The sequence below is a fragment of the Onychostruthus taczanowskii genome, unplaced genomic scaffold, assembly GCF_017590055.1.
Source record: "Onychostruthus taczanowskii isolate IOZ18803 unplaced genomic scaffold, ASM1759005v1 scaffold21, whole genome shotgun sequence".
Classification (NCBI taxonomy): domain Eukaryota; kingdom Metazoa; phylum Chordata; class Aves; order Passeriformes; family Passeridae; genus Onychostruthus; species Onychostruthus taczanowskii.
In genome coordinates this window covers 8,665,907-8,770,148 of record NW_024499351.1, presented here as the reverse complement: position 1 = coordinate 8,770,148, position 104,242 = coordinate 8,665,907, and the positions used below count along the sequence as shown (strand labels likewise).

The window sequence follows — 104,242 nt, the reverse complement described above, 5'->3', positions numbered from 1 at the left end:
CTCACGAAGTACGAGTACATACAACATACTGGCTCCCATGGAAACCCTGCTGACTCCCTTCCTCTGAGCATCTCCCTGGATGGTCTTGCCAGGATGATGCTCAGACCTGAGGTGCAGGGACAGATGTGGGATAATGCCACAGACACTCATGCTAACCAATGGACACTGGGCATTCATGGATCTGGGGCTCCCTGGCAGCTGAGTTCACCTAGGCCCATGCAGCTTTGTCCTTCCTTGATGAGAATATTTTTAAGCTGATATTCCTTTCCATGTGAGAAGCAAACAGGTTATCCCCAAAAATGAAAGGCCTCTTTCCAGGCGTCACTATTAAAGGCGTTGTAAGGAATGCGGGAAAGCCACGCGCCGTAGTTCCAGTGGATGCCAGTGAGGAGTGGGTACCTGAGCACCCCAGGTGCCTTGGAAAATCCCAGACACTTATGAAATCAAGCAGCTCTCAGCTGTCCTTACACGTTCCAGCAGAGGCTGTGTCTCATTTGCAGGCTCCAGACTGTCTCTCTTTCTGGCATGGGAACAGCGCTGCTTCAAGGAGCGACGACACGATCCTGGTGCATTACAATGTGAAATCCTGGCTGCTCTGAAAACACCCATGGCCTGAAATATGGGGACAACAGATCCCACTGAAGATAGGTCCGTACTCTGGGTGTCAAAATGTTTCCCAAGGACTGGGTTTCCTATTCAAGCTTTTGCTATTTTCCCTGGTTTGCGTTTTGCCACTCCTTTTTTCCATTCTTTTTGCTATTTTCGTTAGTATCTCTGGTCAGCAGGAACCTACCCTGCTACAATTTTACAAGAATTTTGACAATTGAAATTTACCCCATCATGTGTTTCAAAGTAATCACAACAATTCTTCATCTATTACAAGCTGTGAATTGCTCAGACATCTGACCCAAATTATGGCTTCAGCTGGCATGAACAGGAATTTACTCAGTGAAAATCAGTTCCTCCCAAAGAATTTGTTTCATCCATGCAACATTTTTTGAAGTGCAATTTGAAGATTAGTAAGGACTCTGTGTTATCTCTTACTACCAACTAAAGGTTGATTTCCTCCACTGTTTTAAAAAGCAGATGGAAAATCAATTTCCTTGAGATTTCATTCATTTGTATCAATTCTAAAAAGAAATTCAAAATGGTAATATTTGAATGAAAAATAGAAGATTGAAATGAAAATGGAAGATTGCAGTCCAACTCCCTCAGTTTATTTTCATCCTTCCTATTTCCCTTTCACTGTTACATTGCAACTTTTTAATGTCAGAAATGTTGCTGTCTACGTCTATGTCTGTGTTGCTGTTTCTATGTCTACAAGATTCAAAATGTAAGAATTTGCCTTGAGATTTATTTTTTCACCAGCTCAGAATTTGATCACAGCTGAATCATCTCAGTAACAAGTCTTGCATTTCACATCAGATTCCAGAGAAGTGACTGCAGTTTCTCTGTAGACAGATGCACTATATTCCATCCCAGGCTGTCTGAACCTGGGCAGTACTCATCTGCCCCACACTAAGGAATTTTACTGGGACCTCACTTGCCTCTAGGCAGATGAAGTGCAGGTCACTGATTTCAGCTCTAGAGTGCCTTCTGCCAGCCTTTCCTTAGGAGGCAAAACCCCATATTCAAGCTCTTCCAGGCACTGAAACTATTGGCACAGGCCACTCAGTGCCCTTCTTGGCTTGCTCCACTTCTTGGAGCTCCACATATGCTTGGGAAATCTCACCTCATCACTTATTTCCTTCAAGTAAAAAGAGTAAAAAAGAATGCAAGGCCACTTTAATTTCCTAGGAAATTATACACAAAAGTACCCTACTGATCTGTGATGTGCATACAGCCAGTCTTATCCCTGTCTGTGAGTCTGGGGCAGCAGACAGAGCAGGAGCTGTGATGGAGACCTTGCTGAGCTGTAATCCCTGCTGATGTGCCCTGTGGACACACACACGCTCGCTGGAAAGCACACACAGTTCTGCGGTGCCCACTTCCACCCTCAGGGTCTGACGGTGTCCTGATACCTGCTTTTACTGACTTCTCAGGGTCTCAGCAGTTTGTGCTGGGTTTCCACAGAGGAGTTTACATCTTGTTCAGACGTTGTGCTGTGTGAGAGCAAACACCTCTTAACAACACCTTGTAAAGTCTCATGAAAGCGGTGCTGTGAGACGCACCTTGTTAGCTTTCCTGACAGCTGCAGCTTTAAATAAGGCAGCTGCCACAAATACTGATGAAAATGCAGTAGGGGCTGCCACAGTGTGCAGCCAGAGTGACACTGGGTTGCTGGGAGGGCCACCCGTGCCCAGAGGCAGAGTAACACAAGTGTCAGTATTTCACAGTCCTTTGCCTTCTCTTCAAGTCAGGATCCCATTGCAGTTAGAGGAATCCAGGAAGCACAGGAAGGGCAGGAGGCAGGTCCCTAAACACAGGTGTCTACTGCCATTTTACACACCACATTTATATGTCTCTCCTCCTCTAATATGTCTGTCTATTGCACTTGGCTTTAATCCATCTGCACCAAACTCCAGCCACATCCCATCTGCCACACTTTCACAGCATCAGTGACAAGGGTTTCCTTGTGCACCAGATCAGGTGCTCGTCAATATTCTCCCTGCCTGTGTGTAATCAAAACATTCCACTGCTCAGTTTGTCTGACAAGGGTCATCATCCAAATGTCAGAGATTGTGGCTGGAACAAACCATGGTACTTGGTGACACAACTTGCATTTCTCTCTTTCCAGCTCACCTCAGAGTTTCTGAGTGCCTGTCTCAATGTATGTGGTTATTCTCAAGCCTATTTCAGAAAAAAACAGTTGCACTAAGCATGGGTTTAGATGCTATAAATTTACTTGATGCTGAAAACATAAGGTTTAAAATTAATTTACTCAAGCACATCTTTGTACCAATGTGTCAGCGTTATGTTTTAGCCAAAAGCTGGTGCCATGTCTTACCTCAATCTCCAAGGCAAATTTCCAGCATGTTATTTAACAGGGAAGGAATTGCTACATAAAAGAATGTCCAGAGTCCCTCAACATCATCTGGTTCTGGGTACATTGTCAGAGAAACCCACAATTGGCACTCTTGCCACCTACATGGGGCTTCTCTTGAAACGAGTTGTGAGAAGTCTGATTCTAATGGCAAGGCCTAAGGATGCTGCTTTAACTTCTCTTGTGATCACGTTAAAGAAGTGTTCTTCATATGTGTCTACTCTGTGTGTGAGTTGTGAGTTTTTGGTCTGAGTAACAACCATCCTGGCAGAGAGTTACAGTTCTGAGCTCGGGAGCAGGGAATCAGGGATTGTTTTGCTCTCACCACACACTGAGATGGATATGCTCAGTTGGTTTTGTGGATGATGTGAAGATGGTATAGGAGTGATTTTTTCTGCATTTTGCCTTGTTTTGCATATCTGATCAATGTGTTAAGGTGCACATCTCTATACCTAAAGCCTAGCAACTGGAATGATACAGGCTAAAGAATGAAAACTTCTGTGTGTGTTGGACCAGGGATGGTGCTGGGGATTAGTGCCTACAACCATTTTAAATTCTGTAGTTTGTCTGAGGCTCAGCACTTGGCTCCTTTTCAGTTTCTGTAAAAAGTGTTTTGTGAATTATTCATGGTGTGGGTCTCTGCTTTATATAGTGCATGTTCCAAGAGCTGACAGATTTATGCTTTGCCAGAGGTGCACTTGGGTAGACACAGTTACACTGACTGTTTTACTAGGTAAGGAAGGAAAGTTTTCCTGAGTTGTATGGTAGAACTTGCAGCTCTGTCTTCATTGTATTTCTGTTCAGGAAGTAATTCCAGGTTGTTTACTGGTGCTTTGAGTGCCTCTTTTGATCAAGGTAATCTCTTCTTTAATTTTTATGTTTCTTCCATAGAAGTTATCTGTTCTTTTGGCAAATTGTTTAATGCCTGACCTTTTACTCTGGGGGAGTGATTTGAAATACTCTTAGCTAGATGCTATATGGAAAACATTTGGAACTACATCCTCTCTGATCAGTGATTTAGCCTTGGCTAAACGTTTGGTAACATTTCCTTTCCAAGGAAAGACAGTATAACTTATGGCATTTTGGTGCCATGCTCTTTGTAGCCCATTTGACAGGCTATATTACAATGGTAGATAATTTATTTTCCATCTTTATTGTCTCTAACAAAGCTATATATAAGAATTTGAATTGATGTTTCATAGCTCATGTTTTATTTCAAACATTTTCCTCCCATGACTTTCTGTGACTCACCCTAGATAAAGCAATTTCTCCTAAAAAGATGGGCTTCTTTTGAGGGATGTCTTCTTCTCCATTTGGGCAGTATTGGGAAATATGAAAGTGAATAATAATTTTCTGTAAGCAGCACGTGGGAGTTCTGGGATCCATAGAACTAACACTATCAGTCTTTTGATGAACCTTAGGAACTAGCAAGAGTACAAAATAGCAAAATCAGTCTTATGGGAGGTGTGGTATGACAAAGTTTGGGGTAAGTGGTCTGGGCCTGAGCTCCCAAATTTTTGCACCAGCTCCCTTCTGCTTTGCCCTAGGCTAAAGTGTGGGACTCAGAAGGCAGGTGACAGTGTCAAGAGCCTGGGAGGATCAGCTCTTCTTTGACCCACCGTGTGAATTGACACACAGAGGAAACCATGGCAACCACCAAAATGCAGCTGAAATGTGAAGAGTGGATCATTGCATTATCTCACTAACAACACCAGGCAGCTGAGACACATGGGAACAGAGGCTGTGTTAGTCTCAGTTCATGCTAGAGACCAAAGGCAGACAGAGAAACAGGCTGTGTTAGGCTCAGTTCATCCTAAAAGGTTTTGTGCACGTGCATTTTATCACAAGGCTGTGTTTTTATGATCTTTCTCTTTCCCAGCTGGAGGCTGAAGCATGTCTGTTAGAGTGTTATCTCTACACAGGAATTCTACTTCTCGAAGCAGGCAGAGAATGAACAACACTAGGCATAATAAATGGAGTTTTCCCACACCGACTTTCTTAGCATTCCCAGCTGCAAGGTTCCAATTCCCAACTTCAAGCAAAAACCATTCTGTCCTCACCAAATCCTCCGGTTTTAACCCTATCCACCCAACACCTACATTTTGCAGAACATGTGTCCAGTGGTGACTCATCCGATCTCGTCAAGATCCTGGCAGTATCTCAGCTTTGGAGCTGCATGGGCTGGAGTGGAGCTGCTTCCCTCCACACTGACCCGTGACTCAGGCAGCTGTGTTCCCGGGTGGGAAACCCAGCACTAATGGTTTGCCTCTTGAGGTTCACAGGCTCTGTTAGTTAGCCTCTTTTTTCAGGTCATGTGAAAGACACTTGGGGGAAAGTTTTGCCACCTAATTATAACCAGGCCTTTACCCTGAGGCTTGAGGAGAGATGGACAAACCTCCAGGGAATGGGGCAGTGCAGAGTTTTGTCCATTCTTTGTCTGTCATCTTTAGGCCAAGGATCTGGCAAATAGACTGCAAACTGTGTGGTTTGACTGTGACCCTCATCATTCCTCCTTTGTACTCAGTAGGGTTTTGTCTCTGGAGCATTCAAATCTCGCCTAAAATACGTGAGGTTCTTCCACCAGTTTGATTTCTGTTGATGGTGGATGTCTTTTGATTATGAGCATCAAGGGTTGTTGGTCTGTATTCCAGGTGTTTTTTTGAGTAATATCTGCATTTTTCTCCTGTGTTCCATTATTGTAAATTACCTAGAAAATGAGAAAGGGCTTGGCCCTCGCTGAGTCTGTTTTTAGCTGAAGCTTAGTAAAGAATATTGTGAAATTGCCTTTGTGACCTTTCCATTTTGCTTGCTCTTGGCTGCATCTGAGTGAGCAAAAGTATTTCAAGCAAGTATCTGAAAAAATTGGAATCAGATGCAAATTTAAGTTTTCACTCAAAAATATGCAAAGCCTGACATAGAAATTATTCAGATAATTTGGAACTTTTCAAGGGGACTAGAACAAGAAAACCTCAGTCTGACATCCTGAAGGCTGGGTGAAAGTAACCTCACAATGATGCAATCTCATCAAACCCACAAAGGCCAAACAAGGTGACCTGAAGATGACAAAATCAAAACCAGAGAAGATAATTTTAAAAGGTGTAGAATGGAGATGGGAAGCTATCAATTGATTAAAGGAGATTAAAGGAAATTTACATTGAAAATGGAAATTTGTGGAAATATATTGATGGAAAAAAATGAACAAACTATATATGGAAGACAAAGAAGGTGAGTATTAGCTAAGATAGGTTTGTCAACTATAAATAATGTTGAACTGGCTTGTTTTCCTTCTGCAACAGGAATAACATATCCTGTGGAAAGGGCAAAAGCAAGAGTTTCCACATTCTATGTTTCTAGCCAGGTCTTCCTCAGCACCATTTCACTTGATACTACAATTCAAGGAAGCACAGTCTGGATGGTTGGTTATCTGTCTTTTCTACTGTAGAACCATGAAGAAGCTCACAGTGCTCCATGGTAAATTCTGCTTACTGAAAATATGCCTACTTCTCTTTGCTGCATCTCAGAAGCCCCTTAGAAGCAGCACATCCAAAGCCTAAAGACAATGCTTTCCCAGCCACCGGTTCACACAGAACTACCCAGGCCCAGTACAAAGCTGGTGGCACACATATGGGCCACTGCTCAATGCAAAACACATAGAGGTGTTTCTACAGAACCTCATCTCAGTTTGTTCTGTCTCTAGGTAATGAGCCAAAAGCACAGAGGCCATAAATCATAGCTGGCAATGATCCAAGGGGAATCAATAAACTAATTGAAGAAGTTGAACTCATGTCAGCCATTCTTATAAAAGCAAGACTACAGACACCAAGACAAGAAATTACCATTCTGCTCTACTCATCGCTTGGTAACAGCTCATCTGGAATATTTCTTGTGGTGGTCTGGCTTTCATCCCTGCAGATGGAGAAAGGCAAGGAAAAAGCAGCAGAAATGACTAGTGATCTAGAAAATACGACTTGTGAAGGAAGATTGAAGTAACTGCGTTCTCAGACTGAAGGAAAAGAATATTTTAAAATTCAGGAAGTTCTTTTATGTCCTTTAATAAGTATAATGTTGCTTACAAAGGAAATAAATAAGCTATTTCCCATATTCACAATGAAAAATAGTAGGCTTAATTAACTGCAAAGGACACTGAACATAAACATTAAGGAAAACATCACAATATTAAGAGTTGCAAGGTGGAGACTTTAGTTTCCCTAAGGCTGCAGGTCTTTGAAACACGAGTCTGTCAGGAAAGGATAAAATACACAACACTGAGGTGACGGACTGTCTGGTCAATCCAATTGGCTGGACACCAGTGGATTGACCGGTCTCAGAAATCACTTTACAGCCTTTATTTCTAGAAGCCCATAAAGCTATTCAGCATAAGCTAAGATAATATCTGACAGCAGATTTCAGCCAGTCCTTTTGGCCAGGTATCTCCAGTTAAAGAGACAGGAAAATTTACAATAAATGTTTTTTTTATAATACTGATTTGTAGTACTATTTTACTTGAAAACTACATAGATGAGACTATAAATCCAGATTGTAGCTGCTATTTTATTTGCACCTGGGTTAAATTTCAGTTATGCCTTAGACTTTTGGTAACTTTGTCCATTTTTACCATTAGAGATCTGCTTGTAAATCCTTGCAGATTTGCAAATACGTGACTTGAAAACCTTGACTGAACTCAAATAAGAATAGTACATCTGAGTAGATTTTTTAGTAAAAAAAAATGTCTTGTCCCACTGTTCACACACGTCTGATTGTTTATGTGCATGCTGAAGAGCACAGACTCCACCACTGATTCCCTAGGGATTGTACTGAAGTCCTTTCTCCAATGAGAAAATCTTTTCCATTATTCAACCCATTATTGATTTACAAATTATCTTCCTTCTAACCCCTTGGCAATTTAATTATTTTTGAAAAGCTTTAAAGGAATCCAACATGCATAGTGACTTTTCTCTACACAGTGTGAGACCTTTCCCAACATTCCACACTCATCTCTCTGACTACTAGTCTTAGTCTGTGCCATGACCCTGAGTGGAAGTCAGGATTGCTGATCTGTTTTCTGGATTAAACATTAGTCACATCTATCAATTTCCATTCCTGTGGCATCACAGCTGAGGTATCATTCCTAGATGGATTATATATCCAAGCAGTAGTTTCATGACTCAATATCTGAGTTACAGCTATATTCAGAAGCCTGGTCTGAGTAGCTTCTGGCCCTGCTAACCAGACATTATTCCTATCAGCACTTCTGAAGTCTCATTTACTCATTCTTTAGTTTTAGGAAGTGTTTTTGCCATAAAGGAAGGCTAAAGTCCAACACAATGAACACCAAAACTTTCCTGCTAACCTTACTGTCAGGGCCCACTGTCTTGCTTGCCCATTTTGAACCTCAATATCAAGTTTCTCCTACAGACTCCTGGCTGGTTTGTTTGGGTAAAATGCATCATGCTGGGTTTGACAGCTCAAGAGGGGTGAGTCTGGAAAATAGTGAGTCTGGAAATGCATTCCCAGTAGATACAGGCACACAAAGCACTCCAAGTACTGAAATCCCTGCCTTTACCCTCCTTTGGTTCCTCCTCTAGGCATCTTGTCATAAGGTGTGAATAATTCCAAGCAGCTTTTCCCATAATGTGTCCTAGAGCTCAAGACAGGGACCCCCACAGATGAAAAGGAGGTCTGGAGAGCTGCTCCCAGAGATGCTCTGTGATGGGTTAGGGTCTGGACACTGGGGCTGAAGTTCTCTGGGGACAGCCCCAGGAGGAGCCTCGAGAAGTTCCTCCCTCCTTCCTTGGGGATCCTTGATTTGCATTCCCACTTACCCTTGAGCCTCTGTGATCCTCAGACTTCTGGAGATGGATCTTTGGTGGTCTGATGGTCCCTGGGAGGGGCCTGGGAGGACCTGGGCAGGGTGTTGTGCATCCCCTACTCTCTGTGCTCCTCTCTGGGTGTGCAAATGAGCTTTCATTACATAATCTAACCATTTCCTGCTTCTGATGTGTTTAAATTTCATATTAGCTTTTGCCTCTGGTGACTTGCTCTTGAAAATCTTTTATCTGGTCCAACCTTTTTATATTTTCACATGTACCTTGACAGACATTGTCTTTATCCCTTGCTTGAAGTAACCTTTTCCCTATTTTTTTTTTTTTTTGTAAACTTCTGTTAGCTTCTGCTGGTTAACCAAACTGACTTATTTGCCTTATCAGGGGTCTTTCATGGTTTTTATTCATTTGAGAGGAGCATTTACTCTCTATTTCTAAAATGGTGTCCTTAAAGAACCTCAGGATTCTAATAGGCATATTATTCCCAGTCCCTTTTTAATTCCTTATCAAACAGCATCTTCATTTTTTCATAAATCTCTTTTAAAAATACAGAATAAGTAAATTTTGTGGGATTTGTGTTTGTCTGTTTTGTTTCTGCCAGAAGGCTGGGTTTAATACATTACAAGCCCTTGTGAGGGGTTCTATGTAAATAGTTACCCACTGAGCCACATGCCCTGCTGTGTCTTTGCTGCATGTCCTCTAAGGTCATGGATACAGCATGACTTTAATCACTTTAATTAGTTGTGACACTACCGAAGAGGATGGTCTCCCCTTTTCTCCCTGCTGCTGCTCCTTCCCCTCTGGATCAGGAAACAGAATTCAATAAAAATATGTGACACTTACAAGTTCCATGTGAAGCCTGCTGCCCTTCACTTTGGGAACAGCATGTAAAGCAGGGAGTTCAGCTGAGTAAAGCTCCAGCTCAGCTTCTTTTCAGGTTTGGCTGGGGCTGAAAGTGCTGCCAAGAGCAAAACTTCAACAATTTGTCTTGGGCTCAGCTCTCATCCAGTTTCTTGTCCCAGCTTACTGCAGCCCCATTGGGCAACCTGTCCTTTGACTTGTCACTTGCCATGCTTGAGCAAGAGCACCTTTACTTGGCTCCTGAAAAAGCCAGTATAAAAGTAGAGGAGGTACTCCTCTACTTTTCACCACCGGCTGGACAAGCAGCCTTTTGCACTCTTCTGCAGTTCTAGGGAAAGGCTTTGGCCTCTGCAGCTGGTAATATTTTTGCAAAGAGGAGGAGATTAAAAACATCATGCTTCTTACCACCTTTGCCAAAAGCACTTGAAAACAACTTCAAAGAAGAACATCCCCCCCTCCACTTTCAGAGTGCAAAACATCCTTTTGTAGGGAGTCAAACCAGACCAATGAAATGGGGGAGAGACATCTTCTTTGATCATTTGTTGCTCAGACAAACTCGTGGGTAACAGTTTCTAGGTTAATTAAATGTTACTTTGTACTGACAAACCGAGCCTGTGCTAAAGCCTCAGGATTTGTTTGTGTGGCTGGAAGCTTGCACTCCCTCATAGTCGCGGCATAAACCACAAACCTTCCAGCCTAGTAACATGCAAACATAATAGCAAACAGCAAGATACAAGACCTGACCTCTTGGCTTGAGCACTGGCTTTGGGGAGCGAGCTTCCCACGTCAAGAACTGGTTATCTTCTCTAAATCCACTTCTTTTCTTTCAGGAAAGAAGCATGTATTCAGTTTTTATAAACTTTCCCATTTTTGTTTTCTTTTTCTTTTTCTTTTTTTTTCAACTGCTCCCTGATCAGACTGGCTCAGTGAATTTGTTTTCTCTGCTAAAAGGAAGAAATGGGGAGGAAGGAGAAAACAAGCCTTGCCTACTCCTTTTATGATCAGGAGTAAGAGGAACGAGCATGTTATAGATGGAGGGCCCTGGTTGCTCTGAGTTTCCTTCTGCTTTCCCATGTCTGTACATAAAGTCTTCCAAAGGTGAGTGATAGCACAAAAATCCCACTGTCATGGGAGAAGCATTATTTCCTCATGCTGCTACTTATCTGCTACTTATCATAGCCTATCTGAAATAGCTTCTGTCATAGCAGAAAAATTAAAGCAGAAGTTCAGCAGTTCCTTGGGCAGCCCTTCTTTACCTGTACTCTATTCTGGGCAGCTCTTCCAAATATTTCAAAAGGTTTCAGCTACAGGAAAGAACAGAGCTCAAAACTACCCTGTGGTGCTGTGGATGTTGAGCCCATGGTGACAAGCCCGACTGTGAATGCTACCTCTGGAAAGTGTTTTTCAACAGGGACACCACAGACAGCACCAGATGCTGCAATGCAAACACTGACTAATGTTGGGCATCGTCTCTAGAACAGACCTAAACAGCCAGGTATCTGTATTTGCTGGCAAATGGACATCAGGGTCCTAATTTCTAATTTGTGTATATATGGTGGAGCACATGCAAAGCGACCTAGTAAATTCAGGGTAATCACAGAATTGTCAACTATGCTGTACAAAAATCACACATCAGGCTCTTTCTTTATACAAAGGCATTGGTTTTAAAATAATTACATTTTAAAAGTACCCATAGCTTTTTTGCTTGTTTGAACCCTTTAATAGAAAACAAATAAAATTTCAAGCTTCTCTCTAGCTCGTGACAGCTAGGATCTGAATTACTACTTTGAATCATTCTGGGATTGTCCTGTGTTTGCTGGGCTGTGGAAGTCAGGCTCTGAGACCCTCTGGTAGCATGATAATTACAATAAAATGCCTTGGTTCCACAGAGCACACCCTTGGCAGGGGAAGAGCAGATCTGTTTGTGAATTTCATTCTAAATAACTGTTGGATTTAATTCTCTTCTGCTTCCATTATTTACATTCAGGCAATGTGTGCCTCTCCAGGGATGGGCTCAAGCCTCTCCCACCAGCACAGATAGTCTGGCTTTCAGCCTGACCAGCAAGGGCCATGGAAAACCCTGAGAGGGGTTTGGCCCCACTACAACACAGGATTTCTGTTGTCTTTACACTTGGGAAGGTGCAAAAAGCTGACAGTGCAGCTTTCACATGGGACCTTTTCTGACAGGGCCACTCTCTTTTAAAGCATCTGGGTGCTTTGGGACACTTCTGAGCTGGCATTTGCAGAGACAAGAACTGCAAGTCAGCTTTTAATTCAGTGTGTGGGGAATGAAAGCTTGCCAATGCTGTGACCACCATATGTGTTGGTAATTTTTACCATCAAGCTGATCAAGGTAAAATGTGGGCTGAGAGCATGTGGCCAACCTTAAAAACCAGCATTCCATTACAAAACACCTGTGCCCTGCCTCTCAGAGGTTCCTATCAAGGCATTTTTACTCCAAGGTAGAATTTTAAGTATCTTTCACATGGTCAGGACCCTTGGGCAGAGGCAGTACAAATGCAGCTCTCCAGAGCACAGAAAAAGAGACCAGGATAGAGGAAACATAACTCAGAAGGCCAGCAGAGCTCCAGTCTGTGTTCCAGAATTATTCTTGCTTTTCATCCAAAGACTGGAGTGCAATGTGTAAGCAGACCTGCCCTCTGCCCCGAAAGCACTCTCATCCCTCAGCTACAGGCTCTTTCTTGCTGATATTCTCTGATGTGGGTTTGAACATCCTCCAGCTGAGAAAAGCTTAAAAGGCATGTGTCACATTTCCTGAGCACGTGTTCAAACCACTAATATAAAATTTAAGCATTACCACCAAAGCCCTTTTTTTTTTTTTCCCTTCTTTTGAAGGATGCAAAGGACTTGTTTGGTTCTGAAAGGCAACACATTTTTTTTTTTTTTTTTCCCTTCTTTTGAAGGATGCAAAGGACTTGTTTGGTTCTGAAAGGCAAACAAGTGCTCTTTTAGTGCTCTTTTGAGCACTAAGCCTCAAAAGAGGACCCAGGTTTGGGTGACCACAGCCTGGAGGAAGGGACTAGGTCTTGGCCTTTCTCAATATGTCTCTTGAAGGCAAACTAAGGCACCCTAACCCATAGTATGCCTGGTTTCCAATCCTCTTTAAAGCCTGCCAAACCTCATCTGTCTCCTGTATCAAAAGCATGAGCTTCAGGTTCTGGTTTCCATGTCAGCAGCCCTGGCTGCCTGCTGCAGCCTTGCAGTCCCACACTCAGGACTCCAGAGACAGTTGTGCAGGCAGGGAATGGTGGACCAAGGATCCACTTTCAGCTTCTCAGCTTCACAGAGCAGCACCCTGATGGCTGCCCCCTGGCATCCAATGCAGACTAAAGCTTGGCTTTGAATTTTGGAAATATTACCTCTTGCTGCTAGGGAATCATAATAGAGCATTTAAAAGGAAATAAAGAGTGATTTACAGCTTTCAAAATTATGCAATTGAAATTTAACAGAAATTATGCTTCTGGTGTCAGATACCTCATGATTATAACACCACCAGAAAAATACATGTTAAATTAAATTTTTGCATTTTCATAGATTGCTATTGCATAGCAAAATTCTGATTAGTTTCCTTTTTAATAAATAGCCTAAGAATTTTCCACACAGATTGAAGAGGCTAACCTCACCTGGCAGTCATGAAAGAGAAAGCATGTTTTTAATGCAAAGCAGTCTTGTCTGAAGATTTACTTTCAGAACACTGTTTTTGTAGGGGAAAAAAGTACCATTGCTAAGAAAACCTTATGTATTGTCATTCTAAATATAAATCTGTTTTCTGAAGGAATACTGAGTAATCTGCTCTGATCTTCAGGATGAAATAATATTTTTCCTTCAGCACAAAACAATACTCAACCCTTTCAAGGTCCAAGATAAAACAATCATCTTGCCCATTGCAGACAGAAAGAACTTTTCTAAACCAACGTTAGAAAAATGATTTTTTTTTAATTTCAGGAAAAATTTCAGAATTATGTTGCTCTTTAAATTGAGTACTTGATGGTGTTAAAGGAAGAAAATATAACAGATGAATAGCTATCTTGTCATAATCAAAATGTGCTTTATTCTCTAAGATCACATCCAAATAACTTTTCAGATTCCCTGAGCAATGCAGCAAACCAGTCAGGGCTGGTTTCAAAAAATTCAAGTGTATTCACCAAACAGGTCACCATAGGACAGGGATCATACTGTGAAGATGGTAAAATCTATGCTTTATTATAAATTTCTGTGCAACTGCAGGGCCTCTCCTGTTTTTTAAATTTTTCTGGAGCTGATGCCTGCCCAAGTGACACTGCTCCACTATCAGCCTGACTGATGAAGCCTGGTTCCACGTGGATCCACCTCCCTACCTGAGCCATGCTGCAGACTTTCTAGAGGGCCCCCATCTCCTCCTCCTCCTTCTCTTCTCCCATGCTGCAGACTTTGTGCTCAGCTCTCCCCTTCTCCTGGCAATGCCCTCAGCACCCCAAACCAGCCAGCAGGAGCTGCAGGCTTTTCAGCAAGCAGCGTGAGGATAAAGTTGTAAATCTGGTGGGAGAAGCAGAAATGTCCATCAGCATCCCTTCAGGTGTTGCACTGAGCCAGGCACACTCGGATCCAGAATCTCCGAGTGTGCCTTTCCATGAGGGATGCCCTTCCTCATACTAGAGAATGAGGAACAGGCTGATCTCACACCTTCCTTCAGCACCAGCCAGAGCCTGTGTCAGTTTGTCTGTGAGGGACATTGCACTTCGTTCACAGGGTGTTTTGTCCTTAGAAATATTTCACAACTAAGAAAGGAGAAAAAGTATTCATGCCATGAGCTCTGTCTGCAAACTCTCTCCCACTTCTTGGCAGTGGAATTTATTAGTGGTGCTTTGGCACCATCATGCTCTCCCAGGATGAAAAGATCAGTTGTTTTAGTTGTTTCCAATTAATACACAATTTTAAATAAATTTTCCACATAAATTAGATTTTTACACTCTTCAGTAGTGCCAGATGGACAGAGCCATCTGTCAGAGATTAACACTCACTAAAGGACAGCTAGTATTAAAAAACATAACAATAATGTAACATTCCAAAAAAATTTTTCTTTGTACATTGGTTGAACAAACAATTGCATGTAAAGCTGCTCTTATTTTTAAAGATAATAATTTGTGAATACTTGTATAATACTTTACTGAATTTGAAACAAGAGATTGTTGGATGATTAACCCATTTTTACAGCTTGGGGACATTTCTGAAGGTATCTGATCTGGGGTGATGCTGCATAAAAAACCCAGAGAACTAGAAAATGTACAGCCATCATAAAACAATAGGCAAGCCATGGATTGCTGCAGGAAAGAGAGAATCCCTGAATAAAGTGTATTTTCCTTTGAATTGAGAAGAAGAACCTGGATAAAAGTTAGTAAAAGAGTTGTTTAAATGATGGGCATTGCCATTACCCCAGGCTCCCTCCTGGAGTCCTTGTTTGTATTTTTCTCCTCGCTGTTCCACCACCAGCCAGAGCTTTGCACCAAGGGATCATGAGTCCAAGCCTTGCATCCATCCCCCTTGGCACAAAGGGCTGAGGGAGTGGTCCTTTGGCTGTCACAGCCCACTCTGGGGCCACACTCCTTGGGCCACCGCAGCCCCTCCTGCCGTGGGGACTGCTCCCGCAGGGCTCCCCTGGCAGCCTCGGCCCATTTGCCAGCCCTGCCGTGGTGCCTGGAGCCCTGCAGAGCTCCCACCCAGCAGGGCAGCTGCAGCCAGCAGTAGGAATGTGATCCCCTGTGAAGGGGAAAGGAAGAAGGTAAATCCCCAGCTTTCCAAAAGCTCAGCCTGGCTTTTCAGTGTCAGCAGCCCAGGGTAAGATCTTCCTGGCACCAGCATGCTGAAGAGGTTTGGCTCGTTAGGTGCAGAAACTTGTGTAGTCTCTGCATGGTGTTATACTTTAAGGGCACTGGAGATCGGACTTGCTGAACCAGGCTGTCCTTTCCTTCCCACGTTTCTATCACTTAAATCTATCAATGCCAATTTTTTTTTTCTGTTTCCACTGGAGGGGTCAAGCTGTGATTGGACAGCTGACAGAGATGCCAATAAAGACTGAGATTTCAGGGTGCTAAAAAAAGAGAAAACTATCTAAACTTATTTTAAAAGATCATTTCAATAAATTAAACAATTTCAAACTGGTTGCATCATAATGAAACTCCCCACAGGCATTTTCACCACTAGCAGAAGCTACCTGAGGTCTGGCAGGGGTTACCTGAGAATTTGGGGTGGGTGACCAAGGTCCCACAAAACTGATCAAGGGCAAATGGAGAGATGAGTTTAATAGAGGAGGGACAGAGAAGCAAGACAACTGCAGACCAGTTGGCTGAACTTTAGTACCCATAAAAACACTGTAAGAACAAACCAGGCTACTTGCAAATACATGAAAGGTGCCAAGCAGATGAGTGATGGGAGAGATTAAGGAGGAACTAACATTTCAAACCTTTGCAGGTTCCTTCTGTGAGAGGATAAAAATAGAAACTGTCATTCTGCACAAGCAATAGATGTGCTTTGACTACAGTAAAGCTTTAGCATTTTCTTACATGAGGTGTTATAGGGGGAGCCTATATGACACTATTATAAGGACAGTTCAGAGCTGGTTAGAAAGCTTGCTTCTAAGTGCCACTGCCAGTAAATTTCTTGTCAAACTAGAAGGGTGCATTAAGCATGGATTTCACTGAAGCCAGTCTATGGTACTATACTATCTATCTTCATTAATGAATACTGAGCTCCTGAAATACTATTGATAAATTTGAAGATGATGGATAGGGTAGAAGGACTTCTAGTATACAGGAGACAGCCTAGGAATTCAAAGTGATTTAGCCAAACTGGAGAAAGTACCGGAAAAAACAGAGGGCAGTTTGATAAGGACAAGAAAAAGTGCAAACCTGACATAGGTTTCTAGAAGAGCAGGCATTTAACAAGGCAACACTTCGGCTATACAGTTGTTCTGTTGAATTTAGGTGTCAGTATCTATGTCACAGCGACTTGTTGTTAAGGAAGGGGGAGCATCATCCTGGGTCACACTGTGCAGCGGTGACATATGTGAAAATTTGGAGTTATACTCCCCCACACTTGGCACCAGTCTGGTCTCAGCACAAATGAGTCATTTTGGATGCTCCAGTTTGAGGAAGTGTTGACCAGCAGCCTGCAGGAAAGCAGCAAGAGCAACTAATCATGGTGTAGAAAAGAATGGAGAGAATTGGGGCTGCTCCTGACAGGAAAGAGAAAAATGAGAATAATACAATAAAGTTTTCACAATGAAAACCAGCAGCTGGAAAAGAGGTGGAGGTGTTTAGCAAGTCTGCTGGTATGGAAAGCAAATAGGATTAAACTGCAGGAAGAAAGCTGAACCCAAATGCCTCCCAGAAATGGCAGCAAAGCCCTGGCAGGACCATGCTGGAGGGCTGGGGGTCACCACACCAAAGGTTTTCCACAAGCACAGTGGGGAATCATCTGCCACAAGCAATTTAAGCTTGGGCAACCTGAATGGTAGATGGGTGGTGGACCTCCCAAATGTCATACGATGTAACATTGCTGTCTCTCCAAATGCCTGCAAGGGCAGGAAGGCTGGTGAAGAGTCTGGAACACAAGTCCTGTGAAGAACAGCTGAGGGAGCTAGGATTGTTCAGCGTGGGAAAAAAGGATGCTCTGGGGGGACCTTATCACTCTCCACAGCTGCCTGACAAGAGGTTGTAGTCAGGTGGGGGTCAGTCTCTTCTCCCAGGCAAACAGAGACAGAAGGAGAGGACATAGTTTTAAGCTGCACCAGGGGAAGTTTACTCTGGACATCATGATAAATTCTTCACTGAAAGAGTGATTGGGCACTGAAATGGGCTGCCCAGGGAGGTGGTGGAGTCCACGTCCCTGGAGATGTTTAAAAAAAAGACTGAATGTGGTACTCTGTGCCATGGTTTAGTTGACAAGGTGGTGCTAGGTCATAGGATGGACTTGATGATCTCAAAGGTCTTTTCCAACATAGTTAATTCTATGATTCTTTGTAAAGATCCAGAGAGAAAGATTAGAGGTCACTTATGTCTTTTTGCTATCAAAAGGAAAGTTAAGTAGCATGGTTTCTGCTATAAAGATGAGGAATATCAGGCACAGATCCTTGCTTGGCTGAAAGTTCAACATCAAGCACAGAGCTGAGCAAGAAGGCCAGTGCACTCTCATACAGAACGTGCAACCCCATCAGCAGGGATCTGGCAGAGCAATTGCCCAGCTTTGGATAAAATGATCAATATCGGAATCAGGAATTCTTTTTGTGTCAATGTCATGTTGCTCAGGGAAATATTCAAGAAAAACAGGGAGTTTTGTTTATAGAACAGTTTAGAAAAAGTTTAATTCCTTTCATGAGGTGTACATAAAAGAAACTTGGAAGATTTCATTGCCTTTCATTTACATGTAAAATTGATGTACCCCTCTTATTCTTTAAGAAGGTCTTTTTCCTCCAGTACATTTCATCCTAGAATTACATGTTGCAAAAGCTATTTGTCTGCCATGCCAAAAGAAAGAGGGCATCCAAAATAAGACTGAATTATTCTGATCTACAGATGGGAGGGCTGAAGCTCTGACATGTTCTGAAAAATCTCAGGAGGGCCAAAACAGACATCTACTCCTAAAACATCCTTACAAAGCATTTTGAAAGCTCGTGATGAAAAACACCCCATGGCAGTGACTGTACCAGTAGCGGTACCTGACTGTGCTGTATCAGTGACACTGAACCCAGCATGTCAAGGGTTACAGCTATCCCACATCATATCTGGACACTGTGCCCAGTATTACTCCCACAGTCAAGAAGGACATTAAAAAACTGGGGGCAGCCCAGCAGGTTTGGGGGATAGGGGGTAAGTGCCCCAAGATGGTTATAGGATTGGAGACCTTGCCACATGAAGAAGGGCTGAAGGGATTGGGTTCATTCAGCAAGGGGAATTCCATTCCTGCCTTCCAGTGTCAGATACTGAGAGATGATGAAGGCACTCTCTTCATGAGGATTCACTGTGATGGGCAGTTAAGTTATTTCAGGGCAAATTTCATCTCCAGGCACAAAAACTTCTCCTGTGAGACCAGCTAAAGTCTGGGACAGGCTGCCTGGAGGCGTGGTGAACTTTCCCCCGATGGAACATGCAGGGCTTTTTTTGGCAATGCCCTAGATCACCTAAGGCCCTGCTTTCCACTCACACAGGTCCAACCACGCTTTATGGCCATGGTCAAGCTGGGCTTTTCCCCTCAGTTTTTGTTTCTCTCAGTACAGCAAGATGCTGGAGAGCCCAAGACACACTGTCTCTTACCTCTGTTTTATCTTTCCTCCTGTGAGGGTACAGCTCTGCACCAGCAATAGCCAGCACCCAAAGGGCATCTTTTGCATCCTGTCAGCTACACCCATGCAAAAACAATATAAACACAGACACAGTATCTGCAGTGCCCATTTCAGCACACACCTTCCTGCTCCTAGACAGACAGCAACACCAGGGCTAGGTCTGCATTCCTTGTAAGGACTAGTGATGGCACACTCCAGCACATCAGGAGCTGCCAGGGCCCAGATGCTCTCCAGTGAAAAAAAACAAACCAGCATGGAAAGAGAAAAAAAAAAATTTCAAAATTTCTTCACTGTTGCACTTAGAGATAGTTGGGGAGAAAAGAAGTAGATGTTCTCTTTTTTCTTTTCTATTTTTGTCTTTTCCATCATGACTTTTTAGACCCTCACCTTCTGACTTCATTCTGGAATGCTGCTTAAGTATAAATTAAGCTGGATCTGGCCTGAGATTTCTCTCTCAGATAAAGATGAGGCTAGAGAAAAAACTCTAGTCATGGAAAAACTCATATGTCAAGAAAATCAAGATGTGTTTTAAAAAATTTTAAGAAACCCAGCAGCTTAACTCCTATTTCTTTTTTTAGTGAACAGTATAATCTTATAAAATTAACTGAAGATCAGATAAACAAAACTTCTGCTTAGGGCTAGACAGCATGGACATTTATCTCCAGATACAATTTGAGTGCATCTTCTCCATCTCTGCTTTTGTTCCACTGCATGGCTGCCAGCACCCTCCTCCCACAGACTCTCCCCAGGTTACAACAGCTGAGACCTGCCTCCCTCACCACTTTCTTGAGCAGTTCCAAGTCTCCTTAAGAATGTGAAGTTTGATCCATCTCCCATTGATTTCAGTGAGAGCTCAGTCAGATGCAGAGGTATTTTTTCAAGCTTTGAAAAAATAAGTATCTGCGCAGAGGTAGTATGCTCAAAGATACACGGCTCAGTGGGTGACCCCCATCTCCATGGGGGGAACCCTGCACTTGCCAGGCTACATCAAACACACAGACCAGGTCTTGGGGTGCAAGGGTGGGAGATGCTCACATCCTTCCTGCTGGCCCCAGCTTAGGCAGGGCAACAGCTCCAGAGCCCATGTTGCCAAAATTCATCAGACCTTGGCCACCACCTTTTACAGGAGCACGTGTCGAACTTTCCAACAGCAGTGCCACTTGTAGCAGAGCTTGGGAGAACTCCTTCTCTTACACAGCTTGGAACCCAGGCTGCCACGTTGTCTTTTACTGAAGAACACCCTCCCTGAAACACCCCGCGGGACAGTAACTTGTGCAGGACTCACAAAACCTGGACTGGTTACAGGAGAGCAGCAAGGGCCCAGAGGCACAGTGGGAGCTGTGCCATTGCTTCTCTTGGAGCGTTTGGTTAGGAGCTTTGTCACCCGAAACATTTGTACATAACAGATGCTGTTACCATTTTTCCTGTAGTTTGTGACAGAGGTAACTCAGCAGGTGACGATCTCCAAACTAACTTAGAAATAAAGATTTGCATTTAAAACACAGAGGCTGTTGGAAAAGGGGCTTTTGGATATGGGCAAGCTCAGGACAAGCGAGAAAAGGCGAGGCTGTATCTGATATGTGCACATGACAGAAGCTGCTCCTGCTGCCGCCGGGGCCGCGGCTGCGCTCGGTGCTCCCACACTGACACCTAGCGCCAGCCAGTCCTGCCCGGCCCGGCCCGGCTCCTCCTGCCCTGCCCGGTCCGGCCCTGCCCGGCTCCTCCTGCCCGGCCCGGCTCCTCCTGCCCAGCTCCTCCTGCCCGGCCCGGCTCGTCTCCTCCTGCCCTGCACGGCTCCTCCTGCCCTGCACGGCCCGGTCCTGCCCGCCGCGGTTCCTCCCGCCCCTCACACCCACACACACTCGGGGTGCCTTTTTATTTGTTTTAAGTCTTGGGGAGGTGTTTGGGTTCCTGCGCTTTGGGATTAGTTTTTTTCCTTAAATGAACATAAGACTGTTCGTACAGTCTCCATAAAGTAGATTTACACCTGCCACAGCATATACCTGTTTTCCACTTAAATGGAATTCTTTTCCCCCATCAGCCCAGTGCTTTGAAGTTGACTTGGAAATAATGCATCCCATTGCCCTGCTGCTTGTCTGATGGACACAATGCTGAGCCCATTCCAGAGCTATGTGCTTACATACAAGAACCAAGTCAGTTTATTTCAGAACAGCTTGAAAGCAGCATTTGGTTACATCGCAGCTCTGCAAACACAAAACCATTCCTTACAATGCAGAAATGTGCTTTCTCCCCGAAAGCAGCTGTGAGGCCAGACTGCATTTCCAGACCACCCATTTACAGCAGATATCTTACTGACAGATTCTTTGTAACACCAGCTCTTTGGACTGTGATCATAAAGAAAAGTAAATTTTACCAGTAAAAAATATGCATGAGTTCAATACTTATTCATCACAGCTGAGCTTAAGGGCTCGCTCTTCAAAATCTTTGCAATGGCTCTGGAGACAAAAGAAAAGTAGTTGAAGCCTCAGCCAACAAATCCCAGGGGAGGGTTTTCCCTACCTGCCCACACAGATCAGGAGCCCAGACAAGCCTCCGTGGCTCGGGCACTAAGATGCCAACTCTCCACTTTCTGCTGCAAGAGTTCAGCAGAAAAATAAACACCTTTTACCAAAAAAGGGACTTCATAGCACTGCTGTTTTCAGTCTTGTGAAGTTACAGTCACAGGCTCAGGAAAGTAATTTCTCACCTTTTAAAAACTCACTAGAGGAAAAAAAGAAGAGATCTGAGAAGTTTGGGTTTGTAGAGTTCTTAGTTTGATGTGTAACACAATGTTTTCTTCTTTCTGTCATTTAGGTCTTTGTCATATACAGAACAGATATTAGATCACTCAAGTCTAAAGTTTCATTACTGGCTTCACTCACTGCACAGTTTGAGGCCCTGGCTAATTCTCTTAATGAGACTTAAACACAACTACTAGAATATATTTTTTTTGACATTAATATTAAAATAATTTGGCTCCACAAGCTTTGAAAAAGGTATCTCAAAGTGTTTATATCAATCCAAATGACAGGATTGAGAAAGTTATTTTGATTATCTTCTCTTAAATCCACCAAGAACCAAACACATCACCTTAAAAATCTGGGGGGTATGGAGGTCCATCTGTCACCTTTGCAAAAAGGCAGAGATGCCTCTATTTATAACTTAAGGATTTCAGCATAGGATTCTCAATCCTGAATGTCAACAAACTGAGCTCCACTTGACAAGGCACCTCCATCCTGCTGACATCAAACTTGAAAAGCAACCACTTTCTTCCCCATCTTCTCCTCATTTCTCTGCCCTTTCCAAAGAGATCCAACCAACACACCCTCCTGCAACCTGCAAGAAAACAAACTGACATAACTGCTTCCTTTATTTGGATATACCAGTACCACAGCATTTTCATTCCTGGGGCATTAGCAATGGGAGAGATGCCTCAGACCCCAGCAGTAGGGAATGCACGTACTAAATAGGCACCAGAAAAGACATGAAGAAACAAACATGGAGTTTTCAGTTAATCCTGGTATAAAATAATCCCCAAATGACATCAGGTATCTGGAAGTTGCCTGTAGGGACAATTTTTTTTTTCAGAATTAGGCAAAATCAAATAAGAAAAAAAAACCAAAACCAACAACAAAAAAAATTTAAGACAATAGATTGTGCATTACTGAGAGAATAAAGTAATTTCACCCCTACAGACTAATTCCAAGTCATGTTTTGCAACCATCTGTTGAAAAGGCCATCTGGCTACACTGTGGATCCTAACCCAAAACATCTCACAGCTTTGACATGCACTGGACCCCAAATTTGTACTTGGTCACACTAAAGATCTTTTCAAGGCTAACTTTCAGGAAATTTTGCCACTGAAGTAGGAAAGCAAAGGGATTTTAAACATTTCTCCAGAAACACAATAGTTCTGGCATTTTTTGAGAGTGGATCAGATGTTAGTTAGCACAACTCAGCCTGAGGAAATAGCAACTGCAAATCATGGTGATCATTTCAGAGCCAAGCTTCCTTTGATGCAGAGCTTTTTGGGGTTTTTTTTGCTGAGGGAATAAAGGGAAAACTAGAAACAGGAAATGGTAAAACCCTACAAGTACAGAAACAACAAGGTGAAGTACTGTGAGACTGTGTGCAGGTGTCAGACACCCTCCTCTCCCTCCTCCCATTTCACTATTTGACATGCCAATCCAAAATTCCCAACTAAAGCCTAAAGGAATATGCAAAACTCCTCAGACACAGCAACAAGCTCCTGACTGGGAACCAATGAGAGCAAGAGCTGTCTAAAAAAGTGAGAGCAAACTAACTATTTCTGAGGGCCCTGAGAAATAAGAACTGCACTGGAGTAGAAATCCAGCTTAAATGAGAACACTGGATCAAAGCCACTCAAGTAGCAACCTTTAAAATAAACAAATACATCCAAACTGTCATTGTAACTCAACAAAGGCTGAGTTGGAGCAGCTAAACCCAACCCACTCCATGCCACAGGGGTTTCAAAGCAGGAGGTGGCTCCCAATGTCCACAGAGGCATTCTCTGCCCAGCAGAACGATGCTGTTTCTGCCTCTGCTTCCTCCTACTTCTGCTGATCTAAACACAAAGCAGTGGAAGACCTATTGTGCCACTTCAGTGTGAAAAGCATTGAACCGAAGAACTATGAACTCAGTAGATAGTACTTGAAAAAAACTTTTTAGGCAGTATTTAAGGGAAACAAAATACATAAAGCTCCTTTGTCAACATGAGAATAGAAAAACAGAGGAGTATTTTAATCAACATTTTCACACAGTGAACAGGTCTCTAAAATGCCAAGAAATTTAAATGGGAATCATGTCCCTGGCTGGATTTCCTGCACCAAGAGTGGTGAAAGCTCAGGCATCCTATGCATAGGAGAAACCTCCAGAAAAGTGAACAGGACTTAATATTCAGTATTGTTTAAACCAGACACTTTTTGTCCCAACATGCTATATACAAATGTATATTTAAATTAGAATAAAATGTGTGGTAAAGCTAAAATAATGAATTAACATTCTTGAGTGAAGATTTTTCAGAAGATTCTGCTTTTCCTCCTGACACATCTTAAACACACCAGGAAACAGAGCACTGAAATCAACTCCTTCCAAGCCCACCAAAAAAAAAAAAAAAAAGCTTTTACAAGGGATCTTTTAGTTACAACAGGTTTCAAAAAGTTCTAAATTTATCTCTGAGTGGATTTCTGAACTGTCATTGCTGGTTATTACTAGTAGGCACAGAAAGTCCCATTTTAATTAGAAACTTTATTTTGAAATACATCATACAATTTACATGTGAAGTGTTTTCAATATAAGATATTTAATAACATTGTGCTGAGCAAAATGGCTGACCAATTTCCTCAAAGCTCTTCCAGTTATGGGCTTTTTTCATTAAAACTATCTTACAGAAATAAGATGCAACTTAGGCATTTGTATTCAGAAGCTAATTACTATGTTTACCTTAGGGAGAAAATATACTTAACTGTTCCAATTAACTGTATGTGTCAATAATGATGTTAAGCATTTGGCATAAGACTGAAAGAAACCCAAGCCCTAATTAAACTTGTATTCACCAAGGATTTTTTTTAAAAAAAACTTCATGATCAAACTACTTTGTTTATAAGGCACAGTCAGACAAGTATTTACAAAGACTGGCTACCAATTCAGTATTACCTGCACAGCCCTCTTGCTGGTCTGTCAACAGTAATCTGAAAGTTGTTTTCCCTGTCTGCTGCTGAGACTTTCCAAGAACAAGGCAGAGCAGTAAGGCAACTTAAAGAACAGGCATGCACAGGAGTTTGGCATTTGGGATGGATTTTGAACATCTGCAAAGTAGTTCATTTTATAAATGGAGCATTCACCTGCCATTATTGAAATGGTGGCCAACTGTGACAAGAAAAATAGAAGTGATGCAAGCAGAGGGTATTTTAGTAGGAATTAACAAGATGTCTGGTGTGCTTTCAGCAAAGACTTTGCATGCAGCAATTACCACAACTTTCAGAGATAATCTAAATTTAATTCTGAAATTCCCCTCTGCCACTTAGAAAAGATAAATGTACCAGGAGGTTTCTTGACAGCAGGTGAAATATCAAGGAATGAAATCTCCATTTAGATAATGAGCCAATACTGCATCCTACTTTGCATTTCTTATTAGAACAAAAGGAAGTCTTTAGGAATGACAACTGAAACAATTACATCATTATTTTGGCTGCAAGAAAGTTCAAGAACTTTTAATATGGGATGTTTAGAAAACATGAATCAATTCTACCCACAGTCAAAGAAAAAAAATAAAAATGGGGAAAAAAAGAGAGCCTTACCTTCCCCTTCCAAATAACCTCTGAGGAATAATTGCTTGATATTAGCACTGTATGGCTTCTGTGGCCTATAAATGCCAGATAGATATTCTAAGAATCATCATTTTCAAGCCACTGCTTGTTTTCAATTTTTAGTGACTTCAAACAAAAATACTTTGTTTATTTCACTTGAATAATCAAACTTAGCATAAAAATTGTTAAAAGTGTATTGCCGATACAGATTTGTATCACATACTAAAAGATACTACTTCACAGATTAATTGTGAAACAAAAACTATTAGACTATACAAAAAGTTTTCCAAATTCTTTTGCACAGCTGAACTCATAGTGCTGGTTTAAGATAAAAAAATCTGTAAATGATGTAGTCAAAAGATGTTGAATACAAAATACATTCTGAAATATTTTACAGATGGCTGAATTATCAAGCATAAGAACTGAGGATAAAGAATGTTAATGACAAGCAGCCACATACAGAACACAAAGCAATAAGTTTAAATCAGACTATTTTGGTTTGTGTAGCCCTTTATTAGCAACTAAAATAGAAGATATCTGTTGTACATCACGGGTAGTAACTGACTATACTGGAGTTTTATTATATTCTAATACAGAATCATTTATAAATGCGTTGTTTTCCTTTTTTTTCTTTTATTAAAAAGCTTCCACCCCCTTTTCCCCCCTTTTTCCGTTTACAACTTGCAAAACTATTCTGAAAGCTGAGTATATGTGCACAGGTCTGCAAAGAGTGCAAATTTAGGATATGGTAAATGCTTTACATGTTGTATTTTTAAGGACAGTCTACCACCATGCCTTCATAGCCATTATCTTTTCCAAAGAAAAAAAACAACTGTCACAAAAAGCTCTGATACCAGTCTTCCTTCCATTGTCCTAAACAAGAAAGCATTTTTAAATGAGTTGAAACTAAGGAAGGACTACACCTACTAGAAAAGAACAGAGTTCTATTAGTTTGAGGTTTCAGTATACCCAAAGACCAGGGACTGTATCTTTGTAAGGGCTAGGCTGGGACCCCGAATACAGAGTGTGTGCAGGTGCCATCCCTGAGCATTCAGCAGTTCAGTGGACCATAAGTGCTCCAGCTGCATAACTCACTGAGCTGTCTTGCCAGTTTCGACACTGGCTTGACTGAGCATAATTCAAAAATGAAAAGCTCATATTCATTCCATTCTTCTGGAGCTCGTTGATAGCCTGAGGAGAGAAAGAGAGCTGTTTAAAAAAAGGTATCAGTGAAATTACATTTCCTAGGTCTCAAAGGTCCTTGCACCATCTCTCATAAGCTCCCAGTAACCAGTGGATGTAGCCTATTTCCGTGCTGTTTTATTCACTGACGCTCCCCGCACTGCACTGTGCACATCCGTGCAGTTCTCTAAAGGAACACCAAACCTTTCATGATACCTCTTTTAGAAACAATGCTTTCAGTTCTATGGGGAATTTATACAGTAAGACAGATGCAACAGAAAAAAAACCTAACACTATTAACACTTCTCAGATTCCATTTCTTCCATCAAGGAGAAAGAAGGTACAAAGATAATTCATTAAAGCATCAAAATTGCCAAAAGTGAATGAAAAGAATTTAGCTGTGATTCACTGCAAAACTAATAATTATCTGAGGGTAAGAGTTTTGCAGAGTTGTCTGAGAGTAAGATATTTGCAGAGTTGTCATAGTACTGAACTTTGCTACATGCATCACCAATATTGATAATGTTCATACAAACTTTTACGGACTCCACTTCTAAAGGTTCCTTTCTATGTTCTCCATTCAGACTACATTCCCAGTGAATTAAGTTTTCCCTTTTAAAAAAATTAACATGCTTCCTGTTTCAGATTTGAATTACAGTAAAAATACAGTGAGATTCACTCAAGCAATATGACAAATCTGCAGCACTCCACCAGTGCTGTAAAGCAGCTGCGACCAAATTTAGACAAGTAAGTTAAGCCAGGTTTATGTCTGCACTGCATCAGCAAAGCAGAATAGGGTAAACAGAAAGTAATCTGAATTCTAACTGCAGTTAATTTATGAGTTAATGATGCTCTGTACTAATACTTACAGAGGCCATCTCTCACCATATTTTCAAAATTCAAAACCACTGCCAGACATCACAAGGCACTCACAATAGCTAGCTAATAGCAATATAGAGAAAATAAATACACGTTTATAAGTACTGATTCAAAAGAGTAAGTACATACTTCTTCAGGGAGATGGATTTATTTGTTCATTTATTTAGGGCCAAGAGAAAGGGAACAATTGCATTTCATTGAAATTCAAAAGGAATGTGGTATCTCATTTCCCTTAGGGAACTGAAAACCCTCAGCCCTTTCAAGAGCTTACATTTGTCTATATGCAAGACACAAAAATCAGAGAACAATTTGAGAACACTCAAAAAAAAAAATTAATTCAAGGCCTGACATTTTAGAACTAATACTGCAGCAATATTGTGTTTTACAAATGCAAGCATTTTCCCAGAAGTTGCATTCTTCAATAAATCAACAGTTACTTACATTTAATAGCACTCCAATAGGATGTCTTCCACATATTGTATTATGGTATTTCTTCAAGTAATTGCTAAAAGATACAGGATCTAGCTGCTCTATAATGCTCATACCCTGAAAAAGAATTGATAGCAGTAATTACATTACATATTCACAAGCAGGTGTTTATACATCATCTACTTGTTACAACAGAGCAGGAGGAAAAACCCTCTACTTTGTACCAAGGATACCAAAGGAATCTCAGCATGTGAGCTCTAGCTTGTAGTCATCTTGTTTCCATTCCTTGCCAAACTAAAAGTGCAGGAGCTCTTCCAGAGCTGTCATTAATCCACAGATCTGTGAAGTTATCTTTGCAAATACCAGTGAAGCTCACATTAAAAAAGTTCTGAAGACTAGTTGATGCCCAACATTCAAGACTGCCCTACTTCCATAAGATTTGGTACAGCTATAACCAGACAAATTTACTAAAAGGCAAAGCAGGAAGAAGTAGTGCCGCCACCTGCTCTCCCTGGTAACAAAGTTCAGGGTCAAGCATTTGTCTGGGACTTCCAGATGTCCAAAAACCCTAGATAAAACCAACACTATACATGTGCAATTCACACACATAACAAGTGCGATGTATCCTGGACACATCAGGCATGCAAGGCAGTTGATCTGGGCACGGCCTGGCCATTTGCTCAGAGCATAAAAACCAGATCCAGAAAATCTCTAATGCACTATCAAGTTGGTGCACAACAAAAATGAAAGAACCAGGAGATGGTGCTTCCACTTTACATGAGACAGCCACATGTATGCATCCTTTCCTCCACTGAGAGTGAGACCCACAATCCCATGGAGTCATGCTAAGAATATCAGCACACACGTGGAAAACAAAATTTACACGTATACAAATATTTGTATTCTTAAAAGCAAAAAGAATCCTACAACTCCAGATACAGTCTACTCTTACCCCATCCCATAAAGCAGATCAAACACCATGAAAGTAACTTGTTTAGAAACAAGTCCAAATTAATTGTTGTCTCAGTTTTATCATGGGTTTACTCTTTTGCCTGTATTAGACTCCATCCTCTTCTTTTTTTCCTTCCTCTGAAATTATTCCCTTCACCAGGGAAATGAGCTCCAGACACTCACTAACTCAATAAAATACATAGTTATGCTGCTTCTGTTGGTGAAACAATACATTCTTCCTTAGAGACTAGAAAAAACATACTTTGCATGGGAATAACTGGAGGTTGATACCAGAAGAACAGACAATTTAAGATTTCTGCATTTGTCCCAGCTCTTTCCCCTACTTTTGGGTGATAAAAGGAGAAGCCACAAAGCAGGAAGCAGTCAGTCTGAAGTCTCCACCTCAAGAGTGAATTTTCCACAGCACTCTGCAAGGGCGTTGGCTGATCTGGCAGATATCAGCTAATTATTCAGGCTGGATCACAGCTTACAATGGAAGAGCAGAAGATTCCCAGGAGAGCTGGGAGAATTACAAACAGCAACAATAACCACTACTCTTGTGTACTTTTAAATAGAAACAGACATGTGAGGAATCCACAAAGAAACACATTTTATGGAAAAACAAAACCAAGCTAAGCTGGCCCATTGGTGGTAAGAGTTCAGTTCTTCTGGAGTCATGGAGAGAGTGTTTGGACCCCTGGCCAGTAATTTCAGCTGTTAATCACTCCAGATCTACAAAGCCTAAATGAGTGCCAAAAAAAAAAATAATGGTAGCTATTCTGTAACTAGCAGTGATTACATAGATAACATTGCATTTCCTAAGCTTCCAAAGCATATCTTCCAACCATCCATTTACTTGTAGATTGTACATGTCAATACACAGCTAAAGAAAGCAGAACTAAACTTGACTGCATACTCAAGTGAAATTAAAGATGCATAAGGCACTTACTCAGATACTGAACAGTTCATGAGAATATATTTTACCTGTTTGTAAAACCCTTTCATGACCTTTTAAAAACATTAAAATGGCTGCTCAGTTGAGAGACTCCTTTTACAATTGTAAGTCACTGGAACATACTGAGCAGAGGCATTTGAGCATTTGTCTCAAATGAATGGACATGGATTTATGAGAATGCCTAGTAAGCTTATTTCAATGCACAGTTCAGCACTGCAAAACATTTACAGCTATGCAGCTCATCCCAGAAAATGTTTCCATACATCACAGACTACAGAAAATCTATAGGGAATTGGTATGAACAGATGTCCTATAAGCATTAGGTTGAACTTTTCAATCTTTTGGATTTAAAAATCGTTGTGGCAGAGGAACAAAGACTATCAACTTTGTTTCTCAGTCTAAAATGGTGTTGAGAAACAAAGGAAACATTTTTGCCAGGTTGTGTTTTATAAAAAGCAGAGGTATATGAAGCTAATAACTTCCAGTATTGGAAACAACTCAGCTAGGCATGGCGTAGAACAGAGCTAGAACACATAACAAAACCCACATGATGAAAGTGTAAGCACAGTTCCACAGCTTATCACGTGGCCATTATGGCATCACGTATACCTCAGTTACCCAGATACTGCTAATGGCATCTACAAAATCCTAGCACAGTGCACTTAGCATGATTACAAAGTTACATTTTCAAATAACATCCCTTAGTAGGATCATGTATCTACAAGCCTACAAAAAACACATATCCCAAAACAAACAAAAATCCCCTCCAGCATCCTATAGGCTCATTTTATACTATTTGCCAATAATGCTTTGCCTGGTCATGTTAAAGTCTGTTATCAGTTATTTTAGCTGTTTCTTCACACTTCAGGATCTAAACTAATAGCACTCTAATGGAAGTGGAAACAAACTTGGTCTTAGTACTATCCATCCCAACTATCTTTGAATGTGTGAGTCGCTCAGACTACAGGACAAATAACCATCAGGAAAATTAGTGTCTAGGCACAGAGAAGAGAACAGGGACCTGGGCATCCAGGCCGGGACTCAATCTTACATTATGCCCAGCCTAAGAAGCCTTCCCAGGCTGGAGCACTGTGGAAGGTCCTGGCACTCTGCAGCAGCACTGCAGAAGCCACCAGAATTCAGCAGGTCATTAGAGGTACCTGAGAAGCCATGGGTGCTGAGCATTTTTCCTAGACCAAGTACTGGCTACTCCTGCACAGCACTCTTCAGTGCCTGTATTTTTCCCCACCAGCATTCAGGGTAACACAATCCTCCCATTGACTCAAGTGAGGCATAAAGTATCCCATACCAAACTTATGCTCATATAAAATGAGCAATGTAGCAGTGAAGATTGAAGTGAGCAGTCTGCATTTTCTGTCTAGGCAATCAAAAACAATTACTCTTCAAAAATGTCTTACAAAATACTTCCCCCACTTACATGTAAAAAGACAGTGTGTTTCAAGTTATGATATATGAACTATTGCACTTGAGCTGCTCGGTTATAACTCTTCATTTGAGGGTTCTCACCTAAGGTACCCCTCCTAACCACGAGGCTATTTCCTCCTTTTGCAATTACATGACAAAGTAGGCTGTGGTGACAGTGGTCAGATCAACAATTACCATGGAGAAACTGATGTCTGCCCAGCAATATTTACTACACTCTATTTGTTTTATGCTGGAGCCTAAGGGCTCTAAACTTCAATGCCCAATGTATTCAGCAGTTTTTATGCACTAGGTGAGAAAATGCATCTATATGTAAGGTCCAGGTCAATTAAGGAAGAGGCCATCATCCTCCCACAAAGGTATTTCTAAGGAAAATTGATTTCATCTTGCCCCAGAATACCTTCCTGCTTACAATGTGCTCAGCTGACTGCTTTCCTAGTTAGGGCCAATAAAATTAAGCTAGTTTTAGTACAGCTTTGTCTCTATCTTATGCTATTTTGTCTGTGTAGAGGCCTACTGCTTACAACAGTACAAGTTTGTTTAGTACATCAAATCACATGAAAAAATCCAATACTGATGGATACTGTAAGAAAACAAGAAGTAGCCAAGTAAGACATAAAACTGAACAAACTTCCAAAAACTGGAAAAATGTGACAGGGAGATCTTTGTGATATTGCTAAAAAGATATCTCTGAAAATCACCCAAAATACCTCCTCCATATAGCATCTGAATATGGAGTCACATGTTCACATATAGCATGATACAAACAAGCAAAAAACAACCACAGTATGCTGCTATACGTGTTTAGTTTTCCAGTTAAACTTCAGACTGAAAAAGTATTTTCATAGTTATTAAGCAGTAGACATGATTTGCCATGCTACAAAAAATGTCACTTCCATTTAGCTGCATAACTACCAAAATGAAGTTGGTGCAGCACTGTATTCCCTAAGAGCAATTAAATGCCAAAGTCCAGTCCTTCTTCAAGCTTTCACCACACAAATTAACAAGGGGAAACTAATGTTTGTTAATGCACCATAATCTGCTCTCCTGCAAAAACACTCAAAGCTACTGATGCTGGGATTCTGCAGAAAAACACTTTTCTTGATAGGGAAGCCTCTCAGCTGCTACAAGAATTATTAAAAATGGGATAAACAGAATGAAGGCAAATTATTTACTGTAATTATTTCTACTTCAGTGATGAATAGTAGAAAAACACGGAGGTTAATATGTATACACAAGGCAAGAAAGTCTAGAGATATCTCCAGCAGACAGGATTTATTCCTTCAAGACAAGGAAAAAATTAACATGCCATGAATAAGAACAGCTCTCTGTTCTAACAGATTCTATAGAAGTTACATAAATGATGCAAACAGTTGTAAAACAAATTTAATGCTACATATTTCCAGAAGAATTACTTCTAATCTGTGCCTTAAGTATAGTCTTGAACATTAAGTTGATGGGGTTTTCTTATGTTAAAAATAAACCCTTGGCTCCTGTAACTGCAAAGAAAATGCAACATAATTGGCATTGGACCTTTATGTATTTAGCATGCCTTTCAGCCTTTGGCCAAACCCAAAATGAAGTATGGTGTACTGCTTTTTCCTCACCACCTAATACAGAGTAAGGGGCAGGGGAAGGCTACTCCCAAGAAAACAGTAGCTTTCATTTTCCTGATCAGTGCAATGCCCTACAGCCTTTCCTCCTCCAAATGGATGTTGCTGAAACCTTTGCATAATCACAATGCTGTTTCTATATGCAGGTATCACAGCTAACAAGCTGGAACTACCACAATTTGCCATGCATAATTTTTATTGCTTTTCAAAAACAAAAGAGGGTGTGTAGACAGAAATTATGATACATCAGGGCATTTTAGGTAGGTGAACATGCATTTTTTTTTCATTAATTGTGCTTACTAATTTATACCCGCAATACAATTGTGTGCAGTCAGTAAAAGGGAGGATACTAGCTAAGGCCAACAGCTAAGTTCTTATTGTGGTAAACAAAGGAAAATTACACATTCAATGAAATAGCTAATCTATAATCTCTTGTTAGAAAAATTCCTCAAGTGTTCAAAGAAATGGAATGTACAGGAGAAATTTGTTAGTTAGTTCCACCAAATCTGAAAACTTACCATTTTATCTAGGTGCTCAATGGATCTATAAATTTCTCCTTGGGATTCATCATAGTAACTGTAACGGAACCTCTGACCTTGAAACAAAAATCATGTATAAAATAAAAAAGGGAAAAATTGTAGCTAAACCACTCCCTAATACTTACTAAATATTTGAAAGTATAATACTTAAAGTAGTAATCTTCATTTATTTTATACTTTTTAGCTCCATTGAGGAAATTCTAGGGCAATCATAAAGTAGCAGTCCAGAAGTAAAGTAAAAAAGAATACATGATGGGTGGCTATATTCCTAAAGAGAAATCTGCTATGCAGAACTGACACTGAAGTATCACTCACTAATCGCCTCTTATTGCCTTAGAATTCTAATTCTGTAAATTAAGAAGTAAAGCAACATTTCATTTTGCTATCCTTCTTGACAAAGTCAGCCATGGAGTCAGGCTACTTCTGCTTGCACAACAATACCCACAGTAAATGAAGGTTAAAATAAAAAATTTATAATAATTCAATGAGCAGTTCTGGATGGGTCATTAGTCACAACAGGACCAGGTCATTCTTATATACACCTTCCACCTACTCCACTCCAAAGATGAGTGAAACATGCACTTAATTAAGTTGAGCAAAGATGGCAATGGAAAAAAAGGAAGAAGGTCTGTTGTGTCACATATCTTTCTGAAGCAGTCCCTTTTCCAGCTACTATTACACTTAAAAGAAAAATAAAATTATAAAGCAGGGCAGAAGTCAAGGCTTCTAGAGTCTTTGTATCTCTGTCACCAAGATGAACTGGGGTAGCACTGGTGAATTGGCATAAATAATCCATCTGCTATCTTACCCAGCAGTAAAACATACAAAACTTATTTCTGTCAAAGGAATGTGGCCATGCCCAGTGAATTTTTAGCTAGTTTTGAAAGATGTTTTGAGGTGCTTAAAGGAAGAGTATAAAGAGCAAGCAACTTCAGACAATTATTTCATTGCAACAGTAAAGAGATATATATAAATCACCATTTATTTCCTGCACTACACTGAAAACACATTACCACATTAATATTTTTACCTATTATTCCAGATTTTAAAGACTTTTTAACTTTATGAAGGCATTTAAGTTGCAAAAATGAATCTACCAGAAGCTAAAATGTTCAATGTTTAATAAAACACATTATTTGAAAATAGCTAGAAAATATTCAATATACTCTTATAATGAGATATGGAACTTACCCCAATGGCAAAAGTCAGAAGAAACCACAAAGAGATTACTAGGATCAGCTAGGTATTTACTGAAGAGTTTTCCAAATTCCTGCTCTTTTGACTCACTCAGTGCTCCGACCAACACAGGAATAATAGTAAACTCATCCTTATGGCTTATAAGCAAAAGAAAAAAGGTTGTAATTCAAGTAACATCTGAAGATTTTTCAGGGCTTGCTAACTGAAACTGCAGAATGGTTTAAAAGGTTGCTATTATTTGAAGATAGCAATTTGGTAAGGTCATACTAGGATGTTCTTTTAGAACCTCAAAGTACTTCAATTTCAGAAAACATACATTCCCAAAGCCAGTATTTCTCTCTGCTGCAAAGTGAAAATACCAGGCAAACAAAAAGACACAACGAAATCAGCAATGAAGTAAGAATTAATTTTTCCCTGTATATATGCTGCATGTTGGGTAATTCTCCAAAGTAAATTAAACCTATATGAAAATGCTCAACACAGTACCCAGATACATACTGATACTCTAGGGAAAATTCAAAACACAATGGAAATTAAAAGAAGAAAAAAAAAAAAAAAGGATGGGGCACATCTTAGGGAAGAAACCCCAACAAAGATTGACAATTTTTATTTAGAGTAAATATTTGAAACTGCAGCTATAAACACACCCCTCGTTTCAAAATTTGTATTAAGGCTGCAAACAAACTTAAAATCCCATAGAAAACTATCTGAACTTCTTTCAGAGATGCCTTGAAAAGTGGGGGGGGGGGGGGAACCAGCTATTGAAAAATGTTCATGAAAGCATATCTAATATTAATTCTATCAAGTAAACCTGTTTACAAGAGGTGCTATAACTTCATTATTTAGGTGTTTGCTTTGCTCACAGTTTCAATTACAGCAACTTACCCTAGTCTCTGACCCTCTCCTTATCAAAATTTTTATCAAGGGATGAGAGGAGTATGAGCATCATACACACCATAAGGTCTTCTATGCCACAAAATGTATTATTATTTCCTACTGCACTTCACAACAGCTCAAACATTTAATGCACATAATGTTCATTTTTGTAGAAGTAATTAGCCCTAGTACCTTTCCATGGCTTTAGCAGTATAAGGCAAATGCATTTCAATACTGTGTTCATCTTCGTCTGTCTGTAGGGACATGCGCTCAAACATTCCAGTCTTCCACAATTCTCCATAAACTGAAATGAATTAAAGATCAGGTTTTATTTTTTATTTTTGCTTACTTTTAAAAACTGCTTCAAGTGCAAAAAGCAAGCTACAGTGTACCTTGACAGAACATACCCACCATAAAAAATTACTTGCCTCTAAGGACTATCGTCATAAACCACTTGTTTCTAAATAAATTCAGAAATAAAATTATGTTCAAGTCATTAAAATATAAACATAATTAATTCAGTTTACAAAATAAACTGTTAAATCAGTGACCTTACTAGTATACTGAAAAAGATTGTTATAATACAAAATTTAATTCACAAATAAAACATTTGAAAATATACATGCATTTTCCCAGACAATGAATTTTTATTTTCATAAACTGCCCACTATATTTTGAAAAAAAATTAATCAGATGAGCTATTGCTCGATTTGTCACTAGTTAATTGAATTCATTATTGACTGAATCATGAAATGTAGAGACAGCCACAACTGATTAAGTAATCCACATTTGTAAGTTATCTTTTCTACTCTCAAGCATACTTGAGAGTATACAGTCACCTCCACATTCTGAAAATTCTCCACTGAACGATGAATTTCATGTGGAGGGCTGTGCCTCCTCCTCGACTCCATAAAGGAGCTTTTCAGAAAGCAAAACACTTCTTACCTAAGGAAATTCTGCAGGCACTACGCAGAAAGCCTGAATTAGCTTGCTTAATCACAGTTACAATGAAACACAGCACATCTGTACTAATTAGCCCATCTGAAAAAGACACTGTATCACTTAGGTATACCTCAAAATACATAAAAGCCAAAATATCAAATTAATCTTCATTGCACTTAGTTCAAAAGACTGGCATTTCATGGACTACAAGTTTTCAAGTTTCCAAGTTAGAAAGTCACATGCAATCCAAATAAAAGCAATTTTTTGTTTCTCTGTTATTCCTTTATCAGAAATCAAACTCAAACCAACTAAAGAACCTTTATTTCCAGCCAGAACACTTAACAGGAGAATGGAAACGTTTTTCAGTGAGTTATTATTTGATGTAATACTTTTTTAGTTTCAAACCCTGAAGCACACACTCAAAATTGAAAAGATAAGCAAAAATTTTGAATTCTTGCTAGGAGGAAGAGGGACACTATGGTTATAACGTGACCATGTCTGAAACAAGCAGGATCATTCAGAAGTTTGTTTTTTGTTGCACTAAAACCAGATTTGCACTTGTATGCCACTTAGAGCAAGGAAGTGCCCAACAAGAAGAAAGTGCTCAGCACTGCAGTACCACAGTCAACACCCAAGGCTCAATGATGTCCAAGCTCCATAGTGCACTTACTCTTTTGGTCAATTCGAAGATCATACAGAGGTGTTCTGTAAATGTCCACACTGGAAAGCGCACATCGGGAGAGGGGCACGTGATGGGAAGGCCCAAGAATGAAAATTTTTCGGCTACAACAATTAACACAGAAAGCCACAATTTAGACAACTGCAATTGTACAGCAACTCAGCTTAGAGTAACAAGTTAAATAGAAACATACAAAGTGATACTCTCTCATGGCTACAACAGTTTCACTCTGTTGTCAGTAAGACCCCACATCAATCCATGGCCCAACCTAGCTTGGTATCTCAGGAATTATCACACGATCAGTTCAATAATGCTCTAGCCTTAAATCTCTTAAGCAGGTTATATATCAGAGGGCATTTATCAGCTAGAAATTTGTCTGATTTCACTTATTTGGAGGCTGAATGATCCGTTACAGCCACTTAAAACAGGTATTTGAATTCTCTCCTTGAATCAACACAATCTTCAGCTACTCACCACCTTCAATAAATACAGGATCAAATAATTATCATCTACTCGGAGTTTTTCACTTATTTACTTGATTAGCCTTACTTGGGTTTCACTAAATTAAATTTTAAGTCCCTCTCAAATGCTGGGTTTATGTTGTTACATGTTATGGTTTTCTTGCTGTTGCATCAGCAACAGAGACTTGGACTGGCACATTCATAGCTTTAGCTGATACTGCAACCTTCTACATGTCATCATGACATCATTATTTCACCAAGTCCTCAATTCCTGGCTCTTGATTACATATTAAGGGTCTCCTGCCACCGGACTTAAAAGAAAAAAAAAAAATAGGCAATTCAGCTTTTCATATTCAGGATTATATCGTCTTGCTTCTGGCACTGAATTAAATGCGTGGGAGACATGCAAAGTTGTGAGGATTTGAGGTTTTTTTAATCCCTTACACAGGGAGTGCTATTACAAGGTATACTGAAACACAAACTTCCTGCAAAGCTAATAAAAAACAAATATTCCAATATGCAATAGTTTAGCTCAAAGATGAATTCTAAATATCCCATGCAGTAAAAAAACAAGTGATCCAGCAAGTTCAACCAACTCCTTATCAGGGAACCCAGGAAATGCAGCTTGTTCCAGAAATTTTAAAGGAACTAGGTATCTGTCATACCATGAGCTATTTTCACATCATTTACAATACATTAGAAAGAACTAAAACCATTGTCTTTGAAGAGTATTACAGCGTGTTATCTTACAAACAACTGCTAAGCCTAGTCAGTTTTTATATAAAAGTACAAAATGCATACTTTGAGTAAATACTGGAGACGTTTTCAATTTTTGTCATTTAAAAAAAATGTTGCAGTCAGCAGAACATAAAAATTATATTCCTTTACCCAAAAATAACTGGATTCAAATTTTCAGAGGCAGGGGCAGAATGTTGTTTTTTTTTTTTTCTTTTTAAAAACTTGTTAGAAACAGAATTCCATTTAAAATTATTGGCACTATTAACTTTCATAAACACACTGGTCACTTCCTCCACAGCAGAAGAGAATCCTGTCAGTATTCAGCCCATAATCCTGCACTAAAAAACCAATGCAGAATCATGGTGAAGTATTTTAATTGACTTAATAAAACAAACAAAACAACAAAAAAAAAAAAAAAAAAAAAAAAAAAAAAAAAAAAAAAACAACCCAAAACAAAAGCCAAAAAACCTAACAAAACCAGCTTGGGCTTTTATAAAAGCAGTAGAACATCAGTAATAAACTGAAGAGTCTTTAAACCCTCCCTTGTAAATAGTTAGTTACCAATTATTTTAACAATATTCTTTTTTTTCCCTTTTATAACATCCAATTTGAACATTTATGATGTTGAAACAGAAGTGATGCATAGAAGGCTAAGAAGAATACAAAATTAAAATCTGAGTACTTGAAGATGTAAGAATGTAACAATAACATTCCACTTATCAGAGAATTGCAACCTCAGGGTCTAGGCTTTGTAAAGAAAGCTGTAATACTCACGTGATATTGGGATCCACTTGTTTGTAAGCATGGGCTGCACAAGATCCACAATATGTATATCCTGCATGGCTGCAAACCAAAGCACAAAATGTTAAAATTTAAATATTGCTTAACATCTTAAATTATGTTAACATTCTGTGTTAATCTCTCAGGATTTCTTTTTTTTTTTTTGTCCCAAGTGAACTAGAAATTTTAAGAGTGATCCAAATACTCCTGAAAGAGCAGGAAAGAGCTGCTGCAGTATTGATCACACAAGACACATATTTGTTGAAGAACTGCAGTGACCATTTACTGACCAGTTAAAAATCTATCCGTGATCACTGAGCAGTCAGGAAAGCCCCAGATCAAAGGGCCTTCCCTTACCTGTAAAGGATGTATGCACACTGCACAACTGCTTGTTATCAGAAGCTCCTGATAATGCCAACAGTGCGGCCAGTAAACAAGGGAGTGGCAAACTACTGGAGAAAGCTCTTCTAACTACACTCCAGGAACTGAATATAATGACAGCAGAGGGGTCTTGGCAAAGCGAGAACTACATGTCACAGCAGATAAAGAGAGAATAAAAAGCTCTGTCATTGAAGAATAACTTAGCAACAGAATGAACAAGCACATGAAAAGGAGTGGAAGGCAGCATTGCATGCTATCTTCTACTGCAGGGAATAAGCTATGTGCTTCACCATTTCCTGTCAGCATGGTCCTTTCTCAACCTCTGTTCCTGTGTGTGGTTCAAAACAATTTATAATTATTTTGACTAGTTGTTTCAAATATTGCCTTCAAATATGAAGAACCATTAAAATGAGTGAAAATTCACATCACACTGCTAAAAGCATTAACTTCATAGAACATTCATTCCTGGAGTCCCAGGTCAAGTGGCAGAAAATGGCTCCTGGTCACCCAGCAGTATGCCCACACCACAGCTTTAGACAATGACACTGAGAATGATTCATGCTGCAAGCCCTGAGGTATACAGGATGCTTGAAGAGACAAGTTCCCATTGACAGCACTGAAGCATTTTCTATGCATTTATATGGATGTATGCTCAGATACATTTGTATTCACCCACACATTGATATCTGGAGAAAGTTATCTTCAAAATGACCCTGGGATTTTACTTCATCACTTACCCCACTCATTCTAAAGAGCTAAGAAAGGTATTAACATACATGCTAAGGGGGGAAACAGGGGACTTAGACCTCACAAATGGGCAAGGTATGTATGTTATTAGACAATGTCAAAAGAGTCTGCTGAAATGTTCCCTCTGCTACAGGCTTCTTCCATCTTCCACAAAAATATTAAGCACATCCCATTTTAGAGGCGGTAAAAAAAAAAATGTGGTGAGATCACAGGAAGACTCCCAGCAATTCTGGAAAAAGAACCTAACTACATAATCTGCAGTTGGAAGGTCTGTTTCCTGACATTCCTGCAAGAAAGACTAAGGCAGATGTGGGACAATTTCTTCTGCACACTCAATACTATTACATAATACTTCAAACATTATGACAATGCTATGTTAGCATAGGACAAACATCATATTTAAGGGGCTTTTTCCAGTGTTTCCTTCCAACTCATAATTACTTGGAATGATCAAACATACCTGTGTCATTACATGTCTCAGCTATCTTCAAGAAACTGAATTCTCCCTAAATAGTTCAGATGATCCCTATTTCACCTGTGGACAAATAGCTCAAACAAAACCAAACTAAAATAACAAAAGTAAACCATTTTTGATAGTTGAATAGTGTTCAATTGCTTTTTGTTTTTAAGCTCCCCTAAATTTTATTTAGGGGCTGTGAGGGCTGCACCAGTCTTGTTGATTTTGTTTTGGGGTTGTGTTTTTTTTTCTGTTACTGGAGGGGTTTTGTTTTTATCATTAATATAACTTTTACCCATCTTACTGGATCACAAACAAATATTATGTTTGCAGTCCATCACCAAAAGCAAGCTAATCATACACCCAAATGTACACAGATTTCTGCCATTCTATGCTATATCCAAAATACTTATTTAGAAACCATACAACCCTTCTTTCAACTAAATACTAACTTTAACCAGTTTTCAAAATCACCAGGAAAAAAAAAAAAGAGCATCTAAACAAGCATTAGATACAATGAACTTCTGTTTCAAACTTACGGTGCAATAATGGCTCTTGCAGGTCTTTTTGTGGACTGTACTTGAGAAAGCCAACCTTCTAGCTGTGCATTCAGCTGGGGTCCTGTGAAGAGACATGGAAATATTGAAGCCATAAAAGACCCAAATACATCTCAAAAATTCACAAATAAAGCTTGAAAACACAGCAGATTTAAATGTCATCTTCAACATTCAAAGCTGGGTTTAAATCGAAAAACAAATAAACAGAAAAAAACCCCATTCCCCCAAAATACCCAATGCAACAACAAAAAGAAACCCCAACCCTATAATGTTGAAGGTTACCATAGGAAAGTTTCAACCTCCTGCTCTGGGAAGTTCATTTACTGCACATCCAAACACACACTTATTGTTTCCTGCTCTGTGAGAACTAATGAACACACCACCATTCGAAGGAATGGCTGCTGATTTCAAAAGAATGGCTGACAGATGATTGTTTCCTCTCATAACAGAATTTGCAGAATTCAGATGTAAAAAGTTATGATCTTTATCCAGAGAGCCCAGTATGAGAAGATGACATAATACAAAGGCCTGACACTTGCATGATAGCCAATGACTGTGGCAATAAATCCTTTATTAAGCAAGTACAAGAGCATAATACAAAACATTGTGAATGGGAGATGTGCAAATGCACAGGAAAAAGCTAAAAGTGAGAAGACATTTTGCTTATTCTAGCATCTCAACTTCTTCTGGTCATTCAACACATACTACAAGTACATGATCACTTAGTTGACATGAACTTTGATAACTGGCCAATCCAGAATTTAATTTTTTTTTAAACTAACTTTTGTACCTCAACAAGTAGCAAATATTCTTAACTCAATCACCTGACAAATGATAAAAAAGCCTTCTAGAAATACAACATTTAAAAAAACCAAACCAAACAAACCACATTTCAATTATTTCCCATCACAAGAAAACTTTCTGATGTTAAGCTATTGTTCAGGAAGCAAGTCTGGCAAATACAGTACAACATTCTTTCTTATTAAAGAACACTAAACAAACTTCCAAGAAAAACTCATTCAGCTGCTATTATTACAAGTAATATAGCATTAACAAAGAAAATAGATGCACTTTTTTCAGCTGATACTATGCTTTTGACAGAACTCTATGCCAGCAGAGTTTATCTGTAAAGCATGGTGCAGCAAGCTGCTTTTCTTCTTCCATCCTGTAGATCTTTGTATCTTCCCCATGCAGGTGTTGAACTACCAACTGCCAGCCTAAGTCAAAACCAAATTAAACTACCTGAAGCCGTTTCACAGATACATTCCAAACAGCCCCGACAAGGGCTGACAGCTCTCCAAGAGGCTGACAAGAAACACAGAGAACGAGAGAAAAGGTGTCACCTTTTGCAGAATCCAATCGGTCCCTGATCAGGGACAGTAAAAAAACTTGCCCTAGAAAATGCAGACATGAAGGGTAGAGGTGATGAAGCCACTAGTTACAAAGCTTAAATCCATGTGTTTCTTGAAAAAGGACAACTTCTGTAGTTGTGAAGAACCCTACCTTCTTATATGAAGGAAGTGAACAAGTGCACCAACATTTTCCTATGCCTTCTACACCTTGAAAGCCTTAGTTACGCTCTACAACTCTAACAAGGTGAAAGAGTGACAGAGTACCTGTTTTCATTCATATAATACAGTGATTTTGTGAAATTATGAAATTGTTATAAAAATTCCACCACATACCAATTTTGTTCTGCAGCTTGTGTTGCTTTGGGAAATTACAAGCAGCTGATGTGCAACAGAGATAAACATAATGACATCTTAGAAAATGGAGGCTATTGGGGAAGCTAAGTAAAAATAAATAGGTCTCTATTTTCACCCTCCTTCTAAGATAATAGCAGACTAACAAAACAGTACACTTTTACAGTATTACCACTTTTATTTGTTATATACTTCAGTGAAGAAACAAATTACCTAAAAAATGTTTTTACTTCCTAATTCTCCCAAAATATGTAGAAAGATAAAATACTTTCTGAATGAAGCTCTTCAGGAGGACACTTTTTTTTCCCCAACACTGATTACCCAGACTTAAACATTACTTTACCCTACCTGATCTGTTCTCCTCAAAGAAGAGGATCCATAGGCAACACAAATGCAAAAGTGACAAAACTTGTTAAACCAAGGGGAACTCTTCCCCTGCAAGGCACTGTCCTTAGCCCTCCTCCATCCCTTCTTTAGCAAAGATTTTTCACAAAGGATGTGGTTAAGGTGATTCGCCCTCAGTTGAGATAAATCAGGTAACCTACTGAACAGTTTAAAGACAAAGGTCAGAAAATCTGGTAATATCCCAAAATTGCATGATTGGTTGAATCTGACTAAAATTTCTGATCCTACAGTGTGGTAGCAGAGTAAGATGCCCAGGTTTGCTTAGTCTGCTACTACCGACACACACACTCTAACAAAGCAACATTTTCTTCATAGAGGCAGTAAAATAACAGATCTGTATGATCCAAAGGATGAAACTTCGTCAATGTTTACTTAGGTAACACATCTGCTTTCAGATTTTCTCCCTTTAATGCCAAGTATAAGGTGCCTTATACTTTAAATAATTAATTTTGACCTAATGTAAACTTTAATTTCAACTTATCTGCATTATTTTAATAAAATATGCAATGAAATTTCTCTCTCCAGAGGACTAACAGAGAGAGAATGGAGAGTACAACATATCCATGACCTTTTAGCTGAAGAAAAAAAAAAAAATCAAACAGCACCCACATGAATTGACAAAAGTACAGCCTACCTCTGGCTTCCTATGCTTACAAATACTTTAAGGGGGATACTCTAGAACTGTAATTTTTCTTGTTACCAAATAAGCACCAACTTTTTCTTCAACTGTTCAGAGAAATTTTTCTCCCAGCTTCTCAAACATGAGGATGCTTAAGGCTAAAGTCAAAATACTTGAATTGGTTATACAAAATATAAATAAACCCACACTATAACAGTAGCGGTGCTCTACCATATGAAATTGTATTATAGTACATGAGTAACTTCCTGATAAAGAAGCAACTTTTGTTCATATTTAAATGAAGCTTAACTGGAAAAGCAGTCATCAAGACAAGCCAGTGAACGTGTACCTCCTTGGCTGACCAGCATGGACAGCGAACAGCACTGCCACCCATGTATCCTCTTGCTGTTGTGGAGGGAAGTAAAATAAGGTCCGACTCCTTGAACCTCAGGTGGAAAGCTCATCTTGAGAAAGCTGGCAGGATGAGAGCAACAGGGACTTTAAGGCTAATCCAGACAGAAGGGCAGAAAACCTTAGGGATGCTATTTCTGGATGCAACAATCAGTAAACTTTAGCATTAATACTGCAAGATCAGACCCTTCATTGATCAAAAGAAAGTTAAGCAGCAAAATATGAGCTTCACTGAAGTATGTAACATTAGGATCTGCATTTCAATCCTATGAAGTCAGGTATAAACATAGGTGTGTAACTAAAGATTTCTGACATTATCTGTGCATATTTCACATCCTGTTTTGTTCTAAAAACCAGTAGAAATTATGCCAAGGTTTAAAATAATTGCAAGCACAGACCAAGTCTCCACTAGGCAAATTTATGGAAACAACTACAGGCAGCATTTATTCAATTATCTTGCCTAATAGGACAGCTTATTTTAATAATAAACATTATCCCATCACAAAGCTCTAGAGTAAGAAAGAAAGAATCCTTCCACATGACTTGCATGCCATTGTCACCCAGGGAATAATAACACAAAGACATCTGGTAGTGACTCAGATAAGTTCACCACCCCAATTTACAGCTGTCATGGTCCAGACTTCATAGGTTAAGCCAAACCAGCACATTCTTTCCACAGCCAACCTCACCTTGTCAGTGAGGCTGAAGTGCTTATATGCCAAGTGTCAACACAACGTAGAGGCATTTTGCTCCTTTTCCTGCAGACAACATTACACACACAAAACATACTTCTTCAGACTGGTAGGGAAGACTCAGTGCTTGCTCTGAATCCTCAGTCCCAGTGAATATTTTTTTACTGGAAGAGTGTAAACCTCAATCAAAATTTAGAGCAGTGCCAGGGAAAACTGCTCGGGTCCCCCTTGGCTGCACGTGTACAGCACTCACAGCAAGGCAAGTAATGCTGGAGCACAATGACAGTAACACTGCAGTCCCCAGCCTTGACAGCTTTTACTTGCCCAGGAATGTCTCCCACCTATAGGTGCCACCAGACTTCTTTGAGTCTTCCACTTTTTAACCACCTTTTCCCATGGATGAGAAAAGTCTACACCTTAAAAATGCTTCTAATAAATATTACAACATGTGTGGTAAGAAGTGAGTAAGTCTTTACTCCTGTAGAGTGTTAGAAAAAAATCAAAGTAATAGTGAAACCCTGGGGGCTGGCATACAATTAGGTTAGAAGTTCCCTTAGTTCCAGTTACTTTCTTCACAATTCTGAAGGTGAATCTGAAACACTAATTAAATTTAGGTAAACTGAAATCTGAAACGTGACAGAGGACTAACAGTTAAAATTGCATTAAGTGTAAGGATTTTTCAAAAAAAAACAGATGGCACTTAAAAAACCCCCAAACCTGTTTCTCAAGGCAACAAAAGCCAAATCCTTGAACAAAGAACAAGTTTTAGCTATGCGAAGACTAGGATTTGTCAGGAATAGAAGGTGACTTCCAACAACTCACGTTAATGGGCACATTCTCCACTGCTAGCATATACTCTACTCCGATATTGATAACATGGTGAAATCAGACTATAGGTAACACAGAAATTTGCCAATGTAAACAAGAAGCTGGAGTAAAAATAAAGAGGCAAATAGAGATTCCACCAATGCCACATTAATTCCTATTTATACACATCATAAGATGGAACTAAAACTGCAGGTAGTGCTTGAATGGGGGAAAATAAAACTGAAGCCACAACAGAAACCGATACCGAAATCTGCTTTGGTGGCAGTTCTTACTAGCATGCCCCATTCTCCAGCACTCAACTAGTTACTGATTTTCCTTTACTGAAAGTTGGCAGGAATTAAAACAAAAAAAAAAAAAATCAAACTATAACACCACTCATTAAGAATATCAACCAACATGTACCTACCTGGCTTCATAAAAGACCTTAGTACCCAGGTCATTCAGAGATCCAAACAAATGACATTCTGTTCCATACCTCTGAGAATGATTTTGGCTCTAACACACACTGAATGTAAATGAGATTTGTGGAAGTGTTCACTAAGTGATACTTGCAGGCCTATTTTAATGATACCAGAACTACACCAAATATAAAACTCTTTTTCAATTCCAACTGTACAGTGAAAGTTGAATCTACATTCTTTTCTTGAAATATGTTGATTTTGACAGTATTTAAGTGATTCAGCTAGAAAGAATAGCCTAGAAATTTTATTTCAAATTATTCCAGTACGCTTTTTCAGTATACAATGCTAAATAATACAGTCTGCATATTAATGCTGTGTTCCATGTTTAATTCATAAAAGAGTCAGTAATGACACATCTAGTTTCCCCCTAAAAAGCCTAAAAAAAGCTAAAGGACCAAAGGGAAAGAGATATTACATTTGGTATTTAACATTGCAAAGCAAATACTTGATGAATTCGTAAGACACTATGATTAGTTGTTCACAGATTGCAAGGTAAGAACTTAAGTTAACAGCTGTATTTGTAATGCTTCAGCTAATGTCACAACATTAAGATTTCATGATCAGTACATTAATTATCCTGCTACTGCAGAAAGCACTCTTCAATACAAGAGATCACAGAATTATTCAAGCTGGAAAAGACCTTTAAGATCACAGAGTCCAACCATAAGCCTAACACTGTCAAGTCCATCACTAAACCGCATCTCATTTCAGTGACCCCCACATGGTTTTTCCATGTTTTCCTGGATCCATTTGTCTATGACCATCTACAAACAACACGATGATTCACTACTTCTACATTACATTTATGAACGAACTGTGATGAGTTATTCCAATTCTGGGGAGTATGCCAGGGTTCTTGGCATGCCATAGTAAACCACTTTTATAGACTCTTCTATGGCACAGAGAACATCTTTCTCAACCCCTCGTCTGCATTCCTAGTCTGAACCACACAGAGTCACATGTGATTCCCTTCTGACCACTTTAGCTGCTGCAGAGACCCATATCCAACACGTCATGGAGAAGAGATTCTGCCCTAAGCTAAGGTGGGATGCAGCCACTCAGGGTCAATGAACCCAGCAGCAGCATCTGCCCTCAGAAACCGTGGGCAGCAGGCCTGGGGAATGGATTACACATATTCAGCAACATCACGGCAAAGCACAAACAGCTGTAACTGATGTACACACTTTCTCTAATGCTGATGAGACGTTCCAGCTCGTGCCAACAAGCATACAAATGCTGGGATTACAGCACTGCTCATTAAAATGAAGAGTCATTCTCACATCACTCCTCAGGGCCCCCAAGCCCCAGAAGGCACAAATGAGAACAGTTTTACTATCACAGAATCACACTGCTATTGCACCTTGAAGCTGCCTACCTCACAGAGCTACTAAGAATAAGTGGGTTTTGACATCAGAAAAAACAGTATTTGGTACAAAGGCTTCAAAAAAGCATTAATGCTGATCTCACTGGGGATTACAAAGGAAAAGAAGGGGTTGCAAATGTGTGAAAATAGTGGCCAACTTTGAGGGAAATGCAACTTCTAAACTGGTCATTCATGGCACACAATTGCCTTTTCATTTATTTTCTGATCTGCCAAAGTTCTTCAAAGCATTATACTTTCCTGCTGACTTACACACCATCATGCAGACTTCTGCCCAAAAGACAAGGTTGAAACATCGCTGGCTGTACAACAGCCAGTTATTAGAGAGTTCTGGCATTTCTTGTCCAAACAAGTCAGAAGCTTAATCCTTACAAATGGTAGCAACAAGATGTCAGTGCCTACCTCCTTTGGGGTTCTTTTGCTGACAAGCTAGGGCAGCAGAAATCTCTAAACACAAGTGCACAATTAAGCTTAAAGTCTCCTCAAATACTTACTGGCCATTTGCTTGGCCCATCATAAAAAAAGAGCATTCAAGACAATGAGTGCAATGGTGTTTCAAGTTGATACTGCAATTACACTGCCAACTCACATTTGCATTAATAAGCTTATGGAAATTAAGGTTCTCATAGTTCAAACAAGCTGGCACAGGCTAACAGCACACCTCTGGCCACTATGGTTTGGTCAGGGAAAGCAGAGAAATAAGCCCTAATGAATACAACAACAAACTTGTTTTGCAGGGCAAGTTTCACATCATGGAGTGTTGTTATTCACACAAACTCAATATGATTTTTACTCCTGTGACCTGGAAGAGCCTACTAAAACCCTTCATGTTTCACCTGTATCACCATGCCACTGACTGGGGAAAAGCTGAAACAAGAAGTCTTATCACACACATTAATAAGGAGCAGCACAGTATTCAGTTAGCACTTCCAGGAGCCAACAAGGGAGGCCAGCTGTGAGCCCATAAGCCATGTTCAGCACCATAATGTGATATCCCACTTGTCATGACATGCTACAGAGGGGAAAAAATAAAAAAAAGACGCGCATAGCTAATGTTTATTTCCATGTCAAAATCATATGGATTGATTTCCCACAGCAGTAACTGCCCAGCACTTACTGAATCTACTCACATCGAAGAATAAACAGCCCTATCCTGCATACAGTCCATGCTCAGGATAGCAGGGCATTTCCATTGCATTTCATCTGCTCTTTTGTATCTAGGAATGTGTCTGCCTGCATTCAAAGCCACTGAAAATTATGCCATTTTTGTTGCAAATTGTCCTTAATCTTCCTCTTCCACCTGCTGGTTAAAAATCAATTTCTCAAGACGTCTGGATACTAGGTGGTTGAATTAACACAGCAGGACTGGGACTTCCTTCCAAAAATAAATGTGAGTGCTATTTTTCACCACACAAGAGTGATATTTTCTTTTTTTTTTTAAACAATTTACATGACAGCAGTGCTGTATGATATTTTTTATTTACATTCTATGTTTTTATCTAAATTTTGCAAATGTTTTCAGTGGCCAGCATACGCCAAGCTGATAGACCACAAAAGCAATGGCATGTCATGTACCATTAACTTTTTTTAAAAGCAGACATGCAGATCAAGCTATGCAACTAAAGAACAAGGTTTTGAGACCAGTAACCTACTATCAGCAACAGGCACAGCACAGGTTCAGTTTGGGAGCTCAGCTGTAAAGCTTTCCATGCAGTGGTGCTGCTAAGTAGGAGGAGGAACAACTGACCAGACTTCACTGTTCTGTTTGCTGCCAGTCAAATGCTCCAGAGGCATACACCTCAAGTTCATTAAGATCCTGCACTGACTGATGTGGAATGACATTAACTTTCCTCTAGAATTCTTGGTATGGGGAAAGAGATGACAACCATTTTGGTTTAAACTGAACTCACCTGCTGAAACTTCTTAAAGATCTTAATTTTTAGATTCTTTGTTGTTGTTACAGCAGCACACCATGAAGAACACATGGGAAGTGAAATGCTATAGTAACATGGTGAAGTTCATCTTCCATTTCTTGCCCCCTTCTCAGCTTTAGTGAATAGGAAGCAGTGAGCTTTCTCCCTGGGACCTAACTTTCCCTCTAATACGAAGTTGTTTACTTAGATGAAACCTTTTAACATGTGAACACATCTGGAAGTGCATCATTGCCCAGCCAGTCCCACCTGCTCTACAACATTCATTAGCATCATACAAGTAGGTGGTGTATTCATACTAGAATGGAGTGCATGTTTCTACTTTCCAAGGCAGAACCTAAGCAGAGCACATGCCATGGCTGGAGAAAATGATGGAGCAATGGTCTATTTTCAGCTGAAGCAATTGCTGGCCCATGGAAATGAGCAGCCTCTAAAGACAAGAAGTGGCATTTCTTCCAAACCCTCTTACACACATTGCATTGACCATCCATGAAGAGCAGTAGCTCCCTCTTGGTTGTGGCTTCACTTGTGATATTGCTTCACTCCTGAGTGCAGGAGACAGCTAAGAATATCCTCTGCCCACAAAAGAAAAAAAAAAAAAAAAAGAAAAAAGGACTGCATGCCTGATCCATTCTTTGTCTTCCCCCTCAGCTGGCTTTGGCCCTTCTTTCCCAGAGCTGACTTCTACAACCAGATTTTAGAAAATGTCTTTTTTTTTTAAATAGCAATGGGTGCTTCACTTTTGCAGTAAACCCTCACCCAAGCACAGGATGCCATGCATCATCCTGGATGGTGTGTTGACATTTCAGCCCTAGGTACCAGGCACCTCAGGCTAAACTATCACTTAAAAACCTTATCCTCACTCAACCCCTTTAAAAATGCTTTCAGATGTAAAGATTCTGAACATATCTGTAAAAAAACAAAAACATTTCTCATTACCCTTTCAGATAGGCCACCTTAACTACAGAGCAGGATGAGGGTATAAAACCCTGTGTTTTTTATATAAAACACAGCAAATCGCTTCTGGGCTGAGCCAGGAGCGCGAAGAACGGAGCAGGTAGGAGGACTTGAAAAGACAATCCCCAGAGAACCATGGGAACACACTGAAGAACTACCACAATTCAAACTACCCCCTGCCTCAGCTCCAGCCTTGAAGCTATGCAGGATTTTACACATGGTAAAATCCACTTTCTTCAAATAGTTCAATTGAGGAGACTGTGTTACAAGTTTGAGGTAGCAGCTGACTTGTGAGGCTGGCCTGAAATACAGGAAGATTTTAAGTTAAATCTACAATGAACACATAGCCTCTTGGTCCCCATTTGTTTTCTCTCGAGTCTTGATAGACCTTCCTAAATGGCACACAAAATTATTTATTTATTATTTATTGTTTTCAAGCAATGAGTAACAGGTAGTCCTTGTCTTGCTGAACAGGCACAATTCCTGTTCTCACATACCCAGTGCAAACAGCAGAAGAGAGTTCTATAGCAAGACACATAATACTCCTTGCTCATTTAAGGAAAAACACTTCCAAAATCCCCAGATTATGCAACATCACCACTTACCCCCACCATACCCACTGTAACAATTTAACTTGTCACAAGCACAGCTGTCATAATTCATTATTACAACATGATTCAGTTTGGGGGTTTTTTTCATGCAGTGTGTCTGGGTAACCATCCCACATCTCCTCAATAAGCAACTGCCAGAGGGCTGCCCAAAAGCAACGGGAGTAACAAGCTTTTGGATGTCCTACTACAAACAACTAGTATTGGCCAAACTAGTCACACACACTTACCAGAGTGTAGTCTAAATAATTATGCACTGAATTCTCACAGAAAAGAAAACAGTCAAACACAGTATTCATGCCTCTTAAATTATTTTTTAAAAACTAAAATTCTAATTTCCAAGCATCCAGTAATAACATGATATGAAGTCCAATACAAAACAAACTACAAAATTTGTGTGTAAGGTCACATATTCATCCCATATCGCAGATCAGTTTTCTGCCTTACTCATAAATGAAAATATAAATTGCAGGACCAAGGGATTACCACAAAGCTCTGATGTTTTGATGTCTTTGCACATTGTTAAATCTATACCTTTGACATTAATTTTTTTTTCATATATTCTGTAAATGGAGTACTACCTACCTTTTTTAAATCATTGGAAATAAATGTAGTTGCAAGCTGCACAAAGATTTGAAGCCAGTTTTGTAATGGACACAAGAATTATGCTTAGGATATTAAGCTCAGAAGGAAAACAATCATCCTCTATTGTCGTCTCGAAAATGCCTACCCAACCATTTGAAGCCCAGCTACTTATCACACAAATCCACCTCTTCCTGTGTTACCCTCTTCCCTGTATTTCTTTTCTTCCCTTTCATTTTTTGTCTCATACCTCGTTCATCAATTTATGGAGGAGAGGGGAAACCACATCTATTTTAGCCAAGAGAAATGTATGACTTTTCACATCCAATTCTTCTTAGATGTTAATTTAGGATCCTGAACACAACAATTCATTGTTTGGTTTATTTTCAATTGTACCTCCTATCCCTCTGAACTGCTCATTATGACAGCCTCTTGTTCATCTAAGCTCGTTCACCTGCAGTTTTGTAATCATCTTTACTCCCGGGGCCAGTAAAAGAACATCCCTTACAAATCTTATTAACAGCTCTGGAAAGACAAATGTGCATCCTTTTCACAAAGGCGGTTCTGCCCCCAAACCGAACAAAACTTATCTCCAAACGCAGGTGCTATCAAGCCTTTTATTACGTGTTTCTGCCTTTTTTTTGGCGTGGGTGAGGGGAACGGCAGCTCGCCCTCCAATGCACCACGTTTTTCTTTCTATTCTTCTTCTGCAAGTACCACATGTTTAAATGGACAGAGCCACTCTGCGCTATTGCTTAGTAACTTTTCACTCCTACTAAAGAAAGCGCTAGGGAAGGAAAAACAGGTTTTCTTGGACTACAAAATGAGAAATAGATCTCCCTATTTTCACACCTCGACAAGAAGTAAAATAAACCTCCCTAGTTTCACACCTTTCCCCCGCCTTCTAACCCTAGACGGGCGGTATTTTTGTCATGGAATTAACAAAACAAAACAAACAAAAAAAAAACCCAACAGGAGCAGTTGAAAATACTGAAATCCGTCCGTGTGCTGACGGGGAGCAACACTCGGTACGGGCTGGCTCCAGCGCCGCTGCCGTGACACCCGGAGCCGCGGCGAGGCGCGGCCGCCGGGCAGGGCAGGCACACGAGGCGCAGCCGGGGGCCCGATCCCTCCCCGACGACGACCGAACGCCGCTTTCCACCGAGCGGGGCCGGAGGAGAGGGACAGCGGCGGCCGGCAGGTGCGTTCGGGGCGCTCCGCGGCGGCCCCTGCCCAGCTCCGCCCGCTCCCGGCCGGCGGCGGGGCCCGGCAGCCCCCGGCCCCGGCCCGCCATGTGCCGGCGGGGGCGGAGCCGGCGGCCCCTCCCCGCGCCCGGTACCGGCCCCGGCAGCCTCAAAGTGCTGATTCAGCCCCCGCCGCCCGCTCCCCGCTCCCGGCGGCGGTACCTGAGGCCGTGTACCAGCTGCCGGCGTGGCTGGCCTCCCGGCAGAGCACCCGGTTGGACATCTTGGAGCCGGAGCCGCCTATGGTGTTCGGGGGGGGCGCTGGGGGACGGGCCCGCCCGCGGCGGCGGCGGCGCCGGCGCTGCTCCCCGCCGGGCGGGGTCGCGGGGGGGGGACGCGGGGACAGAGCCCGAAGCCGCCGCCGCCAACTCCGCGCCGGCGGGTGGGGGGGAGAGGAGAGAAGGAGGCCGCGGCCGCAGCTGGTTTGGCCCCGCTCGGCTCCCGTGGACTAAGGACCGCGCGGGCGCCGCGCCCCCATTGGGCACCAAAGCAAAAGCCTCACCGTGATTGGCCGCTTGCCCTCCGCCGGCCCCGCCCACTGCTTTGACAAGTGTAGCACCGCCCCGCGGGGGAGTGGGTACTGGGCGGGGCCAGGCGGGGGAGCCCGCCGCGGATTGGCCTGCCCGTTGCCATGGTGATGGGTGCCGTGCGCGCTGATTGGCCGGGCCGTGTCTCCGTGGTGGTGGGGCAGATTCCGGGCGCGGGTCAGGTGAGGGGAGCGGGGCGGGGGGGCCGGGAGACCCCCGGGGGCACCCGCGGCAGCGCCCCTTCCCCGCTCTCCCCTTCCTCGCTGCCCCCGCCGCTTCGCAGCACGGCCGCTGGGAGCAGCTGGGATGCTGAGGGGCTCGAGGGACGGAGGAGCACCGCTTCCCAAAGGCATCTTTGGGAACGTGAATTTTGTTCCGCTGGCCCCCCGTGTTTCCGAACTAGGATCCTTCCCTACGCCTCGCTGCCCGTGCCGTGACGCCCGTGGCAGCGTGGCAAGGAGCGAAGGCCGTGAGAGTATAGCTGTGTGGAAGTCTCCGGTTCTTCTCAGCTTAATACTTCCCCACCCCTTTAATTTTTATTTCATTATTATCTGGTGAATGGACTGCTGCCATGGAGACATCAAGCGTGGCTCAAAATAGCTAACGAGGCAGAACTGAAAAGGGGAGAATGGCCGGTACAAAAGGGGGAAGGGAAAAAGCAATTTGAGCCGCTGACGTGAGAGATGCAAGCAGCAGAGAGGAAACCACAACAGCAGCCATGAGGGGCTGCAGCCATTAAGGGCCTTTGTGAGGGGGAGCACGTGTGGGCCCGGTCAGCAAACACAGTCTCCTCCTCCCCCTTTGTCATCTAATTCTTCGAAAAGTCCTCCAGGCAGTTATAATGCGTGCAAAATACACAGGTTTGGGGGACGGTTTTGGTTTTGTTTGTTTGGTTTTCTGTAGTTTTGATTTTTTTACAGTAAAACAAAGGAAGTGGGGGGACAAAGGCATTTTTCGCAGTGTCTTGGAGATCAAAAAGGCTCATGCAGCAGGCATGGCTGGCTGGTCTCCTTTTTATCAGTGAGGATCCTCCTCTGCACCCATGACACTGCCTTGCCAGTGCAGCTGAGGGGCAGTAAGGACTGGGGTCTCCAATTAATAATATTTCTAATAGGAAATGGGCTCCGATTATCCCAGCAAATGTCTAATGTTTTATGAAGCCTTCACTGCACTACATATCCTTACAGTATCCTATTTTACAAACAGTGGCTTCAAAAAGGTTACTGCAGATTATAACTTCTACCTAGACCGGAAGAAATACCCTACCTGGCTGTTTTAACATAAAACTATATTGGTAGTTGTGATACCCATCTGTATCTCTCAAATCGTTTACATAAACTACAGTAGTAAGAGTAGTTCCTGGAGTGATCCTTCAATAAACTAGTCCTTCAATAAAGTTAACAGATGCAGCAGAGGATAAATTTTACTGCATGGAGAAAAATACATGTTGTGATTAAATACTTTAAAAATGGTCACATTAGGGTATATTGAAGTTATTGTCCCACAGTCCATCACCAACAGTTAGAAGAGGCTGCTAGGAGGAACATTTTATTATAAAACATAATTTTTAATTATCTGGTATTATTTTCTATCACTTAGAGGAAAAGCTTTCATTTTCTCTAAGCATTTCCCTTTCAATTAAATTAAAATATAAGAACTTCTGGGTAGTAATCCAGATGGTTTAGTAAGTAAAACATAAGTATTTTCTTCTGGGTGTACTACCTTTCTTTGGTAGTGATTTTTTTCCTCTTCAGCTTGTCTTTTAAAATTCCTTAAATATATTCCCTCTTCTTGTTGCTATAGAACAGGCTGGATTCCTTTTCTCCTTATGCTTCTTTTTAAACTTCCTTTTCCCTTGCTTTCCTCATTACCCTTTCTTTCCTTGTGTCTAGTTTTATCTCTCCTAGATTAAGACAAAGTTTATACTGGGTTTAATATCAACATGGCATCCATGTGGATGCAGAGGAACACTACAGCTCAGTGTTAGCAGGTCACAGAAGGCACAGGCTTTTTGCTAATCCTTAAACTGTGGCATGTGCTCCAAACACTGTGACAGCCAGGTGAATCTTTGCCCTTCTCTGTTATCCATTAGCACTGTCAGTCCAGAGCCCATGGAAGCTGAAGAACATCCTCCAGGTTTTGCTTGCTCCTGACAAAGCTCGTCAGCCATAACGCCACAAAAGGAACTTCTGCATTTCCACTGCTAAGGGTGACAGTAGGATATTCATTTATGCCCTATCATAGGTGGTCCTAATACCACTGAGCAGTGTTTAGTGATTTGTGGGTTCCTGTTGGTAACTGTCCTCTCCTGATCCTCAGCTGTTTGTGTAAGGGCCGGTGATGTGCTCCCTCAGTACCACCTGTAAAAGGAAGAGGCAGAAACAGAAAAGCAGTCAGCTCTTCAAGAAGTGTTTGGAAAATGCTGTCAGACACATGGTGTGAGTCTTGGCATGTCCTGTGCAGGGCCAGGAGTTGGACTTGATCCTTATGGGTCCCCTTCCACAGGGAACTGTCCATCCCACCGATGGCAGCGCTGGGCTTCCTGGTGCTCAGGACATGAAGTATAGAAATGTTGTAGCCAAAACCTGAGAAACTAGGCTGAGCCTTCAGTGGAATGATGTCAAGCACAGGTTTGGTTGGGAGATGTTCCTGCTTCATCTACAATTCTTCCAAGCACTGTTTGTACAGGGAACAGTAACAGGAGCACTTAACAGTTCCAAGCTGTTATTCCAGTCATTTTTTCTCTGATACAATGCATGGACAATCCCCCAAGTTTGCACACCCTTAAAACACAGACCTCTGCTGCACATGCATGTCTGTTGGCAGTTTCTTCCTTACCTGGCATGCAGTGTTTTCCTTCAGTAACACCCTGTGACCAGCTGGGATGGGAGGTTTTCAGCTGGCCCAGCTTTCATGGTCTGTTGCTTTCTTGGTTTTTGCTCTCATTGTCCCCTTGCACGTGGTTCTTTCCTATGTGTTTTTCACAATGCCCGCTTCCTGTCCCCTCCCTTCTCAGGAAGCTGTTCACTGTTACTTTAGGTTTTTCTATTTACAAACTCTTGTTCTGCATCTGAGGAACCTGCTGTCCCTAGCAGTCCTTCCTTCTACTGTTAAAAGCAGGCACCCCCGCCTCACCCCCAGCTTCACAGTCCTTACAAGGGGAATATCTCTACTTCCTGTGCAACATAAGAGCATCTGAGATAATGTCAGTGCATAATTATCCATCTTGTAAATACTTCTCAACCACCCACCAATCTTTTATCAATTTAGGCTCCTCTTGGAAAACGGGTTTGTTACACACAATTGCAAAGCAAACTTCTAGAAAGCTAAAAGCTCTCTTCTGGAATAGGAATATGACACATTCCTAGTCAGTGTTGCACTAGCACTGATGTAAACTGCCCCATAATTATTCATGGTACATTTACATTTGAAGTCCTTGCTTAAAACTGTATTTGAATGGGAACATTGGTAGAAACAGTGCTGACAGACTTTTCATCATGGTAAAATGCCTCTTTCTGTAGCAGCTGGCATTCTGTATTTCTGTGATCTAGGCTATGTAGTCACTCTTAAAATGAATCCTGACTATGAAATGGCATAGGGAACACAAGCTAAGCCTTGGCTGAGAATAATTTGTTATGTAATTAGTACAATGATAAGAATATATCAAAACCTCCACTCTTTAAAGCGTGGTAGGCATAGGAATTTTTCTTATGTTTCCTTTCCAACCTACGGGTTTCAACTGCTTGTATCTTCCAGAATTTTTCAGATTTTTCACTTGTTTGAAAGCAGGTCTTTTATTTCTATAAAGTCTGATATGGAGAGAAAAGTTCTTTTGATCAGACTGCTTTTATAATGGTGACAGTGCCTCAGAAAATAAAATGGATTGCTCAAAGACATGTACTGATTTTGGAGAAAGTCCTTGATAAATCAGAGGAGAAAAAAAAAAAAAAAGGATTTGGCATGGCAAGGCAAACTGTAATTTTAGGTGGTAACAGGCTTCAGAGTAGAAGAATGTAAAATTCTTTGATCAGAATTGCTTTTAGTGGGAAATCCTTTCTTCTGTCATTGTTCCCTTCCAGATAAATGACAATGTTCCCAGTAGAAGCAGTTAAAAAGGCACACTTCAAAATACTATACATGACACATACATAATTCTTTCACAGTTACTGAATAGTAACTTCTGGATATTGGAGATCTAAAATAGTAGTCTTGAAAGGCATGTTGTCAAGTAAACTACGTATTCCATTTTATTTTTGACTCAATTTTACTGCCATTTGGAGCATATACGCAGTTATCTGGGGTACTGAACACTACAAAAATAATTTTTAAAAAAGATATAATGGCTTTCAGCTACTTAGCAGTGGTGTGTCATAGTGTCATATATCTAAAGTTGCCATTTTAAAGTACTTCTTCAAGCTTTTACTCTAAATGTATTTGTATTTCAAAATTAAATACAATTTATCTTGAAGCTTTCAGAACTGTTATTTCCTGTGGAAAAACAGTACCACTTTCTAGATTAAATTGGGATAGCAAGCATCTGTCAAGTCTCTTCAAAGAATTTTCATTGTTTTGTAGTGAAGAGATTAAAACAAGTAAATGATTTTAAAATTTAGACTTTATCATTACTTTTGTAACTGAGAACTAGATAATTCAGGTATTAACTTGCTACTTATTCCTGTTACAGAGTATCTTCTAAGCAGAAGATCTCAATGGGTGAAGCCAATTTAACAAGTAAAGGAAAATGGTTGTATTTACCTTGTTGACTTGTCATACCTTCAAAGGAATCACTAAGATATAATTCTTAAGAGTGGTAAATTCACTGCTGCAAGTCACATTACAATTTATTTCTTAGAAGAGGCAGACCAGAAAAGCTGCCGTAGTAAATGTTCTAACACCATCACTGTGTGGTGTTAGAATGGCTTTTTCATTCTCTTGAATTAAAGATCTAGTCTAGATGGGAAAGTAATAGCAGATGACACCACATACCAGTGACACCAGCAGCTGAGTGGATGGCACACTGCTGGCAGGGACAGCTTCCCTTAGTACTGGGACTGATGCTTTGAGATTCCAGGTTGATGCAAGAGCTGTGCAGAAAGCCAGAGTGTTTCAAGTTTTGTGCAGCTGCTTGACAGGTATTACTGTCAGGTAAGAAATCTGATTTTATTCTGAATTCAGGTACAAAAATCTAAGAAAATTGTCTGTTTGGGGAGGATTAAAAGTGAAACTGCTTCTTTTTGTTTGGTCTTGCACAAATTCTCAACACAGAAGGTGGGGAGCAGCATAGATTTCCTTTGCATTTAACAGTTCTTACAGTCTTGCAAAGTTGTTTCTTATGAAATGTTGGAATGCCATTTTAGCAATAAAAATAGTAGTACCAAGTCCTTATGGTGTTTCCTTGTCTTCACTTAAATGTTATTAGTCATTCCAGAAAGTCAAAACACTGTTGTTAAAATCCTTTCAGTATCTTTTTAGTAGTGTCACTGTTTGATGGAGACTGTGTTCACCACAATGCAGTAGAATTTGTAATCTCCTTCCAAATTTTGGTAATTTTCCAAAAGACAGCTTTTACACTTGATTTGGGGTTTGCAGGCTTCTTTCAATTTTTCTTCCCTACTCTTACTGCTCTTGGACTGCACTAATTCAATGTTTCTGTTTTAGGATCCTAAGATGTATGTAAAATAGTGAGAACCTTCCTACTAAGACTAACAGCAAGACCTCAGTCCCTGCAAGTTTTTAGAGAATTCAACTAAGGGTAGCAGTACAGAGACCTGAATTACAGAACCCTTATTACATCACTTCCAAATTCACTCTGTGTTTCAGCTGAATCCAGTACACTGAATCCAGTCCTAGGAGATCAATGACAAATGCTGAACAGCACACCTCATTAATGTAACTATGAGACACTGGATGCTGTCTCTAGGTGATCTGTTCAGCTGCTGGATCTCATTGTTTGTTTTAACTAACCCATTTCCTGGTGTTCTGAAGCAAGTTCTCTCTACTTAATAAATAAATTTTAATTGTTCTGCATTTGTTTGCTTTCTGTTTAGGCATGTTGCACTGGAGGGTGCTATATAAACCCCAATTAAGCTATATAAATTATCAGCCATGTGATTCTTGTAATGATTTGTTCCCCTTTATGTCACGCATTCGGAGGACAGAGCCCCATGGAATTATTCAGACTTTCATCCCGTAGTGCAGTTTCAGTACTTTATTTTGAAAGTCTCTTAATAGCTAGTTTAAAACAAGAGAACAATTATATGTAAAGTGTTCTTTATTAAATAAACTCAAAAGATAAAGCAAATTGTGCAGTTAAGAAAGACAACAACGTGGCTAAAGGATTTTTACAGCAGAGAACAAATTGCGGCAAATAAGCATTTCAGTCTAGCAGCCAAACTGTCCTCATTTTTATGGAGTTAATTTCGGTCCTCAAATTGTGACTTGTTTTTTAAAAGATATGCTGCTAGAAATTCAATGGGATTGGGCGGTCTGCAAAGAAAAAAAGTAAATCAAAAGCAATTATTTTTTATTATATGAAATTAGGTAGATGAAGGACCAATCACCTTCCCTTAAAAGCAACAGAGCTCCTCCCAAACACTTCTAAGCATTGATTTAGGGATGACCAATGACCTAGAGTGACTCTGTAAATTTCCCGTTTATGTCTAATTAGGAAGTTTTTAAAAAGGGGTCTTAGTCACTGTGGGTTCAATGTTACTAAATTGCTAGAACAGTTACATACTTACATACCTAAAACCACAAGCTGTAAGCATAAATACTGTATGTACATCCTTGGATATGACATGAATTTGCCTATTTCTTTAACTTATGCTATTTAAAGTAAAACTGAATCTGCTTTTTTTTTTTTTTTTTTTGAGTGGTTATTGTGTAGCTTAGTGTATTAAGAGTTATTTCATGGTTTCTGGCAACTGAAGCACAACAAATCTTCAAGTCTGAGAAGTACTGTAACTTGCAAGTAGTCAATAATAAACACTTTTGATCACTGGCCTTGGTCTGTAGTTTTTTTTAAAAATAACTCCTCCGGCTATACCATGTGAATCCTGCTAATCTGGATTCTGTCCACAGAATAAATGACATACTTATTCCACAGTAGGTCAAACCAAAGGTCTGGCAGTGAGCAAATATGCCTATAAAGAGCACAAAAACAACAACAACAAAAAAATATGCAGAGATACTTCTCAACCATCCTTTTGGCTTCCAAGCATGTACCAATTCCTGAGCTAGCACCCTTAATAGTCCTGGGTGGATTCCTCTACAGCTTTGACCAGTTGCCTTTGGAGCACAAATAAAATGTTAATGTCCTCAACTGAAAGCAAAAAAATAGCTTAATTATGTAATTATGTGACCTGTGAAGGATCAGCCCTTCTGTTCGCTAGGAATTTGCTACCTGCTTTGTTTAATTTGATTACTGGATCAGAAGAGATAATAAACAATCCATCCCAATATGTCATCTCCGTGCTGTTGTGATTTAACAGGCTCCTAATATGTTCGTCCACAGAAGCCTCTTTTCTAGATATCATCTATTCAGTCATTCCATATACAGACAGCATTCCATACTTATGACTACCTTGTCACTCTCACTTTTTCATGTTCTACCAGAATACAGGGGAATTATACATAATATTAAAAATACAGGAATATCACAAATTTAAATAGTGATATTATGCTTGCTTTTTACCCTTTTAAGTTGGTTTTACCCCTTCAGTTTCTAAGTCCTACCTTTCAGAATTTATTTTTGATTAAAGCAGTGCATTGACATATACATGTAACAGTTTAACATTTTTCCACAAGGGTAATTTTCAGCTCAGAATCTAACATTTTGTCAGTATTGTTTTTAATCACTCTCTGAGGTCCACAATTTTATGTTTATTTGGATTCAATGTCATTTTCTGTCAGTTTAAATTTTTCATGGCAGTCTTCAGTTTTATGACGTTCCTGTGCAATTATTTACAATTGATCAACTTAAAAAACAAACAGAAACTGAAACACAAAACTCCCTAATCTAGTCTGTAAAACTCAGTCTCATTAACAACTTTTCAGCCACTTCTTCAAATTGTTATAAGTGATCTTTTCCGTGATTCTAGTGTTGAGCTTGTTTCACCATGAAAATTCAACATTTACTTCTACCCTCTGTCTCATATCTTCCCATCAGTTCCTCATCCATATGAAGGTGTTTCCTTTAATCCCAACAGCAACTAACCCTCTTTAAAAGCTGTTAGTGAATAACTATGTGAAAAACTTTTTGGAAATTTAAACAGACAGACTACATAATCTGCATTCCTCTTTATGCATGCTTGCTGACTCCTTCAATAAACTCCAAGACACTTAAACAAAAATTGTCCTCCCACTCTCCCATATATGTCCTTTATTCATATGCTCACTATCCTGGATGGTAATTTCTACTGAATTCCAGGTATGATCATCAGATGTATTGGGCTGTTCCCTGAACATTTCTACATTCCTTTGAAAAATAACTTCGTTCTTTTCCACTAGTTATTTTCCCATTCAATTTTAAGCAGTAGATTATACAGCAGAGCTGATAGTTCAGCTTTCTCACTCCTGAGGGTTTATTATGCTCAGCTGAACAGACAGTCTGCCCTGGCAGGTTCATACTATTCAGATTTTTACCTGTATGTTTTCCCCAACTCCTCCTATCAATGATCCAATTTCACTGCTGTGATGAGCCCCCGCAAAGAAGATGGAGAACAGGCAAGACAAGGCAAGGCAAGGGGAAGGGAAAGAGAAAGGGAAGGAAAAATTTGCCTGTCACACAGGTATTCAGAGTGTAAGGGTGGGGTATTAACCTTGAGCAGCTGTGTTTTACATTGAGTCTGCAGCAGAACTCCCACAGATGTCAGCTGAAGATCTGCACATCCCTCAGGTGCACATTGGTGGACCTTCCTAGGTGCCTAATTTTGCTTAATTAGCTGTCTGTACACTGCATTTTAAATTCCCAACTCCTTCTGAAGGTCATACACTGTTGATGGTTTTTCTGACTGCAGGTGCCATGATGCAATTATGGTCATTTATACCAGCTTTTGATTGTATTATTTCAATTTGACAGATGGTTACATGCAGTACGATTTGCCACTAGTGAGGACACATCAAAAGGCCAGAAATTAGTTTTTGCCCCCACAAAGAAGATGGAGAACAGGCAAGACAAGGCAAGGCAAGGGGAAGGGAAAGAGAAAGGGAAGGGAAAGGGAAGGGAAGGAAAAAGTTTGCCTGTCACACAGGTATTCAGAGTGTAAGGGTGGGGTATTAACCTTGAGCAGCTGTGTTTTACATTGAGTCTGCAGCAGAACTCCCACAGATGTCAGCTGAAGATCTGCACATCCCTCAGGTGTGCACATTGGTGGACCTTCCTAGGTGCCTAATTTTGCTTAATTAGCTGTCTGTACACTGCATTTTAAATTCCCAACTCCTTCTGAAGGTCATACACTGTTGATGGTTTTTCTGACTGCAGGTGCCATGATGCAATTATGGTCACTTATACCAGCTTTTGATTGTATTATTTCAATTTGACAGATGGTTACATGCAGTACGATTTGAAGGCCAGAAATTAGTTTTGTTAAGATGAACATCTGTTTGCTTTTATTGAAGGGTAACTTTCTACACTGACTGGTAAAGAGAGGTGGGGCATCTCAACAGCATAATCTTTACCCAGAGGATAAACCATCCTCTTAGAAGAAGATGCTTCTTACTCTGTTGACAGTGCAGGCTCAGCCATATCCCTTAGAAAGTATTTTAATCTCTGACAAAGATGCATATCATGCCTGATTTGTCTTTCCTTCTCTTAAAAGTCAAGCAGCACTGTTTATAATTCCACACTACAAAAATCTTCAGAACTGGAACATCCTCTTGCCTTGTTTCTTTGAGGTGAATTATGTGATAAAAGTAATAACAAAACCCCTCCCATTTTTCCCTCTAAAACTTTCACAGTAGTGTACCTCATTGGGAGATCATGAATTCAATAAAAAACTCCTGTCATGCCGTGTGTGCCTAAGTGAGGAATCCATCCTGCATGGTCAACCACAGCAACTCATGAGTTCATAATCTTGTTATAATGAGGATCTTACAAAGAGCAGAACCATATTTGGTGTGCGAGGCCTGAAAGGTGCTGCACTGCTCAAGTTTGAGACCTGCATTTTCCTAGGAACAGAAGGGACACAGAAGCATCTTACCTCTCTTTTGCAAGAACAGCAAGTCCCTGTAGCAAGATAGGTACAACTGTCTGATCCAAGTAGGCACGTGTGGGTAATGACTGAAGATCCACCTTCTGCTTTGATGTTTTCTCAGCATTTAGTTTCTCATTTTCTACTATCCTCTGAAGTACAAAAAAAAAAAAAAAAAAAAAAAAAAAAAAAAGTGAATGAACACTGGTAATAGCAGCCACATCTACTTTAAAGTGCGTGTGCAAAGTACCTGCCTCTGCAATTCGATGGCAAAAATTTCTTTACATCTTTTAAGAATATTTAAGTGCATATTTTTCCTTGCACAAAAACCTAACCCAGAGGAACCTTCTGTTAAATTCCTGTATTTTTGGGAAACAAAGTTTAGAAGTTGTAAGTTTTTTACAAGAGAAGACATCCAATCCCAGTAATTTTTATTTCTGCTTTTGCATTCACTAATTTGAACTCTACACCACTAAGACAGGAATGACTACCAACAAGAGTTTCAGCTGGATAGTTCCTATACACATGTACTTCTAACACAAAATGCTAAAAGCACATGGAATTCAGGTGAAGCCTGACAAAGGGGACTCTGCTGAAGTAAAGTGCTTTGTGACTGTGCTCTACTCAAGTATAATGGACACTTTAAAGAAAACATATGCAAAATACTTCCAGGTACTTTTTGATCAAAAAGTGCTGAATCATCTTACACCATTAACTGTAGTTAAAAAGTGATACCCTCCCACTGCCAGTAAACCAAATGTATCCAGTGCAATGTACATGAATCTACTGGCACGGGACCAATGTGTTATGGCTCTGTAGGAACCATGGAAGCTGAGGCATAGACACAAGCAGTTATCAGAGAGATGAGTCCCAGATGTTCTAAAATAGCTTCTGCAAAAGCTTAGCACAGAGTAGGAAGTTATAACAAAAGGAGACTGAAGACTTTTCTCTAATAAGAATTAAATGCCATAGAGTTAGGAAGTGATTCTCCCAGTCTGCTCAGCATAGGTTGAGCCTAATGTGGATGGGGTTTTTTGTGCCATAATATATATCTATATCTCTCACAGATAGCAATAGAACAGATAATAATCATAATATACTTAAAAAAAACCCCAACTAATTAAAAGCCTCATTAGCTACTTCACTACCATTTAGAACAATGGAAGTAGCACAACAGAAAATATATTTACAGCCATTTCTGCCAGGGACAGGTATTGCTTAGCTCCATTGAGAATATTACATTTTCTGAAGTTAGACTCAGAAGATAACTTCTTTCCCCAAATCACAAATGTGACTTCCACTGCAACAAAATCTTTGTTACCTCTACATTTTCAGTGAGGCCGTATTCTGAATGAGGATTTTCTGGAACCTGTAAAATAACACATAGTTAGTAAAGCTAAAATTCTCCTTTTACACGTGAAACATAATGCACATAAAACGTTTCTTGTAATACCTGTGGCTGTCCCTCCATAATCTGTTCTCCCTCCATGATTTGAAAAGTGAAATTTGATGGATGTCCAAGAAGATCTAGGCAAGCAATAAAAAAAACTGGTCAGTAGGCTGAGATGAAGCCCGTCTGAGCTAAGTGATATCGCATCACTTGGTTACTAATGGTTACCAAGGCACAATTACTAGAAAGCAGAGGGAGTTGCTCCGTGCCCCCCTCCCGCGCCAAACTTGAACTGGTTTCTCCCGCACGCAGAACCGAGAAGCGCCTTTTAAGTTTCGCGTTACGTCCGCTGAAGAGAGCGGTACTGGGATTAGAAAATACAGCACTCATCCCCCCCCGGGACGCCGGAGACATCCCTTTCCCTCCGTCCGTCCGTCCCTCCCGTGCCCGCCACAGCGCCCCGAGAGCCCCCGCGGGCAGGGCCGGGCTGGGGCCGCGCCGCAACCGCGGGCCACGTGCGGGCGCTGCCCCCGACCGTGCCCCGGGCACCCCGCGGGGGCAGAGGCGGCCCCGCCGCAGGGCTCTCACCGCCGGTCGGTCCGGGACGGGCGGGACACCGGGATAGGCGGGATACCGGGAGCGGCTCCGCAGCAACCGCCGCCGCCGTCGCGACTTGTTTTGACGTCAGTGAAGCGGTCGCGCGGCCGGCCCCCGGCGCAGTGCGCCTGCGCGGGCCCCACCCAGCCCGGCGCCGGCCGCGGGGGCGGGGCCGGGAGCGGGCCTGGGCTCGGTTCGTCTGGAGGCGGCCTGTGGGAATAAAAACCGAGGAATGTGCTCGCTTCCAGATCCGCCTGGGGTTTTGGGATGCAAAAATGTGTTTGGAAATCAACGCGGCTTGGTGTCTGAGCACTGTGGTGTTCGCGACAATTAACATTGCTGAAGCTGATTTGGATCTGAAAAGGGTTTTGTTAGTTAAATAACTGTTAACAGTGCTTGAAGCTTCTGGAATTTCTTTGGTATTACAAAATCTGTTAAAACTTTGTATCAGTAAATAAGAGATTTTTTTAAAGGACAGTTACATCTACAAAAGAAATATTCCTCCTCTCATGAGTGAGCTGGAACATCCTTGATAATATTTTCATAATAGAAGTACATCATCATTACAAAACACAGAAAAATATTTGATGTACATCTCTGCATTTTTTTTCAGCACTAATAGGCTGTCTGTCTAATAATGGTCTAGGTCATGAGTAGTTGCTATATGTTTGTATGTTATTTTATATGCGATAACATTCGGTATTCTATACAGTAAGAAAACTGTATACTGTGTACTGTTCTGTCATTAAAAAACCCCACTCCACTCTGTCATTTAAGAAAATAAATACACGTTACTGGGGCAACTGGAAATAACTTTATGAGGCATAAACAAACAAACAAAAAACAACCCAGTAGTTTTATTATAGTAATTTTGGAAGAATGAATCAAATACTGCAGACAGTAGTGATTTTAGTTTGGCATATCCTTTTAATTAACATGCCCCACCAACTGCTCTTTCTTGCTATAAGCTGGGGGAAAGCTGCTTGTGCACTGAATGACCTGTCTACAGTTTTGGGACTGTCTCAACTCCTGTTCAGGCAAGGCGTGCAGCAGGGAGATGATCTGCCATCATCTAGGATCACTCAGTATTTTATTTGTAGAACAGAGAGTGTGTGGCAAAGCAGAACAACGGCGAAAAAGATCAGACAACAGACAATGCACCCACAAAGGTGGGAAGGTTGAAGCAGAGAGGGAGGCGTTCGCTAAAGTGGTGAATATAGCAGCAGACACAGAAGTGCTGGTGTATGGATGCCTCCCCTCGGTTGCTAGACCAAAGGTACCAAAGCATTTTTAAGGTTTGAAATAACCAAAGGAGTAGGGAGCTGGAGGATCTGTCTCTTTGGTGAAACACAAATAAATATTATGGCTGGGCAGATAATTGAGAAGGGCTTGGACAACTGCATGTTCACTTTTGGTAAGGAGAGTGGAGTAAAGATTTTTTTTTTTTCTTCCAGAGCGATGTATCTATAATGTATAGTGAATTCCATTAGCTCCCTGCATGTGAGGAGACAGCCTGTCATTCCCATTACAGAGCTGCGGAGCAGACAAAGCCCCGAGCACACTCCCGGGAGCAGCTCCGGGGCGGCGGGAGCAGGGACACCGCCGGGGACTGGCTGCTCCACGCCTCTTCGTGCGAGGGAATTCCCCGGGCTCTGCCTGTGTGCCACTAGCAATCACTCCAGGCGGGAGCGGCGCCAGGAACCTGCGCTGCATTGTGCCTGCGGGCCGGCTCACAACCCCAGTCAGAATCATTAATCCTATTAAATTATTCATCGCCCGTCCACTCGGCGCGCCTCACGGGCCGGCACTGAGCGGCCCCGGCCAGGGCTGCAGCGGGATGCTGCTTTCACTGTCGGCTTGCCGCGCTCCCGGCAAGCCCCGAAAGGAGGCTGAGCCAGCTGGGAGGCGGCCTCTTCTCCCGGGCAACCAGCGGAAGGACAAGGGCACATTTCCTCAGGCTGCGCCAGCGGTGGTCCAGGTTGGACACTAGAAGGAATTTCTTCACAGAAAGGGTTAACATGGCAATGGACTGCCCGAGGAGGTGGTACAGTCACCGTCCGCGATCATGTTCAAGACCCGTCCGGACGCGGTACTTGGTGCTATGATCCAGTTTTACATCAGTCCAAGGCTAGACTCGATGGTCCCAGAGGCCTTTTCCGACCACATTGATTCCGTGATTCCGTGCTTTCCAGGCCCAGCGCCGAGCGTGCCCGAGAGCCCGTCCCTCGGGCCGTGGGAGCGGGGCAGGCCGGGCGCTGTGGCTGCCGTACCCTCGGCTCCCATTGTGGGGGGGGCGGTGCCAGCGCTCCCCGCCCCCGGCCGGGGCCGCCCGCATCCCGCCCTCCGTCCCTCCCCCTGGGCCGGCCGAAAGGGGCGTCGCCGCCGCCGCCATCGCCATGGCCGGTTGTTGTCAGTCCCTGGCAGCGGGTTATGGCGACGGCGGTGAATGAATTCTCCGGGTGGCCGAGGGAAGAAGAAGGGCTCAGCCGGCTCCAGTTCCGTGCCTCCGACCGCCGGCGCCTCTCCCTCCTCGCCGCCCGGGCCGGCGCCCCCCGTGCCGCCGGCGGGGGCGGCGGCGGCGGCGTCCCCGCACAAGCGGAACCTGTACTACTTCTCGTACCCGCTCTTCGCCGCCTTCGCCCTGCTCCGCTTCGTGGCCTTCCAGCTCGGGCTGCTCTTCGCCTGGCTCTGCGAGCGCCTCTCCCGCGGCGCCCTCATGGCCGCCAAGGGCAGCAGGGCCGGGGCCGGCGACGCGCCCGAGCCCGGTGGGGCGCCCGAGACGGTGCGGGCGTGCCACAAGCGGGCCTTCGAGTGCATCTCCATGGCTCTGCGCATCGACGAGGACGAGACAGGTAGGGAGGGAGCGCCCGCGGCCGTCCCGGGGTGCGGGGGGAGGCCGGGGAGGCCCTGTGCCGTGGAACCGCTTTCAGCTAAGAGCAAACAAAACCCGCTTGGGAGAGAAATGCGGGGGCTGCGGACGCTGTGTGCGGGGGTTGAGCCGTGCTGTGCCCGCATGCCGTGGCGGTGCTTTGGTCCCCGGCCGGGTCCGTCCCTGCCGCAGGTGCGGGTCGGATCACAAAGCTGCGGCCAGGGCTCGTTCCCCGTGCAAGACAAGTGCTTGTATTTCTCCCCAAAAACTTAATTTTTGCCGCGGGGGTCTGGGTGAGGCGGTTAAAAATTGCTGGCGGGTGTGTGACTGTAACTAGCCTTCACCAAGCCAGCTGGACAACAAAAGCACCAAGGACAATAATAAGGATGCATCCTGTACTGCACTGCCTGACAAATGATGTGGGTGCTCAAGCGAGGCTGCAGGTTGCTTGGCCCTCAGAATGCCCATTTGGAGTGGTGTGACTTTTAAGGAAATAAATACTTGCTTTAAGTGTTTTGGCAGTTTCTTAAAAATGTTTTTCTTAAACTGTTTGACATGCATACTCTTAAAAAACCTAAAAACCTACCACGGTGTGATGAGAAGACCTTAAGGAGAGCATTTAGGGTTCAATGAAATATAACAGAGGAGTGAGGATTTTTTTTGTAGGGCATTAAAAAAAACCCATCCAAACAAAATACTTGATACTGAATTAAATTTAATCATTTATTCTAAATGCAGCAGCATGATTCTGTCAGCATGCAAAAGGTAGGCCTTGGGGACATGCTGTGATGGTGTTTAAAATTCTCAGGAGAAGTCAGAATGCTTTATTCTAAACTTTCAGTTGTGCTTTAATGAAACTGCTATCCTAGAGGAGGAGATTAAAAATATAGCAGTAGGCCTTCAACAGAAGCTGCATGCTGACAGCACCACAAAAGCATGGGATGTGTCCTCCTTTGCATTGACAGTTTGGGAGTGGCAGTGGTTCACTCTGGGAGAGAAAAAAAACCTGCACCATGTGCAGCAAGGTTAGCTCAGCACAGCTGTACAGGGAGAGAGCACTGAGGGTCATAGGAACAAAGCATGAAAGAAGGTGAGGTAGCTGAAAGCTTTGGTGGTGTTGATGATTGCTCTGTGAGGAGTAGCAAAGTCTTGTCTTATCAGGCACCTCTTCCACTGCTGTGACCTTTAATTGTTGGTTGTTTGGAGGGTAAGCCCTTAAATATGAATTTTAATAATGGTCTTGCTCTGTAGGAATCTTTAGGGTGATCATACATTAATTAGTTGCACAGGCCATACATTTAGTAAGATGATCTTTGCTGCTAATATGAGCAGTTGCACAGCTGTTACAGCCCTGCAACATTCCACTAAGAAAGAACTCCTTTTAATACATAGATTTGTTACTTGCTTATTTAATTTTGCCAGAATACTTGTCTATTTTTTGAAATTTTTTTGATCTGCAAACAAGCTTTTTATATCTTCACAGAGAAAACCGTATGTTAGACATAGTATGTGAAATGGTTGGAATTTCTGAATTGTCTAATAGCCTGTTGTGCCTAATGTGGCAGTTTTGCTGTTGTGGGAGCTATGCATACTTCAGTAATTTTGATAGCACTTCTGGTAATTTTTTATGCTTCTGAATTAGTGGGGCAGTTATTCTTGTTTTGGTATTTTCACAATTAAGCTTAATATCTTTCCCTAAGAAGGTGCATGTGGTGTGTTGACCCCTGCAAGCAGTTAAGCATCCTCCACACAGCTTCTTGTTTACTCTTCTCAGTGGGACAGGGGAGAGTATAGGAGGAGCAAAAGTGGGAAATCTTTCCAAGCAATGATTGCCTTTGAAGACAGCCCCCATTCAATTATTCATCTCCCCAGGTTTTTATTGATGACCATTATATTGTATGATGCAAAATATTGCATTGGCCAGTTTAGGTCAGTCATCCTGCTAGTGTCCTCTCCCAGCTTCCTGTGCACCCTCAGCCTTCTCACTGGGGGGGATCTGTGTGGGAAAAAGAAAACCTTGAGGTTGTGCTGTTCAGCAATACTCAAAACATTTCTGTGTTATCAACTGTTTTAGTCACAAATCCAAAACACAGTGCCATTGGGGCTCTTTGAGGAAAATGAGCTCCATTCTGCCAGAGCCAATACGCCAAGTCAGCAACTTCCAAGGACTGTGACATTTATTTTATTTTTAATGTGATAATCCCTGAGAACTAGTCAATCATTCTGTGTGGAGTTGGAGCACAACCTTTGCAAACAGCTTGGTGTGGTATTGAGCTTTGGAAACTTTCTCCAGTTAAAAGCTGGAAGTGAAATTTTAATGATGACCTTGGCATGTTTGCGGCTGCCCCTAAGAATAACAAAGCCATTCAGGCTTTGTTAGCAGAGGTGGGTGGAATCATCTCAAGTCAGGATTTTATTTAGCTATAATCAGTATTAGATTTGCAATTTACACTGCAGTAAAAACTGTTTCTGTGGGTGGTGGAGAGAAGAAGCTTAAAGAAAAAGTCTAAAGAGAGGATTGAAGTCACTCACCTTGGGTGATTTAATTTATGTAGCTTTGTCCTTAACAGTCAGGATATATGAGGCTGGTGAAGAAAGGAGAGTAATAATATAACTCCTGAGGTGTGTGGTGTTCATGACTATAGGCAGGTGCTTTGTGGTGGTAAGAAGAGCAAAGCATGAAATTATCTGCACAGGGGAACTTGCCAAATGTTATTAATAAGAGATTTTTTTTTGTCTCTGAAGAGGAGCAAGAGAAAACCCTGAAATGGATTATAGAAATGTATTGAAATATTTTTACTAACATGAAATTTGCTAGAAGATAGGTTTGGGACTGAAGTTATCAAAAGATTCAAAAGATTTGAGTGTAGAAGCACACAACCACTGGCACTTAGGAATAGTTTCATGAAACATCATCATCTGAAACTAGGGTAATGATATCTGAAGTTAGATTGTAGGCATTTTTAATTTTTTCTACCACTAGTAGTTTGTTAATGCTGATCAGGTTTTATGTTCTAATACCTAATCTGTTATATTCCTCTGTGGAAATGCATGCTTAGTGTGATATAATTATGTTGCAAAAGTATTTTTCCATATGCAGGTATATTCATTTTTAATGCTGAGTATTTATGGAAAGGGAGCAATATGAAGTAGGTATTAGTAGGTCTTCAGTGGTTGACTTGCAGTCATGGTGTCACATGGCTTAGGTCAGGTACAGGCATGTTCATGGCTGTGTTTGCTGTAAAATGCACTCAGGACATGGTTGGTACAGAAGTGAGCTCTAACTCTGCTGTGTTCTGCTTCATGTGAAAGTTGACACACACCTGTAATACAGCAATTTCATAATAGCTTAAACAAAGAAATGCCCTCATGACAAATGAGTTGCACTGCATAAAAGGTGACCAGAGGAGAAGTGTCTCTCATCTCTCTGGTGTGGTGTCTTAGACTTGTTGCTTTTCATCTTGAGTTTCTGTGCTTCTATTGTTATTTTGGGTATTATTAGTGTTATTATTGGCTGTCACTGGAGGATTAAGAGGCACATCTCTACTTGATGTTCCAGAAGTAAAAACTGTTAATTTCACTGTTTATATTGGGTTCCAGAAGTAAAAACTGTTAATTTCACCATTTCTGTTGGGAGTGAATATGTGTAGGTGAGCTTTTATATATTTTTTGGGGGGGGCAGGGGAGGGGGGATTTATTTCTTCAAGGCAGATGAATTATTCTTGAAACAGGCAAAAGTGATTTGAGGCTGGTGTAGTACCTGTTTTTAATAGAAAAGCTTATTTGGTATTTAAATAGATATAAAGTTGACAGTGTCCCTTTAAGACTTCCTTTAAATCCCAGGATTTTGTTAAAATATCTTTTCCTCTCTCTTACTTGTTTTATGCAGCATTATTTAGAACCATTCCTAAGCTTTAATTCGTTCAAGAAAATAATGGGCTCACTTCCTTTTTAAGCAGGACAAAAGGAACAAGCTGTTGAATGGTATAAGAAAGGAATTGAAGAACTGGAAAAAGGAATAGCTGTCTTAGTAATTGGTCAAGGTAAGCCAGTTTTGAGTTTTGTGGAACTGATTTTGGTTTATGGCTTCGTTGAAGTGAGAAATCAATATTACTAAATATGGTAGGGGCTAGGAGCAACCTGCTGTACTTCATAAGGATCTTCCTTATTCCTGTTTTAGCTGTAGGTGAGCACTTTTCCTTTTCTCTATTCCACCTTAATATTCTGGTCTATATCACATGCAAATCTTGCTCCAAATATTTTCAGACTCTGCAAAATCATAAGGAGTTCATGTTACTGTTGAGTAAAACATGTGATTTCTTATATAATGGGAGTGCCAAAATACTGAGTTTTGATTTGATTTTCTGAAGTTGACAGTTCATGTTCTCACTTATGCAGAATTTTATATTCCCTTCAGTATAATGTAAAAAGAAACCCCCAATTTGGAATGGCCTGACATTGTGTTTCTGAATAACTTAGGCCAAAATAACTGAACATTTCCAACAAAGGAAGAACGCCAGCTCTCTATGTGGAAGCATTTTAACCTTTAGTGTAGAAGTAGGTATGTACCATAGAAATACAGGTGTAGTGAAGGACTGGCTGAAAATTTGTCACCCAAATCACCTGCCCAAACCTAAACCTGTAAGTGTTTTTGCAGACTTGTATTTATTCCCTTACCTGTGTTTAGAAATATGTAGTGATCTTACTTAGGGGGCAATACCAGTGGCATTTGATATAACCTGTATAAATTGGCACAGTATAAAAAAAAAAGCGTGACTCGAACAGGAATTATTTCTTAGAAAGTGGTGTTAATGTCTAATTCTGTGTGTTTTGAAATGTAAAGGGACACAGTCAACTGAATTTAAATCTGTTAATTTTTCCAAAATCAGTTCCTTCAAATTGTACTTGCCTCTCAGTCACTTTTCAAGCTTTAAAAAAAAAATTTTTTTTTTATTTCTCGTCAGAGAAATGCAGAGGGACATACTAGGTCACCATGAAATGTTAGACAATATGCAAAGCAGTGTTTGTGTTCCCATCGCTCTACAAGCACTGTTGTAAAGCAGAGAGTGTTAACTAACTTTAACATCTTGATTAAATAGGAAGCTTTAGAGTCTTTTTCACTAGTTTTGTAATGAAGTTCTGTAGTGGAGGGGATAGATAAAGGGTGGGTGGAGGAGGAGGGAAGGCTGGGTATTAACAAATTGTGTTTTAACATGGATTTTTCTTTGTAAGGTGATCAGTGTGAACGGGCTCGACGTCTCCAATCTAAAATGATGACAAATTTGGCAATGGCCAAGGATCGGTTGCAGCTTTTAGGTACCAGTTACAATTCATGACTTTGGAAAATTTATAATTATTTGCACAACTTCATTTAATGTATTCTTCTAAAACATTACTTTGATTTTTAAAGTGAAGGAGTCATTATCTTTGTAGGGTCTCTTTAGTTTAATTTTCAGTTGGGAGTAAGTGCTGTTGATGGATTTTGAAAATGGAATTTCATGACCCACTTTCAGGTATAAAAGTAACTGAGAAGTCTTTATATCATAGCACACTTGAGTCATAAAATGAGGAAGTCTTGATTAACTCCTGATGGAGTTTGTTCAGGATTTTTCTGTTAGTACTGTAGTGAAATTTATGATATATTGCTGATCATGAGTGCCAAGTGTGCTTCTTGTAAGTGTAACCACTTCATATTCTGTTGATTTTGCTGTCACTTATATTAACAATTTCCCTTATTATTGGTAAATAATAATAATGATGATAATAATAATTCTTTAACATCATATAGACCATAAGGTTGTGAAATTCTAATTTTCTTGATTCTTTTCTAGTAGTGTTCTTTTTTAAAGTTAGAAGGTAGGGTCATATTTTTCAGAAGTATAGTGTTGTGTAGCTTTAGCTTTATTAAAATTAAATGTTGTATATAAGTTCTTAACAGAGTAAAAATCCTCCCATCAAACAACAGACCACTGTGTAGTGCATCTTCTAAATTTAAAACTTTGAAAGTGCTTTCAGTTCAATCAGTAAAAGTAAAATAAGGGATATTTTTTAATTGCTCTTTATGGGTACACTAACAAATATACTTGATTTTAGCTTGCATATTTTTAATCTTACCCTCTCCTGTGTGGAGTTGTGCTAACTCATTCTTCTAGAAGCATATAGTGCAGATGGGAAAATTTGGGTTCTTTTCTCCTCTTACACTTCGTGGTTCTGTGGTCCTCACTGGTCACTGACAGGGAAGTTGTGACTGGTTCAAGGAAGTGAGCCCCTTTGTTTCCCTTTAGTTCCTAATGCCTTTAGTATTTTTGAAAAAAAATTGAAGGGGATAGGAAATGAAAGAGGCATCTGTCTTCTATGCTTTAATATGGGTGTTTCTTCATACAGTTTCAGTATATGGAGAAAATATATTTTCCACTTACTAGGGTTAAAGGCAGACTTCTAGAGGTAATACGAACTAGGGAACAATAGAGTGAAAGTGATTACATGTAATAATCTTTGGTAAGGTATGGCTTGAAGTAACAGTGTTCAAGTTTTGTGCGTAGTGCTTCATCCTTGCTTGTATTACTTTAGTAGTGCTTGCAGTGTTGATAAGTCGCTTACTTGCTGTGATCTGATTGAAAAGAAACAAAGGGTAAAATTCACAAAAAATCCCTGAAGTGTATTCATCTCTACTACCAAAATGTGTGATCACATGCTATTTGTTTGCTTCATTCAGAGTGCATATTGAAAGGTAAACAGATAGAATAGTGTTTATTACATTAGTTGATGTAAAATAATTTTTATTTTTAAGGGATTAGTTTAACATTTTGGTTGGCCTAGGTTCTTATTAATTTTTACTGAGGATGTGCTTCGTACAATGTACCTAAAAGCGAAATTTGGATAAAAAGAGCAAGTGAAGTCATGGGCCCTTTAGGAAGGCAAAAGATGTGGTTTGGAGGGATATTTCAGTTGTTTTAAATCCCTACAAGTTTGAGTATTAGGGTTCTATTTGAGTAATATTATATAACATCTAACCAACTTCGAAGTATTGACAGCACATTTTTTTATTATTTTTGTCTGTCATTTTACATGGATTTTGTAGAAATTTATGGTAATATAGAGTTGAATTCCATGTGCCATTTTAAACCCGTGTTTAGCCTGTTACTTATAGTAACAGATATTTGGAAGTTTTTGAGTGGTGTAAATATCCTTTTGTAGTTGAATTAGGCATGAGGCTCTTGAAGCTATTGCAGTTTAATGAAGTGGTTTTTACTAGGAATTGAACTCATAAGAGCGTTTTCTGCTTTGTGGAATTTCTCCCTTTCTTAAGTCAGAACAGGCAAGTCCTTTATTACATTAGCTGAAAGGATAAATCAAACCAGACAATAATGCCAAATATTTCATCGTGCTTGCTAGAGGGAGATGTGATTGCAGACTGCCTAACTTGAATGCCATCCAGTCGAGCAGGTTGTATACATTGGTAGTACATAGAAAGTGAAAATTGAGCCATGCTGATTACAACTGTCCCTTGAAAGTGCTCAGTGTTGTTGATTTTTTTGGTTGGGTGTTGGTTTTTGATTTTTTTTGAAGTGTTGGTACATCAGTGTAACTTTAAGTTGCATGACCCCACTGATGGGGGTGTTGGACACCGCTGGTGAGCGTGTGATGTCTGATCACACCCATGTGTTACCACTGAGTCATCACCACTGATGCCTTTCAGTGTTGGAAGGGGATGGAGCTACCTGCTGTGGCTGATGGGTTTTCTACTTTGAGCCTTGTTTTCATCCTGAGTCTAAATGATGTATCTCACTCTGTTTAAAGCTGTCCTGTGACACAGTCTGAAAGCTGAAGTGACTGCTTGTGTGTTTCAGGTCACCTCAAGGGGACTTGATGGTTTTGGCAGTCCATTGACAATATTGGGTTGTGCTGGCTGTCAGGGGACTTCAAAATTCTTCCATTTGGTTTGGTGGTGGCCCCCCATTTTTGACATGGTTTAGGGTGTGTTAGCTGGGTGGTTAAATCTTGCTTTGATGGTCTTCACACACCTGGCCTCTCCTGGATGACTGATCACCCATGTTAGAGTCATTAAATTTGATGTATTTAGAATGACAGGAGTGTATTTGTTTTCTACAGTTGATAGACTGATAGAACTTGGCAGCCTGTTGTTCCTAAAGATAGATGGCTGTAATGGCCAGTGCAACACTATTCAATTCTAATGCTATTTATGTGTTTTACCAGTCTGTGTTCTCTCATTTCAGAGAGGTTTTCTGTGGGGACACAGATTTCTGTCACAAGTGCCTTCCTGGGTATTTAGTGTAGCTTCAGTATTTTGGTTGAAGAGTGTATGTGACACATAATTCAAATATCTGTCATCAGTATCCTCTTTGAAGGGTATTAATGTTCCTCCGTTGTGCCTGTGTAGATACAGTGTTCAATGGACAACTTTTGGAATGTTTCACTTTCTTGGAGGAGATGATGCTTTTTGCTTCATGCTTATGTTACAGGATAGCATTTTTAAGTAGAAATTATATTCCTTGAACTCAAGCTGTAGTATTGCCTAAATAAGGCTGTGCTTTTTGTTTGGTAGGTTTTTGTCAGCGTTGTGTCATGAAGGTGAAATAATGAATGAGAATCTGTGAACTTTGTCAGTGTATGGAAAAATAGGGAGAAAGAATTTAAATGGAAGATGATGGTATCCTGTAATTCCCTGGAATAATGTTTAAAAGCTCAATTTACTTTCGATGTTCCAGAGGAACCTACAGCTATACTGTCCCTAAAGAAAGGCGATATATTTGCCTTTTGAAATTTTATGTGCAATACTAAAATGAAATGTTTATAGGTAATGTGATGAGAGGACTCTGAATTGAAACTGGAAAACAGTTGGATTACGTTTTTTTCTGTGGTTGGAGTTCTGGAGTTCCTGAATTTGTGGAACTAGCTGAGCATTGATAATTGTAGTAGAACCCTAGTGTCAGATCGTAGCATTGAAGCAAGTAGTAGCATTTCCTGAATTCCTGCACAAGTGAATTGAAAGTTTTTTTATTAAGCTCAGAAATATTCTCCAAAACTCAGCTGATTATCTAATATCTTCAAAGTCTATTAATACTAATTTTGTTTCCTGAGCTTTCTGTATGTTCTTTCCATTTGGGTTGCGTTCACTGGGCAGGGAGCAGACCATTCTGCTGCCTTGTTTGGTAGTGCAGTGTCCATTAAAGTAGTGCACTGTCTGCAGTCAGTCCTATTAAAAGGATTTCCTTACCCTTCTGGAGAGAAAAACCTAGGAGGGTAACTTCTTGGAAATTGCAGAGCTTGTGGTTGTTCGTAGGCTGTTCTTGTGTGACTGACATTTTTTTTGTTTGACTCTTGAAAGCTTTCAATTTAAAATGAAGTAAACATTGTGTACCTATACTAATCTTGAGCTTTAGCTTTTCTTTCATAAATGCCTGTAACTACTAAGTTTTCATTCTAAACTACATCTTGTTCAACCTAAATGTCGTTAAGCCATCACTGTAACTATGAGGTGTAAGGATACTATTCAGGAAAGCTAAGCAGTGAGTGATGAGGAGCAGGAAGAAGAAAGGAACAAAGCAAATATATTAGAGAAAGATCTGTAACAGGTAAAGAAGCCTAAGGAAGGAAGTGCTCATGCTTGTTGGTTGTACCATCTCCAGGCTCTGAATGGCACTTCTTCCTCCAGCCAGGTTATTTATGATCTTAATTGAGTACATTTTCAGTAGAATTTGTCTGCTTTTGCAATATATGCTTTCATAATACCAGAGAACATTGTTTTTCTACTTGGCATCTCTTTTCTTGCAGTTTCTTGGTAGTGTTATCTCTTGTGGGGGAAGCAGAAGGGGGAAAAAAAGCAGGAGGGAATGGGAGAGCTTGACAGTGTATGCCTTACATCCTTGCAGACCATGGCTGGTTTTTAAAACTAGAGGGGTGTGTGTGAAATAAAGATGGGAGAGGTAGTAAAGGGCCCCAGAAGTATGGCTTAGAGTTTTCAACTGCAATGGGAAAAGCAGATGTGGTACTTGGGCTGCAGGGAACAAGTTAACTTTTCTTTTGTGTTTGCAGCCTTACGCCTCTTTGACTTATGGTTTGGCTTTTTTCATTACTTCTCAGAGTTAATTTCTTTATCTTTTAGCTTTATAAATACTGTATTCAGGTGTTCTGAAGTTAATCTTCCTAAAGAACACAAATTGCATGACGACTTTATTGACTTAATTTCAAGGCAATTAAATATCTAAATAGAGGTGTCAAATGGCATCGTTGTAATATGTATATGGTGTTGTGCTTGAAGTGTGATGGTTTCTGTAAAAATGTTGACTAGCTGTTACTACTTAAGTGGAATATTTATTGTGCAGAGAAGTGAGGACTCTTTGCACCTGGTCAAAAGTAACACCTTGAGAAGGACATTCAGAAATGTGTTATCAACATGAATATTTATTAAATTAAATTGAGTTAATCCTGAACATTGTTTTTAGAAGTAACTGCAATCACCAGACTGGAAAGATTATTGTAATTAACTCAGCCATAGAGGGTGAGTTTTAAAGCTGTTTTCAGTCACGCTCATACTAACAGAATTTTCTTACACATTTGCTGAATGTGTAGAATAGATAGAAATATTCCTTTTATCTTTAACTGTAACAAAGCCAAACTTGACATTTCTGTGTTCAACATACATAAATTTTCTTGGTTCATTTTTGGTTTTTGTTTGTTTATTTTGTCCTTTTTCCTCCCTCCCCCTCTGTTCTACTATGTAGAGAAGCTGCAGGCAGTTTTGCAAATTTCCAAGCCGCAAATGGAGGTCTATAATGACAGTACTAACCTGGCATGCCGCAATGGACATCTCCAGTCAGGTGGGTTTGGTTTTACCAGCACCTATTGAGGGGATGTCTCTCAGTTCCTGGTGTATTACAAGGCAAAATATGCAGTGCTATATTCTGGCCCCACCAGCTTTAAAATAAAATTATTTATATTTCTGTTTTTAAAGGCTTTGTGTAAAATACATTCCATACTTTCCATGGCTTTGACAACACTGTTTTATTTTGTAGTATTCAGTTTTCTCTTGCAATGGCTGTCCTAGAATTCAAATCTATTTATTAAGGCGACATTTTAGAAAATATTGCTCATGTAATATTCTTCAATGAATTACATTAAACCTGTTTTAGAAAGTGTCAGTGTTGGATATAAAGGTTATACATTGTGCCTACATTAATTAGTTCTTCCTTTATGGTATTGTAAATATGCATTAAGCAACTGTAAAATTCTGGGGGGTTTTACATCAATAAAGTGATATGCAATTAAAATGAGGGGAAAATGACAGGAGCTCTTGCATTTTGTCAAGGAATGTTGTTTTAATCCTTTCCCAGAAGACTGAACCAAACTTTTAATATAGCAGAAATGAACTTTTTTTGTACATAAACAAGGTGTAAAGTTGTGGAAGTCCAAGGGGTTACCCATAGTACGGAATGTTTGCAGCTGAGGGATCCCTGATACAGTATCATGAAAGTCAGGCTATTGGTAGGCATCTGGATTTCTTAAATGGTTGATGCCTATGCTCTTGTCCTTGCTTTTCCTGTCTTCTGGGGTGAGGGAGTGTTTTTTGTAAGAACATACTAGTAATACACTTTTTTCTTAAAAGCAATGTAAATAGATGGTTATGTTTTGATGTGCTAATCATTTTGCTGTTGTTCTTCCTTTATACATGTAAAACAGCTCTAATAATTTAAAATCACAAAGTAGATGACAGAGTTTCTTAGAAAGCCACAAAATCAGTTTGCAGGCTACTTCAGATAGGAGGACTGTTGTCTCTACCTGAGGAGGTAGAGGTATTGAGCCAAAGGGCTCTGGCATAACCTTATTTTTCCATGTGTGGAAAGTGTTGCCTGCCCTGTTGCCTAATCAGGTTGGGATTTTTAAAAGTTCAGGATTTTATAAAGTATGAAACATGATGATGTTCATTCTTAGTTTTAACATCGTGTCTTTTTGCCCATCATTTGGTCTAAAATTATATTGCTTTCTTTTATTTGCCTTTAAAGGCCAAAGTCTTTACAGAGGTTTTTGCTTTGTAATTTTGTGTAAGATTCTATTCTCACAGCTGTGATGCACATTTTTTGTATTGCCAAAGTGTTACTGATTTGAGATTCTTCGTTTTCTCAAGATACTATTTGTGTCAGCCTTCCTGCTCAGTTTACTTGATTCTAACACAAATGGCTACCTATCCCTGTCTTCAGCATTAGTGGTTTCCAAACTTAAATGAATAGGTAGAGATTTTTCTTGAAATTTATCTTCCAAATTTATACTGAGGTTTTTCAAGACCTCATAGCAGTAGTATCATCTGCTCTTCAGTTGCAGAGGGCTATGTCTTAAAAGTAATAACAAGTGGCCTTGATCCCAACCTTTACTTGGAAATAATATTGATTTAATATTCATCATTTCTCTTCTCATAGCAGTCTTAAATTAGATGTAAAACAATTTACCTGTGTTTTTCCCCCTGAAATGTGCTCGTTTTCCTTTGCATTGTGGATTGTAATTTTCTCTTTTTTTAACACAAGCTAGGGAAGGAGATTATACTAGTCTTGCCAAAGGCAGAGTTTGAGTTTTATGGACTCATTTACTAGTCATACAATACTTAGAGCATTACAGTAATTCCAGTGTATACCATTTTATGTGTAAATCCCAGCATGATGGATAGCCAGAGAGAGCATTACATTTCTGTTACCTCAACATGAATACTGTGCAGCTAGCTAGTATTTTATCTCAGTTTTCACTTGGAAGGAGTTGCTGGCTTGACATTAATAGTAGGCATATACTGGCAATATTTGTCATGGTGCAGAAGTTCTATTTTTAATACTGAAGTTTTCAAAGGAGTTCCCTGAGTGAAAGAACAAGTAGCAATAAGATTGTTTTTAACAGCATAATTTGACAAAAGCAGATCTTTGATGTGGATCTGTCAGTTCAGAAAGGAGAACAGCTGTAATTCCTGGCTTGTGTAGCTGTGCTACCATTGAAAATATGCAGCATGTCCTTCTTAGTTGCTGGAGCTTTCTGTAAGTAGCTTTTATTACTTGCATCTACCTATTTGAAAAATCTGAATTGAATTCTTGAAGAATTGTGATTTCGGGGGCTGTTGTGAATGCTGATCCTGAATAATGATCAGTCTTGCAATTGCTGCAAGGTCAAAGCAGCAATTTAAAGGTTTTTGGGTTTGTTAGTTTTTTTCAATGAAACAACATACATAAAGTTACAGATAATTTTAGACTGGTGGATTTTTCTTCCAACTTGGTGTCCACAGACCGTGTAAAATAACTTGTTTTAGTCCCTTCATCTTACTTCTCCATAGGCATATGTAGGGAATTTCTGAGGAATATTCCCTGATGATTTTTAAGATGTCACAATTGAAGGCTGGAAATTGTTCTGCAGTACTGGAATTGCTGCTGTTAATTTGAATTGAAACTTTCTTTTGGATGCTTAAGACGTTAGAGACTAGTAGAAGCTTGTTTATTGACATGTGCTTTAATTTGGTTTAAGTGCAGAAAAAAAATATAATGGGTTTGCTTTTTAGAAATAGAAAGGATATTGTTATATTAAAAAAAATGAGCTACACTTGGATAATTTTAAGATTGTTTTTGCATTTCCAGGTATTTAATATAATCAAACTTCTCTTAGATTTGTGCAAACATATTTGGACTGTATCTTTAAAATCAGTTTATTATAATAAGTATGTTATTATATAATAACTTCTAACATTTCTGTCTGTAAGGGAGTCTGAAATTGGGCACTTGTGTTTGCATCTTATCACAATTTAACCAATACAAAACTTCAGACAAAATTATGCTACTTGCTTGTTTGTAATTTGTGTTGTGTGTGTATTTGGATTAAAATTGCAGGGATGCTTTCAGGACCAGACAGCTATTATGTCTGTGTAATCCAGTGGTGTTAGCCTGGAGCTATGAAGTAAATTATTCTGTCCAGAATTAGAGAGTAAGATCAAACTGATAAGCATCTATTACTATTCTATAAGTATGTATGAAGTAGACAGTTGGACTGTTCATTGTTTCAAATACACTTGAAAAAATTCCATGGTGTCTCTTTATGATTAGAACATGTTTTAGGTAATTCCTTACTGTTTTATACAGAACAGTGAGACATTTGGCAAAAGGCTGCTGGAGATATTATGAAGGCATTAAAGTCACCTGCTGTGCATTCCCAGACTTTCAGTAGATAACAAATAAAAATGGGTAAGAAATGTGTTTGGGGGATTTTGCATTTGTTACGGCAAAATATGTGTTATTTTGCATAATGGAACAGTAGGAGCTGTCTGACCTGTGATGTACACCTAAACACCTCATGCTTTAGAAATAGATAAGCTTTAGATAAACTGTAATTCTGAACGATTTGATAACATTTTTGTTACTTCAGTGAAAATTTGTATGTAAAATGAAGCTTCCTTCTGGAATTGACATTCTACAAACAACTACATTCAGAAGCTATTCATCAGTGATTCTTTATGTGCTACCCATCAGGACTGACAACAAAACCTGTAAACTTTAAGGGTCTTGAGTCCTGGAGGTGCAGTTAGAGTAAATAACAATTTGTATTAAACCTTGTCTCTTTTCCCTTCTTTCCTCCCTTTGGTTTCCAACTTCCTGAATTACTCCTTACCTGTCCAATTTTATGACCCTCAACACTGCAGTATCTGTGTATTGTTGTCAGTGTGTGGGAGTGGTTCTGGGAGAGTGAGGTAACTGAACAGCATGTTAGGGTGAAGAACATGGAGAAAAACTAATTCAGGTTTTTGAAGCCTTTCCATGTTTGCTTCGAACAAGCTGTGCAAATGAGGTTGAGGCAGACTGAAAAAAAACCCAACCAAACTGAGTGCCACCTTTTGATTAAATTGGACCAGTCAATATGCTGAGTAGCTAGATGTTTTAGTAGATTCATATACTGCTTTTTGAACTTGAAAGTTACAAAGTATACCTAATTTTAAAGAGTTTTTGACTTGGAAATTGCTGTGCAGGAATGACTAAGTAAATGTATCCAGCTCTGGAGCTGTGTGTGGTTTAGTCAGTAGCCAGTTTTGGTGGTTTTTCTTGTTTTTTGTTTGTTCATTTGTTTTTAAGAAAAAACATATTGCAGGTAAATATACTTAATTATATTAGTCAAGTTGCCTTGTTTCTTGCATGTTGATGCATTTGTAGTGTTTATTGTGACCCCTGCAGAGTTTCTGTAACTAAAAAGGGGTAGATTTGTGACTGAAGAAGGGCTTTAGAAACTTTTTCAGTGAATTATTAAGGATACCTGCAGACTGTGTAGAGATTAGGTCCTGGCAGTATGTTTAAAGAGGCTGAGAACATAGTAGTAATTAATTGATCCTTCCATGATACTGTTTGACTGAAGTATTCTTTGAGTTTTTTAAACACCACATTTAAAATTACAAGGCTTGTTACTTAAAGTATTTTTCATTGAACTGCGATGTTATAAGTTAAAAATTCTTCATAGAGTCACTACTTTCCTTAAAAATCAGAATTCTTTGGCCTGTGACTTAAGACTAGCAGGTCAAATTGAGTTGAAAGTTGCTACAGTCCTAGTGAAGACACTTGTAGCTGAAATCTATTTTGAGCTTCCTTACCTCTGATGCCCTATTTCTCTTACCTAATCAAAAGACTCCTTAATCCTTTTAAAAGGATGTAAAATAAGACAGTATTTATAGTTTCCATTGCAGACAACAGTACTGTACTAGACCATTTCCAGTAGTGTATTCCCACCACAAAAAATACCCTAATCTAAAGCTATGCTCTAATCGTTAACCAGCCTGACCAACCTGCCTGCTTGCTGTATCACCTTCTTACCTCTTTATCTGATTTGATGTTTTACACTGGTCATTTCTGTGCCAAGGAACTTGATTTTATCGTGTATCCCATACAGAGAACGTAGACATCAAGTGCTATTTTGTTTACTCTGGACCAAAATGGCTTTTTGTAGTTTGATGGCCTGTGGCCAGTATTTCAAGTTTATCTGTCACCTAATTTGAAACTTTCCTGCTTCATCATGGAGGTGAATAAGTAGTGTGAGTGGAATGTCTGGTAATGTTTAAACACATTTTAAGACTTAATTTTTAATGTAGGAAGGTAAGCTGCACCAGAGTTATCCATTCAGAATTTACTTACACCTTGAGATTCCTAAAGTGAAAGCAAGTTGAAAGAAAAACACCTGAGAATCACTTGCAAGTATAACTACGACTGTAATTCTTCCAGATTAAAATGCATTGGTGAAGCTTCTGTGTGGAAGGTGCTATATAATGTTAACTGTCATCCAATTAACTAGCCTGCTAACATCACTTAAAGAATCAATACTCAGAATCTAAAGGCTTGAAATTTTGGGGTTATTGCAATGATTATTTTTAAGAGTTCTTGAGAAAGAAGACAGCAGAAAACATTGCATAATAAGGAATCAATGGTGTTCTTCCCTTGATAATGGGACTAAGTTATCTCTGGCTTTTCTAAGATGGCTGACTAGCGTTTATTTTGAGAGCTAAAAATTAGAATTTTATCTGTAGGTGAAAGCAGCAGTCAGTATCCTCTTAAAAACACAAAATCTCTTTAGAAATGTGCGTTGTTCGTCTATAATTCATTATATGTTTCAGCAGTTCTGTCTTCTACTTGCAGTTGATGGTAAAAGTACGGCTGCTGCAAATGTTCTTACAACACTGGTTTTCTTTATAGAAAGTGGAGCAGTTCCAAAAAAGAAGGACCCCCTAACACACACAAGTAATTCCCTTCCTCGCTCAAAGACTGTTGCAAAATCCGGATCCACAGGCCTTTCAGGTCACCACAGAACGCCCAGCTACAGTGGGGTATCATCATCTGTGTCTAGACCAGCACCTAATCCTACACCTTCAGCTCACAAGGTACAGTGAGGATAAATATGGAAGTATACACTTGAAAAGTTAAGTGTGAATTCCAGAAGAAGCTTTCGTTTTAATACCTTAATTGCAGTATTGTAGCAGCAGAAAGCTTTTGAAAACACTGAAGCTCCAAATTTTTAGCCAGGCCTCTTGAGGTATGCTGCAGAGTGGATTTTAGAAATTGGAGGGCATCACGTGGGTGCGTGGCAAAAGGATTTGAAGTGTTATCACAGTAATGCATACTACTTGTTTTTAAAATTGCCTGCGAAGCTGAGTGAAAGTTACCTAGAAGAAAAGTAAATGTTATGTAAAAGATGGAGGTAAAACCTCTTATTCCAGAACTACAGGATTTTTTCCCCCTACATGTTCTTCTCTTCCAAAGCATGCATGCATGCACAAGTTGTTTTGCAACCACATTGAAAAGCAGGTTAGGGTTAGGCTGGGACTGAAGCACAGAAGTAACTCCTGTAGTAAGGATACAGAAAATTACAGCATTTCTGTTGACCCATCTTTTTCCCTTCCATCCATATTACCCAGTAAAGTAGAACAAAGAGCAGAATGGACTGAACATAACTGTTCTGTTAAAACATTATTGTTGCTATAAAATAAAATTAAGACTTCTAAGTGGCCTATTACAAAGTATGACAGCAGTAGGAATTCTTGCTTATAGGTCTTGAGAACCTGAGATGGTTTGTGATGCTTATTTCCAGAGTATGCTGGGGGAAATACTATAGTTAAATAAATGGATTTTCAAACAAAAAACCTCAAACCAAACACTCTTCACCACTGGAGCCTAAGATACCCCACTTGTGGCTGACTAATATGGTAGTATGATTTGTAGCAAAGTACAGCAGTAGAATATTGGGTGTTTGTTGACATGCAGTTTTACTGGAGCAAATGAAATGTAGATCTTATTTTGTTTAACACTACACTTTCAGAGTATTAATCTGGAGTTTCTGGTGTTTTTATTCTTTTTCCCCCCTCTCCAGGCTGCCCCTAAAAATAGCAGAACCAATAAGCCTTCTACTCCTACCACTGCTCCTCGAAAAAAGAAAGACACAAAGATATTTAGAAATGTGGACAGCAATCTTGCTAATCTTATCCTAAATGAAGTTGTTGATAGGTAAGTGTGAAGAAAAGTAGGCTTTTCAATCCAGTAAATCAGTTTTGCATTGAGTACAATCTTGGTCCACTTGGAATGAAATTAGTACTTCTGCTTTGTTGGGGTTTTTTGAGGATTTTTTGGATGGGTTTTTATTGTTGTTACTTTGGCCGAAGAATGTTTAAAAATACTTAACAATATAAGTTGTAGATTTTCTCAAAAGGGTTCTGTGTAAATAGTCAAATGCCTTAAATTAGTCAGCTGCAGCTGAAAAAGAGTATCTCATTGTTAGACTAATTAGTATTCCATTTCTTTGTTAGTGGGCCAGCTGTCAAATTTGATGACATTGCAGGGCAGGAGCTGGCTAAACAAGCTTTGCAAGAAATTGTTATCCTTCCTTCTCTTAGACCTGAGGTAAGCAACTGGGTATTGTTATCAGTCTGTGACAGGATTAAAGAAATGTGCTTCACACTTGAAATGATGATTCTTGAATCCTGTTTTTACTGATTGTGATTGCTAGGAGTAGCTGTGGGGTCCCAGCTATCTTGGAAAAGGATTTATGTGTTAAAATAGTACCATGAAATTCCTTGTCTTCTGGTTAATCAATATTGCAGAATGTGACTGGATCAAGAAAAAAAAAAAAAAGAAACTCCCTAAAAACTCAAGTCCAAATCAAATCAGCAAGCCACAAACCCCTAAAAAATCCAACCAAAACCATAATACCCCCACAAGCCCATAAAAAAACCAGCAAAAGCGAACAAACAAAATTTCTCACTGTTTGTCAGGCTGACTGTTCCAGATAGCTATAGCTGTGTGTCCAACCCTATACGGCCCTGTGAAGGACAAAGCCCACAACTGGAAGGGTGAAATGGGAGAGATTTGTATAGGTAAATTAGGTCATGACACTCTGTGTTTGGAAAAACGTTATTGTGGTCATCCTCTCTGTCAGGATGTTGGTTAAACACTGAATAGTTTATTCACAGATGGAAAGGATGCAAAGAAGTGCTGTGAACAGCCAAATACACTAAGATGTATAACATTTGAGGGCAATTTCCTCTTCACTTGGCTGCATGGAAGTTGATAATTTAGGCTTTTATTTATCATAGATGGTACCTCAACTACTGTGACTGTTTAAATTCAGACCTGGTCTGCATGCTACTGGAATTTTCAGAGCTACTTTTAAGAAAAAATTAAATTGGTCATTTCCTTAAGCTGAACTTACTAAAAGTTGCAGTACTCTCGAGGAAATTGCATGCAATGATTTCCTGCAGTGCTCTCATGAGACCCCACCTGGAGTGCTGTGTCCAGTTCTGGGGTCCCCAGCACAGGAAGGGCATGGACCTGTTGGAGCGAGTCCAGAGGAGGAACAGCTAGGTGATCAGAGGGCTGGAGCACCTCTCGTGTAAGGAAAGGCTGAGAATTGGGGTTGTTAAGCTTGGAGAAGAGAGGGCTCCTGGCTGAGTATTATTTCAGTACCTGAAGGAGACCTAAAAGAAAACTGATGAGGAACTGTTTGAGGGCAAGTAGTGACAGAACAAGGGAAAATGGCTCCAAACTGAGAGTAGGTTTAGATTTGGGTATTACGAAGAAATTATTGACTGTGAGGATGATGAAACACTAGAACAGGTTGCCAGAGAAGTTGTCGATGCCCCATCCTGGAGTTGTCCAAAGGCAGATTGGAAGGGGCTTTGAGCTATGTGATCTAGTGGAAAATATCCCTGCTCATGACAGGGAAGTTGGAAGAAGATGATCTTCAAAGCCCCTTCCAACCCAGTCCCACTTAATGATTCTATGATTCTTGAAGAAAAACTACTGTTTGTACTTTTTGTTTTCTTGTGGGTCTCATTTGTTACATGGACAGGTGACTGGAGTTGCCCTGTGGTTTTCCCCTTAATGCAGGTAGTAGTTTTGAAGCAGCATAGGGAAGAAACCTTAAACCTTGCATAGCATCACAGAAATACAAGCTGTAAGGAGAGTAAAGCTTTGGCAACAAATGTATGTGCTCAGATGTTGTTATAGTGTGTTTGTTACTACAGTGCAATAGTATGTCAAGTGTTTTGTTCAGTGACACCACTGTGAGCAGAGTGGGAAGGACTTGGAGATGGGATGCTTGGAGTAGCTTTTCCAGTAATGTGATATCTTCAGTAAGGTTGTCTCATATTACTGTAGCTAGCAATGGGTCTGACCTTTTTGTAGGTTGGGATGTAATAAGGACAGAGAATCCCATGAATTTTTAAACTTTCCTTGGAAGTAGGGTTGGTTTTATTCCTTGTAAAAAGAGCACAGTAGATGTGGCAACTGTAAGGGGATACTTAGTAAATTAACACTAGTTCAGTTTTGATCTTAATGAGTTTTGAACTCAAATTCCTATTTAACAAGCCAGTGGTATTTTGTAGGAGAGCAAAAGTTGGGGTACATAAGCAGGAAACATTGGTTGAAAACCATTTCAGTGGTAAGATGCTAATGAAATGCTAGCAGTTAGTTCAGACCATATTCAGTATAATTACCCTGTTAACAAAAGCTTGAAAAGCTTTGTCTATCTCTCAGTAATAAATGTCAGTGCAGCGGAACTGTAGGTGATGATCAAGGTGAGAAAGAGTTACAGGTTTGGTCTGGGTTGTGTGAAAATGGTGGAACTGCACAAGAATTATTTCAAACAAAAGAAGTCAGACAAAAAATGCACATGGTGGTAAGCAGCATGGAAAGCAGAAACACTGCAGTGTTCACTTAGTAAATAGCTGGGTAACTGCTTTTAGGGATCAGACTCAAGCACAGACAAAATGCTGTGGATGATGAAATAGTAGTGAAAACACATGTTGGTCAGTCATGAAAGAAACATAACACTGGAAATGGAGCTATTTGTTGTCATGGATATTGTGGAAAGAAATGCCTGCTGACAGTGCTGTTTACACATGGGATGTATATGAGATACCCTCCTATTGCTTTTGCTTGTTTATTGGAATTACTGGAATCTGGAAGGGAAGGGTGAGTGTGAGACCAGAAGAGAAACTCTGAAACTTTTGAGGGAAGGGGTAAAGACAACGTGCTAGAGAAAACAGGCAAGAGTAATAACTAAAAGTTAGGTATTCTGTGAGAATTTGTAGACTTGCCTGCACTAGATGTGGTGGGGGCAATTTTATGGAGTAGGAAAGATGAACCTAGTGCAAAGTGAGAGAGAGGAGATGGCTGTCAGTAGCGTAGAGAGAGTAGGTGGTTGTTAAGTAATATTTCAAATAATTTTGTTGAAAGCTTGTCTTCTCCAGCTTTCCTTATTAAATGAAACTTGAGGAGTTCTTCCATATGGAGTTAGTAAGAGCACTACTTTAGCTCTCCTATTGTACCTGTAATGCACCTGCATTACTCCCTTTTTAACTGGAATTGATGCTTTAAATTTGATAGGCTTGTCTGTCTCGTGGAAAGTGTTTTAAACTGCTTGCACAGAACAATTACAACATAATTTAGTTTCTGCATGGGAAACAAGAGTGTGCATTAGGTCAAGTTAGTAAGAGAGTGTAGTTCTCTCAAAGCCTGTTCTGTTGTGGCACTCACTGCTGCTGTTACTATCCGTGCTAGCCAGTGTCGTCAGTCTTAAACCATTCTATTACAAAGGTAAAGCAAGATTTTATTGAAGTCTTTGATGATAACTTATGATGATGTCCTTTTCAGTTATTTACAGGTCTGAGAGCTCCTGCACGTGGTTTATTGCTGTTTGGCCCACCAGGAAATGGGAAGACCATGTTGGTGAGAAAATTGCTTCATGCATGAGTTTGTGGGCTTAAAATGTAACCACAAGGGGTGGCTTTCAGTTTGGGGCTTGGACTAGTAAACTGTGCATTCTTACAGAATATGTATTATGGTGTCATTTTATATACAAAAGGGCAAAATTGTTATTAACCCTGGATTTTATGGAGAGAATTGCTAAACTGTTCTCTCTTTAATTATTTTCCTTATGACAAGTAATATTTTAAAACTGAAACCAGCAAGTCCAGGTTTCATTTTCAGAGAGAGCAAAGCAAGTGGGTTAATTGTTTTGTTCAACAGTGATTAATCAGAAATCATCTGCTCTCCACTGAAACATACTAGAAGTACATTTTGGAAATGGGGAGGGAGCACAATAGCAAAAAAAGGGATAGTCTCACTTGCACACTGCTGTGCAAAGAGTGTAAGAGCTGTGGAACTGCCTAGCCAGAGCTTTTTTCCTCAGCCTGATGTGCTAGATCCAGGGAACTGCAGCTCCATGGCTGTGCATCAGCCAGGGAGCATCGAGTGTCCTGATGTGGCTGAGCCGGGCACATCCTCCTGATCACATGGTGTGCCTGCAGCTGCACTCTCTGCTGACACTGGAGCTGGATCAGCTCTCAAGTGCAGGAGTGTGAATGTAGAGCAGCTCATGTAGGCTCATCTGTTATGTTTGACATACTAGAATATAATTGCTACTCACTAAAATTAGACACTATAAGCAGGGAATCATAATTTCTTGAATATGGTGAAACTGTTAAAGGAGAGGGTAGTCTGAATGAGCATTCCAGCTGATTATTTTCACTAGCTTTCCTCTGAAAACAGCTTTAGCATAGATAAAGATGGGGAAAAAAACACCATAATTTTTTATGTGATTTGATCGAACCAATGCCTTAAGTTACCACCCCTAAATTAGTTAAATTTAGGCTTAGATGTCTATTCAGGATAAATTGGAAGGGAAATGGAGACTTTTATTCTCCCATAGCAAGTTGTAGTTGGCTGTGGAGCTAAGGGGATAAGAAAAGTCTATGGGAGTCTGGAAATTTCTCTATTGGTTTGACTGCATAGCCATTCTCATTTGTAAGTGACCTGGACACAAGTTTTCTGTACCATTTGTAAGGTGCTCCCTTTGGAGAAGTAGAGGTTTTCAAAACTGTCCATCAGGACCTAAGTGGTCACTGCAGATGCAGAGAACTATCTTCAATATCATAGCTTTTAAAAGTACTTTTGTTTTTCCCTCCTTTCCTAGGCCAAAGCAGTTGCTGCAGAATCAAATGCTACTTTCTTTAACATCAGTGCAGCGAGTCTGACTTCAAAATATGTAAGTAGTGGCTGTAAAATACATTGATTTGAAAACACCCGTGCTTTAATTGGGGCTTAAGAAAACCAGAGACTTCTGATGAGTCCTTGGTGAACTGTTAGCCTATAATGAACATAGTTTTTAAAAAGCGACTTGTGAACTAAAAAAATTTTGGTTTATGCTTGTGATAAAGCAGTGTCAAAGGTTTTTTTAGCTTGGCAATGGCAGTATTGCATATGAGTGGTTGTGGGGTTTTTCATCCCTAAAAAGTGAATTAGTTGGGTCCCAGCTCTCTTTCACTCTGGTAATTTAGGCACCGAAGTCTCTTGACAGTTAACTCAGTTGTGATCATAAGAGAAGTTGTAGTGTTTCTTTTAAAATGTAAACAATACCACTGTATGTACTGAACCAGTGATAATCTGAATATGGATAAATGGACTGAGTGTGGTTGGTTACCAGCAAGATTTTGTAGGTCCTTCTGTTAACTGTCTTGTAATAAAAATTTTTAATCCCCTAAAAACCAGTTTATTGTTATTTTAGGTGGGTGAAGGGGAGAAACTGGTGCGTGCTCTATTTGCAGTAGCCAGAGAACTTCAACCTTCTATAATTTTTATTGGTAAGATCTTAAATGTTAACTCTTATTTACTTTCTTAAATTATCTTACTTTCTTAAATTATCTTACTTACCAAAGATTAGTAAGTAATTAACTCTTGGAATAGTTGGGTAAACTTCTTTTGGGTAATTCTGCAGCTCAAGAGAACTGTCTCAGATATCACTTGCTGGGCAAACAGTAGTTCATAAAAAGCGTGTTAGATTACTGTTACGTTATTTAGTTGGTTGTAGTAGTGGAAGAGGTGCTCTCTGAAAGAAAAATACTGTACTGTCTTTATGGAGTAAGTCCATTAAACATCAAACATGAAAATATGTTTTGCTTGTCCTGAGTAGCAGTTTATCACCAGAAAGAATTTTTTTTTCCCCCTCACCTCTCATCTGTGCCTGGCATTACCTATTCAAAGGCCAACACATCACACAAGTTTTTAAACTTTCCTAAGATCTGTCTGTCTCCTGAAGAATAAAGATCTGGTCTTTTTAATGGAGCCTTATATTAGCAAAGGAACTTAGGCAAATACAAAGACTTTGATGTTGTATGCTTAATTAAGATTATTTTTTTTTTTTTTAGATGAAGTTGATAGCCTTTTGTGTGAAAGACGAGAAGGTGAACATGATGCTAGCAGGCGTCTAAAAACAGAATTTTTAATAGAATTTGATGGTGTAAGTATTTAGTCTTGGTATTGTTTTATTTAGCTAAATTGGGTAATGTAGTGGGTGCCAGTAAAACCTATAGGTGAATTACAAAGGGTTTGGCTGCTGGGGCTTAGCTCAGCCTACCTCCCACCTCACCACAATTGGCAAACAGCTTTGTTTGGTTATTCCTTGTTTTCTGCCTGCTTACTGTGGTATTCTGGAAGATGCAGTCTGGACTGAAAGGTAGTGATCTGGAGATGAGCTGCGGTAATGTCTGGGAAGATTATGGACAGAGAAGAAAGGATAACAGATGGCAGTAGTAAAGGAGCTGTGAGGACAACTGTTCTTACAGGGCAAGAGGGGCATTTTAGGGTCATGGAGAATTGAATCCATGTCTGCAATTGCATGGCTTCATGAATCACTTCTCTTTATTCTGGCAAAGCAAAACAAGATTAAATGGCTTTTAAATAGTTTTCTGTTTCAAAGGAATATGTGTCACAAGCATGCACTGTCAAGGGGTGAGACTTGAGGGATGAGGATTTTCAAGAGACTAGTTCAGATTTTATATTTATTTATGTGTATATATATATATATATCTCGTGTATGCACAGTTCTGACACATCAGAAAGAGTCATTTCTGTATTAGTACACCTTTTATTGAACTATAACTTTTTTCTTGGTATCATAAGCTAGAGAAGACAGAATTCAGTAAGAAGTATTTAATGGCACGAATGCAATACCCAGGAAGAGGAACTGGATTTTATAGTGGGACACACAAATGAGATCAGAGTATTTTTCTGTCACAGTACTGTTCGTGTAGTGAATAATTTTACTTTGTGTTCCATTTGCACAATGGAATATTGCTACAGTGGTGAAGCAATAGTAATGAGGTACAGGAGGAGCAGATAACAACATGGAGAGGCAGCAAGGTTGGGAAAAACTCCAAAATGGATGAATCAGGACAAATAATGCAATGTGACAGTGATATGCAGAGATGACACACACGTGCAGAGTTTTCCCTTAAAATTAAAAGGGAAAAAGAAGCATAATGTAAAGTCTGCTGACTTAATATTTAAAGTGTAACTATGTCATACAGTATTTGTGGTGAACCTCTTGAACATGGTACAGTACCAATGAACCTAAATCTATGAAGAATTGAACACTAAGCAAATAATGTCTTTGATAGCCCAGAGTTTTCTCTAAAGTTTGGAAGGTCTAAGTCTCCATATTCTGGGGTATAAAATGAGTGAATTGGGAAGGAAATTGCTGTGTCTTTCTACTATTATAGTTATTTTATAGCCTGTTTTGATTACTGGATTCATGTGAGACCTGTGTCAGATGAATCTCTGTTCTGATTTGTGGTTCAGGCTATGCTTTAGTTTAAAGCTTTGATTCTCACCTTATAGGCTTCAAAACAGTGTTTGGCATAAAAACCCCAGAACAGCAGAAAGTCTCTGTTTTTTTCTATATACTTATCCCCTGGTGACTAAATTTATGAGTGCCTTTTATAGTTTTATAGTCTCAGATTTTTCCAGAAGGCCTTTTTTTTGTTTTGTTTTGTTTTTTGGGGGGTTTTTTGATTTTTTTTTTTTAGCTTTTCCTGGTTTGACTTTACAATTATCTGAGGAATATTTTAAACCTACCTTAATGGGAAAAAACCCCAAAGCATAATATATATTAAGATCCCATCAGTGTGCTGAATCCATGGCAAGTCTCTAATGGGTTTTATTGTATTTCTGCTTAATATAGACTGTGTAAACTGAGAGCTGGCTTGCCTTCCCACATTATATAGGTGCAGTCTTCTGGAGAGGACAGAATACTTGTGATGGGAGCAACAAACAGGCCTCAGGAGCTTGATGATGCTGTTCTCAGGTATCAAAACATCTTTTTCTGAATACACACTAAGATGATACTCATAATGAAGAACAGGTTTTGCCTAATGTCTTAGTGGAGTTTTGTAATAAGTAAAAGCTGTTCAGCAAGGCTAAGTTATTTAACCTCTCAAAGAGGGTCTCTTTTCTTTTGAGATGCATATGCACAATCATGGTGGTCTTGGAATAGTCTGAAACAGTAGTACCTGTTGAGGTCAAGTCAGTGGTATTTAAATTTCTTTAATATTTTGCTTTTTTGTTATTTGGATTTTAATGGCAAAATAAAGGAGAAAATTTGATCAGTATTGCAGATTGACCAGAAATTCAGTATTTCTTCTCTGTGAATATTGTCTTCTGACATCCCATGCAATTACAGATCTTGCTGTAGATTTGCCTTAGGACATTTTTGTTAGAAGTAGTCATACTTTATTCTCTTTTCATTCTTGATTGAGGAAAATAGATATGTCAGCACTGCCTGAAGAAATTATTCCCAAGACTTTTTTGTGTAAAAATTAAGAGCGGCTTCATTTCATTGCTGGTAGTTAGTCGTATTTCTAGCTTTAGAGTGTTTCTCCTCTGGGAGGAGTCTTACAATTTCAGATAAGAGTAAGATGGCACCAGTGGCATGTACATATTTTTTGTTTGGTTTTTCATGTTTTTTTTCGAAATCTCCAGTTCTGCTTCCTAGAATTTGATGATGAAAGTGATATTTGGTCACTTAACCAAAGCAAATGTTAGATTTGTATGTGCTAAATAGTTACAGAATAGAGTGAATAATGTATACGTTTGGGTTTTTTTCAGACGCTTCACCAAACGGGTATATGTGTCTTTACCAAACGAGGAGGTAAGTATTGTTTTTCACTCACATTTTTAAGACACAGGCAATTCTTCATTTGCCCTTGTGGATGATTACAGTTCCATGAACTATCTTCTGGCTCACCTTGACCATATACACTGTGCATTAATTCTGGGAACTGTTTTAAATTTTTGTCCTTTTTTTTTTTTCACTCATACTAGGAGCAAATCTCGTGGTAGCTACTCAGTACTTCTTGACTAGTGAGGTGTTGCTTACAGACTGGCAGACGTGGGCAAATCTGAAGTAGGACTTACAGGAGCATGTTTGTATGGCTGAAAGAGAGTGTTTTATTGCAAAAGACAGAAGTAATTTTCCTAATGTTTTTCAGTTCAGCAGGAGATCAGGAACTTTGATGAAGATTCTAATTCTTCTTGATACTAGTAGTTAGGCTCTCGGTCTGGTTTTTACCCAGTACTTATCTCTGCTCCTGAAGAGATGATATTGCACAGTCTAATTGCACAAGCACTATGGGCAAGTTTAAACTGGTGGAGCACAAAAGCAAAACTGACAAAAGCATAATTCTGTTCTTGCAACACAATTTTAAGTGTTCTGTGAAAACAAGTTTTACATCTGATAATTTTATCTTCTTTTCAGACAAGATTGATTTTGCTAAAAAATCTTCTAAGCAAGCAAGGAAGTCCATTAACCCAAAAAGAGTTGGCTCAACTAGCTAGGTAAGTATTTTGTAACCATACTAAATAAATATATTCCTCTACTGCATGCATTCATTCATTCTTTGATTCAGACTTTAATTCATTAAAAATGTAACTAACGTAAATCATCCGACAGCGACAACGTGAATTCATACATTTGGGGAAGATGATTCCCTGTCAGGCTGTATGAAAGTGTTTTTATATATGCACATGTAGGATACACCCAGTCAGGTTTCTGTTGTTGAAACATGCTCATCAGCTCTTTACTTTGAAGAAGAGGGAGGAGGATGCTTGTTTCCACCCATCCCTCAAGGAGTCCAGCTCTCCTCCCTCGTGCAAAAAGATAGCACCAGTTTTGCACTTGGCATTCATTTCACATAAAAGGCAAGATCTCTTTGCTGGTGCCTTGCTAGGCTTGTTGAATGTATTACCAAGATAGCAGAGCAAGCACTGGATAATTTTAGGTTCTTTTAATTTTCAAATTTTATTTGTAAAATGTGGGTTACTTTTTCCCTCCTGTTATGAAACGGAGTTGTTTTATGTCTTTCATCATTGAGATTGACACAGTACTGCTGTTGATCACCTAAATCTAATAATTTCTGTGAAGGAGATCAGACTAAAAAGCAGGTAGAACAGGAAGGAATGAAAACAGAGTGTGAGGTAGCAAAGATAGGCAGGTAGATGTACTTCAGTCTGTTTCTCTTTGTAGTAGGACAGCAGAGGTTAGCACAGTCTTGGATGTAGCATTTGTCAGCCTCTTAGTAATGTTGCAGAAGTTGATGTGTACTCCAACTGAATATATTCCTGTGCTTGAAGGTTGTTAGCTCAGGCCACATTTAGGCTGCAGTAATAGCTAAGTGGTGGAAAAACACAGAATCAGTATTCTAACTGCCAATATAAGAACCAAATTACAAATGCAACTTGAGTACACTTATTTTAAAGGGTTTAGAGAAAATGTAGAAGTTGAGCATCCTGCCTGCTTCTTTTTCCATCTTTCTTTGTTTTGAAAGAGAGAAGTATTTAACCTCCATTATAATTTTGTGTTCCTTTGCTCCCCTGCAATTTTTTCTATAAACTGTGACAGACTTTATGATCTCCGGAAGACTAAGCTTTTGTTGCTGCAGCTAGTTCTTACAAGGGTGCTGGTGCTGCTTTTGTTCTTAAATTTTCCTTTAGGTAACCTGCACTACTCATTTTCACTTAGGTTGGCATTTTGTATTGGTGGTTTCCTGGTTCAGTCAAGGCCTTTTTTCTGCAGAGTATTTCACTGGTTAACTTGGATATTAAGTCTGATTCTGGAACAGCTCCTGCAGAGTGTACAGGACTAATGAGGTTTTGGTTTTACGGTGATTGACAAATGTTGATAAACTAGTGGTACAGAATTCTCCTAACAGAAATGGTCAGTGTGCTTGGGATCAGTTTTCATCTACAAATCCTAGTTGCTGCCTTTTTTCTTTTCTGGAATGGTATTTGAGACTTGAATATCTGTACTTTAAATTTGATCTGTGAAAGATCACTTGCAGTGAAATATAGACCACTTATAGTGAGTACACTTCTGATTTATTAAACTTGAAAAATAACATCAAAGTAATACTTCTTCTGATTGAGTAACACTTTTATTATCTGCAATTAAATTGATGTGGTTTGAAGCAGGTTTTTTGTTTTTTCCTTCCTCCTTGACCCCACTTTTTCCTTTGCCAAAGAATGACAGATGGATACTCTGGAAGTGACCTAACTGCATTAGCGAAGGATGCAGCACTAGGCCCCATTCGAGGTAAGCTGCAGAGATTTTTACTGAGCTTTTGACATTAGAGTTATATTTTCTAGCATCTTTATAATTCTCAAACCTCTGAAATTTAGCTTTTTACATTGGATTTTAGTCTCTTCCTCATAATAGCATCTTTATAAGATTTACTTACACAAAACCTTGCAGCATCTCACCATGTGAAAAAGAAAGTTTTTGTGTCATAGGAGAAAAGCAGTGTGAAGTGTTTCTCGCTGATTTGTAAGGTTTTTAACTAGTGTCTTTCTGAGGCTGGTGTCAGTTCTGTTGTAGATAAATTACTACTTGAATAGCAATTGCTGATTGCATTAGCTGCCTTATAAAAGAGTCAAATCTCTTTGAAGTCTAAGGGAAGGAAAACTGAAACAAGCTATTTAATGGGATTTTTGTAGATACAGTTTGAATGGCATAGCTTTTTATATTTTTAACTCTTAATGTTGAATTGTGATCCAGATGGCAACTGTGAATGAACTAGAGTTTTACTTATATTGTTCTTTCTCTGACATGTCCAGCTAGGAAAAACCCACAGTTGTAATGTGAATACTTTTTCCAACACCTCCTCTCTTTGTTCTTTTTAACTAGCTAGTTATGTGTCCAGTAGCCACATCTGAGGGCACTGATTTTGTTTAGTGGAGATCAGTAGCAGGATTTTTGTGTAGAAAAGATTGTGAAGATTTGGTGTTAGTTTTCTGTTTGTAGACATATTGTCCTACTTTACAGAAAGGTTCTAAAGGCAGGCAGAGCAGAAGTGTTCTGTAATATCAACTTATTATGTGTAAATAAAAATTGCTACTCTCTTAAATTATTTATGGGGAGGAGAGGTCTGTTCATGTTTTGTGGGTGTGTTTGTGTTATTTTTTTAAATCCTGTAGCATGCATTTTTGCCAGTGCACTGTTCATGTTTTGTGGGTGTGTTTGTGTAGCATGCATTTTTGCCCGTGCATTATCTCTTTTGAAAGCAGCTGTTGGAATGTAATGTTTTTTACACATTTTCTTTCAGCTGCTGAATTTGTAAACCACATCTTTCACAATCCTGCATAATAACTGGGAAACAGAACTGCATTAAATGGCTCTCATAAGAGACATGATGTCTCCTAAGAATTTGAATATATTTATATAGAGTGGTGGAATCAATAATGTATGCATTTAGGTATGCAGGCTTTACTTTGCTGACAGCTCACTTCACACACAAGTCCATTTCAAGAAGAGACCATGTAGCATTGTGCAAAATATTTCTTTCACTTGCTTCTGTTTTCCATATAAAACAATACATTTTTGAAAATGTTTTTGTGATATTATCCTTGCCAATCCTGTCTAGATTGTTTTTCTTGTACTCTCCTAGCAAAATGTTTGCTGTTACATGTTGATATCATGATATTATTGCAAGTTAAAAAAATAATAAAAATTGGTGAACGATGCAGGAATGTTCAGATCCCATGAGTGCAGCATAGGGCAAGAAGCACTGTGATGTGCCCTGCCTGATTTTATTTCAGTGTTCTTGGCTGACTGTTCCTTCTGTTTCCTGAAATTCAGTAGGGAGGTTGTGGATACCACGATCAATATGGGGGAGGTAGCTCTGTTGGCTTGTGTGCTGTTTTCCATGCTTTAGGAGGAAGGAATAATTCTGGTATCACTTTGTGCTGCATCTGCAGTACCTGAGTGTGGGAGCAGCCTGGTTGAGGAGCTGATAACTGGGGAAGAAGGAGGCAAAAACACCTTTCTTTACAGGAGACTGTGTTGAGGCAGAAAGGTAAAATTTTTAGCTGCAGGGCTTTTTTCCAGAATATAAGTGCTTTTAACATGTTTTATTTGTCAGAAGTGATTAAAGTTTTCTTATGAAACTCACCTATGTGTTTTTATTTTTACAGAATTAAAACCAGAACAGGTGAAGAACATGTCTGCCAGTGAGGTAAGCTGTTCCAGCCACTGTATTTTCTCCTTTGAATAGAAGGTTTTCTCATTAGAAACTTTGACGATCCCTTTTTTATGTGTTGTATCATACAAAATAGCATAATTTTGGGGGGTATTATCCTTTTTAATCACTTATTCATCAAAGAAAATTCTTTAGAAATAGAGACCGACAAGATCTGTCCTCAGATGTCAGAGGTTCATGTGTTGTTTGTTGGCTTTCAGGCTTCAGAGCACTTATTTTTCTGTTAGTAAGTCTGTTGTTCTTTAATTTCAGCTGTCCTGTCTTTTCCTTCACACTGAACTGCAGTATTTGTTACCTAGCTGATGTCAGAGGCCTGGATTTTATTTACTCACAGTGTTACTTCCAAGAGAATTCCCAGAAGTGTTATGTGAAATTACTTCTACCCCCTCCACCCCATCTTTACATAAAGCAGGTTAACTTAGGGAGAACCTAAAACAGATTGGTGCATGTGTGTGTGTAGTACTTGCATTCATTGACATGGATCAACATGAAGAAAAAGATTAAGCTCCTGACCACAAACTGCTAGAAAAAAAGAAAAAAAAGGAAGCAATTGGTCCTGGGTACAGAAGTTTCTATTCAGGTGTGTGTGCAAACCATGGTTACACAGGGAAAATTGAGCAAAACTTAATTTCTCAGTTACTTTTTGTGTTTAGCCTGAGGTTGTGGCCAAAGGTGGAAGGATTTGTTGCAGGAGGATAACAGCATCTGTGATAACTTGTGATGTCCTCATATACACCAGCTCACACCACCTACTGAAACAGGAAGAAATTACACAGTCTAATGAGCTATTAAATAACAAGGCAGATCTTACTATTAGCAAGTGTTAGCTTATTAAAAATGTTGCATACTGGTAGTCTTAAATTACAAGACTCTTGCATCAGGTCATAGAATAATAGAACACCCAGTTTGGAAGGGACCTTGAAAGATCACCTGGTCCATCCTTTTGTGGGAAAGGGAACACAGATGAGATTATTTAGCACTCTGCCCAGTCATATCTTCAAAACCTCCAGCAATGGAGACTCTACCACATTCTTGGAGCAGTTGTTGCAGTGAATGTCTACTTTCTCTGCAAAAAAAATTGTTCTTACATCCAAGATGCAGCACTCGTAGAATGTGTTTTGTTAAAAGTGAATACTCAAGTACTTCTTGAATAACCTGAAGTAGGTAAACTGCTTGTGACCCTGATGTTATTCATTTTCTGTTCAGATGAGAAATATCAAACTGTCGGACTTCACAGAATCTCTGAAGAAGATCAAGCGCAGTTTGAGCCCTCAGACCCTGGAAGCGTACATTCGCTGGAACAAGGACTTTGGAGATACCACCGTGTGAGACACTGCTTGAAGTGAAACACTGCTGCCTGGGGAGCAGCTGCTGCAGAAAACTGGGAAGCAGCCAGAGTTTACAGGACTTTACAGATATTTAAATATCTGCATTAAAACTTGAGATTAAGAGAAAATTATACAATGTGAAATGTGTTCATCATCAAAGCCTCCTTGGCATTTAGTGAGGATTTACACACTGTAAGAAAGAGCACAACAGGACTTGAGATAAGTAAGATTCCTAGCAATCTGATTCTGGTTTGAACATTAATATATGTATATTGTTTCTGCTACAAGTCTCTGATGATATTGATCATTGGAGGACCTTTCCCTTTGTTGTGTGTTTTTTTGTTTTTAATTTTGCCATGACGTTGATGAACAATGAACTTGGAACAATGGTGTTCAATTTGAGGTTTGTAAACTGCAGTACATTTTTTTGACTTTTTTTATCCTTAATGTGCCAAATAAAACAATTTCCCTGTGCAGAGTGGAAGAACAGCATTGGGGAATTACGATTATTAAAATGTTAAAAGTAGCTGGTCTGTTATTTTTTGTCTTTTTATTTTGTTGTAATGTGACTGAATTGTTCACAGGACAGGTTTAAAGAAGACCTTTGATAGCAGAACAGCAAAAAACTCCAACCTTATAAAACCAACTCAAACTGCCTTTTAAAAGAAAAATTACTAAATAAAAGAATAAACTGAGATACTCATTTACTGGCAGTATTTTCTCTTAATGCATTTTGTAACGCTTTCATTGGTAGAATGTTAGCTTATGCTTACAGTGTATAACTTGAGCCCAGCTGATGTTTGAGAGAGTAGGTGATGCTAATTGTTGAGTTTCAGAAATGACGTGTTTCTACTCTGTATTTTGGTCTGTTTATGATAATTGAAAGTAAAATTTCCATTGTGATAATTTTTTTAATCTCTACATGTAAGCATTAAAACATGAGGCAACATGTTTAATACATAGCACACATTAATGTTTTTATAGCTTTCATATGTTTCAGTTTATATATTAAAGTATGAAACACTCAACTGATCTGCTTTTTTAAAAAGAAACTGCATCTTTGTACAAATACTTGTTTTTATTATATAAATGACAAGCTATTAAAAAAAAAAAAAACAAACTCTTAAATGATAGCCTTTAAATACCATAATAAAGGAAAGCATTTTTGCCTTTACTTCTAAAGGCCCAACATCTTGTTTACAAATTCTACACAGATTAAACACAGATGTTTGCAAGGCAGAACACTAGTTCCTTGTTAAAGCAGGTTTGTGGGTTGTTGAGTTCTTTGCTTTTTGGTTGGTTTGGTTTTTTTTTTATACACCTCTCCCAACTTAGTGATACTGCAAAAATGCATATTGTTTACTGTTGTTTTAATGACAATGAGTTGTAAGTGTTATTTGCTTTTGGTCTTAACAGAAAATTTGTTTTTAATGTTTCATTTAACTTATTTTTTTAACTACTTACCTGAAAGTTGACTATAAATAATATATTATATGTATATGTGAAAAGAAAAAAACAACCCTAGCTGATAGATGCAGTTGTAGGTATAGTAATACTCTGAGAGGACTGTGCTCACTGTGTGGTATTGAGTACTAAATAGCAGAAACTCTGTCAGACCTTTGAGATGCACATATGCAATACGTTTGGGATTTTTTTTTTTCAACCAGAGATGCTTTTAACTGATCTTAAGATTAAAAGCAATTAAATAAGAGAAGATTGTGTTCCACTACTATGCCTTTTGAAATAGTCTAACCAAACCACTTCTAGCCTTCTAAGGATAGGACTCTCTCAAATGTATGTCTTATGTAAATGAAATGTGACTTTGGTTCCTCTGATTCACCTTTCTGGAGAAATGCTAAAAGATTTTGGATTCTTAAGTCTCATGTCTTGCTTTGCCTTAGTTCTGCCTTCAGTAGACCATCTCTGTTGTTGGAGATCCATATTTGTAATATTCTTCATAGTGCTAAGTATGAATGTTACTGTTGTATTCGCATCTGCCAAATAGCTACAGCTAAGACAGGGCCTTGGTTTTATTCATAAAGCTTTGACAGACATTCCTTGAGATCCTTTGCAAATGAGGACTTAGAAGATAATGCTTCTGGTTTTCAGTGTTCCTAAATGATTGTTACAAAACCATTGGTTTTGTCCACTTAATTTTGAGGAACATACTGGTTATTTATTTCAAATGCATACTCACTGGCATGGGATAGGTACCTGAAATGTTGAGGTAAAAGTCCCCATCTCCTAAACTACCACCAGTATGCAGGACAGAGTCAGAATCACCAGTTGCTACATAAAAAGAAAAGGGACCAGCCCTTTCACTAGTTTGTACAACCAGTTCAGGTCAAGAGAATCTGCATGACTGGTACAGCTGCTTTTTGGTCTTCTATCATGCCTGATTGTTTTCTGCTTAGTGGATGAACTACAGCACTCTAAATTAATGTTCGCGCACAGTAAAAAGAAGAAAATTTTGTTCTGCAGCATCAGTTTGCCCCACAGCTGCTGGACTCTTAGCCCGTGGCCAGGTGCTGTTTGGTTCGTAAACCTCCTTTAAATGTCTTGTCTTATGCTATTTTCTGAATAGTGTCTTTTAGGAATAATTCTGTTCTGCTTAAGGCATTATCTTGCATCTTACTCCTCGTTTTACATGTAGTAAGTCCCAGCTCAGTGATTCCATCTATATGTTGGATTAACTGTGTATAAGAGCAGATCTGGGGAAAAACAACCACAACAATGGAAAAAAACCACCAAACCTTCCCCCGCCCCCCCCCCCAGAAAAAAAAAAAAAAAACCAACCAAAAAACAGCACAACCACCCTGAACAACCTCAAATTACCTGTATTTCCCAAGTCTGTTGTACTTACACAGAACTTTACCAGCTGTATTTGCCATAAAATCAGGTTATGTTCTAATGCAATGTATCAAATGAGAATGAACAGGACAACAGCTTGGGTGCTTTTAACCTTTGTGAAGACTACTATTCCATTAGCTCTCTGGACTGATTTTTTCC

At 39.8% G+C, this 104,242-nt stretch overlaps 3 protein-coding genes across 11 annotated transcripts; 1 reads left to right on the top strand and 2 right to left on the bottom strand.

Moving 5' to 3' along the window:
• Positions 1-25,824: 25,824 nt before the first annotated feature.
• MEMO1 (mediator of cell motility 1) lies at positions 25,825-53,264 on the bottom strand. Of its 2 annotated transcripts, XM_041404312.1 has the most exons (9): positions 53,123-53,264; positions 41,121-41,202; positions 38,991-39,059; positions 37,009-37,121; positions 35,589-35,700; positions 34,515-34,657; positions 33,303-33,379; positions 27,835-27,939; positions 25,825-26,523 (listed from the first exon to the last, which is right to left on the bottom strand). In XM_041404312.1, exons 1-9 carry the CDS (start codon positions 53,181-53,183, stop codon positions 26,392-26,394), a joined length of 894 nt encoding a protein of 297 aa, XP_041260246.1. In that variant the 5' UTR covers positions 53,184-53,264; the 3' UTR covers positions 25,825-26,391. The 2 variants fall into 2 exon arrangements, with proteins under 2 accessions (XP_041260246.1, XP_041260247.1); XM_041404313.1 differs by lacking the exons at positions 34,515-34,657; positions 41,121-41,202; positions 53,123-53,264 and having other exon boundaries at positions 38,991-39,057.
• Positions 53,265-59,680: 6,416 nt separating this feature from the next.
• Positions 59,681-65,781, bottom strand: DPY30 (dpy-30 histone methyltransferase complex regulatory subunit). 2 transcript variants are annotated; one of them, XM_041404438.1, is made up of 5 exons: positions 65,656-65,781; positions 65,131-65,204; positions 64,999-65,046; positions 63,687-63,829; positions 59,681-59,973 (listed from the first exon to the last, which is right to left on the bottom strand). In XM_041404438.1, exons 2-5 carry the CDS (start codon positions 65,164-65,166, stop codon positions 59,901-59,903), a joined length of 300 nt encoding a protein of 99 aa, XP_041260372.1. In that variant the 5' UTR covers positions 65,167-65,204; positions 65,656-65,781; the 3' UTR covers positions 59,681-59,900. The 2 variants fall into 2 exon arrangements, with proteins under 2 accessions (XP_041260372.1, XP_041260374.1); XM_041404440.1 differs by lacking the exon at positions 65,656-65,781 and adding an exon at positions 65,296-65,466.
• A 2,240-nt stretch (positions 65,782-68,021) lies between these two features.
• SPAST (spastin) lies at positions 68,022-102,653 on the top strand. Of its 7 annotated transcripts, none has more exons than XM_041404256.1 (17): positions 68,022-68,516; positions 72,493-72,576; positions 73,766-73,849; positions 79,279-79,374; positions 85,243-85,427; positions 86,414-86,547; positions 86,847-86,940; positions 90,193-90,267; positions 91,514-91,585; positions 92,105-92,180; positions 92,745-92,836; positions 94,602-94,681; positions 95,482-95,524; positions 96,131-96,210; positions 97,893-97,963; positions 99,841-99,881; positions 101,112-102,653. In XM_041404256.1, exons 1-17 carry the CDS (start codon positions 68,111-68,113, stop codon positions 101,232-101,234), a joined length of 1,836 nt encoding a protein of 611 aa, XP_041260190.1. In that variant the 5' UTR covers positions 68,022-68,110; the 3' UTR covers positions 101,235-102,653. The 7 variants fall into 7 exon arrangements, with proteins under 7 accessions (XP_041260190.1, XP_041260189.1, XP_041260192.1 ...); XM_041404255.1 differs by having other exon boundaries at positions 72,490-72,576; XM_041404258.1 differs by lacking the exon at positions 79,279-79,374.
• Positions 102,654-104,242: the final 1,589 nt, after the last annotated feature.

Bases quoted from the DNA above. Each gene is read 5' to 3' on its own strand.
- MEMO1 (XM_041404312.1), bottom strand. From the start codon at position 53,183: ATGTCCAACCGGGTGCTCTGCCGGGAGGCCAGCCACGCCGGCAGCTGG. The intron at 41,203-53,122 runs GTACCGCCGCCG...GTCTCTTCACAG, and splicing joins CAGCTGGTACACGGCCTCAG to GACCCCAGCTGAATGCACAG. The intron at 33,380-34,514 runs GTAAGTTCCATA...TTTTGTTTCAAG, and splicing joins TTCTGACTTTTGCCATTGGG to GTCAGAGGTTCCGTTACAGT.
- DPY30 (XM_041404438.1), bottom strand. From the start codon at position 65,166: ATGGAGGGAGAACAGATTATGGAGGGACAGCCACAG. The intron at 65,047-65,130 runs GTATTACAAGAA...GTTATTTTACAG, and splicing joins TTATGGAGGGACAGCCACAG to GTTCCAGAAAATCCTCATTC. The intron at 59,974-63,686 runs GTAAGATGCTTC...TTTTCTTTGCAG, and splicing joins GCTGTTCTTGCAAAAGAGAG to ACCGCCCAATCCCATTGAAT.
- SPAST (XM_041404255.1), top strand. From the start codon at position 68,111: ATGAATTCTCCGGGTGGCCGAGGGAAGAAGAAGGGCTCAGCCGGCTCC. The intron at 90,268-91,513 runs GTGAGAAAATTG...CTCCTTTCCTAG, and splicing joins GAAATGGGAAGACCATGTTG to GCCAAAGCAGTTGCTGCAGA. The intron at 92,837-94,601 runs GTAAGTATTTAG...CACATTATATAG, and splicing joins TTTTAATAGAATTTGATGGT to GTGCAGTCTTCTGGAGAGGA.